At 35.7% G+C, this 121,896-nt stretch overlaps 2 protein-coding genes and 2 pseudogenes across 4 annotated transcripts; all 4 read right to left on the reverse strand.

Moving 5' to 3' along the window:
• Positions 1–16,381: 16,381 nt before the first annotated feature.
• On the reverse strand, positions 16,382–16,500 carry LOC118600703 (annotated as a pseudogene).
• Positions 16,501–32,106: 15,606 nt separating this feature from the next.
• VCPKMT (valosin containing protein lysine methyltransferase) lies at positions 32,107–38,865 on the reverse strand. Of its 3 annotated transcripts, XM_016145771.2 has the most exons (7): positions 37,998–38,788; positions 37,790–37,900; positions 37,546–37,618; positions 36,634–36,753; positions 35,575–35,679; positions 34,677–34,732; positions 32,107–33,042 (listed from the first exon to the last, which is right to left on the reverse strand). In XM_016145771.2, exons 1-6 carry the CDS (start codon positions 38,261–38,263, stop codon positions 34,715–34,717), a joined length of 693 nt encoding a protein of 230 aa, XP_016001257.2. In that variant the 5' UTR covers positions 38,264–38,788; the 3' UTR covers positions 32,107–33,042; positions 34,677–34,714. The 3 variants fall into 3 exon arrangements, 2 of the variants coding, with proteins under 2 accessions (XP_016001257.2, XP_036073716.1); XR_001597086.2 differs by having other exon boundaries at positions 34,677–35,679; XM_036217823.1 differs by lacking the exon at positions 36,634–36,753 and having other exon boundaries at positions 32,107–35,679; positions 37,998–38,865.
• Positions 38,866–39,086: 221 nt separating this feature from the next.
• SOS2 (SOS Ras/Rho guanine nucleotide exchange factor 2) lies at positions 39,087–121,138 on the reverse strand. The gene is made up of 23 exons (XM_016145768.2): positions 120,476–121,138; positions 102,988–103,113; positions 100,485–100,616; positions 99,466–99,630; positions 95,926–96,129; positions 93,144–93,287; positions 90,382–90,492; positions 85,980–86,078; positions 79,456–79,583; positions 78,318–78,973; positions 77,861–77,942; positions 76,037–76,159; positions 71,316–71,419; positions 69,532–69,754; positions 66,728–66,847; positions 66,149–66,311; positions 61,699–61,816; positions 60,568–60,740; positions 58,004–58,120; positions 50,413–50,674; positions 49,848–49,889; positions 41,488–41,597; positions 39,087–40,631 (listed from the first exon to the last, which is right to left on the reverse strand). The coding sequence occupies exons 1-23, from the start codon at positions 120,560–120,562 to the stop codon at positions 40,122–40,124; spliced, it is 3,999 nt and encodes a 1,332-aa protein (XP_016001254.1). The 5' UTR covers positions 120,563–121,138; the 3' UTR covers positions 39,087–40,121.
• Positions 88,703–88,816, reverse strand: LOC118600626 (annotated as a pseudogene).
• Positions 121,139–121,896: the final 758 nt, after the last annotated feature.

The following is a 121,896-nucleotide window of genomic DNA, read 5'->3' on the forward strand; positions in this document are numbered from 1 at the left end:
TGCTCATCCCAACCCCTATTTAAAAAAAAAAAAGAAAAAGAAAATTCTCCTAAGAGAGTTTCTATACCTTCAGGGCTCTGGGTACCTGGGGTACAGAATTCATAAAAGGCAATAAAGAAGAAAAGAGGGGAGCAGAGGACAGCAAAGAACAGCTGCACTAATGTGCTCAGCAATCCATCCAGGATAAACCCTTAAAGGGGGAAAGGAAAGGGAGGCCTCCTCACGCCCCGGTTTTATAGTTACTCAGCCGGCCGGTAGGCTGAAATCAGAGTCACCAATCCTGGCTGCTAAACCAAGACCTCTGCATCCTGCTTCCGGCAGCTCGGTCAGCGCTGTGCAGGGCAGAGGGCAGCCCATGCCGCCGTCCCAAACCAAAGCAATCACAATACTCAGCTACGGCTATCCATTAAATGAGGCAAACCAGCTGCCCGGTTAACACACGTTCTCAACTCCTGACCCTCCTCCCTCAGAAAACCTCTTGTCAGGGCCAAGTGTGGGGCCTCATCTTGGCTGTGCCTTGCAGATCCAGCTCTGACTTGTGGGCGCTCTGGGACTGCAGGGTGTTCACACCCTGGGAAGTTCCTGGGCCCCAGCAGCTGTGGGCATTAGGGTCACAGCAGTGGGTGATGATAAGTGCAGTCATGAGGCGGGACCTCTGTCCGTTGGTCCACGTGGGCTGATGGCAGGAGGGGTCGGAGGTGCTCACCCTGTCTCCAAGGTGCTCGGGCTCCTCTCCCAGTCCCCCTCCACGCCACATTAGGTGACCAGGGCTTCTCTGAGTGATACTGCTGGGTGGTGGGTCCCTAGTTCATTTACTCTTTGGAACCAGAGACTCTTTTACCACCTACCAATACTTCCCAGATCCCAGACTAACCGCAACCCCATCAAAGTCCACCTCGAAGAGTCTTTCCCTTTCTTTTGTCTCTTTTTCTCCCCTCTACCTCTCCCTCCTGCTCTCTTTTTGGTGACATCCCCTCCCTTTCTCTTTTTTGTTTCCAGAGAACGTTAGGCCACCTTTTCTCCCGTCACAGTGGTCACAGCGGTCAGTGGCCTGACTAGCGAGTCTCTGAATCTATGGAGAACCCAAGCCCCTCCTTCCCTGTAGTAGAGGGAGGAGAAAACATTTTCCAGTCCTTTCCTAGTGAGTCATGAGCTCCAACCCTGCCCCCCACCACCGCCCCCAACTCCCACCACCCATCCACCACAGGAATTACACGGGAGGTGGGTGCTTCTTACCACAACAATAGAAAACCAGAATATCAACTTGGAAAAAACGAAGACTCAAACAAATAAGGTTCAGCAAGCTTGCCACATACAAGGTCAACCCGCACAAATCAGCAGCGTCTCTCCCACCCACAGCAGCTACTAGAAAATGTTACTAAAAAGATGTCATTCAGAATAGCAATAAGAATTACAAAGTATCTAGGTATTAACTGAGAATACACAAAAGCTCCTATACAAATGTAAACAATTCTAATAGAAACAGAATGATCTACATAAGGTGAGTGCGTCCCATACTTTTTAACTGGATGACCTAACACAGAATGACTTACCTTGGATGGCTCTTTAAAGACCTGATAAAATTAATGATTAACTTACAGCTTTTATGGAATCCTACTCAAAATTCCAGTCAGATTTCTTTTTGAAGAACTCAATAAATAAATCATTATGTTAACTTAAAAAAAAAAAAAAGAGTGAAGAGGGGAGCCTTGCTCAATCAAATATCCTCTAAAACCATAGAAATAACAGCATGATACTGGCTCAGTAACCATCAGGCCAGGGGAACAGAATGGAAAGGTCAGCAACTCACCCACGTACTACATATGTGTGAGTATATATTTTTTAAAAATATAAATTTTTACATTAAAACATACATTCTCAGTGGGGTTAGCCTCAAGTTGAGGTTTTGTTGGGATATTCTGCTACACTAGTATCATCATAACAGGTGTTCCACAGGCCTAACTTTCTGGAGCTGCCTCCTAAAGTCAACAGCAGCAACACATCCCCGTGGTGGGAGCCATAAGGAGCCGAGGCATAGAAAACTGGGGCAGGTCAGTGCACAGAGCCACAGGGCATCTGTCTCTTCCCCCACGAAAATTGTTGTGTAGCTAATAAGAACACAAGCCCTGAAGAGCTGGAGGGCGAGCTGAAGGAGATGGACTCAGCCTGAGACCAAAAAACAACGATTCCACACAGCAGCCCCATTCTGAGAGTCCAGCAACTTTTACTTTACCTAATCCATGCAGATATCCAGCTCTCCTGAATTCCTAAAAGCATGAAAAATATGTCATAAACAAATCTCATAAATTTTGTTTCTACTCTCTTTACCTACTTGTCACTCATTCAGAATTTCTATAAAATAACATCCTTTCCTGTTGTTTTAAGCAGGATTAGTCTAGGTTGTGCTGTATTAATAAGCAAGCCCCAAATCACAGAGGCTCATATCTTGATAATTGTTGAAGTTATGATATGGGTCGGGCAGTTTGGATATACTATTTTCTCTGCTCTTATATGTATATGTTCGAAAATTTCCATAATAAAAATTTTAAACATCTCTGTGGCTTAAAGCAAAAATAATTGTTTCTTGTTTGTATTACATGTCTATCATGGATCAGTAAGGTCTCTATTCCACATTGTTCTTAGTCAGAGACACAAGATAGCAAGATTTCACCATCTGGAGTATTGCTGATTCCGTGGCAAAGGAAAAGGAGCCATGTGATGGTTCTTAAAGTTTTTGCCTAGAAGTAAAACATATCGTGCTGTTCACATTTCAGTGGCAAAACAAGTCACATGGCCACACTTGACCCTGGTAGCTCAGGAAAATATGACACTACTATGTGCTCAGTAGAAGGAAAATTGGAAATATTTGGTGAAGAGAACTAATCATCATCGCAGCCTTGAAGTGATGCGAATCTAAGAATTAAAGGCAAAAAGGTGCTCTGATATACCATAATTTTCCCCCAATGGATTTTGCCCCAAAACCAACAACCCTGCAGTATGGATTACCAGGCATTTCCTTAGAATACCCATTTTTCATCTTGGTTCTTGCTTTTACCAAACTCTGTCTTATGACATTCCCAGGCAGAGCAGGGAGGAGCCCTGTACTTTTCTAGTTCACTGGGTTTTGAGACTGTTCTGAGTAGCCAGTCTTTCTCAGCTGAGAGCTGTGAGCTTGAACTCACCAATGTCAGGGGCTCCTGATGAGAGCCTCTGGATCATCCTACCCAAAAGCGTGCATCTTACAAGTGAGGAAACTGAACCCCAGAGAAAGCAATGACCTCTATTTGCTTTAGATTTGCTTTAGGAGTCTATGGCCTCCCATGTCCCTCTGTCTTAGCATTTTCCAAAATGCTCATAGCTGAACTAACTTTGCAACCTGGTTATCCTGGGCCCTACTCCAGTGCTCTTTCTGTCTGCCATATTCTGTCTAGCAATGCTGTAAATTGCCATGTGTTCAGCAAGAACGAGAGCGAGAGAGAGAGAGAGAGAGAGAGAGAGCGAGAGAGAGAGCGAGAGCGAGAGCGAGAGAGAGAGAGAGAGAGAGAGAGAGAGAGAGAGAGAGAGAGAGAGTAAGGGAGAGAGAGAGAGAGAGAGAGAGAGAGAGAGAGAGAGAGAGAGAGAGAGCACAAGCGCTATTTAAATAGTGCCAGCAATTTCGCCTGCTATTCCATTCAACGAAGGGCTTTAGATCTGCTGGTCCCAAAGGTTTGGTTTCTGTCTCTTTCTCATTGTATAAGAATTAGCAAGGCTTTAGGTAGTTCTGGCACAGCCCTTAGATACAGGCCAGCTCTTTGCCTGGGGCTCAACTGAAGATGCACCATGTATTCTGTTCCAAAACTGAAGAATAAGCAGGTCTTACTGGACTTAGCAAGGAATGGTGTCATGGTCTCCAACATGGCAACTTCTGAGAGAATTTTCAAGAGTAATTTGTACCATTCTCAGTGTCTTTAGAACCTCAGCCTGGGTGTGATGCGCCTCTGCTCTAATCGCTGCCAACGCAGGAGGCGGGCTGCCAAGAAAGGACCATTTAGAGCAGCGCCATGTGTTAAATTTCCCTGTGGTGAGCTCTTGCTGGAGCATCTTATGGGCAAGGGAGCATGGAGAGAATGAAAACGTGAACAAATCTACACATCACTGGACTATAAAAATCATTGAAATATCGAAGAATTTAAAGACTTAATGACGCAGCAAAGATGGAAAATACTTTTAGATACAGATCTCAATCATTACAAATGCATTTTGCAAGCCACATTTACTTCCCATGACGATAGAGTGGGGCGTGAAGGGGATACATTTAGGGCAAGATTGGCACAGTTCCCCAAGAGGGCAGGATAGAAAAGTAAGTGACAATCGTCCCTGAGTGTCCAATAAGGCGAAAGGTGCTCCCATTGCTTTTCTGTCACCACTTGAAGCTGCAGCCAGTTCACCACTCCAGAGACTTCCAAACTGCGCAAGATGCAGAAAGCACTTTTCTGAGAGAGATTCCCTCATAGGGGAAGATGCCAGAAAGAGTCTAGCTTGGCAGAAGCATCGGGAGGTAAGGTAGCTGGAGAAGCAACTCACCAGAGAACAAATTATTCTTCTACCAAAACATATTTCCTTTATCTTACCAGTTCTTAGTTACTGTATTAGTTTACTGTATTAGCTTGCTTAGGGTTGCCTTAACAAAATGTCAGATACTGGGTGGCTTACACCACAGAAATTTATTTTCTCCCAATTCCGGAGGCTGGAAGTCTGAGATCAAGGTGTCTGCAGGGTGGTTTCTTCTGAGGCCTCTCTCCCTGGCTTGTAGGTGGCTGCCCCCTCTTTGCCCGGCCATGTCCAAATCTTCTTTTCTTATTGGATTAGGGTCCACCCTAATGACTCATTTTAACTTAATTGTCTTTTTAAAGATCTTACCTCCAAACTGGTCACATTCTAAGGTGCTGGGAGTTAGGATCCCAGCATATGAATTGTTGGGATGGGGGGGGGGGGAGGGCACAATTCAGCCCATAACAGTTACTAAATGATTATAATACATCCAAAAGGAGGCCTTGAGGATTTTGTTTTGTTTTGTTTTATAGAGAAAATAACAAGTTCACGGCGTATGGAACGGCTTCTACCTTCCTAAGGTATTTGTGTCAGTGCAACCCCGGCCCACAAGGGTGAATTGCATGAGCAACACTTTTTTAAAAAGGTTAACATTGGAGAGGCTGGGCGAAGGATATATGGGAACACTCTGTATTATCTTTTCAAGTTTTCTGTAAGTCCAACATTATTTGAAAATAGAAAGTTAAAATTTTTTTTTAAACTGCACAGACGGCGAAGGGGCAAAAGCCGGGGCTGTTAGTCATGGATCAGTTACGTGATCCGATCTTCAGCAAATAATCTACCGCTCCCAAGCCTCGACTTTCTCATCTGTAAAACATAGGAATTAGGTCGTGAGCTGGTGGGGCGGTTGGCGCTCCTACTTGCTTCAGTGGGCTTTCCCGTGTGATAGAGACAAGAAAGTTGAAAACTGTCTTCTCAGATTGCTTCACAACTAGAGTTCAGGTTATGAATTCAGGTCCTCAGTAGGAGATTTGGGGACAAAAATGAAGCAGGGTCTGAAAAGGCAGTGCGGAGGCCGGAGTTAGCATTCCGGTGTCTCACACCAGGCTGAGGGGCCTGCAGAGCAGTCACGGTGAGGGGGACAGCAGCAGGGGATTGCCCGAGGAACATTTCCCAAAGGCATGGTGGCAAAATACGAAAAAGTTCATTGCTGCTCTGTCGTAATAGCAAAGGACGAGGAACAGCCACAATACCTATCAGTAGGAGCCCGGCTGCATAAACTGTGGCATATCCACACACACAGTGGGATGTTCTGCAGCTCCACGAAGAAATAAAAATAATATTTCTGTGTACTGCTCTGACGTAACCTTCAAGATACATAGTTAAGGGGAAAAAAGCAAAGTGGAGAAAGAGGCATAAAATATCTAGCAAGGGGGATAGATATGTATATTGAAAAGAAATCTCAGAAGAACATTCAAACAAAAAAAGGGAGCCCTAAGGGTCTCTTTTAATAGTAAAACTAGTGTGATTAGAATGTCAGGTCCCGAACTCTGGGGATGAAATTAGAAAGAAAGGGACAAGCGTGCCTGCCTGATTCTCCTGGTTAAGACTAGAGAGTGAGAAGGAAGCAGATGCCTGGGGGGGTGGGTGCAGAAGGGCAGCGAGCATTTCCTCAGTGTCTGCCTCAGTGTCTGCCGTTTGGAGCACCTGAGCCAGGCACTTCACATACTTTGTCTCCTTTAATCTTTCACAGCTTTGCTTTGAGGTAGGTATTTTTATTATCCCCACTTGATAAATAAGGAAAGGAGAGGAAAGGGAAGTTAGGCAATCTGATCAAATTCATAAAACGAGTAAAGTAAAAGGGCTTTGTACCCGTGCCTTTGTGAGCCCAGCTGCAGCCGCACTCCCTTGCTACGGCCCCGGATGGAGCCCTTAGGCCATGGCCACAGGGAGCTAATGCCTCCTTAGGATCCCAGTTTCTGTCTTCTTTCACCCACTCCTGGTGAGACACCGGGCCTGGCTGCAGAGGTTGGGCCCCAAGCCCAGCCAGGGCATCTCACAGTCTCCCAGCTTCTTCCTATTTGGCTGCTGGGGAGGAAGTGCCTCTAAACTACTGGCTTTCAATTTGATTGCATAATAAAATGACCCGAGGAATGTCAACAACAAAAAAAATTACTGCTGTTCAGGTCTCACCCTGGGAGACTCTGGTTTAGTAGGTGTGGGTTACAGCCTGGCCATGGGGTTTTCAGAAGCTCCCAGGTAACCCCAGTGAGCGGCGACTTTGTGAACCGTCGTTCTGAGCTCTTGGTGTTTCCACGTGTAGTGGGGCCCAGAGCAAGCTTCTGAGAAGGGAGCATCATCATCAAAACATGATGCTGCTACTCAGCAGCTGTGCACCAAAACTGCTGAAGGGGGTGTTGACAGCGAAGGAAGATGCGCCAGGGTGAACGGCTGAGGTGACCAGCAGACCAGCGAGCCCTCTTGCCAGCTTGAATGGTGTATTAATTTCCTAGGGCTGCTATCACAAATTACCACAGATTAAAACTACAGAAATTCACTTTCACCATTCTGGAGGACAGATGTCCAAAGTCAAGGTTTATTATTAGGGTTGGTTTCTTCTGGAAGACCTGAGGGAGAACCCATTCCATGTCTCTGCCGGGGCTTCTAGTGGCTGCTGGCAACCCTGGGAGCTCCTTGGCCTACAGACACACATGGCTCCAGGCTCCCTCTGTCTCCCTGTGTCTCTGATCTCTCTCTCCTTTGTCTGATAAGGACACCAGCCATTGGATTTAAGGCCCACCCTAATTCCAGGATGATCTCATTTCAAGGTCCTTCACTTAATCATATCTCCAGGAATTCTGTTTCCAGATTAGGTCACCACCACAGGTACTGGGGATTAGGATCTGGACTATCTTTTCTTTTCTTCTTTTTTTTTTTTTTTTTTTTTTTCGGGGGGCGGGGGTGGGGGTGCACAATTCAACCCACTACAGATGGGCAACAACTCTCACTTTCTAACAGCTGCCCTCCTGAATGTGGATTCCGAGCAGAGGAATGACCTGACCTAAGTCCACTTCCCTCAGGGCAAACGTGGTGGGCCTGGCACACAGCACTGATCTCTCTTCAGAGCGCTGCATTATACAAAGTGCTTTCACGTGTGCTCACTAGCGCTCGGCCTCAAAGCTGTGATATTTCTGTGCTGTTGCATAAAGGAGGAAGCTCAGGTGCAGGGAGGCTGAGTGACTTGCCCAGGCTCACAGAGCTAACCAGGGCTACTCCTCCCACTCTAAACATCCTCCCCTTCTGTTGGGATCAGCTGCTGTCAGGAGTCATGACTAACCCTACTGCCTTCAAGAAAGTAGGAGCCGTGGAGGCCCTTACCTGAGACTAGTTGCCTAACTGAGACCTAGCATCATGCCAGCCATCCTTCAGCTCTGGTTTTATAAACACAGGGAACCTTGTATATTCCAGGCAACTTGGCCTCTGGGAGGAACTGAGTAAATGTGAAAAGAGTGATATTTGTTTGCTTCCAGCCCTAGCTCAGGAAGAAGCCTGCTTGATAATACACTGTGGAATAAAATAAGTCTATTTCCGAGACTTAGCAATCCAGAGAATCAACAGACACACTTTGATGTACAATGAAAGCAGAAGTAGTGGGTTCTAATACCAGTTTCCTTGCTCTTGTCAACTCAAAAATGGATGAAAACCTGTAACCAAAGCAGCCAAAGACTGGTGTTGGTGCTGTTACCTTCAGGTGGGTGCTTAGTTTTCCATGGGTTCCTTGTGGTCTCCAGCCGACGTGGGAGTCTGTAGAAGCCACAAGTCAAAGGAATTGCTGGATTCTTGGGTGACTTGGATGAACAGAGTCAAGTAACTTTAGCTCAACCTGGTCCAGGAATGCACTTCTTAAGATATACATTTCAGAGGGAAAGGTAGATTTTATAAAGATGAGTTCCATGTGCTTATCTGACATAATCAAGAAAGTATACACATTTGAATCATAGGTGTTCCCTTTACCAACATGGGTATAGATCAGATGAGTATGGTGTTAGAAGGTCCCAATGAAATATGGTAAACATCCTGCACAAGGGACCATTTGCCAGTTACCGGACATGAAAATCACACTTGATCCTTCTCCTTTACCATCAGAGTGTTGCCGCCAGGAGTCCCTCAGGCTCCCGCTCTCCCTCCCACCAAGCAAGTCAAATATTTTAACAAATGCATGCATTCCATTTCTTATATTCGTCATCATCTGACTTATCTGTTATGCCACACAACAAAGCTGTATTTTATGTGAAAATCTAGTCAGATAACAAGGGCGCCAGATTCTGCACTTAAAATTCCTTCTTACTTAGAGCAAGTTGATGCAATCTCTCTGTAAGATAATTTGGAAATATCAGTTAAAATTTAAAATACAAATATCCTTTGACCTAACAGCTTCACTTCTATGGACTTTTCCTCCATGAATAATAATGACAGTAATAATAACAACAACAAAACCAAGCCGAAAAAAAAAAAATACAGACACATGTGTGTAAATATTTATTTCAGTATTATTTGTAAGAACACTAGACTAGACCCAATTAAAGTGTTCTTTAATAGATGACGGTTAAATTCTGATAACATGAAAACAATGGAATTCTATGAAGTCATGAGAAAGAATGAAGCAAATCTGTGTGATAATATTGCATATGGAATGTGGAATAAGATATGTTGAGTGAAAAAACAAAGGAAAGAGAAGTGAATATAGAGCATGTGCGATGTGTAGTATTTTTTGTGTGTATAAAAAGGGCATCAAAGCACTCATTCATTTATCCAAAATAAATTACCAGTAAGTTCCTCTTCTTCATGTATTTACTTGCTAGTGAGTTTGTTGTAGATTTCTGAAGACTCATTGTATAATTTAACTTGTTCTAAGAAGCCACAGTGCCCTCACCACTGACACATAATGAGAAGGAGGAAGGAGCTTAAGACACCAGGTTCCTCATTATGACCTCAGGAAAAAATGGAATAGATTTGCTGCCGTTTCTTCCCTTCTGTACCCTCCTCACTGAAATATCCTGTTCCCTTTAAGCTGGTATTGGGGGGTTCTTGGGGGTGGGTTCATGTAAATGTCCTTTAAAAAAAAATCTATAATACCAAGTCTGGTGCTCTCTCATCTTAGTTTTCTCATCTGTAAAATGGGCATAATTCTAGCACCTAGCTACTACAGTCATCATGAAGATTAAACAGATATATATAGGTAAAATACATACCGAGTACTTAACCAATGCTTTTACATCCTTAAAAGCCAATCTTTTCAGAAAATCAGTCACATTTCTGCACAGTAAGCATTAAAATCTTCAACCTCCTCATTGTGCCTTTGCTCTTCAAGCTCTCTGAAGCCATAAATTAAGTAACAGACATGATCTTTGCCTCCTAAGTTCAACAGAGATGCTTTTCCTAAGCAATGGTATCTATTGCGATATGAATTAATATAAACTATTCATTTTATCTCAAAATCATTTTGAAATCCACAGTCATTAATTTCAAACCCAGATTTGCCTTTGTACTTAATTATTAGCACTTCTCTCAGGAGTTGAGAATGTAGCGCTTTTATTCATTTATATGAAGTTTAGGTGGCCACCGTGGCGGTGGTGCTGGCGGCGGTGCTGGTGGCGGTGCTGGAGGCAGTTTCTGAAAGGATCCAACAGAGCTCTTGGGTTGGTGCATTAGAAACTCCCATTGGCTGCTGCAGAAACGAGACACTATCTCAGTGGAGTTTCTGGGCTAAACATATAAGTTTCCCAACTGTGTAGGCTGGATATGAGAATCCAGAAAAGGAGGTAGCTGTGGCATCCTGAGCAAGCCCTTACCCATCTGGACCTGAGTTTCATCATCTCTAAAACAAAGGAATTGAATTAAATGGTCTAGTAGTTCTTTCCAGTCCCAAACTCTCTAAGCAGATATGAACCCTGTCTCAGGAAGCTGCACTCTTTTTGTTTTCTGTTTGTACTACACTAAAACACTCCCCTCTGACCCCAACATTCACACCACACACACACGTAGTGAAATAATAACAGCAGCCCCCATTTATTGAGTGCTAAGTGTCAAACGCTTTATATACATCATTGCACTTAATGCTCACAGTAAACCTTTCAGGTAGCTGTCGTTTTCAGATACCCAGAGAGGCCAAAGTGGGAGTCTAGATTCTTTTCTTTAAAAGGGAAACCTGGACTGGGTCACTGAGGCCCCTTCCAGTTCTATACCAGTCTATAAATCTAGATCCACCGTATTCTTTTTTTCTTTAAATTTATTTATTAAAAAAAATTTTTAAAATATATTTAAATTAGTTTCAAGTATATAGTACATTGGTCAGATATAGTTCTATATCTATATATAGTTCATAAAACGATCCCCTTAATTGCTCCCTCCCTCCTCTGGCCCTCCACCTAGCCATCCTTCTAATGCTAACTGCATTCCCTCTGCCATGCTCCCCATCCACCTGACCAACAAATCCATTGTATTCTTAAGCCTTCCAGGTCAGCTACATTTGGGGTGGGGGCCAGGAACTAGGCAATCCCTATGGGATTCTTCCTGACATGCAAGGTGTGAAACGGCACCAACATCCTTGGATTTCTACTTGCTGAATTTGTTTCGTTTTAGCCATGCTGGTTTTATGAAGCAGCACCAAGGAGTTCCCCTAGAGCCCTTGAGAGCTGTCAGGGCAGATAGAGATGCTGTACATTTAATTCCAAGCCTCCACCCTTCCTATCAAAACTCAGCCCCCTCCACTGTTCAACTCAGAGAGATTCGGCTGAGTTCCCCTCCGGCAGGTTTTCAGCTTGCATCAGGCCATGAGGCAAGGCTGAACCAGAGCGTAGAATATGACCTCATTTTCCATGTCTGGTTTCAATGCACATATCTAAGTCTCTGATTCTACTGCAGCTGCTCATTTTCTGAATCATTATCTTCCATCCCTGTTGTAAGCATTCTGGTCTACCCAGTCTTCCCTGCGCCCCCCCCACCCCCTCTGAAAATAAACATATCAAAATTAAGACTGTTCCCTGTGACAAGAAATCATATAAAAAAGAAGTGAAACCCTGAGTTCTTAAAGCCTCAGTCATTAAGGAATGTCTCTGGAACTTTCTTTCTCTTCACAGGGCTGAGAGCTGTAATAAATAGAACTCATTAGAGAGACAATCTCAGAATAAGAAATGCACACATTTATTATGGGCAGCTGCAATCGTCTGAGTTCCTGGAGGGATGTGGGAGAAGACGCATTCATTCACTGCTCTGGAAAAGGTTGATTGCCAATGGCACCCAAAGGAGCAAGTTCTCAGTGTCATGGGTGCCGCCCACCACGTAGCAGCTTCCACACAGACTGGGCTGAGTGGGAGGACTTCTGGAGTAGCTCCCCCAAAACCATCCAACGAAACAGCCCAAGGGCGCTTAGTCTGTGGCCTGCCTATAGGGTGGAGAGGGAGCCAGGCCCATCATCAACCCCTCAGGGATGAAAATCCTGCCATCTGGCAGGGGAGGCACCACTTCACATCCAGTTGGGCCTTCCCTCTGGGTGGCGTTTAGCCAGTAGAAACATAGAACACCCAGTTAAATCTGACTTTACGACAAAAATAATGTTTCAGTATAATTATGTCCCAAATACTGCATGAGACATACTTATATCAAAACATTTTCTGTTAAATTCAAATATAACTGGGTGTCCTGTATTTTACCAGTACCTCCTTGAAGTCTTCTCTCCTGCTAGGCCTTCCTAGGGAGTGTTATTCGCACTGTGTGCTCTCAAGCAGAAACCTGTGCAGTTCTTTCTCCTGGGATTCTCGGGGGAAAGGTAAAGACTTCAGGCCACATCTACTGAATAAAATCTCCAGGGGCGGGACCCAGAAATACACATTTTATCACACTGTTATCTAGGTGATTCTGATGCACATTTGTATTAGTTATCTGTTGCTTCTGAATAAATTACCCTAAAACACAGAGGCTGAAAACAAACAACATTTAGTATCTCACAGTTTGTATGGGTCAGGAATTTGAGATTGATTTAGCTTTGTGATTCTGGCTCAGGGTCTCCCATGATGCTGCAATCAAGATACTGGTTCAGGCAGCAGTCATCTCACAACTCCACCGGTGCCAGAGACTCTGCTCCCACTCTCACTCATGTGGCCTTTAGTAGGTCCTCACTGGCTATTAGCTGGAACATCGGTTCCTCATCACATGGCTGCTGGCTTTTCCTAGAGCTAGGGATAGGGGTGGGAATGTGGGAAGGGAGACTCCCCAAGACAAATCCAAATCCAGACTACACAAGATCATAAGTACCAAGAGGCAGGAATATTGTGTACCACAATATTCAAGTTTGAGAATTACTTCTACAGATCAGCCCTCAACATCCTGCAACCAAGACTGCACTCTAAAAATAGGAGCCAACGTCTTTCTTTCTTTCTTTCTTTCTTTCTTTCTTTCTTTCTTTCTTTCTTTCTTTCTTTCTTTCTTTCTTTCTTTCTTTCTTTCTTTCTCCTGTTTTCATCCTTCTATTACCTCTTGGGGGTTTGAGACAATAGTTTGAGGAAGTAAGAAGAGATAAGAAAGGAAAAAATAATCAAAATGACAGTCTTAGGAGACTAGCAAAATGTCAAAATTTAAAATGCCTGAAAATATTGCTCTAGGAGAAGGAAACTCTTTGTAAATCACATGTGTATATAGCTGTGTCCTTTTAAAAAATTTTAGCCTTCAATGTAACTCTTGAAGAATTCCCCGCGAGGACTTCTAGAAACATAATAAGTAGGGTGACTAATTGTCTCCATTTGCCCAGGACTCTCCCCTGTCCAGGGACATCCTCCAGTCCCAGGCAGAACATGATGGTTGGTCACCTTCTAAATAAGGAGACAATAATCACATCAGCCACTCTGCCCATATCTACAGACTAAGTAAGTCCACTTCATGATAAAGTGGAGAGGGCGTGGGCACTGAGCTAGGAGACCATCAACGTGTGCCTTTGGCTGCAGCCTTAAGCTAGCTCATCTCGAAGACCCATGAATCTGCTTTAGTGCAGTATAAATGTAATGGTGCCCATGGGAGTGCCTTGTAAACAGAGAGGTGTCATACAGATGCTCTTTACAACTAATTCGAATAGAAGAGTTGCTCCTAGCTTGAAAGGCGGGACTAAGATTGTTATTTCTTAATACTTTTGCAACCAAATCTGACATTTTCTCTTTCGGCTAGGCTGGCTGTGCTGATCTCACATGAAAAGGTGAACACAGCCTACAAAAGCCGTTTCACACACCTTTAATTTTCATTTTAATTTTTCATTTGACCCCCCAATTGATGTACACTGCTCCCTCCAGAAAATGCTAAGCCTCCAAAAAGGACAGTCATCTCTATTGTACCCTCAATGACAAGTTTCCCAGAAAATCTGCAAAGATTCGATAGAAAAGACATGATTCATTTTTCACAGCTGTGATGGTGTGACTCCGTCTTCTCAGGGAGAGAACCTTCCCTCACCCTCCTCCACTTCCATTCCTCAAGGTTTGAGAGCCTTTTTTGTTGGCAAGAAAGGCAGTCATCTGTAAAATTTGTTCAAGTGCTTATCCCGTTTTTCTTCTGCCTTTACCAGTTCTGGGCAGGCCTGTACATTTAGACAATGCAAAATCTCTACTTCAAAATAGACAGCATTATTGTGCACTGACTGCCTTTCTTTGGGGTGGGCCACATAGCAAGAATGGCCATAATTTGCTTTTGTCCATCTTTCTCCTGCACCTATGCCTGTCCCTTGGCTGTGAGTCCCAGGCATTTAGCAATGACACTGGGCTGATTATGATGCAAAAGAAAGATGATCTGGGTCTGGTCCATTCCCTACTGCTTTACAGCCATGAACCCTAGAACCTCTCTGAGTCTCAATGAGAAGAATAACATCTGGCCTCCCTGCAGCATGGGGTGCTTTGTAAAGATCAAATCAAACAAGATTAATGTAAATAAAAGATCTTTTAAAATCTTAGAGTATCATATAATTTATAAGGTGTTTAGTTTTTATTAGAGCCCTTCCTTTGACATGCTTCAGCTATCTGTCCAGCTGAGTATTCCTATATAGTATTATTATTTGCATGGTTTACTAGGTGACAATTTCTACTTACTGACCTCCGCAAGCTTACCTAACAATTACAGTAATCTTAATACTGCCCACAAAGCTGTCGCCTTATGATTCTTGTTTAACAATTTTAACACTTAAGAGGTTGATTTTCACCCCTGTAATTTAGACCAGTCTCCAAAGTGCGTTCTTTCCCCAATGGGGATATTTCAGTTTATGCAGAATTTAACTTTTAGTTTTATACCATTTCTATGTAGTTATAAAGCGTTTTAAAAATCTATTTTTGAAGTCATCAGTTCTATCTCAATAAAATTGATTTTTATAAAATGGGCAATGTTTAGCAAGTCTTAAGCAAGCACTATAATTAAAGAGAAGATTATAAAATATATTTTTCCTGATTCAAGTTGCAGGCTAGCTTATAGTTAATAAATATTAATTAAGACATTACAACCATTGTCGAAAGATATGACAAAAAAAAAAGAAGTTCACTTACGACCGCACCAGCCTGGTACAAGTAAACAGACTGAAAATGAAACTAAGTAAATTGTTTCATTAACGCATTTTTCTTCCAAAGAGAAAGAATGGGAGAGTAGGGTTTAAAGACTCAACCTTATACTGCAGCCCTTTTTCTCCTTTCCGGGGCATTTGGGCAGCAAAGGTTAGGGTCAGGCCATGCATAAGTGTTCAGAAAATTCTTGATGTAGCTGGGCAAAGACACCTTACCGGTTAACTTTTTGTGCCAATGTGGCTGGGCCGTGGTGCCCAGATATTTGGTCAAACATTTTGAATGGCTCTTTAGGGATGTTCTTGGATGAAATGAACATTTAAATTGATTAAAGCGGATTGTCGTCCCTGATATGAGTGGGCTTCGCCAATCATTTGAAGGCCTTAAGAGAACCAAAACTCGAGGTGGGTGACTACGGAGTCCCTTAACTTCTCTCAGCCTAAAGCACTTTGCAAATACTGCTATATAATGTCTGGTGTAATATTTGTTTGTCACATTTCCTAAATTAATAGTAAGAGCTAACATTTGAGGGCTTTATGCCAGTCTCTGTGCCAAGCACACTTATTATTTCATTAATCCAACAACCCCATGTGGTGAACAGCATCCTGTCCCCATTTTCTAAAGGAAGAAGCTGAGGTATAGAGAAGTTAAACCACTTGTCTTAGGTCACACAGCTGAGATGCAGCAGAGCTGGGACTTATATCTAGGTCTCTTAGAACTAGGGAATGTTCTCCCTAATGATTAGCTCTGTGACTATGGGTAATTATTTAAGTGCTTTAACTTCTTATTTTCTTGTGTGTACCATAGGATACCTATTTACCTCCGAAGCCTGTTGTGAGAATTCAGAAAAATCACTTTTGGTGAGGCATCTAGCATCGTGCCTGGTGTACACTTGAAGAGTACAGTGAGAACTTCTACTCTAGACCCCCTGTGTCCACCAGCCCCTTTGCACAGGGGGAAAGCCTAAGCATGTGTGAACAGGGGGAGCAGCCAGATTATCTGGAAATCAATGACTAATCTGCCACATTTATTGAATATGGTTTTAAGAAATATTTTCCCTGAAAAGAGTCAATTAATTGGAACAAATTTTTTATGTTAAGTCTTTTAATATGTTTAATGAATATCTTCTTGAATATATTTATAAGAAATCTAAGTTACTCTACAATGCAAAACTCTTTTTTTTTTTTTTTAGGCAAGGCAACCCGTGGTTGGCCTCACAGATTGCAAGGACTTGTCAGCTTACGATTCCTTATTTTTTTTATTTTTTACACCTACAGCAGCTGGTCTTCCTAGGTGATCTCCCATCCAAGTACTAACCAGGCCCGACCCTGCTTAGCTTCCGAGATAAGACAAGATCAGGCTTGTTCAGGGTGGCATGGCCATAGACCAATGCAGACCTGTTGACAAATCCAACATTCCTTAAAATACTGATGAAATACATCTCATATTTAGAAACAAAGCTGTAAGACTGTTGTGTAAATTTGCTGGGGCTGCTATAACGAAATCTGAGTGGCTTCAACAACAGAAATTTATTTTCTCAGAGTAATGGGTGCCGGAAGTCTGCAATGAAGGTGTCGGCAGGGTTGGTTAGATGGCCGCTTTCTCCCTGTGTTTTCACATCACCCTCCCTTTGTGTCTGTCTGTGTTCTAATTTCCTTATAAAGACACCAGTCATATGGGATTAAGGTCCACTCTAATGACTGCTTTTAACTTAATTAACTCCTTAAAGACACTGTCTCCAAGCACATCACACCTGGGGTAGGGGGGTTAGGACTTTAACATGTAAATTTTGGAGGGACACAGTTCAGCCCATAACAATTTTATACACACACACACACACACACACACACACACACACTATTATCGCAATAAAAACATTCTTATTTCTCAGACATCTTCAAAATTGTGGGAGAGGAACAAACTTTCCTCTGCCCTTGAGGTTCCTCTGGTTGGTCTAATAATAAAATAGACATGAGACAGATTAGCAAGTGAAAATCACCAAATTTAATGCATACATATTTATGGGAACCTCACATACAAGAGAGAGTCGGAGATCCCACGTGCATGAGAGGTTCAGAAATAGAAAGGGAACAGGGATATACAAGACATCCTGAGCTAGGGATGAAGTAAGGTGCCTTGGGAGCTTTAAAAGGTCATTGCAGGATGATGAGAAGAACATATTCTTAGTAAATAGAAGTTTGTCTTGTCCTGTAGAGAGGTCAAAAGAGGTCATCTCTTATCATCACTTATTATGGGCAAGGCCCCTAATTCAAGGTCTTCCAGGTAGTCAAGGGAAGAGTGGAAGTTTCCTTTGTGCTTAAAGCTAAAGTTGTTTTTAGCTCAAAATCTACATACCACATCTTGGGGTGGCTTGTTCTGAACCACCACAGAATCATTGACTGTACATGAAGAATATATTTATATTCACCGGCTGGATTTGAGAAAATATATGCATGAATATATTCATACTCATATGCATAAGTACTCCTTGAAGAAAATCTTTCAGTAAACTTCTTATTTTGGTAAATTTGACAGATTGGCCATATAGGGAATTGACACTTTGTGGCACTATTTCTCTGAGAATTAACAATTGGGCAACTTGATCCAGAGCTGATGTAAAAAGCCTGTGTGACCAAACACTAATGGGTCTTCCCACCCCCCATGAATATCACACTGCTATCTGAGAGAGAAAAGCACCCAAACCATGAGCACCTACTGACACAACAGCAGCAATGAGTTGACAGGTAGCACAAGGATCATTCTCAGGGAGGAAAGGTGGAGGACTTCCAAACCTAGGGAAGGCCAGCTGGGTGAAGAGCTCCCCTGGGAGACTCCAGATCCTGGTACATGGACTGAGGGTGGGGGAGGGAGGGCAAGATAACCCTAGAGATAACTCCCGTTTCCCACCTTTGTATTTCTTTCTCTCCTCTTGTCCTGACTCTCCCCCAATCAGGACGGCCACATGGCCATTTCTGTCACAAATTCCACTTCCAAGTCACCCTAGCAATGAATTGTTTGAATCATAAGCTCCTTAATGTCGAGACCCAAGTCCCCTCCTTCATTCAAGGACATTAGTGGTAAACTTCCTCCTCCACACCTGTGTCCAAATTTAGCTACATCTTTCTCCCTCCCTCCCATTAGTCTTTTTGAAGAGGTGACCCTCCTTTTTTCCTGAATCAATTTATCTGCCTGTGCTCTGGATCTCAATTCATCTTTCTGGGCTCCTCCACACCTCATTGCATGGATTACCTACTCCTCCCTGCAGTAACCACCTCTCCTTGCCTTCAGCCAGCTCTCTCCACTTCCATGCCTTTTCTGCAAGCCTTCTCTCAACCGCGACTCTCCTCATTCCCACCAGACTCTGTGACATAAGCTGCCGCTCTCACTTTCTCCACTCGATTGCCTCACTTTTCATTCACATCTACTCATTTCTGTATTCCCTACAGCTGAGGTCCCCAACCTTTTTGGTACCTGGGACGGGTGCTCCTATGAGAATCTCATGCCTGATGATCAGAGGTAGAGCTGAGGCGGTGATGCTAGCGCTGGGGAGCGGCTGCAAATACAGATGAAGCTTTGCTCACTTGCCCACTGCTCACCTCCTGCTGTGCAGCCCGGTTCCTAAGAGGCCACAGACCGGTACCCATCCACGGGCTGGAGATGGTTGGGGACCCCCTGCTCTACAGGACCTACCCTACACATCGCAGGTGCTCAAGAAAAGACACTGCGTAATGGAATACTCCTTGAGAGATAAGTGCAAGGATCACACAGGATGCAAAGAAGACACTGCTCTTATCTTTGAGGGGGGCGTGGAGTTACCAGGATAAGACAGAAATGTGAAAAATGTCACCAGAGCCATATTGTGAACGCACAGGACAGCATCTTTTCAAATGCGGGCATCCAGAGAGGCCCCTGAACTAGATGAACACCTTGTTCCTGCCCAGTGCTTACTTGGGTGCCAGTCAATAAAGTCAGAGTGAGGGGCGAGGACCAAAGGGGAACGTAACCACTGTGCCACCACTGGGGGCTCACATAAAATGAGCGCATGTAATAAGCATTTGGGGACCTCTTTTGTTGGAAAGGACGGCATCCTTGGAAGGAGGAAGGCATCAGTGGACAAATGTGCTCGGCGCAATGGACGACGCGAACAGAGCGTGAACCGGCGTAGGGTGCGCGGACTTCCTCGGCGTCTGGAGGACTGACACGCGGACCCGGCCCTGGCTTTCCCTGGCGCTGCGCCCGCGGTTTCCCCAGCTGTAAAAGGAGGGTGACAAGGAGTGTGCGCAGCGATCTCGGGGTGATTTTCCACACCCCGCACCGCATCCTCCTCCACCTTCAGGACCCCGCCCTCCCAGGCAGCCACAGCGCTTCCTCCTCTGAGCAAAGCTGGCAGCAGAGAGGAAACATCACTGCAGCTAAGCCTTCTCCTGAGGTTTAGCTCTGGAGAGAGAGCCCTGGCCATCCATGCGCCAGGCCCTGAAGGGCCTTGGCACCCCTGCCCGCCCAGCGTCCAGCGCCCACCTCAGTCTCCACGGCAGGGCTTCGCACGGGCTGGGCTGCTTTCACTGAGGCCTTGGAGCTTCCACAAACCAAAGCGGCCTTTATAGCCTGCCTGGGAAGACCCGCAACCCAAAACTCTTCTTGAAACAACGAAAGAAGACACGTTGAGCTGAGGAATACTTTCATCTGATAGTTTCGAGGAGCCAAAGTAAATACATTTGCAAAAACAGGCCACTCTTCGATGCTCCAGAAATGATAGCGGCAGCGGCAGGAACAGTGGCAGCGGAAGTAGCAGTAATGATAATTTTAAAAATGCTTGGCTCTGTCCTGGGCTCCGTCCTACAGTACTCACTCCTTTTAGCAACTGGCTCCTTTACATGACACAATTCGCACCTCGCTACTGTCCCCAGCGCCTATCACAGGGCCTGTCCCGTTGAACACAACCGAGGAGACATGGCGATTCTAGAGGCCTCTGGGTATCTTCTGTGAAGGAGAAGACTGATAAGACTTGGCCCCATATCAACTAGGGTCTGAAAGGAAGAAAGCCTGATCCACCATCTTCTCTGGACTCCCTGCAGTGAACCTTCAGCTATGGACCCTGCTCATTCAGAGATGAAGTCCTTCTACAGACAGCTGCTGTGAGCTGAGAGAGCTGCTAGCACTCCTGGAGAATTAATTGGTTCTGTTTATTCTCCAACGGAGCACTGCTGGCTGAGAAGGGGGAAGAAGGAAGAAACCTCTGTCGACTGGAAGCACCAGACACAGTAACTCATATTCCCGTCCAGCTTTCAAGTTGACATTTGGCTCTCACATCTATTTTCCCATTTGAGCATCCTCAGAACTCCACCACCACCATCATATCCCTATCTTACAGGTGAAGAAAAAATCTCAGACTGAGGGACTTGTCCAAGGACTCACAACTAGTCAAAAGCAGAGTCAGGAGTTCAGCCTTCATCCCCTGGCTTCTGTGTAGTCCAGGGAGTTTCTATCAAATGGTGCTGAGGCAAATCTTTAATTGAGAGAGGGACAGGGTGACCGTGGTGGGGAGGAGGGTTGGGGTTTACATGGCCACTCTCCTAATCCTGGTCCATATTTAGCATTGATTGGATTGATGGTAGCAAAATGCCCTGGGAACCCGTGAATAAGTTAGAGAGTCATGGGAATGTTCCTGTGGTGGGAGAAGTGTTTCTGGAGAGATTCACAAGCTGGAGCCAGTTCATCCTCTTCCCGACTTGGGGAGGCTGAGCAAGCCACAGTCCTGGACTCTCTTTACAGAATCCCACTCTCCTTGCTGGGGTCCTCATGGAAAGACAGCAAACAATGCCATTCTTTTTGCTACAGAATAATGGCTACATTTTTCAAGACTATCTGGCAAGTTATGCCTGTGCTCTAGAGACGTCGTTAAAAAAAATAAAGCTGAAGAATTCCTCTAGCCTTTAATTACAAACCTACTTACAGCCCTCACCCTTCTTTACACACACACACACACACACACACACACACACACACACACACTCACGTACACGCCATACTATCTGCTCACATTTCACAGGTCTGGGCAGAGATCTTTATCTAAACGCAAAGCTCTGAATTGCTAAGTGGCAATACTAACTTGGGTCTTATGTTAAGTTAACATTGATCACATTAAGCGAGATCCCATAAAGTAGCACTCATATCAATTTTGACAGTCCTGAGCCCATTCATATGTAACCCCAACATTTAATCTTGTTTCCTATTGGTTGGTCATTTAATTCTCCTACATCTGTAGCCAATCATCTGTCAATCATCAAAGTGGCTTTTAAAATCAACCCCAGGACTCTATTGTTGAAAAAATAAGTGAACGGTCAGTTTATATTCTTCATAAATTAGCCCTTGTGAGAAGCAGGGATTATTCTGAAAAACTTGAAATTCATGGTCTTATTTTAGATTTTTTTTTCAGTTTGGTTTCAAGATGCCATTTAGTTATAACATAAGGACCTTAGACATCCCAATACAAGAAATTACAATTAATTTTTTGAGCTATCTTACCAATTTATTTGGAATAACATGAGGTGAATATAAATTGTATTGAGTTTCAAATCTAGTGATATAAAAAAATTAGTCTCACTTCAATCTTTTAAAATACTTCGATTGCTCTGGACTGTTACATCTTAAGTCCTACAATGGGTATTGTGTTTATAACATCTGTACCCCGAAGGTCAGCTTCGTCTCCATTCTAGGGCCCCCTCCTGGAATATACTGGGAAAGGCGAAGTTTTACCTTGCATCTCTGAGTGGCCCGCCCCGCGTGGGTGTTCTCCCGGGCCCTTCCAGCTCTGCGCTGTCCATCTGGTGAGCTCTCCCTGGTCCTTCCAGACCCGTAGTCATGCACAGGATGCTACTGTCTTCCTGTGGACACCCCAGAGGGCGAATGGGGGCAGGGATGTTTCTTACACCGGCCTCTTCACTTTGTGTCACTACATGTAGGCCATACCCAGGTGTCATAGCTAAAGGGAATTACAATAAAAGAGGTAAAAAAATTAAAACTACACTAAATGTGGGCTTTTCCTATATCCCAAGAGAAGAGCAGCACAGAAGTTTGACCTTTCTTAGATGACAGCTTCCGTTCCTAATCTCACTCTCTGGATCACAGACCTCACTGCCCAAGAACCTCTCCTAATAGATGTTGTTACTCTCCATCCACTTTCCAGGCACCTCTCTAACCATCGGGGTTAGTCTCGCTCCTGAATCCACCCACTCTTCTACGTAATTCATTTTCTTAACCCTTGAGTTATTCCCTCTAAATAATGATCCCAAGATGGGGGTGGAGCGGTAGAGGAGTGAACATCTTCTGGGTGCAAAGATGGTAGATATGTTTTTTTGTTAACATGGGTAAATCAAATCCCTCCCACAATGGGTTTTTGTTTCTTCACTTTTGCTTTCTGACTAATAATGTTTACTTTTGTGGTTTGATAGGTTAAGATTTCTGCAGTATGATCGGCAACCAACATATTCTAGGAAGCTTATAAATCAACTTGCTAAGATGATTTGGCTGATATGATGGACAAAATGAAGACTTAAAAAAGGTTACTTCCTGGGAAAAGTAGTGGTTGAAGGATCTTTTAAGATCGAGAGTGGGATTTGAAGGGCAGAAAGGCTTGAAGGCTCTAGCAGTTAGGATCTACTCCACTGTGGGGGGAAAAGGAACCCACCCCCAAACCAGCAGAACATAGTTAACAAGGTTATATAACTGGAGAGTCCAAGGGGTGTGGCTGGCTTCAGGCATGGCGGGTTTCTGTGGCTCAAAATGAATCATCAGGACAATGTTCTGATTTCTCTCTTTGCTTCTAGACTCTGTTTTCCTCAATGTTGACTTTTATTCTTGGGCACCTTAAGGCTTATTTTATCCTTAGCACTAAGCTATCCCAGAAGAGAGGAAGTGCTTCTTATCCAGGAGAGTTCCGCAAGGTTAACCTGGGTCATGTGACACACACTTCTAACTGTGGCTGGGGTCATGAGGCTGTTTGGCTGGGCTTGGTCACAGAGCAGAGGAGTCAGTGCAGTTGGTTCTTAGACAGAAATTTGGTCTGTAGCAGATGGTTGGAGAAGGTCTGATAGAGGACAGAAGTCACAGCTACAATTACCTGCTACATGAGAAGATCATAAGCAAAGACAGGTGCAACAAAGCACACTGTATCCAGGAAGGTCCGTCCACTTTGGTAAGATGCAAGAAGGAAGCAACACAAGATACACAAAAGAGGGCTATGAATACCAGCATGGGAGTTTCTACTTAACCTGGCAGGCTCTGGGGAGATTTTTGAGCAGGATGATTAACAGTTTGGAACTCCGTTAGGAGAATGCGTTGCCACCATTGTTTGCACAGATGTGTACAGAGAGATATTGGAAGTGGGAGACTTAAAGGAGCATAAATTAGAGGTAATGAGGCCTGACCTGAGGCAGTAGCAGTAAAATCAGAAAGCGGAGGAAGAACTGTGAGTCCCTCTGATGGGGGAGTGTACAATACGCTGATTTTCTGTAGAGGCAGAAGGAATGAAAGATGGTGAGAGAATGATGATGTCATTAGTAAAACTAGAAAGTGAGGCAGAAGAGTCTGTTTGGCAGAGATTTTGCTCAGACATGGACATGCTGCAAGCACAAGAAGATACCAGGCAGGCAGGTGAAGAGGCGAGGCCAAAGCTTAGGTGAGGAATCAGAGCCAGCGGTCTCAAGAAGGGACATCTACAGTAAGCTTGTAGTTGGAATCGTGAGAATTGCCAGATCTATGAAGTATATAAAGGTAGGCGACAGAGACAGAAAAGGAACTAAGTAACCAGACGTGGGCAGAGGAAAAAAGTTAAACCTACTTAAGTCTCACGGGAGGGGAGTTCCACTCCCAAACAGAAAATGAATTGGACCTCTGTGGTCAACATTCATTTCCGGCGTTGGCTCTGTATTCTTCATTTCATATTCTTTTTGTTTCTTTTCACAAGTGAACTCACAATCAAACCAAATCCAATGAGCAGCCATTGAAGCTAAAGATTTATTGCTTTCTGAGCACAAGTTATTTCAAACCTGGTCTAAGCTGTATTGGAGATCTGAGTCTCCTGTCATTAAAAAAAAACCCTATTCTTTATTTGGACTCCTCTCATATTCTAGAATAAGGACCAAGTATTAAAATAAATGTCCAAGCATTACTGTGCTGCAGACAACTAAACTGTTGACTGGCGGGCAGTATTAATATGCTGATTTGGGGAAAGACATACACAATCTGAACTTGGCACATGAAAGGCAGGTTGGAGGATTCAGTGTATGAAGTACATAAATGGGAGCTGTATGACCATCAGCATATTTGAGAAATGCTTGTCCCTGAAGCCAAGGGAGAACACAAGACATTTTCAAGATTTCTCTTTTATTGTTTCTCCCTTCTCCAACTATTCCTTAAAATCTGGTGTTTCCCAGGGTCTTGTCTTGAATGTTTTTTCCTTTTTTAAACCTATACATTTAGGGTGATCTATAAGACCTCATCCACCCTCTTGTCTGCCCCACACCTATACATTTAGCTGCCTATTACATTGTATCTAACCAGGTCTACAGTGTGCTCAAGCTATGCACCGCAAAAAGCGCCACTGAAAGGAAACAACTCAGGAAACAACTCGCATTGTAGATACCAGTATTGTTTTGAAGTTAAAACAAAAAATTAAAATTATAACTGTTGATTCCAAATTTGTATATTATGTATACAAATTATACATAATTTGTATACATGACAATTTCCTGGCAGATGGCAATAAAACCTCTGGTTCTAATAAATCAGGCTATTACAACACTTTTCCAACAGAAAGTATTTTGAAGGAAAGGAACCCTTTCTGATGTGCATGAGGGCACTGTATGGACTGCGGAGGCCTTGACTCCATCCGCATGCTCCATGGGCACCTACCCCACCATTTATTGTTCAGTCTAGGTCCATAATGGCTCTCAGATCCATCCCTTCCGTGCCATTCTTACTGCTACTGCCCGAGTTCAGACCCTCTCACCCTGTTTCCTCTCACCTGGGCCATTGTCAATGCTGCTTTCCTCATTTCTTTGCCTCATATTTTGCCCTCCTTCAGTCTATCCTCCAGACTGTGGTCAGAAGGTTCTAAGACAATTTGATCAAGTTATGTTCCTGTTTAATATCTTCTCACTGCCTATGGATTCCAACTTACACTCTCCTGAACATGGTACAGATGCTCCATGTCCCCCTGCCCTCCGGTCTACCAGTCATTTGACATATACACCCTATGTTCCAGCAACCACCATGTTTGATGCAGTTGCAGGTGTTTGTCTAGAACACCTGACAGGTTGTCCAGTGGATTCCGATCATCCTTTAAAAATCTAACTTGGTGCCTAACACCGTACCAATGTGTATCCTGGACACTTAGCGTAGTACTGGTTTGTTGACTGACTTAAAATGAATGAATGTGTCAAATGTTTCAGAAAAGTCCTGGAAGGTGGATTTGATAATGAGAGAAGTGAAGAGAATATAAATGTATCGAGGATCTTTTAGACTGGGTGTTGTCCTAGATGCTTTATATATGGAACTTCAACTTCAGGTTAAATATGGAAAAATGCTAACAGCAACGAGCTCCATCTTTCATTTGCTGTCCCCTCTACTACAATATTCTGAGCGTCTCCAGGAACTTCTCTACTAAGTTCTGCTCCTGCCCTCTGAGGCCTCCTCTAGTCTGCTGCATTGGGACTTTTGTGGTTTCAATGGGGGATATTTCTGTTTTGTTTGTTTTGGTATTACTTTCTGCTGGGAAGTACCAAATCAGTAATGCCTTGTATCTTATTAATGTTTTACAGGATCTTTTTGGTAAGAGCAATCTCTTGAGTCTTCTCCCCTGTGACTTACTTCTTACTCCCTTCCTGAGATGAAGGCAGTGTCTAAAGAGGAGATGAAGAAGTCACAGTGGAACATAAAAGGAAATGGTAGGCATACTGCGTAACTTAGAATCCATTTTTGACAGAGACGCTTTTGTTTGTTTTTCCTGGACCACGTTATGCGTTGTTAACTTGGGAAGACTTCGCGTCTCTCTGGTTTGCAAGTTTACCAGACTGAATCCTCACAGTGAGCAGTTGAAGTTTTTGCTGGGGACATGCCTTCTTCCCTATGCTCATCCCCATGTATTATCGAGTTTAAACATCACCACAGTGCTAGGTAGCATTCACTAACATTCAGTTTTACTTGCCCAAGGACATAGAGCTGGATTAGGTGGTAATCACGTGAGCCATTCTCTCCTTAAGAGAAAAACGGAATGTCCAAGCTTGGGTGCTTCAAGGGAAGGTGATAGGAATTGGAACTGGATGGGGGCTGTGTTCCAGAGCTCACTGGGGATTCTGTTTCTACCTGCCACACGGAGCCCGCTGTTCTCTCCCTTTCCTTGGAATCTCGGGTTAACTGCCCCTTCAGACTGAATGTGGGTGTTAGACGCACACTTGAGAGAGAAGAGTTTTGAACAGAATTAAAAAAAAAAAAATCCTTGTGATGAGATTTAGAAGGAAGATAGCTTTTTAAAAAGCACATTATTGTACCTACATTCATAAATGTCACCGAAATCCGAAGACATTCGCTGGTTAAATATTTATTAGTTGTGGGAGTGTGAAACTTGTTTTTCCTGTTTTTAAGTTTCAAGTAGCCAGGCCTATGTTCTATGTGACTTATATGCCATGAGATTATGCTTTACACTCATTCTGAATATACATGTGAAGTTTCTCATCTAGGTTTTGGATAAAACATGCTGTTTACATTTGGAGCACCCCAAATGTACCGTGTACACAAGTACCAGTGGGTTTTCAGGACAAATTCCTAAAAGAACAAGGTCACATACTGAATGTAGATACATAAGGTTGTTTGTACTGTATACACATAACTCTGGCAATGATTTATCAAAGAAATAATGAGCCAACACAGAGCCCTGGAACTCAGACTGTTAATGCCTGGACTTCAGTAGATTAACAAATTGGAATAAAAGTTAACCTTTAAAAAATTTACACCCAAGAGTGTTTAAAAGCACTAATCCATTAAGGGTTTAACAGACTGTCAGTGGTACTTCATTAGAGCTAATAACATGAAGGAAATGTGCTAACTACTCAAACATTCAAGCCTATATGAACTGCGTCTAGAAACAGTTTTTTCAAAAGGCTTCATTCTGTTTTGCAAGGAGGAAAGCATTGTTTTTAACCTTGTGAATATTAAACTGTAAACTTATTCATCAAATAAGTGTTATATATAAATAATAAACATTTCTAGAAATTAAGACCAGCTAGTGTTCATGACAATCTTTTCCATCAATTAAAACCAAAAGGCCTTGAAAGTTTAATATAATGCAATTAAGAACATGTGCCACTTAACACTGGCTGATAGAGAAGCAGATACAATTCAAGGTTATTCTCATTCTTGTCTATTGGGGTGTAGTCTGAAAGCCTGTTGGATTAGTTAAGATAAGCTTCTACATCCCACCACATGTATTTATTACATGGTAAAAGATCGTTTATCCAGGAGGCAACTGCTACATAAGTATTTTAGAGTTACCTTGCTCTTTTAGAGTTAACCCACCTAAACTCTGAAAATAGTTATGCAGATACATCAATTCTCAGACTTCAGAAAAATGACCTGCTGCTCTACTTTAATTACCTGCTACCTAACTGGTTTCAGTTTAACAGGGATAAGAACCAAGAAGGAAAAACTGACTCAGGGTCCAGGGCAGTGGAATGTTAGTTAATCTTGGAGCTCCAGGTTCCCGTATTTAGAAATGAGGATTTCCTCTACTTCTACTGGCCTTTGAATGCACATGGAACTTGCTTTAGAACCATAAAAATGAACAGCGACCGGTTTTCTTCCGCTATAATGTCTTCTTCTTCTTCTTTTTTTTTTTTTCTAAAATTGCTTACTTGTTCAAATAACAGTACTGTGGAACAGTGTTCTCAACCTCCTCTCACACTGGGTGCCATTCCCACCATGATGGGGGCGTGATGTTTACATGGGTCCTATACTCTCGAAAAGACACTCAAATTTTACCCTGCAGATAAAAATCAACTTTCATTAACACATCATCCCAGTTCCCACAGGTAAAATAATTCCACCCTACCATAATCACATTTATTGAATGCTTACTACATGCCAGGTACCTAAGTGCAATATATATATTAAATTGATTTAATCCTCATGGCAAACTACGAGGTAGATATTATTATGATCCTCACTTTACATATGAGGAAACTCAGGTACACAGAGTTTAAGTCATTTCTTTAAGGTCACACAGATAGTAATGGCAGAACTGAGATTTAAACCTAGATAATCTCGTCTCAGGGCCTGCGCTGACAGTTTTCAGAAGGCACATGAGAAAAACATTATCGTAATTTGCTCTAACATTTTTAATTTTTAAAGTATATTATTTTGAAAACTATTGTTATTAATGAATTCCATAAAACGTATCTCACAATTGGACTCACAAGATCTTCAAAGAACTCCACAAATACATAAGATCTAAGACGATGTCTTAAATGACTCCAAACACCTAAAAGTTTTAACCTTACTGGTGAAAATGACTTGAGAATTAACTGCTTTCTCACCCAAAGTTATGTAAAGTGAAAACTTTGCATTTCCATTACTTGATTTTCAGTAAAATTTTGTTGCCACAATTTTTTTTTGTATCTGTATTAGATGAAAACTAAATATTCTATTTTTACTATGTTTATTATCAATGAATTAAAAACTCTTTCAAATCTTAATATGCTTTGAAGAAAAACTGAAAGTCAAATAGCTGGGCAAAGCTTACAGTATTGTGGTATAGCCAGACAGAGCTTCATTCTTTTGATGTAAAAGCTATTTACTACTCTAGTGGGATGGTATACTGGTTTGAAAAACTAATTAAAATTAATTAGAAGTTTCAAGTACCTTAGATGTAAAATTATGCATTATATAAAAAGTACTTTCAAGGTGAATCTAATTTTCAGAACTTGAATTTAGCCTCTTAAATGTCTGTCTCTCATAGAAGATACCAATTGCAGAGAAATGGTTTATGAATTGCAATTTATGTAGCTTTATGAAAGACATTAAAAATTTCAAAAGGCATGTCAGAATGCAATGGACAAAAAGGTAAATCAAATATAATTTCATAAGAAAAAAATCCAGTTTCACTTATACTGCAGTTATGATCTGAATGTCTGTGTCGTCCCCCCAACCCCACCCCAAGGGTCAAATTTGTATATTGAAATCTATTCCCCCAATGGGATGGCATTTGGAGGTGGGGCATTTGGGAGGTAAGTCATGAGAATGAACCTCTCATAAATGGGATTAGTGCCCTGTAAAAGGGACCGCAGGGAGATGACTTGCCCCTTCTGCCTTGTGCAGTTACAGTGAGGACAGCTGCCTGTGAGGAAATGGGCACCTTGATCTTGCTCTTCTCAGCTTCTAGAATTGGAAGAAATAAACTTATTTATAAGCCATCCAATCTACGATAATTTGTTAGAGCAACCCAAAGAGACTAAGAAAACTATGTTATAGTCTGAAAGCAACTCATAATTGGCAGGTAGCTTTATTCTTTAAAATCTAATTCACCTTTAAAATGCAAGTGTGAATCCATTTCTATTTTAACAACTTCCTTCTATAAACTATTTAAAGATGAAGTCAAGCAATGCCATCTACAGGGAACCTTTAAAACAACAGTCATATTTCTATGACCCTCATTCTTGAAACGAATACAGTATCTGGAGTCCGAGTTTAATATTGTCTTTGGCATCATTTAACAAGGAAACTTTCAAGAAAAAAAGGCAAGAAAAAGTAAAAGATATACTGTGTAGAAAATCCTGCTACCAATCATTCCCAATTATTAATACTTCTTAAAATAACTAAAAAGAACCTACATTCACTCTAAGGTTTACCGAACATATGTCCTATGTTACCAAACATATGGACCCTTGGTTATGAACTGTAGTGGGTTAAGATTCAAAGCTATACAGCCTCAAAGATCTTTAAAGTAATGACTGGCATATAGGGAAGACTCAAATCATTAGTGACTACAGATGTTATCAATTTTCTTTTTCCAGTTATTGAATTTCCCTTTCCTCTTGAGTAGCATCACTTTTACCTTCTTGGCCAGATTCTCTAAATTTTTGGGTAGTCAGAAAGTGGTAAATTTTCCTAAGAATACTTTCACTAACAAAAGCTGGTACTATCTGTCGACTAAGTACCACATATTTAGGTTCCATTAACTGTTTAGGAATCTGCTTAATGAAATGCTAAAGGCAGTATGAACTGCAAATTTGGAAGAAGAGCAAAACAAACCTTAAAGATTGAAGCAAGCCTGAAGGAAAGAGCTGTTCTCTTGGCTTTGATCCTTGATTTCTCTAAATAGGTCTGCCTTTTTGCTCTATTTCTAAAGCTCAGTCCTGTTTATTTTAAAACCTATTTCATAAAAGATTCCACGATGGATTTGAAGATCTTTCCCTCCCTATGCAGTATAGGACCACTCTAAACATGGATAGTTTGTTTTTATTTTTCTCCTCCCTTTGCTAGGTTTCCTTATTTCAATAGCTCTCAATTTAGGCTAAACATGAAAATGATCTGGAATCCTTTAACAAAAATACCATGTCTCTGATATAATTGGACTGGAGAGGGGCCTGAACATGGCTTTTGTTTGCTTTTCATTTTCCAGGTGATTGCATATGCAGCCTAGTTTGACAAACGATGCCTTATGTGGGGGCTCCCTAATTGGCTGTAACTGCATTCTGATAAGTGGCCCATGGTTTCATTATGGAGTGCAATCCCCCACTCACATGGAGTGCCAGAGGTTCATTCCTGAGCAGCTCCACCCAACAATGGCAGTCCTTTGAGATTTGAGTGTTGTCTCTATTCTGGCTGATCCCCAACTAAGTGGTATTACGCCTCACTCATCTGTTGCACCTGCCTTTTTAATCTCATGTTGCTGCAGAAATTCTCTAAGCCCCATGTATCAACTCTCAGGCTGGCAGGACCCATCTTCAATACCTCTTTGCCTGATGGTCCCCACATTACCTATCCAACTACATTTCTATGCTTTGGAATAAAACAACAAATGTGTTAATCTGGGGAAACACAAATCCAACCAGGTGTGAAAAATGCTGGTCTGCCCTTGTTGAAGATACCCTGAATCTTATTCTCTCAGGCCTCCCTCCTGTGGTTTCTGAGATGCACCATTTCTTCCCTCACAAGAGCCCAAAAGACTAAATCTCATTCCTCTACACTGTACTCCTCCAAAAGGAGACCTCTCCCAGGCCTCCCTGATCATCTGTGGAACAGTGGTGACAGGGTACGTCATATGAACTGGCACCCTTCTGTAAGCCCTGTAGTACTCACTGGTACTAAACCACCAGTGGTCCTAATCTTAGAATGTGGGAATTTGGTACCTTTTGACCTCCACTCTGGTCTTATTCCAGAACAGTTTGTAACAAACTCACAAACTGTTTGTAACAGAAAGACTTTGTTACAAATTACTTCGCTACAGTCAGTAGCTTAGGTCCCCAGAAACAGATAGTGATGAATGTATGCAAGTGACTTCTTAAGGGGGTATTAAGTTAAGGAAGTGGGAACAGGACAAGGAAGAGGAGGAAGCACACTCAAGCAAGGGTGTCATTCTGATAAAGTTGCACAGAAGCTGACCTCAGGCCTGACTCCTCCAGGAAGTTTTGGAGTGTAAGGTGCACCTGTCCAAAATAAAGGAACTGGGCTTTTTTATACAATAGCAAGAGGGCATTTCAGGCCAAATGTAATGTATATCAGGAGCAGAGTGAAAAGGGAAAAAGGGTTACAAAATCCAAGGGATCTGGTGGACTACTACATCTGGTCAGTATCAAACTTATTTTTACAAGTTCCATGTCATGGAACAAGCTAGAAAGTGGTCATTTGTCCTAAGATTTCACTAATAAAAGCTGGAAATGTCATTTGGTGTAGACATTCATTTTCTTCAAATCTATTTCTGAAACAGTCACAAAGTCAAAGGATCTCAAAAATAATGTTTATTTTAAGACATAATATGTGTCACCTAGCACCAATGCTTCCTAAGTACCAGAATTCTACCAGTTACTATTACTCTTTGGAACTTAAGTTCTTGATAGATCTGCGAGATGATTGTCATAACATAAAACAGACATTACAGTCTCAAAATCATTCACTAAATGTATATAGAACTACATTGGTAGTTATTTAAAACCTTTGTTTCACATAAACAAGTTAACACCAGTGGTTTTGGCCACATTTTCCTTGAAGACTGGTATAAGGAAAAGTGCATGAACCTGAAAATGGGCTTTTTATTCTCACTTCATTCTCAAATGAAAACTTCTGTAAAGACAACTTTCCTCCTCCCAATCTCCTAATTTTTAACTTTCATTTTTACCAACTCACCACAGTATAATTTACTGTCTAACTCACATTGACATGTATGGTGAAGGGAAAAATATAAGACTTCAGCAAATTACATATACAAAACATTTTCAGGTTTTTTGTTTTGTTTTGTTTTTTTAACATAAAAGGAAGTGGAAGATACATATAAAAACCTGCTTTTAAATTTACCTTTCTTGAAAACAAACAAAAATTTACTGGTTTGAATTAATTTTGGCAGACTTTAAGCTAATCTTAAGACCTATTTTTATTTGGAGAGTAACAAATACACAATTTTTTTAAAAGTAGAACTTGATGCTGAGCTAAAAGTAATCTAAGTTGGACTTCAGGCCTACTGGCAGGCAGGTAGTCATTTTCCGTATTGCAGGCAGCCCATGATGGTTGTCGTCTATATATCAGATGTCTAAGGACATGCGGAAAAAATCTGTGAACACAATCTTCCCATGCTATTTTCAGATGCTCAATTCACATCTTTAGCTTACTCAGGTTGTTAGAGGCTTGGGGAAGATGACTAAAGATTTCACGATGAAAATATCTGTAAGAAAAACATAAAGGAAACTTTACAGACTGATTTCTTATTACGAATTAAGTACTAGGTAATATTCCCTAATACTAGTAATATGCCTAGAAATGGCTGCATGCAATTCAAATGAATAACATGCATAATGTTTAGAGATGATTCTTTGCTGATATCTAAATTATAAGAAAACAAAGAAAAAATGGATAACACTGAATATCATCAAAATTAAAAAGCTTTGTGCTTCAAAGGCTATATTATCAAGAAAAAGCAAAGACAACTTACAGAATGAGAGAAAGTATCTGGGAGTTAACTATCTGGTAAGGGTCTAGTATCCAGAGTAATAAAGAACTCTTACGACTCGACAATAAAAAGACAGAAAAACGTAATTTAAAAAAAGGCAAAGTAATTCTGTAAAAATATACAAATGGCCAATAAGTACATGAAAAGATACTTAACATCATTAGTCATTGGGGAAATGAAAACAAAAGCCACAATGAAGTATCTACTTCATATCAAAGTATGGCTATAATCAAAAAGATGGACAATGACAATTGTTGGTGAGAATATGGAGAAACTGGAATACTGAGACATTGCTGGTGGAAATGGTACAGTAGCTCTGGAATAGTTTGGCGATTCCTCAAAAAGTTAAACATAGAGTTCTAATATGACCTAGCAATTCTAGTCTAGGAATATACCCAAGGGATTTAAAAATGTCACACAAAAATGTTGATATGACTATTCAGAGCAAAAGTATTCATTAGAGCCAAAAAGTGGAAAAAACGAAAAGGCCCACTGACTGATGAATGGATGGATGAAGGTGTGGTATATCCACACAAAGGAATATTACTCAACTCTAAAAAGGAGTCATGTGCTACTACATGACTGGACCTTGAAAACACCGCTGAGTGAAAGAAGCCAGACACAGGAAACCACATAGTGTGTGTTTGACTGCATTTACAAGTTTCCCTTGTGCATTCCTATGAAAATGTTCATCAGATGAAATGGCATAAAGTGAAGAGTATCCCTTCTTTCAATTTTTGCCACTTTGCTTTTAGGAAAGACCCATGTTAGTATAGTAATGGCTTCTTTTGTAAAAGTGAAAAACCTCTCCGTATTTCTTTCAGTTAGAGAAAACGGGTACTAATGAGGTCATTTGTAAAAGTAAACTGGCATAATGTAAACTTTCTGAAAGTGGGGGATACCTGTATATGAAATGTTCAGGATAAGCAAATCCATAGAGACAGAGAACAGATTGGTGATTGCCAGGAGGCAGGAAAAGGAAGTGACCGCTAATGGGTATGGGTTTTTTTTTCCTTGGGGGCGGGGGGATGAAAATGTTTAAAATTTGAAAGTGGTGATAGTTGTGCAGCTCTGTAAATACACTACAAACTACTAAATTGTATATTTTAAAAGAGTGAATTTTATGATATGTGAATTATATCAATTTTTAAAAAGAAATTTTTTTAAAAAGGCTTTATATTTAGGAAACAAAATCTTTATGCCTCAAAAAATTCTATTTTTAAACTACACAACTCAAGTGAAATTTGAATCCCAAGACATAAAACCATATTTATTAACCTCTGTATCTCTAGCATCATGCCACGTAAAAGTTGATTGATCTGAATTACTAATCCCACTGCTCCTCTTACCTTATAGTCCTAACGCCCGGTCTTGATTCCCAAAATTATCAGTTATTTGCTTTTGGCTAGAATTCACATAATCATAAAACATATTTAATCAAAGCAAAGATAACAGAAAAATTATTAAATTGAACATCCTTAAATCATAAAATTGATCATGTCCCTGTCTTATACCAGTCACATATACGAAAGATGCTGGGGATTAAAAAAATAGGATGAAACAATTCTTCCTTTCTACAGGCTCAAACTCTAGGCATCACAAAGGCAACCTGCATAAAATGTAATGTTTATGACAAGTAAAGAAAGCAACAAAAGGCGTATATACATATATTCTATTTAACAGAGTACATTTTTCATTATTGGGCCTTGTTATATTCTACTTTTTAAAATTTATTTTTTAATATAGTTGACATATAAATTAATTTCAGGTGTACAACACAGTAATTCAATATATTAACTTCCCTGACCAGGAATTAAACCTGGCCACAGTAGTGAAAGTGCTAAATCCTAGCCACTAGACCACCAAGGGAAGAGTTGTTATATTTTCACTTTGACTATTAAAAAAGTTTGAATGGTTGGAGAAAGTTCACAAAGGTCAGAGCTGGCATTCAAAAATCTCTAAGTGATAACAGAAACTTATAAATAGCTAAGTTACTTGTCTGAGGTAACATCTAATTATAAAGCTATATAATTTACAGCTAGAAAGGACCTTTACAAAAGAAAGCCTGTCTTAAAGGAAGAACCCCGAGGCTAAAGTGATCTGGACATTGAAAGTTAGTGTCTGAGTCCAGTGAATCATCATAGCTGTTTCTCAACATCAAAATCAACATTTATACCACATGTAAGCTCAGAGAGTGTCCAGCTAATGAAACCTTCTCAGAGGATAAAGAGCCAGAAATGTATTTACCGACTTCTTTTTTCTGATGTATAAAATATGAATATCTTCGCTTCGATATTCTTCATCATGTTTTTCCAAAGGAATTTTTTCAAAGTCAAAGTCCAGTTGAAGGAGCTATAAATTTAAAAGAAATATACTTTAAATTCAATAATATGAACTGTCCTGTGGTGAGAGAAATCAGAATGGTGGTTATGTTTGGAGGAGTACTGACTGGGAAGAGGCACATGGGAGCCTTCTGAGGTCGTGAAAATGGTGCTTACTTGGGTGTATACACAGGAAAAATTGAGCTGAGCACCTGACATATGTGCATTTTACGTGTTTTAACTGAAAATGTTTAACAATATAAACTTTTCAATTATAAAGTTTCAAAACTTCATCGACATTCTTATTAAAAAAAACATGAAAAAAATTTTAGCATATATCTGAAGCAGTCATATATTTGCTTTCTCATTTAACCAAAGCAGTCCTTTCAGTGGACAAAACTGCATGGCTACATATATGTAATGTGATGGATTTTTGCCCATAAAAAGGGTTGAGTGACCACTAGGGGAAGATGGGTGAAACTCTATGCATTACTTTCGCAAATTCCTGTGAGTTTTTATTTTAAAAAACAGAAAAAAAACCCCAAAATAGATAGGATATCTTGGTTGAAACTTTCACAAAAATGTAAAGGAAAACACAGAAGTAAAAAATATATCTCATGCTATGCTTCTATGATGTATTCTACAGAAGTAATACATACATCATTAATTAAATCATCAATATGTTCCCAAAAGCCAGCAGGTTTAATAAGAAAACACTGAAAACTTTCTCAGAAAAGACAAGAGCATCACCATTATTTTATACTGTTTCATAGATACTAGATCAATTAATTAAAAAAAGAAATAAAGGATCAGAAAATATTTTTTTTAAAAAAGGGAGAAGGCTCAGTAGAACGGCAGGCTGTGAAGAATCCTGGGGTTCATGTTTTCCTCACTCAAAATTACCATAATATACTTGAATACACAGTCACATACAACCTCCCTGAAGGGCAATTACTACAAAGATAGATCTAGTAGAGTTACCTACCTCAAAATATTTTTTCTCAATTTCTGGATTTTTTCCCATTGTTCGCTGTTCATAACAACATATAATACAAGTCTCAGGTCCACTGAGATCTTTTAGAGTTTTCAACAATGGCTCCAAAGACTGTTCAAAAAGAACATAATTTTTATGACTTAAAAAATTTATATTTTTACCATAAAGGGGAGTAGAGGAGGAGAAATGGGTAATTATAACTCCCCTACACTTTATCCATTTTTGAATCATTCCAACAAAGTACATGTGGTTAAAGCTCAGTTAACTAATGATTAGTAAATTCCTCTTAAGTAATCCACCATTGTACTGACTGCATTTTGGAGTTCCCATGAGAAAACATATGGAACTGACTTCACTTTTAAACATTAGTTTTATTTAATCTATTTAACAAGATTTAAGCAATCAACAATTTACCTACAAAACCAAGTCTGACCTAACCTGAACATAAACTGGCTCAATGCTCATTATTTGAAAAATGATCGATATCCATAATGTTACACAAACTGATAACTTAAAAAAAATCATTCTCTGAGTCTAATAAACCTTGCCACAGAACAACATATTATTTACAATGCAACTTAATTCTCAATGTCATAGTTAACATGTCATTGAACTAGGGATATCTAAATAAAAAAAAAAGAAATCTTAGCTTTTCCAACAGATACAAATGGCGAATCCTTTAAAAATTGTACAGAAACCACTAGTAACATGCACGCTTTTCTTATCATGATTCAAAGGCCTAAATGTTCATCATGAGTGTATATAGTGTCTGGAGACATTTATCTTCTCCTGTCTCATCAAACATAGGACAAATATCCTGCATTCGGTTATCTTAAAACGTGTGCCCTAGAATCCAGGAAATACATCTAAAGGAAGAGGCTTCACTCATCATCAAATACCTACCTCTTCATAGTATATGCAGTCAGCCATCAGAATGTAGTCTGGCGGAGAAGGAAAGTCTTCTATTTCTTCCCCCCTTAAAAATGTCAACCAAATATTTTAACTGTTACTTTGATAGTTTAAAACATTCTTGTTTTAAAAACAAGACCCAGAAAGTCCCCTTAGCATTAACCATGATTTTAGTGAAACACAACTTAAAGCAAACTATAAATCGTTATCTTAATATAAGCTGAAAGGCCATACAAACCATTTCAGTACCTTGGTGTGAATAGAACCAGTGACAAGATGCTTGTTCATATTAATATTCATCTTCAGCAAGTCTTGCAATTCCTCAAGATCGGTGACTACAACATCTGCCCTATAAAATAACGTCGATTGAGGCGTAGGCACAAGGGTAGGAAGCCAGTAAGCAGGGTTTCCCCGCCAAATTGGTACCCCCTCCTGCCAGCTCTTACCCGAGGGTAGCGGCCATGAGCCCCACGGCGCCAGTGCCAGAGCCCAGCTCCACTACGGACCGCCGGCTCAGCGTGTGGGCCCCATCGCCAGAAAACCCAGGCGTTTCCAGGTATTTAGAAAGGACAATGGCAGCATCCCAAACTACACAACCCACGCCGCCGGAGCCATACTGCTGTAGTCGTAACACTGTGCCATCTCTCTTCTCCAAATCTCGCACGAAGTTCCGTAATGGGTCATCCACCGAGCACTCCAGAGTCGTCGCCATTGCTGCCCGGCAACAGGATGCGGCGCGCACAGTGACGTCATACCCACGCGCACCCGCCCCCCCTCAGACTCGGGCTTGAGAGGGGCTCGACGCCACCTAGTGGCGGAATTGGCACGTCGACACGTGTGCGAAGGCACAAAGCCCGGAAGGCAGCATTACCTGGGCGTGGCCGAGTGCTAGGCCATCTGCTTCCCCTACGAGCTGGAGTGCCTCACGCTCAAATGGTCAGTCTGGTAATAACGAAGTTTGTTTAAGTCACTTTTCCAGCTAAAGTTAGTATAATCTTTAAAAATCAAAGCCAACCTCATGTTTTACCTGGTTGGAGAGTAATTCACACAGTAGTTACTGGCCTTAAATCCAGGCAGTTTCCAAGATCCTACCAAGGATGGCTATAATCTTGTTTATCAAGAGTTTCCTAGCATGCTTCTAATTTTTTACCTGAATTTATAAAAATAGGTGGCTAGAAGCTTGCTGATTGTGTTTAGCAGTGAAGACAATGTCATCCCTTTAAAATTTACATCACTTATATGCTTTGGGATTATGTAACTGAAGTACAAAAATATTGAAAATAAAGTGTATAAACATTTCTACAGAACTCAAAAATCTCCCCCCTTGTTTTTTATATTGAAAACACATTTTAAAAGTCTTTTAAAAATTAAGACTGGGGTGATTTATTAATCTTGTTAAGAACTCTGATACAAAGCACAGTAAAAGGCCTCAGACTAGTAAATAAACAATGTGGCTTTTGGCTACTTTACAACTGCTGCTACTGGCACTATCTGCAAAACACACTTTTTCATCACTTTAAATGAAGGAGTCCAAATGGAAAATAAAAGTTTTACTCAGTTCTCTGATTAAAAAGTTTAATAAAGCTTTAAGATTTGCTGTTTTAAATATTACCAATCTAAAAAAATATTTAAAAAAATTTTAGTTAACACAAGATGTACAGAGGAAGTTATTAGGTCTTGAGGGCAAGCAGTTGGTTCCTACGCCTTAAGAAACTTTTCCTCTTAATTTACGAATTAGTAAAGTAGCAGATTGTATTATAGGCCTCAAGTCACTTAAATTTATATGTTATTAGCATTATCTTTAAATATACAATATAAACAAAACTGTACATACATGGCATATTAACTGTTTTCCAAAACAATAGGCAACTCATTAGCTAAAGACACCACAGCCTGTAAAAACAAAAGGCACCTCTGAATAATACATGCCCTTTTCTCCTCTATGATTGGGTTAGGTAGTCTTTGTTTACATTTTGACAAAATAATAAACACAGTGCATTCTATTCTTTTCATTCTATTTTTCATTTTCATATTCAGCAGCAAATTCTGGCATTTAAGACATGGCATTAAAAAGTTTAAGAACACAGGGTATTATTCACAATTCTCCTAAATGTAAAAACTACAAGTAAAAACTAGAAGATGGTCAAAGAGGTTTAGAAATCAGTAACACCATATATCCCCTATTATTTGTGTAAATTTATTGCCTTAAAAAGGCAGCTATTACTCAAATTTGAAAAATTCCACAAATGCACTATCCCTTTTTAGTGCAATGTCACTTAAAACATATTTTAGCAGAGACTACAGTGCAAATATAAATTCTTTATACTGGCCTTGTGGCAGCACTGAGGATCCAAGACAAGGCAATGCTACTGATCACCTGAGGATAACGGTAAAGGACTTTTGTATCTTTATTTTTCCAATTTTTAAAAGCTTATTTGATCAGTAGCATTTTTAAGAGCATTATTTGTAAAAAGTACTAAAATACTAAAATACTATGCCTTTCTTTTTAATAAATTAAAAAAATCCTTTACAAATACCATTCCAGTGTCAATGACTACATATGGCTAAGGTCATTGAGGAGTTTCTGCATTTTCTAGCAAAGGCAGTCTATACAATGGGGGGTGTGAAAGCTCCCGTTTGTAAGTCTTTGGTGGCAGTTTTGGGAGGTGAGGGCTTGAAGTCTGCCTTGGTGGAACAGGGGGAGCTTGAGGATGAGCAAGATTATTCTGACTAGAATTGAGCACATAGCTTCGACGTGGCACCCTTGGAGAAGGTGTGCTAGGAGGAGTGTTTGGCGAATTCGGAGACGTACTAACATCTCTGAACCAGTCTGGATCTCTGTGAAGATGTCCCAGCGGAGGTGGCTGAAGATTAAATGGACAGTTTATAAAGTGTTCTGGAGGCCGAAGGGGAACTGGTGGAGGGGTATCAGGAAGAGGATCTCTTGGCGGCGGTGGAGGTGGACTATGCAGAGGCCCATCAAATGCACCAGTAGGAGCAGGAACTCTGGGTTTTACCTTTGGAGGAGGAGGTTGTCTTGGTGGAATAGCAGGGGGGTCATCATCAGATTTCATATTTCCCTAAAAAGAAAAGTAGTTGTTATACTTCTGTTCTCCTAAAAAATCTATGAGAAAATGTTTTTAAAAGATTGAAAAATTCTTATGTGTCATGTTAAATCCAGAGGCTCAAACAGGTTAATTTGATTTCATGATCAGATTTATGAGAAAATTATTTCCAGTTTAATTCAGGGCCCGGTTTAATATTTCTATAATGAGTTGTTTTAACTGAAATCTTAGAATATAATGCCTCAGGTTATCTTCCTTTGTATATACATTTCATAAATTCATCCATTTTAATAATAGGCAAGTGAATGAAAACAATATATGGTTATGTAGATATGAAAGGACATGATGTAAAGAAGACTTAATATCCAGCTACTCTTTTCTGGTCATCTATTTCTAGATGGCCAGTGAGGCTTAAAGTCATGGTGTACAAAGTGTGATCCAGGGACCAACAGCATTAGCACTAGTAGGGAACTTGTTAGAAATGCAAATTTTGGGCCCCATTCCAGATCTACTGAATCAGAAACTCTTGGCAGTCTGGTTTTAACAAGCTTTCCAGGTGATTCTGATCCAGCCTAAAGTTTGAAAGGCACCAGTTAAAAGTTTGAAGAATGCTTCGAATACTAAAGTTCTTTCCATCTCCACCAGAAAGAAAATGTACTTCTTTTGAGTATCTGTGAATATGCCTATTTCGAAAAAGTATTATGTGGATTAAACAATTATTTAAAGTACTTTTCAAATAAAACAACCCAAATGTTTAAAAACCATAAAAGGTAGCCAAATTATAATTAATAGACAGACTCTTTATAAGATAAGCACTATTTTAAAGATTCACAGCTCTGAAGTTGAGGCAAATTTAAGTTCTGTTGACTACCTTGGAATTTGAAGCATCATGATCAAACTTTTTTCGAGGAGGAAGAGGTGGAGGAATCAGTGGCTCTTCACTAAGTTTATGTAAACTACCACACGAACTGAAGAAAGACTCTGCAGGTAAAAAAGATTAGTTTAACCACAATTCACAGTGCGACCATTAGACAAACTTAATTTAAATTTGTGATCATCCCTGCTATGGCTTCTGTTAGACTGTATTGTAGCTGACTGTTGATTTCTCTATCTTCTCCATTAAACTGTAAGCTTTCTGACATACTATTTAATTCAGATTAATAATGACATTCTGCTCCCTGAAAAGCCTTTTTAAAATCTAAAACAGACAAAACGAACATATTTGTATAAACTGCAGTAGCTACAATCAGATACATTTCTACACAGGTAATAAAACTTCCATATAAGAGATCATAGGTAGGGTTGTTATCACATAACTTTCTCTTTGCATGTCTCTCATTGATAATAGACACAATATATAACCATATTAAAGGAATTCACAAAATAAATTAGGGGAAATATTACTACTAAACAAGCCACCAGACATAGAATAAGAACTATTTACATTTATTTCTTTTTCATATAATTAGAAAATATCTGAAATTATGGACCAACTCCCTATTTGATATCTTTCTCCACACAAAATTATCAAAATAGCAGAGACCATGTCTCATTTATCATCATACTGAGATTGGTTTCATAGAAGTTAGTTAGGAAAAGTTGATGAGTTTAAATTTTAAACACACGAGTACAAACTGCTTATGGGACATACGAGTAAAGATTTCAAACTCATTATTCCATGTCAAAATTGCTGTCCTGATCATGTGACTGCAGTCACCTCAGGGGATCTTGCTGGCTTAGGGTGCCGATAGTAGAACCAGAATATGTCTACAGGGTGTTGGCAGATGGTATAGAGAGGTTAGGCAGAGCACTATCTGCTGTGGATATATCCTTTTGCCTGTCCAGCATCCTCTGCCCTGTCATTGGGAGAACTCTTGGTGATAGGGAATCACCAAGAGGAGTGATGGTTAGTCAGCCAATTCTTCCCAGTGCATCCCAATTCCAGTCAAAAAGTGAGGATAGGACTTACTTTCTCTCTTAACATGATCAGATTTTTATCTACCATTCATGTATGCAGCCATATGCGTCAGTGAAAGCTGACCTACTCCTTAGCTCCAGAGATGGGCCCTAATTAGATCAAGTCAATCAGAGTAATCCTATTTCTTCAGCCAGAGTGTCTGATTAGCTGTAGGCACATGACCTAATTTAGACTAGTAAAATCTGAAAGCAGATTTGCTAGGGACTACTGAAAGGAAGTTCCTCGCTCTTTTGGAAAAGCACTCAGTCTGTCTCTGTATCTCTTTCCTTCTTACTTGAGAACAAAGCACATAACCTTTAATGCTCCTGCCACCACCCTTACAACCTTGAGAGAAAACAGCCTTAGATAAAGCTGATAATCTGGACAAAACAATGAAGAGTCAAAAAGAAACCATGCTAATCATCTATCATAGAACACTTCGGTTGCTTCCATGTTCTGGCCACCATGAATAATGCTGCTATGAACATCAGTATGCAAATATCTTTTTTGCTAAAGGTCTTCAAGTCTTTGGGGTAAATACCCAGTAGAGGGATTGCTGGATCATATGGTAGATCAATTCTTAGTTTTTTGAGGAACCTCCATACTGTTTTCTACAGTGGCTGTACCAATTTGTAGTGCCACCAGCAGTGTATGAGGGTTCCTTTCTCTCCATATTTTCTCTAACATTTGTTATTACTTGTCCTGTTGATTATAGCTATCCTACAATAGATTATTGGCTAAGAAGCTGTGGTACATATATACAATAGAATATTACTCAGTCATAAGAAGAAATGAAATACTGCCATTTGCAACAGCATGGATGGATCTCGAGATAATCATGCTAAGCAAAATAAGCCAGACGGATAAAATTGAAAATCACATGATATCACTTATATGTGGACTATAAACCTAAAAGCAACAAAGGAACAGGACAAACAGAAACTCATGGACATGGACTATAGACTAGTGGTTACCAGAGGGTAGGGGGTGGGGGAAGAGAGGGGAGGTAGACAGTTAAAGGAGGTCAAATATAGGGGGGTAGGGAGAGGGTGAAGTGGATAAAGGGTATAAAATATATGGTAGCTGAAGGAAACTGGACTTTGGGTGGTAAACACACAATAGAATATACAGATGTCAAATTATAATGTACATCTGAAAATTACATAATTATATTAACTAATGTTATCCCAATCAATTAAAAGAAAAAAGAAAGAGAAAGAAAGAAAAGGAAAGGAAAGGAAAGGAAAGGAAAGGAAAGGAAAGGAAAGGAAAGGAAAGGAAAGGAAAGGAAAGGAAAGGAAAGAAAAGGAAAGAAAGAAACCATGCCTTGGGTTGTCGCTTCCTCACAGAACATATATACTCATGGAAGCAGAAAATACTGAACAATGGTGGGTTGGTTGTGAAAGTTTTTGAATCTGGGTCTGACTCTATAGTTAGACCACTTAACCCCTTTGCTACATTTTTCCATACCAGGCACTCAATAACCCTTGCTAAAGTGTTAACACAATTTCATTTTCTATCAAGAGTTTTTCCCTGCAAAATCATAGTTTTTGTGAGCATTTTAAATAACTTAGTTTTCCAAACTAGTGAATGCAGAATAATTTACTAAATGATTTCTATAATGTTAGCTATAATAAATTACTTCCAATTTTTTGCCATTCATCAATTAATTTAAAAAATATTTATTGGGCACTTTCTATAGGGCCAAGCACTGTTCTAAGCACTAGTGATATGGTAGTGAACAACAACAGGCAAAAATTTATGTCCTTATGGAGCTTATATTCTAGGTTTAGGAGAGAGAATAGATATGGCAATTAAGTAAAAGTGTAGTGGCTACAAATCAGAAAAAATATTAGGTAGGGAAGGGGCATAAAAGGTAGGAGGAGAGCAATTTTAAATAGTGATTATGGAGGGCCTAACTCAGGTAACAATAAGCGAAAGCCTAAAGGAGGCAAGGAAGCATGCCATGAGGCCAAATGGGTGAAGAGTATTCTAGCAGACGGAATGCCAAGAGCAAAAGTCCTGATGTGGGAATGTTTCTATTTTTTTTTTTTTTTTTTAAGAAGGCAGAGTAGCTGGAGCAGAGGGAGTGATGGAGAGGACAGTAGATTAAGAACTCTGACAGATCAAAGGAGGCCAAACTGCACAGGGCCTTGTGGGCCCTCTGAAAGCACTTCGGCTTTTACTTTAAGATGGAAAGCCACTGGAGGGCTTTAAGTATAGGTGAGACAAGGTTAACCTACATTCTACAAGGACCTTACTGCTGTATTGAAAACAGAGTAAAGTGCGGAGGGTGGGAAGTTAGGGTACTACTATTAGAAACCAAGTAAGAGCTTATGGTGACTTGGACCTAGGTGGCAGCAGTAGACGAGGTAAGTTAGATTCTGAATATATTTTGAAGGTATAGAAGATATGTAGATGGATCACGTTTGGGGTATGAGATAAAAAGAGAGCTGTAAAAGATAATATTTTTGGCATAAGTGATTAGACAAATGCATTTAGAACGGAGATGATGAGGCAGTGGGAAGAACAACTTTGAAAGTGATAAAAACAAGCTCAACGTTGGAAGAGGTTAAGTTTGAGATTCCTATTAGATATCCAAATGGACACGCTGAACAGGTCACTGAATATATAATTCTAAAGGTCAAGAGAGGGGTTCTGGGTTCTGAAAAAAATTGGAGAATTATCAGAATATATATGATGCAAGAAAGAATGAGACAATCAAGTGAGTGAGAAGAAAAGAGGTCCAGGGACTGAGTCTGAGGGCCTTCCAATGTTAATAGGTTAGGAAAACAAAGAGAAACTAGTTAAGAGAGGCTAAGGAGCTAAAAGTAAAGTAGAAACCAAGAGGGTGGATGAACAATGTGACCTTCATGTATGTGACTTCTTCCCCAAAGTTTTTTTATATTTCGTATAAAGGAAGGTAGAGACTTTTTGTCTTTCTTGTTTGCTACCAAATTCCTAGTACTTAGCAGAGTGACTAGTACGAAGCCCAATTTTCTGTTGAACAAATAAGACTAAAGTATGTGAACATTTTAAAGGTTTCTTTCCAAAAGGAATGTACCAGTTTACAAGGTATAAATAATGTATAAAAGAATCTTTTAATATAGGCTTGCTCATACTTTGATGTCAACTGTTTATTTATGTCCATTGTTAATGGAGTCTTGCTGTTTTACTCATTGTAGATGAGCATTTTTTCATACTTACTATAAATATTTCTTTCAGGATTATTTTAGGATATTCAAATATTATGTAGTTGTTCTTGGAATTCTCTATTAAATTTCATAACAATTTTCTTTATTATATGGAAAATCTATTTTACTGCCATCCAAGATAATATCTAAAATTCCTGGTTCTAAAATGGCACAGTGTTATGGGTTGAATTGTATTCCACCCCCGCCCCCCGCAAAAAGATATAATGAACCCTTACACCTAGGTACACATAAATGTGACCTTATTTAAAAATAGAGTCTTCACATATATAACCAAGTTAGGGTGAAAGCGAGCCCTAACCCAGTATAACTGGTGTCTATCATAAGAGGAGGAGAGACAGACACAAGGGGAAGAGATGGTCATGTGACAACAGAGGCACAGACTGAAGTGATGCATCTACAAACCAAGGATGCCAAAGATTGCAAGCAAATGCCAGAAGCCAGAGAGGCCAGGAAAAATTCTCCTGTGTAAGTTTCAGAGGAACCATGATCTTATCAACACCTTGATTTTTGGACTTCTAGCCTCCAGAATTATGTTCTTCTAAGCTACTCAGTTAATGGTACTCTGTTACAGCAGCAATAGAAATAGACATGGTAAAAAATATTTCCACCATGAAACAACGAGGAAATTAATAACATACACAAACTTCAATGAAGCCAGGAAACATCTGAATCCTGAAGTGTCAGTGCATGAAGGTGTTTAATACAATGTATATGAAGGAAACAAATAGAGTAAGATGAAACCCAAATGTCTATGGTCAGTGTTACTGACAAACAGCAGCAAATTTGCCCCCACAAACCAAAAGAGGGATCAGGAGTTAAAGACACTGGGAACAATGGAGAGCATGGGCATAAAAACAGATGATCTGATTAAATCTATATAAGGGACAATTATTAACTCTCCAGTCTCCACTTTGTGAGGTCAAACAACTACCTCATTGCAGGAGACTGGGGGTTTTACTCTCTGGAGAACCTAATCTTCAGACATGGGAACACTAGTCTGTGCTGAAAATACAGATTTTCATATTAAAGGTGGAGACCTCCCAGGCAAAAGATTCAAAGATCCTTCTTTGGAGAAATTAAGCATACCAAGAGAAAAGGCCTCTAGAGTATAACATTTGAGGATGTCCTAAGTAAAAAAAAAAAAAAAAAAAAAAAAAAAAAAAAAATTCTCATCACTCTATCATTCTACCAAGAACCCCACAAGTCAACAAGCTCTGCTCATGGATATACCACTTCCCATTACTTTACATTGCCTCACTCTAAAATATAAACAGAAAGTCAGATACCAAACAAGAAAGGAAAGCCTCAAATATGAAAGATGAGAAGAAAGGAACACAACAGAAGGAACTCAGAAAAGAGATAATACCAGAAGAAAAATATTTTTTTTTCAAAAATACTATATATTCTATAAGAAAAGAAAGTGAATATGTGAAACCAGAATAAAATTATATAAAAATGACATGATCAGAGGGAACTAGAAAGAGTTCTCAGAAATTTGAAAATTCAAAATCATGATAAATGAAAAAAAATAAAAGAGTTGGAAGATAAAGTGAGGAAATCTCCCAGAAAACAGAACAAGAAAATAAAGAGGCAATAAGAGATATAAGACAAGAAAGTTGGAGGATCAATCTGGGATGTACAATAAGGAAATGGAGCTCCAAAAAAAGAATTAGAGAACATGATAGGGAAGAAATTATTAATAAAATGTTACAAGAAACATTTTCTAGAACTCAAAATCACAAGTCTTTAAATTTAATGAGCTTGCTGAGTGGACAGCAAAATGATAGAAAAAAAAAAAAGACCCACATTAAAGAAGATCATTGTTAATAATAAGATCCTAAAAGTTTCCTGAATATATTGTGGCAGAGACTGATAATCGTCCCCTAGTGCACCTTTCCCTTTCTTCTTTTAGTAATAGGATCCCATGAATTTTAGCAAGACAAAAAGCTGCCTAGTTAGAAACAACATCTCTAAGCCTCCCTTGTAGCTAGAAATGTCCATGTAACTAAGCTTCAGCAAACGAGAGAGCAGGAGTGATATGTACAACTCCCAGATGACATTTTTTTTTTTTTTTTTAATAACAAAGCTGCTTGCCCTCCACGTTCCTACTAGCAGAAAACTGGTAACGACTGAAGCAGCTGCTCAAGAATCAGAGATGGAAGCCCCATTTTGAGAACCCTGAATTGTCGTGCTAGCTTGAAAACTTTGTGAGGTAGAGTTGTCTACTTGCTCTGGCTATTGTGAAAAATAAATTATTTCATTTAAAGCACTGTATGTTTGGGTCCCTTTGCTACAGCAAAGGACTGAGACTGTAGGGTTATTGACAGAAGGATTTTTTTGGTCTAATTTGTTCAGTGCCACATCTCTTATACCTAAAATAGTGCCTGTACTTATCAGGCATTTAAAAATTATTCATGAATAACTTATGAGTGAATGATATGGAATGCCTAAACAGGAAGTATAAAAGCTAGAGGACAGTAGGAAAATGTCTTCAAGATTCTGAGTGAAAATGATTTAAAATTCTATACTCAGCCAACATGAACAATTGAATGTATAAATACAGTTCTAGAAATGCAAGAACGTAAAAACTTTATATCCTATGTATCCTTTCTCAAGCAGCTACTGGAGGATGTACCCCTGCCAAAGTAGGAGAGCATATCAAGAAAGAAGACAAGGAATCCCAAAAAACAAAGATCCAATACAGGAGAGAAGTGAAGGGAATTTCTAGGATGACAACAAAAGAAACTTCTAGGATGACAGCTGAGTCAGAGGCCAACAAGACGACCAGTGCAAACTGAAGCATGAGGACAAAAGGGCAGCAGGAAGGAAATTTCCAAGTTAAAAAGCAAAAAAAAAAAAAAAAAAAAAAAAAAAAAAAAAAAAAAAATCCTGACAGCTTCCCTGAGTGGTGTGACATGATGGAAAATCATGCTGTAGAAGGGTGTGTAGGAAGATTGAGTAATAAATGTTTTCAAAAACAAACAAACAAAAACCCCAAGCATTAATGAGGCTATTATTAACTTCAGGAAACAGAGCTGTACAAGGAAGCATAATCACAGTATACACTATCTTGGCTTAACAGTGAAATATTTTCCCTAAATGTGATTAGTATAGTAGGCAGAGCTAAATCCTCAACTACCGTAACAGGAAATCAATAAATACTGTGTAAAATTAATGGTTCAAAAGAGATAAAATTAAAATACATCACTTCCAAATGTGGAAGTGTCTCTGGAGAAAAAGAAAAGGGTTGCAGAGACATGTAATAGGGAACTGCTGTTCATTTCATTTTAAGTGTTTTAGTAGTATTTGCTTTTAAAAACTATGCATATGTCACTTATAAAAATTTCAAAATTAAAGTCTGGAATTATACATTTAAAATAATAAACGTACTTTTCTCATAAGACAAGGACTTTATTGCTACTATCTAAATTATATACATTTTACTATGATAGAAGTAGAAGTTCTCCAGATTGGGAGAATTATTCTCGAAGCTATTGTGTCCTTTTTGAGTTATTTTAAACAACTGACCACAGAAAGAAAGGTGACAGCATCTATGTTATAAATTATGATATAATTTAGAATGGCAGAATAGTGCTTTACTTAAAATACTGCTTTATTAAGATCGTAAGAGGAAATAAGTGATCAAGGACTAGCCTGAGAACCTGAGAAACATTTAGTATATTATTCTTATGGGAAAGTAAATTGGAAAAGATGGGAGATTGAAGAGGCAACTGATATGAAGTCACTGCTTATTCTCTGCTAAGAAACTGCAAAGTGCTCTACATAGTTCTCATTTGATCCTTAACAAGCTTGGAGATACTAAGTAATTTGTTCAATAATCACACGGGCCCTAGAATATAGGTTGTAAAATGATAAATACAATCTATAGTAAAGTTTAAATAGTACCCAGCTGTAAGCAAATAATTCATTGTAAGAATTTCATTCACTTATTAAATGTTTTAAATGTTCCTAAAATCCAGAACACTCATTTACAAATTTAATTGACTCGATGATTATCTTTAAATCATTTCATTAGAATCAACTCAAATTCTTACTTACTTGAATGTGGCAAGAGAACTGGAGCGAAGATGCTATTGCTGCCTATTGGAATGAGAAAAATTAATTTGAAAAAATATATGTATTATTTTTATTTTTTAAACATGTTTGCATAAAGTAACATGTCATAACATACACAGAGTACAGAATTTTATCATCATCTTTTGCCATGTTAGCTCATTTAAAGAAATTAACCCAGTACTCTCTGTACCTGGAATGCTTTTTCTTTTTTAGCATAAGTAGTTTTCTCTTTATCAGTCTCTTTTTAAATTTCTTCACAGAATGCATTTGCTTGTTTTCTTATTCATTGTTTATTACTCTCTTTAGAGTAGTACTGGTGCCCAAAAGGTATAAATGAATCTTTGTTGAATAACTCAGAAAATAATATACATAAATAATTCATGAATCATACTATACTTCCATGTGTTTAATCACTGTTTTCACATTCCACTGTCACTTTCTGCGCTAATATAGTTTGAAAAGGATTCCACAGTTTTCTAATTAAAATGATGAGAATTATCTTAATCATAAGATTCATTTTACTAAATAGTTTACAACAAATACATACCACAGGAACTATTGAGATCCACATCTAAAAACACACTGAGGTCTGAAGAAGCAGATACCGGTGGAGTAGATGGTGTGTTTGGAGAGGTCGGTGCTGACACTGTTGATTCAAGCTCAGTTTCAGCAATCCGACTAAAGCTTATTTTACATGGTTCTCTTTCCAATGGTGTTGGATGACCTCGTAAAGTGCCTGAGGTAGAGCCATGTCGGCCTGTATTAGGCCTTATTCCAGGAGATTTCAAAGAGAAAGTTGATTTCCTAGGCTAGGAAAAGTAAAACATAATTACCATTGCTAATTTGTATATACTTTATTTTTACAGTGTAGTGCTACTTTATTCTTAGCATATAGTTAAAAGAGTACAATAGAATCCCAATTGGCAAAAAAAGCCAGTAACATTTGAGTACAACACTTTGGGATTTGACTGACTTAATTTTAATATAGACTCGATATAAATCAATCTCTTTTCATACTGAAGAAATAAAATTATTAAAAATCAATATGGGAAGAGTTCCAGGAAACATGATGAAGTGAGAGATGTCCCCAGATCTATTCCCTTGAAACAATAAGCTGAACATCTAAACCTCAACAAAAAATACCAAACTGCACACCAGCACGTCTGAGCGTGGGATGTGCACATAAGAGCTACCACAGCTGAGAACGCCGGGTGTCAGGAGGTGGACTGGGATAAACAAAGAAGCTGCCTCTCACAGCCACTAGAGCTACTTGTAGGAGGAGGAGGAGGGGAAGAGGAGGAGAGGCGAGTTCCCTGAACAGCCCTACCTGGGAGAGTTGAGTTCCATGCACAGCCAGCGGCAGGGCCCAGTCATCAGGATAGAAAGCAGAGAAGCGGACGGCAGAGAAAGAACAGTTGGCTTTTACCAGCCGCGACTGCAAAACCAAGGCTGAGCCATAGGCCCCAACCCTCAACCCAGGGGGCTCTCCCCTCCATATCCTCCGAGATCGATCACCATGGAGCCCAGGGAAATCTGAGCAAATGCTACTGAAACTGTTGCTAACACTGACAGGGACTGAAACTGAGGGTAGTAAGTGTGATTAAATATCTACAAGAAAATAAAGGCATTATATAAAGGCATTATTAAGGCTTTACATAAAGCAGCAAATCCAAGAGGCTTAGATGCCACCTACTGGAAACCAAAAGAAAAGTGCCTTCTTTGCAGCAGGCTAAAGAGAGACCTTTATATAATACATCTTCTTTCTGGAAAAACAGCAGAATACATTTCCATTAATGCCCAGGCGGAGAAACAGTCCATTAAACACCATGAACAGCCAAGGTGACAAGGCATCTCAAAAAGAAAGAGAAAAATCTCCAGAAAATAAGCTTACAGACATAGAAATGTGCAACTTAAATGACAGAGATGGTACTTCTGAAAAAACTCAGTGAGTTCCAAAACAAGTCATATCAATAGGAACTGAAAAAACGAGTCATATCATGGGAATTGAAAAAACTAGATGAGCAGAGCACGGAGACTGAAAATCTCAAAAAGAACCAAACAGAACTTCTGGAGATGAAGAACACACTGCAAGAATTGAAAAATGAAATAGCAAGCTTGGGAAATAGAGTTGACCAAATGGAAGAAAGGGTCTGTGATATCAAAGACAAAAATCTAGAAATGAATCAGAAGGAAGAAGAAAGAAACCAAAGAATGAAAAATAATGAAAGAGTAATACAAGAACTAACTAGCTGATACCATCAGGAGAGAAAACATAAGAATAATAAGCATTATTGAAGGTGAGGAAAAGGAGCGGGGACTAGAATGCATTTTCAGACAAACAGTTGACGAGAATTTTCCAAATCTAAAGAATGAGCTAGAGCTTGGAATTCGAAAAGTCAACAGAACACCCAATTATTTCAACCCAAAAAAGGCCTTCACCAAGACATATTGTATTAAAGTTATCAAAAATCAGCGACAAAAACAGAATTCTCAGGGCAGCAAGGGAGAAGAAAAGAATAAGTTATAAAGGAAAACCCATTAGATTATTGTGAGACTTCTCAGTGCAGACCTTACAAGCCAGAAAGGAATAGAATCGAATATTTAAACTATTAAGTAAAAGGAACTACCAGCCTAGGATAATGTATCCAGCTAAGCTCTCCTTTAGATATGAAGGAGAAATTAAGACCTTTTCAGACATACAAAAATTGAGGGAGTTCTCCACTAGAAGGCCTGCACTACAGAAAACTACTGAAAGGGGTCAGCCCACCTAAAACAAAATGACCTCCCCCAAAAAATACATACTTAGGAGTAAAGTGACTATCAGGCAAATAGAAGCAGAGGAGTACAAACCTTACTAAGAACAGGGGATTATAAGCTTAAATAATAATAAGAGAATTGCTATGGCAAGATAGAACAGAATGTTCTGCATACATAGGGACAAACTGAGATAACAATGACTGAAAAGGGGAGGATTCAGAGATCCAAATCCGCAAAGGGGAATGGAAATAAGTCATGCGCAGAAGACAATGGATGAGTGTGTATGAGTGTGTGTGTGTGTGTGTGTGTGTGTGTGTAAACTATCCTTTACATATTTGTAATGGTAACCACACACCAAAGGTTCAGAACTGAAGTATATAACATAAAACAAGAACCAGAAGGAAAACCCACAAAAGCCAACCCAAATAAAGAAAACAGAAACATAAGGACAAGAAAGCAATGGAAACACCAAGCTACCAGAAAACAAAAGATAAAATGCCTATAAGAAGACCTGATTTTCAATAATCACCCTAAATATAAATGGACTGCACTCACTAATAAAAAGGCAGAGTTGCAGAATGGATCAAAAAATAAAACCCAACCATATGCTGCCTCCAGGAGACACATCTCAGCTCCAAAGACAAATATAGATTCAAAGTGAAAGAGTGGAAAATGATATTTCAAGCAAATGGCATTTAGAGAAAAGCGGGAGTAGTGATACTAATATTAAACAAAATAGACTTCGAAATAAAAAAGGTAAAGAAAGATACTGACGGACACTTCATAATGATAAAAGGAATCATGCACCAAGAAAACATAACACTTATTAATATCTATGCTCCCAATCAGGGAGCTCCAAAATATGTAAAGCAATTATTGACAGAACTAAAGAGAGAAACAGACCAAAACACTATTGTAGCAGGGGACCTAAATACCTCATGGTCAGAGATGGACAGATCATCCAAACAGAAAATCAATAAGGAAATAACATCCTTAAATAACACATCAGACCAATTGGACATAATTGACATATACAGAGCCTTCCATTCCAAAACAGCTACTTATACATTCTTCTCTAGTGCAAATGGAACATTCTCAAGAATCGACCACATACTGGGGCATGAAGATAACCTCAACAAATATAAGAGGGGTGAAATCATACCAACCCTCTGATCATAATGCTTTGAAACGAGATCAACTGCAAAAAGAAATCAGGAAGAATCGCAAATACATGGAGATTAAACAACGTGCTGCTGAAAAATAACTGGGTCACAGAAGAAATAAAAAGAGAGATCAAGAGATACATAGAAATTAATGATAATGATAGTACAACATATCAAAACTTTTGGGACGTGGCAAAAGCAGTCATAAGAGGAAAGTTACAGGCCTATCTCCAAAAACAAGAATGAGCCCAAATAAACAACTTAAAGCTTCATATTAAAAAAACCTATACAGGAAGAACAAATGAAGCCTAAAGACAGCAGATGGAAAGAAATAATCAAAACTAAAATTAAAGCAGAAATAAATGAAATTGAAAACAAACAAGAAAAATTAGAAAAAAATAAATCCAACAAATAACGGGTTCTTTAAAAAAGTTAACAAAAATGACAAACCCCTGGCTAGATTCACTAAAGAAAGAAGAGAAAGGACACAAATAAACAAAATCAGGAGTGAAAGAAGGGAAATTATGACTGACATCGCAGAAATACAAAGGGTCATACAAGAATACTGTGAAAAGGTATATAACATCAAATTTAATAACCTAGAAGAAATGTACTTAGAAAAATACAATCTTCCTAGACTGAATCAAGATCTGGAACATCTAAATAGACTGATCAGCAGTATGGAAATTGAAGCGATCATCAAAAACCTACCCAAAAGTAAAAGTCCAGGACCAGATGGCTTCACCAGTGTATTCTACTAAACATTCAAAGAAGATTTAATACCTATTCTCCTCAAATTCTTCCAAAAATTTGAAGAGGAGGCAATACTTCCTAACTCATTTTATTACATTACCAATACTAAAACCTGGTAAAGATAACATACAAAAAAGAAAACTACAGACAAATATCTTTCATGAACACAGATGCAAAAATCCTAAATAAGAAACTAGCAAACTGAATACAGCAACATATTCAAAAGATTATACATCATCCTAGGGGCACAGGGATGGTTCAACACATGCAAATAGATTAATGTGATACACCACATAAACAAATTTAAAAAATAAGAATCATATGATCATATCATTAGATGTAGAAAAAGCCTTTGACAAGATATAGCATCCATTTATGATAAAAACACTTAACAAAGTTGGTATAGAAGGAAAGTACCTTAATATAATAAAGGCCATCTATGACAAACCCTCGGCCAACATTATACTTAATGGTGAAAAACTAAAAACCTTCCCTCTAACATCAGGACCAAGGCAAGGCTGTTCACTATCACTACTGTTATTCAATATATTATTGGAGGTCCTGTCAAGTGCAATCAGACAAGAGAAAGATATAAAAGGCATCCGAAGAAGACAACCTGTCACTATTTGCGGATGACATGATTCTCTATATAGACAACCATAAAGACTCCAACAAGAACACTACTAAAAACAATAAGCAAATACAGTAAAGTTTCTGGATACAAAATCAATGTTCAAAAATCCATAGTATTCCTATACTCTAACAATGAAGTGTCAGAAAAAAGTAGTAGAAAAAAAAATTCCTTTTGCAATTGCAACAAAAAGAATAAAATATCTAGGAATAAATTTAATAAAATATGGGAAGGACCTATATAATGAAAACTACAAGACTCTATTAAAAGAAATTGAAGAAGATACAAAGAAATGGAAAGATATTCTGTGTTCTTGTATTGGAGGAATCAATGTAGTTAAAACGACCATGTTACCTAAAGCATTATACAGATTTAATGCAATCCCCATCAAAATCCCATCAGCATTTTTTAAAGAAATAGAACAAAAAATCATCAGATTCGTATGGAAGACCCCGAATTGCCAAAGCCATCCTGAGGAGGAAAAAAAAAATGCTGGAGGCATCACTCTGCCCGACTTCAAATTATACTACAAAGTGACAGTAATCAAAATAGCATGGTATATTGTCAGCAAAACAGACACACGGATCAGTGGAACAGAATCGAGAGTCCAGAAGGAAACCCATATTTATATGGGCAAATAATTTTGACAAAAAGTCAAAAACATACAGTGGAGAAAGGAAAGCCTCTTCAATAAATGGTTCTGGAAAAACTGGAAAGCCATCCGCAAAAGAATGAAACTAGACTGCTGTCTATCACCACACAACAAAATTAACTCAAAATGTATTAAAGACCTGAATGTAAGACCTGAAACAATAAAATGCATAGAAGAAAACATAGGAACTCCAGGATCTTGGACTAAAAGAGGATTTTATGAATTTGACCTCAAAAGTGAGGGAAGTAAAAGCTAAAATAAATGAATGGGACATCAAACTAAAAAGCTTCTGCTCAGCAAAAGAAATTGTCAACAAGGTAGAGACAACCATTCGAATGGGAAAATATATTTGCAAGCGATGCCTCCCATAAGGGACTAAGATCCAAAATATACAAAAAACTCATTCAACTCAATAACAACAAAAAAGCAAATGATCCAATCAAAAAATGGGCAGAGGACCTGAACAGACACTTCTCCCAAAAGACATACAAATGGCCAATAAATATTTGAAAAGATGCTCAACATCACTAGCTATTAGGGAAATGCAAATTAAAACCACAATGAGATGTCTCTCACACCTGTTAGAATAGCTATAATCAACAGGTTAAATAACAAATGTTGGAGAGGATGCAGAGAATATAAAACTCTCATATACTACTGGTGGGACTGCAAATTGGTACAGCCACTATGGAAAACAGTATAGAGCTTCCTCAAAAAACTAAGAATTAATCTACCATATGATCTAGCAATCCTTCTACTGGGTATTTATTCCAAAGACTTGAAAACCTGTATCAGAAAAGATATTTGCACACCAATGTTCATAGGAGCATTATTCACGATAGCCAGGACATGGAAGAAACCGAAATGTTCTATGATAGATGACTGGCTAAAGAAGCTGTGGTACATATATACAATGGAATATTACTCAGCCATAAGAAGAGATGAAATACTGCCATTTGTGACAACATGGATGGACCTCGAGATAATCATGCTAAGCAAAATAAGCCAGACAGAAAAAGCTGAAAATCATATGAAAATCAATGTACTGTGAACTCTAACTGGGTTTAAAAATATATATCCTTAGCCGTATTAAACTTCACGTCACAGAGGGTTGGCCCAATTGTGAGAGAATGGAATGCAATAGTAGCTCATCATCATTATTATTATTTTTTTTAAATAGTCACACTCTTATATGTGGGATATAAACCTAAAAGCAACAAAGGAACAGGACATACAGAGACTCATGAATATGGACTATAGACTAGTGGTTACCAGAGGGTAGGGGGTGAGGTAGGGGAGAGGTCAATAGGGTAAAGGAGGTCAAATGTAAGGGGTAGGGGGAGAGTGAAGTGGATAAAGGGGATCAAATATATGGTAGCTGAAGGGAACTGGACTTTGGGTGGTAAATACAGATGTCAAATTATAACATAAACCTGAAAAATAGAATATACAGATATCAATGTAAACCTGAAAATTATATAATTGTATTAACCAATGTTACCCTAAAAAACTTAAATATAAAAAAAAAATCTATGTGAACTTTTTGCCTTCAAAACACTTGAACCTAAATTTCTTCAAGTCATCAATATCATTTTTACAAATATTTACTGTGGGTATAATATATATAACATATTATGCCAAATGAGTCAGAAAAAAAAAAGACCCTGCTTTTTTCTTCCTAACAGTAAATGATCAACCTCTACAATGGCACTTAAATTCTTTGGATAAAACTACTATCATGTCCCCCACCTCAAACTCTTCCCACTTTTTATAAATTATCATAGTAGTAACCTAATGAAAAAAACATGAACTCAGATTCAGATAACTTGAGATAAAATCTCAACTGCGTCAATAACTAGCTATGCAGCCTTGAAAAGTTATTTAAATCTTTGAGCCTCAGTTTTTATGTTTGCAAAATTATTGTGGTTCTCGCTTTCTCACAGCTTTTCCCTTTTTCTAGGAAGGGTCAAAAGTGTATAGATAAGTAAGGGGTACTAAAGTAAAGGATAAATCAGATTTTATCAAAAGACTAATTTTCCCCCACAATACATTTAATTTTAGGAATAGTATAGTACTGTAAAACACTTAAAAACAGCTATTAGAGCAAATGACAATTTTTAATAGAAATAGGCTCTTAATACTGTTTTAAAAAACAATTTTTCCAAAATTGTAATGAACTTACAAATCGAGGTGGCTGTTTGCAGTTTCGGGGTTCAATTTCTAGTGACTTGTTGAACAAATAATCTGTAAACTCTTTTTCAGAAGCACTTCCCATGGGGTTAAGATTTTCAAAGAATCGCTGGAATTAAATATCCATAGCACATGTTTTAGTTCTTATTAAAACATTTATTTCATCAGTTTAATAAAAAAAAAAATCAACAAATTAAGAAATCATAATGTCTGAAAACTCCGCAAGGATTGTTGATTCTAATCTTTCTATTTTCTAATAAAACTGTATAATTTCTATGGAGGTTATATATTCTAGTCTTAAAGTTCTACTAAAATAAGCAGATTTTCATTTATTAGCATATTAATAGCTCAGTACTTTTCAATTAATATTATTCTTACTCATTATAACAACAAAATTATCATTACCAGTAAGCTATCAAGTGTTTACAACAGAATTACAGTTATAATCCGAAAGGAAACTTTGACAATCAAAAAAAAAAAGTAAAGATAAATTGGATTAAGGTCTATTCAAAAGTAATTTCAAGAATAATTATAAACGTAAACTAATTTGTGCTAGCCTCTCGGAAAATAACCTCTTTGTCTTTAAAAAAATATATTCTAGGCTTAAATTTAAGTTTTTAGGAAGAAAATTTAAATAATTTAGTAAAGTGAAAAAAATCTCACTAACCAGAGATCTCACTGTTAACATTTCACTATTAGAACATCCTTCCAATGTTTTAACTGTGTGTGTGAATAGATGCATAGATACATATATTACATATTTTTCTGCAAAACTGGGATCACACCATAGTTTTTAACCTTTTTAAAGTTTATACTCAATTTTTTCTCCATGTGCTTTTACTTTACAAGATACAAATTTTACCTCTATCATTTCATCAGATGGATGTTCCAAAACTTATTTTACCATCTCCATAGAGGTGCTGCTGTCTTTGCTATTATAATTAACTCCTTGTACATAAATTTTTATACATTTCTGATGATTTCCTTAGAAATATTCCTTAGAAGAAAATTACTAAATTTATCTTTATGTAATTTTGAAGTGGTTTAGAAGCATGTACAAAAACAAATACTGGGTTTTAGCTTTGGCAATTGACAAAATGAGCTATAGAATTTCTAGTATAAAATTCTTCCATTTTTTCAGGCATTCTGCCAATTTCAAGAAAATTATATTATTCCTTTAACAATATTGAAACAATTTAGCTATGTTAAATCATATGAACCAACAGTAATTTAAAGACTTTTGTAAAAGTTATAACAGAAGTATTCTTGGTTTTCCCATCTTTTGCTCTACTTTTTAATACAATTTAGCTTGGTTAACTATGGTTTGAAAAGTGAATAGCTTACTTTGTCTACATTTGAAACTTATTTTGACTCAATCATAAAGAAACTATCCTCTGTACCTCCCCACTCCTCATCCCCAAAAGACTGCTTTAAATGATAGTAGGAAGGCGAGACAGGATCATAAAAGAACCTATCAGCAGTTACTGACATATAAATGCTTAAAGTACTATTCAAGTACAATCAAGTACAATGTGGGAAAATGTACTGTGAACTCTAACCTGGGTTTAAGAACATATATCCTTAGCCCTATTAAACTTCATGTCACAGAGGGTTGGCCCAATTGTGAGAGAATGGAATACAATAGTAGCTTATTATTCTTTTTTTTTTTTTTTTAAATAGTCACATTCTTAACTACAAAATATTTTAAACACACTATTTTCTTTAGTGCAGGTATCTGTTTATATTTTCATAATGGTATACTTTAAGGTCAGTCTTAGGATTTTAGAGTACTTTGTGCTGAACTAGGAACAAAGAATGGTTACAATCTTATATTTTTAGAGGGCAGGAGTGATGGTGACCATTTTTACTCAATATGCCCAACCTGCAGACTACATCTGAAAGTTCAGCAATTTTTAATGTTACAGGCGAACTTATTCTGATCAAGTTATTTTATGTTCTGGATTTCAAATAATTATAATACAATAAAATTCATTTAACATAAATATAATAATTTACTGTAATTTAAAAGGGATTTTACATTTACAGTACCATAGAATCAATATTATGAATTACTCAAAATAGAACATCAATTTATAGAATGTTAAAAAAAATAATTCTTGTTATACATATATACATTCCATTCTATAAGACCCTTCCTCTATTTAAACCCACTTTTCTTATGAAGAGATTATGTAATGTCATATCGACACATGTAAAATATCTAAAATGGCTACCAATCAATGATAGTACTAGAAGAAAATTTTTACTGTATGGACATCAGAAAACTTCTTTTATTCCATTTTGTCATTTGGTTTTTCAATGTGTTACCTGAACCAGTTATACAAAGAAACAATGCTTTCAAGAGAAAGTATCTAATAATATTAATAACTTCAGATTTTTAGTGCTGAATATCTATTTACCATTTCTATTTACTATTAACTAATAATGTTATTTTCATAGAAAAAATAAAGAGCATACTGTGTGGTTATGGTATTTCTTAGAGATAGCAGAGATTTAACATGTTCTCTTTTAAAGATGAGCAAAAAAAATATTTACCCTCATTTCTGGTTCTATCCGTAAACAATAAGGTTGATTCTGATACTGCTGAATTTCTCCAGTAATTTCAGCCACTTTCCTCCTCTTACTGAAATTGATTAAGTCTTTCCCTTTCTTTTTTAAAAAATCATTATTCCCTTCTTCAGTCTTCAGAATATTTGTTAAATATATTCCTAGTAAAAAAGTATTTGAGGAAAAGTTATAAAGTTGGTTACTTAACCATTGAGAAAACAATTAATCTAGTAAAGTTGAAAGACATCCTATAATCTAGCAATTCTACTCTTAAGATATTAAGTCTCTGATATACTTAACAATTAATTAAATTAATAATTTTTTTGACATGGAAACATTTAAAATAAAAAGTTCTGAAAGAGCTTAATTTGTCATTTCTTAGACCAATAGCCTAAAATAAAAAGGAGGATTCATTTCCAAAGTCTAAAATGCAAATCTATTCTAACCATTTTACTATTTGGTTATAAATATTTAATGCCAATGATCTTAAATGATTACTGATCAATAAATTAACTTTTAGCCAATTCTGGTTAATCACACTACATATTTATAAACTAATTCTCTGTTTTCCCAAAGCTCATAATTTAGGTTGAAAAAGAATTATTCCTCACTCTGGGACAGTAAAGTTTTTAGTTCCTTTTTCATGCATAATTACTGATTCATTTAAATCAGTAGCTCTAAACTGGGGGCAATTTTGTCCCCCAAGGGTATTTGGAAATGTCTGGAAACATTTTTATCACAACCAGGTATGCATATGTGTATACTATGGTTTGAATGTTCAAAATTCATAGATGGAAATCCTAACATCCTATGTGATACTACTAGAAGGTGGGGCCTTTGGGAGGTGCTTAAGTCATGAGGGTGGAGCCACATGAATTCGATATGTGCTTTTACAGAAGAGATCCCACAGAGCTCCATACAATTTTATCAGGTAATTATCATAATCTTCATTTTACAGATAAGGAAATAAAGAGTTTATGTTTTCCTTATCAACATAGACAGCTAATAAAAGTAAATGGCTCTCAGATATAAAATCAGGACACACTGCCTCTAAAGGATGGTCTCTTTTGGCGACAACACACTCTCCTCCAAAATATAAAACCATATTTAGTAACTTACCAAAAAAAGGCACACAAGGTGGATTGATTGACTTAAGTTTTACTAGGTATTTTTTAAAGTGGTCTTGACTCAATTCCACAGCTTCATCCAAAATTCTCCTTTTTCTTTCCTGCAATGCCTTTCAAATACATAAATTGAGAACAATTTGTTTTTTGTAATTCAATCGTATTTTATGGATGTAGAGTTTTAAATTTTATAAAATTTCAAATATTTGATAACATTTTTTATATTGAGAAAAGTCGTTTTTCTTTCTATGCTCACCTGAAATGATTCCCCTCATATCTATAAATACAAAATTTAAAAATCTATTTTTTCCCAATATAAATTAGAGAATTAAGCGATTAAGTGATTAAAAAATTATTTCTCAGAATTTATTAGTTATAATTCTGATTAACCTAAAGTTTAAAGTTAAATATAGTTTTAGGAGAGAAATATAATCCCTTATCATTCAAATATTTCCCACTGAAAAGTCTTCTGGGGCTAAGGCAGGATTTGGTAAGGAGGAGGCTATGAGAGAGAACTGAACAAAAATTTAATAAGTCAAGTAAGCAGAGTCATTCCTTTTATATCTCATTATTACATTTTCTTATTAAAAATTATGTTATTTTTAAATTGACACACACCAACACACACACCCATAGCAAACATTATATGTAACTGAGAACCATTCAAACCCATTTCCTTTAACTTAAGGAAGAGCAAAGGTGACTACACTGTAACTTTTATTCAGTACTATACAAAAGCCCTAACTAGCATAGACAAAAATAAAGGTCTAGGAAATGAAAAGAAAAACTGTCAGTATTCACAGAGGGTGTGTTGTGAAGAAACCAATAAATATACATATAGAGTATTAGTGAGATAATTTAGCAATATTACTGGAATAAAGCCAATAGGCAAAAATCGACTATATTTCTAGATACCATTAATAAAGATTTTAAAGAACATTCTAATACAAATCTAACTGGATCTGTGAGATCTCCATCAAGGAAACCATAAAACTTTATTAAATAAATAAATAAATGGGAAGACATATCATGTCCATCTCATGGTGGGAAAGACTCATTATAATAAAAATGTCAGCTCTTCACTAATTGATTTATATAGCCAATGCAATTCCTATCAAAATCTTGACTTAAAAAAATGAAATTTAAACTGATTCTAAAATTTATATAGAAGAGCCATGGATCCAGAATAGTCACTCGTGAAAAAGAACAAGACTGGTGAGAACTTGCCCTACTATACTTTATCAAAAACTGATATATAAAGTTATGGTAATTTAGACACGTGGCACTGGCACAGAAACAACCAAATACATCAAAGGAACAGAACAGAGACAACAGAAACAGATCCACATATTTATGGACACTCAATTTATGACACAGCTGGCACTACAGATCAATAGGGAAAGGATGGACTTTCAATAAATGGGAGCAACTGGCTAGCCATATGGAACAAAAAAATGAAATTAAACTCGAACCTCATATCATAGTTAACTCATTTCCAGCTGGATTAAGGACTTAATGTGAAAGACAAAGTATTAAGATAATAGAGGATCTGTTAAGTAAGACCCTAAAAAGCACAAATTGCAAAGTAAGTAGATTCAACTACGTTAAGAACGTTTGTTCATCAAACGATATCATAAAAAAGGTGAAAAGGAAGCTTAAATCTGGAAAAAGGGATTTACAACACACATAACTGACAAAGAATTAAAATTCAGTATATGAAAACTCATACAAATTCATAAAAAAAACTCAATGAAAATAAGTCAAAAAATTTCCACACTAAGAAATACAAAGAATGAATAAACATTTAAAAATAGGTTCGAACTCATTAGAAATCAGAGAATTATAAACCAAAACCGAAAGACTGAAAAATATTAAAAGAATTCACAATATCAAATATTGATGCGAATGTGCAATAGCTAGAACCCATATATTTCTGGTAGGAGTATAAACTGGTACATTTACTTGGAAAAACAATTTGGCATTATCTAGTAAAGCTAAAGATATCCATATCCTATCATCAGTAATTATATTTCTACACATATAACTTAGAGAAATTTGTGCATGTATGTACCAGGATATATGCAGAAAATGTTCATGGCAATATTACTGACAATAACCCCACTCTGGAACCAATCCGAATGACCATGAACTAATGAATAAAATAATTTTGGTAAATTTATTCCTATACTATGATACACCTATGAACAAGAATCAACTATAGCTACAAAAACAATACGGATGAATTTTAGGAATCTAATACTGAATGAACAAAGTCTTGAAAGAATTATATTCATATATAATTAAGAAATACACAAATGAAACAATATATTGTTTTGAGATACAAATAGTAAAACTACAGAAAAAAAACAAGAGAATGATAAGCGTGAAATTCAGAATGGTAGCTGGCAAGAAAGGAGATGGGATTGAAAGTTCTCAAACTGGATGCCAGGTATACAGGTGTTCTTTGTATTTTTATTCTTTATACCTTATACATATTTTAATAAATACTGTTCTGTACTCAATATTTTAAAAAAACTAAAGCTTAACTTCTCAAAATGAATGCACTACTTCGGTTTTCAAAATCAGAATTGAAATGATTATTAAACTGATTATTTGGCAATATTTGTTAATATCTTTAATATATAAAAAGTTCATACAAATCAATAAAATGCAAACACCTAAATAGAAAATGATATCCAGGAAAGCAGTTTACTCTCCACTTCCTTTTAATCACAACCCACTGGAAGAACCACTGTTAAGAAAAAAGTAGGTATCCTCCCACACTCTTTTCAATGCTCATGCAACTTCACTTATATGTTGTTTAGTGTTTTGTTATATCATATTATACTCCTTATTCTGACATTTTTAAAATAACTTCCCCATAAAATATCAAACATTCTTCCGAGTCAATATACATAGATCTTTATTCATTTCTTTTCTGTAGCTGAACAATATTCTACACTAGCAAATTAAAAATGGTGTAGGATAATGTATTCACTCATTCTTCTATTGATGAACAAACAGGTTGTTTCCAGTTTTCTACAATTGCTACTACAATTAATGCCACAGAAATTACATCTTTGTAAATTAACTTTACAGTACTTTTATTTCTGGATCCAACAGTATGTATATTTTAATTTTAACATGCATAGACAGATTACTTTCCAGAAAGACTATAATTCACATTGCCAAAGGCAATATATTTGCATGGCTGCGTCTCTAACATTTTGTCCTTCACTTAGGCATTAAAAGAAGATTTTCTAGGTACAAAAGCAAAGGACAAATTCATATATAAAGAGACTAATATGTTTAAATAATAATGATAAACTACCCATATATGAAAACGTTATATAATTTTTTAAAATTAAAACGCAGATAAAGACAAATAGAAAGGTGATTATATGGGCAATATATAAGTGTTAATATCTTTCATATATAAAAGTTCATAAAAATCAATAAAATACAAACACCCAAATAGAAAGAGGATATGAACAAATTTTAAAAAAATTAAAATGGCCAGTAAATGCATTTAAAAATATTCAACCTCACTAGTCATTTTAAAATATATATATTATAAAAAATGAGTATTTTTCTGGCCCGTGAAATTTATAAATGTTTTTAATAAAGGAATACCTAGGGGGATTTATCATATCACAGTAGAGAGCATCTCGGCATTAGTATCAAAAGTCTTAAAATATACAAATACTCTGACCTAGGTATTCCACTTCTGGAAATTTATTCTAGGGAAATAATCAAATTCTTACAAAGATTTATTTATATGAATGTTCCATGTTAAATTATTTACCACAGAAAAAATCAGAAATAACTGTCCCACAATAAGAGTATAAAATAAATTATGGTTTGTCTACAGGATAGAAAACCATGCAGCCATTAAAAACTTGTTTTTAAGATAAGCTAACAAAACAAGAAATGTTTATGATAAAAAGGTATAGACCACAAAAATCTATGTCCAATGTGACCTCAATTTTATTATTAAAAAATGTGAAATATCCTTCTATACTTTCTGTATCTTCTTAACTTTCTATAATAAACATTAAACATACTACTTTATAATTAACAAAACAAATTTAAGGTTTATAAAGGGTTCTGTCCATGTTACTCTTTCTTTGTATACTAAAGGTAGTTAAAGTTAATTTTTATATTTAATATTTAAAATCCTTTGTCATTTATTTGCAGCTATCAATCAATGTGCCATTGAAAAAAATCCATTTGGAACTTCATTACATTTTAGTTAAGCATATTAAACAAGGTTGTAAGTCCCATATTCTTTTATGAATTCTGGGCTTTTTAGCGTATACTGATGGATTTTCTAATATCTTGATATTACTACATTTAAGGAAATAAGATAGATATACTCAAGATTAGTGGTAGAGGAATCTCTTTTCTTTTCCCAAAATGATGAAATATGTAAGCCCAAAACTTACCTCAAATGTATGGTCTAGTCTGTATACTGACACTGAATTTACTGCACTGACTATCTCCAATACACCATTGAAATTATTCAAATCTTGAAAGACTTGCAGAATTTCTATAATTCTACTCAGTACTGCCACTCGTTCCTCAAAATTTTCTGCTTCCACAATGCACCTAAACAAAAAAAAGAGAACAAATAAAATATTCATGCCTTAGAAACCAATTTCTTCACTTCATGTAGAAAAGAAACATTTTCAGCCAAGATTTTACCTCATATATGACTGAATATTATGATTATTAAGAATAAGATGGGGAGAGGTGGATGGGGTAAAGGGGGTCAAATATGTGGTTACAGAAAGAAATCTAACTATGGGAGGTGAACACACAGTGTAAATATATATATGCCTTACTGTTAAAGTGTACAGCTGAAACTTATTGGATTTAGTTAACCAATGTCACCACAAAAATAAATAAATAGACAGATAGATAGATAGATAGATAGATAGATAGATAGATAGATAAGTAAATATAAATCTGCCACACCTTGCGGGGGGAGGGGTTAGGATAAGGCAGAATAAGTAAAAACTTACTTTTCAAACCAGAGCGTAAGATTTGTAGTGTGGCGAATCATTTTTAATAAATTTGGAGAATTTATTTCTTTATCTTCTTTGGTCCATACACTTCCTACAAGTTCAGAGGGTTGTACTTTCCTGTAGAACCAAAAATTAATGCAACTTAACCCATAGAGGATTAGTATTAAAATTATTTAATAGTTTCCCAAAACTTAGTAAGAAAAAATTAACCTACAAGGTAAATGGAAAAACATAAGAAGAGGTAAATCCCCGAGGAAGAGACCTTACTAGGCACAAATATATATAAAAAAATTACTTTATTTCTTACTCGGGGAAAAGAACATTAAACCATTTTATTTCTGTCTGACTAACAAAAAGCCTGATATCAAATGAGTAAAAATGTGAAAAAAGCTCTCAATACTGATGTGCAAATAAAGTTGATATGACTACTTCATAAAGCAATTTGTCAATGTCTCTTAATACGGAAGATATACATACCAGATCACCCAGCAATTCCATATATAGGTATATAGTCTAGATACAACAGGTTATAAAGAAAACATTTATAGGAATGTTCAGTAAAGCTTTGTTTGCAAAGCAGTGAAAATCCCAAACAACCTAGAGGCTCATCATCAAGAGACTAGATAAATTATGGAGTATTTATACACTGAAAACTAAAAAGCAATGAAAACAAGCAAACTGGAGCTATATTCACCAACTTGGACAAATACTAGAAACAGTTTAAGTAAAAAATAAGATGCAGGATGATACATAAGTATAAAGTTTTAAAATGTACAAAATAATGTATATGTTGTTTATGAATGTTTGTAAGTATATAAATTATAAAGACATTTATAGAATAGTAGACACCAAATACAGGAGAGTCATTGTTCCTTGGGCGAAAGAAGAATGGGATTAGAGAGAATTACGCAAAGGATTTCAATTTTATTTGTAATGTTTTTGTTGTTCATAAGCCCTCATTATATTATTTTCTACATTTTTTGAAATACTTGAAATATTTAATAAAAATTCAAACAAAAGAAAGGATTAAATCCTTGTATACAGTCAATTAGGATTACCTAATTTAAAAAATTAACCAGGGCATTTCCATCAATGTCCTATAGACTTGGCTATTAATTTTTTAAAACATGTTTTTAATCAGTAAATTTGAGTACAAATGGGTGCTTGCTAACAGTTTTTGAAATAAGTCTTAAAATGGTTCTATTATTTCACCAGAAATTTAGTTTATAGTGTCAATGTTTTATGTATGTTATGTCTTCCATAATATACATATCATTTAACAAAGGTATTTCTATATTCTGAAAGCCATCCACATAGAGCTAAGTGCTTTTTCTGATATTCATTCATGTAATATTCACTCTATGAAAAAACTTGATTCAGCATTATTTGTTTTGTTATCTCAAGTAACAAGTCCTTTCATTCCTACCTATCACAAATTCCTATATAAACAAAAACCACCTAAATTCAAAAATACTTAAAATATAATGTGACACTCTGAATCAGATGTTGACAATCTCTGACATGTGTGCTAAATTCTTAAGACTATAGCCAGGGCAAACCAGGGGCCCAATTCTACAGAAAGCAAAGTTTTATCTCCAGTGCATTCCTACATTTTCCACTAGCACTAAGCTACATATTCTTACCTTTCTCTGTGTAATCCCTGTAAAACAAAACAAAACAAAACAAAAAACAGCTGCTAACCAGTATAACTTGGGGTGTGCAGTTGAAAGGTAGTGTTACCTGCAATGCCTGTACTCTTCACAGGAGCCTGGGTTGTAAATGAAAAATGAAAGCTTAAATTAGGAGGGAGGAAGGGACAAAAAAGTGTTAATGCACTGGGAAAGGATAGTAGTTTTTAAAAAGAATTGACAGAAGAAAGTTGCTTAAGCAAGCGGAAAGGAGAGAAGACTGTGGTTAGGAAGGAATGAGAAGCTTGAATTGGTAATTCTGGAATAAGAATGATTTGGGGTGATGACAAGATTCAGAATATGACCATGAAAGATGCTGATTTGGAGCAGAGAGTGACACTTCCAGTGAAACTAAAATGTTAGGTTATGAATGGGTGATCTGTGTGGATATAGGTAATGGCAGGAATGCATTATATATATAGACCGATGTTGCAGTACAGATTAAAATAACAGCCAATCACATTTCCAGTCAGCCTTATAAATGAAAGTTTTCAGCATGGTTTTTCATCACACTATTTCAGAGATAACTTTTCTTTAAAGTTAATAATGACTTCAAAGAGCTGAAGTATTTGAGACTACTTAAAAGAAATTCTTCTAAGAATTTAATTATTCATTTGCCTAACGAACATAACCCGACCAAAACCCCAAATAAAATTTTGATTATGTTGAATCTTTAAAAAAAAGAAAAAAGAAAAAAGAATAAAGAAGGCGGCTTGTCTCACTCAATATTCTCTTTATTTAGATGCCAAAAGCCTAGCATCCATACTGACTTAGCTCAAACGACTCAATAAAGCAATCTGAGAAAAGTAGTGGGAGTAGGAGATTGGTGAATGCCTTGAAAGTGGTTGCTACTCCACTGCATTAATCTTCTCTCTGCCTCTGCTCTTGTGAAAGATTGCTAGTATCAAATCTAGGCCTAAATAGCAATACATTTTAAGATTTTTACCTGCAGAATAGACTGAAGTTAAAAACTGTGCTATGAACTTTCCACCATCCCTACAAGAATAGGTTAAGTATTTTAAGCACTCATGAATAATTTGCTAAATGTTCTGAAAATAGAGGGATGTTCAAGGTTCTTGAAAACAGAGCATCAAGTTAATGTTAATTGTCTACCTGTAAAGATCAGATTCCAAAAGTGTCAGCTGACGTGCAATTTCTATTGGATGAAGTGTCATAAGATCAAATGTTTCAAACTGTCCTGGTCTGCTGATATGCCATTCAATTGGTGGAGGTGGACTTTCAAAGGTAATATTGTGGCTTATTCCATTTGCCTGAGCTTGTTTCTTCCTCCTGATGATCTTAGCAATGGACTCTACCCATTTCTTCATGGCTTTCCCTAGGGGGGAAAATGTGTTTATTTAATAAACAACTACCAAACTTCATATAATCTTTAACCTTCACCCAGCTTCAACAACATCAACTCAGCAGAATATTCTTGTTTCATCTAAGCCCGACTCATGCCCTCCCTCCAATCCTCATGTTATTTCAAAACAAATATATCATTTCATCCATATTTAAGTATTTATTTAAAAGTTAAAAATGTTTAAAATAACAATATCATTATCACACATAAAAAAACTTCTTAATATCCTCAAATACCTAGTTTTCAAATCTCCCTGATTGCTTCATAAATGTTTTCTTACAGTTAGTTGGTTTGTTTGAAATAGGATTTATATAAGATCTATACACTTATGTCTCAAGTCCCCTTTAATCTATGGGTTTCCTCTTTATCTCTCATTTTGCTTGCAATTTATGTTTTGAAATTGAACCATTTACTCTGTGGTGTTTCCCAAGTCTGAATCTTACCAATCCCATCCCTGTGATGTCATTGCCATATCTCATTGTCCCTGTATTTTCTGTAAATCAGACACATAGGGACTTGATCTGATTCAAGATTAATTTTTTTTTAATGAATATCTGCAAGAATGTTTCTAACAGGAAGCATATAATATCCATTTACTTCTCCTTTTGTGATGTTACTAGGAGTTAAGAAATGGTAATATTCTATAAACCATTCATTTATTAGTTGCAATACTTCTATAAAACGGAACTTTCATACATCAACTACTTGATTATCCTGAGGTATAACATGTATAGGAAAGGTCTTTTAGACATTAACTATAGACATTAACATAATAATTTACTTGTTTTATTTTATTTTAGAAGCTTCCTAGATCACATATAATCTAGTGTCCTTGTTTAAAAATTAACTTAGTGCTATAAATAATTTTAAAGCACACTTTATGTACCTTAAACTCTGAAACAAAGAAATTGCATTCTCTGTTTTAAGTAAAATTCCCCTTAACAAACAAGTATGAGATGAAATAAACTGGGCTTAGTTATGGTATTCTTAATTAATGCCTTATACTATTCGATAAATCATAAATGTTCTTGATTCAGTAATATACATTTGATGATACATACATTTGTTCAAATATTCATGGCCTAGTTTCAGTTCATGGGCTGTGTTCTGAAACTTCAGGTAGGAAACTCCTATCTTTCAAGTGCCAAAAATATACCAAAAACTTTTCCTAAGGAAGCAAATACTATTTAAAAGCTGTTAACCGTTTACAACTAAAGAATAAGATTAAGGAGAATAAGGAACAGGTAAAATTATACAAATATTTAATTAGACGAAGTAATGGCAACCTTGACATGAGATAAAGTTGAAGACTGGACTTCTTTAAAAGAAGGGTCCTCCTTAAAAAACTTGAAAAGGCAACGTTCTAAGACATCAGGTGGCTTTAAACATATCTGTGCTCCTTACAGTCTATAAAAATAATTCCAAATGTTATTACACCTTTTTAAAAATGAAAAATAGTTAAGCTTAAGTTACACAAATTTAAAAATAAACTCATGTGTGACATAAGATTCAATCAAACCTTTAAATAATATACCTCTTACACTTGAAATGAAGGATTCTAGTCTTTCAAGCAACTCCAAATCTCTTTCAAAGTCATAAAAATGGTGTTCAACCCAGTGCCGAAAAACATTTAAGATTCTGATAAAATGGGAAAAAAACACAGTTTAGTGAAATCTAAGCATTCGAACTGACATCTTTTATTTCTCTAATACCATAGTGAAAGCTTTATATACAAAGGCCATTATAATACTCAAAGAATCTGTAATTTGTATTTAATCAATATTTTAAGAGCTTCAATAATATGAACTTTATTATTTAAAAATTATACTTTCAAAAATATTTATAAGCATAAATATTTTAGTTCCTGTACTTAATTACCTGTTTATGTTTAGGAAAAGTACCTTTTCATTCTTCATATGTATAAAATTCATACTCTATATTGTATAAAAGCTATTTTTAAATGCTTACATTAAGAATTTTTTTAAGATAAAAATTTTAATATATTTTTCACATTTAACAGAAAACCAACTAAGATTTAGTGTATCTGGTTCTAAATTCAAATGCTACCATCAAATTTCTATGTAATTTACAGGTATGTCCACATTCTCTTATTTTATTTCAAAAGACAAAAATATTTGTGATAGAGAACTATTTTGTTTTGCAGTACCAAAAAATATTACATATAACTTGCAAGTAGAAATTTAATCAATCTTTACAAATATATCATTCCACTCTCCACCAGATTTATATATACTATAAAATTAATTAGATTAACATTATTTCCTTCATTATTTCGAAGTTTAGCTTTCTTCTCTTTAACTGAGATAACAGTTTTTCTCTCAGACTAAGAAAAGTCTTTAAATTCCCAGTCTTTGTCATGTTATCTATATTAAAACCACCTTAGTCACGTGTGCCTAGTAAGCTCTGTGGCTTAGAGAACATTTCAAGAGATCACAAAACTGTTAACTTCTAGTTTACACTAAGTCAAGTCAAATAACTGCTTCCATTTCCTCTCCTTCCTGGTTACTACAGCATACAGTATAATTTAAAATTATCATGTAATGAAGGACAGTGGACTTTGAGTGGTAAACACAAAATAGAATATACAGATACTAAATTATAATGCACACCTAAAAATTATATAATTGTATTAACCAAATGTTACCCTAATAAACTTAATTTAAAAATAAATAAAATTATCATGAGAAAAAAAATCTTAGATTTCATCAAATTTAAAAACTTCTGCTTGTCAAAAGACATTAAGAAAAGTAATAGGCATGCCACAGATTGGGAGAATACATTTGCAAAACATTTATCTGACAAAAGACTGGCATCCATTCCTACTAAATATACAAGTCAATAATAAAAAGACTAACAACTCAAAAAATAGGCTGAAAATCTCAATAGATTCTTCACAAAATAAGCATAAATAGCCAATAAGAGACAATGAAAAGTTCCAACATCATTAGTCATCAGAAAATACAAATTAAAACCACAGAGAAATACCACTATACCCCACCAGTGTAGCTAAAGTATAAAAGCTGACATCATTAAATGTTAATGAAGATATAGAGCAACTGAAACTCTCATACATTGCTGGTGAGAGTGAAATACAATAAGATCGCTTTGGGAATAGATTTGGCGGTTTTTTAAAAATTAAATATACACCTACCCTATGACCCTGCCATTCTACTGAGTTATTTACCCAAGATACCACATAAAAAATACATTCACAAAAAACTTGTAAAATAAAGTTCATAATAATCAAAAACTGAAAAGAACCCAGGTGTTCTTCAGTGGGAAAATTAATAAACTGTGGTATATTCATAGAATACCACCTTAGTAATAAAATAGAACTACTGATACAAATAATAACAAGCTCAAAAGCACGTTCAGTGAAAGTCAGACAAAAGTATAGATAATGTTAAAAATCCATTTGAATGGAATTCTAAAAATGATAAAATTAATCTATGTAGGAAAATGAATATTGCTTTGGGCAATGAGAACAAAAACTAACTAGAACAGGCACAAGGGAACTTTCTGGGGTAATGATAACATTTTATATCTTGGAAAAAGTTTAGACTATACAGATGCGTGTATTTGTTAAAATTCAAAGTACAATTAAGATACATATGTGTCACATATGTGTACACACATTTTAGGACAAAAGGACAATAAACAAATACCATTAATGATATACAAGTTGAAATATTTAAGGAGAAATGTACTTCAATGTACATTCCCAAAACTATATTAATGGACCAAAAGAAGAATGATAAATAAATAGATATGTGACACACTAAGTACAGCAAAACATTAACAGTAGATCTAGGTGGTAGGTTTATGAGTTTTCACTGTAAAATTCTTTCAACTTTGCTTTATGTTAAAATTTTGTAATACAATGTTGAAAGAGTTACTATCATTATAAAATTCTCTACAGTAGTCTCCTTTTATCCATAAGGGAAATGATCCAAGAGCACCTAATAGATGCCTAAAACCATGGATAGTACCAAACTCTATCTATAGTATGTCTTTTCCTATATAGACTTATGATAAAGTTTTATTTTTAAATTAGGCAATTTCACAGATAGAAGATTCTTTCTTATCACAGACCTTAGTAACCTTGAACGAAAGCACTGCAATACCAAGACAAGTTAATCTGATTACTGAGACAGCTACTGACTAACAGGCAGATAGGGTATATAGTCTAAATACACTGGACAAAAGGGTGATGCACATTCCAGGCAGGATGGAGCAGGACAGCACAAGATTTCATCATGCTATTCAGAACAGTTTGCAATTTAAAACTTATGAATTGTTTATTTCTGGAATTTTCCATTTAATATTTTCAGACCATGATTGACCATGGGTTAACTGAAATCACTGAAAACAAAACCACGGATAAGGGGGTGGCTATGGATGCTATCATTGCTAAAAATCCTTTGATGCTTACAGGATGTTTAACAACCTGGCTTAGATTTCAAGGTCATCTTATCACCCCACTCCATATAATTCATTTCATCTATTACTCTTTGCAATACAACGTCTTCATTCCTCTTGATTCAATTTCCTTACCTGTTTTCCCAGGGTACCATTCTCATTTCTGCCTTCTTGCTTTTGTTCATAATATTTCTCATAACCCTGAATACCTATAATTACCCTTCTGCCTATCTAAATCCTACATCCTTTAGAGATAATCTCATATTTTACCTCTTTCAAGATGCCTTCTCTAATTATTTCACCCTCATCTTAGCTATTGCTGAAATTTTACAGGGATGTATTTTTCTAAGCAACTTAAACACTTAAAGTAGAATAATGTATAGTTGTTTCATGTATCCTTTTCCCTAAATAAAATCATAATATCATGGTGGCAAAGATGATATGCTGTTATTTCTCCATTCACCATACAAATATAGGACTGAGAAAACAGAAAATGCTTAGAAATAAATACTTGAAGAATATACATGTCTAATCACTACACTGTACACCTGAAAACTAATATAATATTGTATGTTGACTGTAATTGAAAAAAATCTTAACATAAATTTTAAAAATGTGATATGACTACTAAAAGAAAAATGATGGCACAAAACTGAGATTATATTCTGCCCCTATATAGCAACCTCATGTTGTACCTCATGTCAAGGGGCTTAACTTAAAGTGTGCAGTAGTACAAAATACATCACAGCTAGCAGAAAAAAATTAATTACTTCTCTATTGCTGATATGTAAATAATTTCATCTTCTTATACGAAGAATGACATATTGAAAGTTTTAGATAAAATACATATAGCTGGGGACACTTATTATTCCTATAAAACTGTATTTACTGGTGGCAATTATCCTAGGAAATAATTAATAAACCCAGTTCTGAAGTTGCAATTTATTGGCTAACAGTAATCAAGGAACCTTAACATTCAGAGAGAAAAAAAATATTTAGATCCTATACAATTAATAAAAATACGTCAGTTTTTTTATGGAAAGGCATAATTACTTTGGTTTTCAGACTGTAAAAAAGGCTAATAACCAAATAAGCTTCCAATTTTCAACATTCAGTGGTAAAACAAAAACAAAAACAAAAATATAGGCTTAGGAAGTCAGACAGATATGGGTTTAAATCCTGTCCTACCACTTTCTTTATATGACCTATCTCAAATTACTTTATCCTGCTAAGTTTCAACTTCCTCTTATATAAAGTAGAGACACACAATAAGTAACTAATAAGAAACTGGCAGCTGCTATTATCGAATACATTTTAAAAAATTACTAAAACGATTTTTTAGATAAAATAATGAATATCTATATATTCTGTGGGAGAAGAATGGGGAAAGGGCTTGAACTTCCATAAATATTATAAACTGTAAAAAAGCCCCAAATTACTAAATGATAACAATGAGATATGAAGAAAAAAAGGAGGGGAGGGGTGGTTGACAGTAGGCAAACTCATGTACAATTTTACAATTTTTACTTACTAGGTATTCTGGTCTATATGCAAAATGATTACATTAGGTATCCTGGTCTATAAGCACAACACATCACATGCCAGAGATATCTCATGCAAATAACATGTTATATTTCAATAATTAAAAATTTTCAGAGTATTTAAAAGTAACTTCACATACAGTTTTAGAAGTTTAATTTAACTGCTATGAGGTTAATAACAATACCTATACCTGAATGAAGATGTAAAAACTTTTGCGCTAACTATATATATTGAAAATTGAATGGCACATAAAAAAAAATATTCAAGCCAAACCTAAGTTGTACTGGTTGGACGTATTCCTTGCGAAACCTTTTAAGGTCTGCACTAATTGGCTGCTCGCCTTTCTCTACAGCCAATTTATCTGCTTCAGTAGGTTCCGGCTCCGGAATTTCAAATCTAAAAATAAAAGCAAAATGAGAGAAATTTTTTCACTGTTCATACATAAATGAAAAGGATTTCAAATACAGCAGGAAAAATCTTTTAACTAAATAACCTTCTTTCCTACCATTTACGTTAAAAGTACAATTACTGATAAATTTCACTTAAAAGCATTACATATTACAAAAAATTGCTCTTCAGCTACACAGTACCAAGGTTTTACATATTCTTACTTTTATCAAAAAAAAAAATTGAATAACTAGAACTATATTGATAATATAGAAAAAGGTCAATGAAAAAGATCCAAGAAAAGAATCTTTAAGGAATATAACCTCTTTAAAGAACATGGTATATCTAATAATATATCCTTAATATCTTTAGAAAGTAGATATTAATTTCTTTAAATAAAAGAATATAAATCCAAAGAGAAGGCCCAAACTGAATTTTAAACAATATTTGAAGGACATACTTAAGTGGATAATGTAAAATCAAAGTTAAAAAAAAACTGCCCAACCATAGAAAAATATAGCTATAATCTAATCTAATCTGTGTGCTTTCCTTATTTTGGACAGAGAAATACAACCAAGTAAATTTTCTCAGCTCATTCATTATATGGATTCAGTCTGGTAAACTTAGTGTCACAGAACAACACACTGATAGAGGTCAAGATAAAATTCTGGTATTAAGTTTTTAAATGTGAAACAATTTATTTTGGAGTCCAGATACTATTTTTTAACCTATAAAACATTTAAAGTGCCACTAATATACTCAGTAAAAGAGAAAAAATCTATCTAAAACTTTTAAAAATTAATCATAATAAAGAAAAATGTTAATTTTTTATGTCTAATGTTGTAATTATGTTTTTAATAGAGTATCTTTTAGAAATATGAATGTGCTGGATCTCGTCTGATCTCGGAAGCTAAGCAGGGATGGACCTGGTTAGTACTTGGATGGGAGGCCACCTAAGAATACCAGGTGCTATGTTAAAAAAAGAAGGAAGGAAGGAAGGAAGGAAGGAAGGAAGGAAAGAAAGAAATTAATTAATTTACAGATGAAATACACTGTCTAGGATTTACTTCAAAATACAATTGTCCCTTGGTATATCCATGGGAGGTTGGTTCCAGGACTTCAGCGGATACTGAAATCCACTGATGCTAGTAGAGTCCTTTAGTCAGGACTCTACTTCGTATCCTCGGATGTGGCTATGAAGGAGGATGAGGAACCCTTAGATAAAGAAGGCCAACTCTAATCCAGGGTTTACAGTGTTGAAGTTGTTAAGGAAACAGAAGACACATGAGTTGAATATTATTGAAGTTGGATGACTGATAAATGAGGTTATTATCTTTTTCTATTTACTCTTATGTTTTAAAATTTTCCATAATAAAAAGTTCATTTTAAAAGTGAAAAATAAAAGTCTCTTTTAAGGAAGTATTCTTTTATTGTACAGAAAAAAAATTAAGATACATAGGTTATTCTTTAAAATGGGTCTTTCTGATTATCACTATAAATATTTCTAAGATCTGAAAAGAACCCTGTCATAAAAAAGGATTTCAGTAAGCACACACTTTAAAGAGAATAAAAATAGTACTATTTTAATACCAAATAAATTATGTTCAAAAACTACTTGGATACATACTGGGTACCCCATACTCTGCAAGGTACCAAAACAGATAACCTTTTACAAAATGTTATTATAAATGAAATAAATATTTTTCTTACCGTTCAATTAGTAAGCTTAGCAATTCCTGTGGTTTACAAAATGAACGATATGTAGTAAGAAAAGTACGAACAAAATTGGGATCTGAAAAGGTAGAGCATAAAACAGGTTGCATGTTCAATTTATTCAGCATATTTTGGAGGCCTTACTTCCTTTTTCTTTTTATTTTGGCTCCTCCCACTGTGGCTCTTCCTGCCAATCGTGGTATTTCTTGATAAATGAGGATTGTTTTAAAATTTGAGATTCATGAATACAATTTTTATGAATATTTAATAATGAAGTTAACAATATTAAATTTTAGAGATGTTTACTTAGTTATTTCTTTTGATTCTGCAGTATTCTTTTTATTTTAGAGGCAATCCATTTTTTTTTTTTCCAAGCCTCAATCATTTTTGAACATTCTTGAAAAGCCTTTAGATCCTTGGCCCTAGATACTCACTTGCAATAAGTTTCACATACCTGCATACATATGATATGTTAATCTTTCAATTAATTTCACCACAGTTCCTCCTTTAATAATGGGGATTCCACTTCTACTTTGCAAGTTGTCTTCAAAAACAATGTTTTCCTCAGAGTCTTTTACCACAAAACGATATACTTCAGGACTTGGTAATCTCAAAGGTTGTTCATTTTCTTCTTTCAATAATACTGAATCTAGCATTCGATCTAGAGTACTACGATAATGAAGAGAAATAAGTGCTGCCATCCAATTGTTTTTCTCTTCAGCAGACTTAGCTGCAAATATTATACTGTTTTCATCTTTGGATACTAACTCAAAAGCATGTTTGTACTCACAAGTATCTTCTTTATCACATATTTGTATTTTCCTCATAACAAATTTTTCTTTTAATCTGTATTCTGCACTACTGTAACCTGGAAGGCGTGACTGGCTATGATTGGGTTTGCAGCTAATCATTAAGCCATCAAAGAGAAAAATATGCCGTTCATGTTTAGCACCAATTCTTGTCAATGGACCTTCCATAATGAATTCATTACAACACTGTCCAATATCTTTGCCTTCCCATCCATCTATGTTTTTCTGAATTTCATTCATTTTTTTAATAGCCAGATGCTTGCTTCTTAATTGGCGATTATAAAAAGGGCAAACAGGATCCCTAAAAACAAAATATGACAACGAATTTAGCTTATTCAATGGCTAAGCAACCCTAATTGCTTTAAGTGTAAACTACCTCACATCAAGTGACAAAAACATTAAATAACCAAACACTATACTCTGTACACAGCATTTACTTTCTTCAACTAACTTTGCTAATAAATGATACATGTCTCAATTTCATTACTATGAAAGGGAAGTACCAGAAGCTCTATATTTCATTCTTTTTGCTATAAGAATTAAAATTATAAATAATCCTAACTTTTTATATAAATTATACAAAATATTAAAAATATCTCTAAAAATTTTATTATGTATATCTTAACAATATGACAATGCCAATTTTAAGACCAAAAGAAAAATGTAAAAGTATAATTTTCAAAATTGCAACTATCACTATAAATAACATTTCTTGAAAAAACCAGGCATCAGATGTAGATGAAGTATGCAAAAGCATTTATATTTTCAACAGTTTGGAATTACCCAGGTCGGCGTCGTGGTGCATACTGCTTGTAAATTCGGTCCATACTACCTTGGAGATTCATGAGAGCAGTAATAGCTTGGTTCAAACATTCTCTGTCTTCTTGTTCTTCACTACATGCTTTCAATTGCTAAGAAAAACCAAAAAGAAAAATTAAACATGCATTGTTCAATTCTTTCCCTTTTTTATAATTAGAGGAAACAGCACCAAATATTATAAACTCTAAGTGAATTTTAAATATACTTAATAAAAAGAGCTATAATTTTAAATAATTATGTATACCTGATCCCTCAACCCAACCCTCTTTCTACATGTGTAAAGATAATACAGATATAAGGCCCTATTACCATAGCAATCAAGGAAAAAAAAAACTCAGATAACCATTTGGACACTTTCCAAGTATATAAAAGTAGTTTAAAACTTGCAAATTGGAAGCTTAAAAGTGACTTTTATTTATTAGTTGACTATGAATAGAGAAAATAAGATAAACAAATTATTTTGTATTCTTTAATAATTAAATCCTTAAGTTTTAGAGATTTCTAAAAGCTTGAATATCTCTGTTATATAAAATAAGTTATTAACGTTAGCACTTCAAGCCATCAAGACTTTTCTGGAAACAGCACCTCATGAAGAATTCAACTAATATTTTTTATAACACAAAATTTAAGCATTCTAGTAAATATTAAAAAACCATCCTTTGATGGTTTTTATCTTATTAACCCTTAGAAATAAGAATTATAAACTACATTATTAATCTTAACAACTTTGACCTTACTTTATTTATCCAAAAATTTCTCTTGTATCTTACTCTCAAAAGGGAAGAAAATTTACATTGCTCCAATGTTTTAACAGAAGAATTCAAAGTGGAGCATTAAGTAGAATATATGGATACAAATATACATTTATGCAAGAATATGGAAAATTAATCACTTCTCACAAAATTTTCTAAAATTCAAATCTATTTCATGACCTTAAACTACCTTACTAGAAATTTTGTGATAAATTTTCCTTATATTCCAAGAATAAATGGAAAACCATTCAGCGATGGTTCTTCTTTCTCATTAAGGAACTAAATGGATGTTGTTTGAGTATTATGTCCATTACTTCTCATTTCTATGTCTTAGGAATTATTCTCTATATGGAGCACAGAGCAATCTGATATTTTTGCAAGATACTTCCAAATAATTTAAGTGACTATTAGAAGTAAAACTTTATTCTCTAGATTAAGAAATAAAAATCGAGAGGATGAAAGAAAAAGATAAGCAATACAAAATACCACAGAAGTTTAAAAAAGGATCAACACTTGATTATTCCTTGCTACCAATCACTTATTATGCTATTGCAAAGATTTCTTTAAAAAGATTCTTCTCAGCTCCGCTCTAAAATACTTCCTTAGTAAATATGAATATTAATATAAAATGCTTATGTTTTTAATTCTTATTGTTTTTGTAGGTTCAAATTTCCAAACTATCACTAATTATGAGATTGTATAAAAATAACTGCTTTTCAATTTAGATGTATGGAGATATTAAATTTCTATTGTCTATTTGGTCTTCAGGTTGCTCAAACTCTTCCACAAAAATGGCCATGTCATTTTTAATATCTATGTAATAATTACAGGCCATGAAAAAGAAACAAAACTTCAGGTTATTTAAAACAGGATTTTCTGATGATATAAATATATAAAAAATGTCTCTGTTTGATATAACTTTAGTCCAATAATTTGCTAAACATTGCTGAATTTTCGGCAGTGAGAATAAATATCAGATTAATGAGTATCCATTAAGACATTTTGAAATAATGTATTTGAAAGATACAGACATCTGAAAAAAATGTATTCTAAACATCTTACACTTAGAAATTACCACACTGAACTACTTGCAGAAAAGTCATGCTCCTTCACACCCCTATGGCTTTCTACATATCTTCCTCTGCCCTTCTTTATACACCTGGTGAATTTAGCCTCTATAATACAATTGAGATGTCTTCTCCCTATGAAGCTACTTCCTGCCCCCCACCAAATATTTTCAGTAACATCCTGATATTGAAAAACCAATTTTTAACATTTTGCCACCTATGCTTCATCGTTCTGTGTGTAAGTGCATGTGCACCATTTTTTTCTCTTAACTATCTGAGAGTGGTTTGTGATACTAACTTTTCTTGTTGAGAAAAAGGAATCACTGCTGAATGCTTCTGAGATTGTTTTTGGAATGTGAGAAAAACTCCAGTATATCATCAATTACTCTCAAATAGTATCATCCCCCTTTACTCCTTTAATATTTCAGCGGTATGTCTTAGAACAAAAATATTCTTTCACAATATAGTGATCGAGTTCTGGATATTTAACACTGGTAAAGTTCTATTATCTAATTTACAGTGTATATCCAATTTTGTCACTATCCCAATCAAGTCCTTTAGGGTAATTCCCCACCCGCCCCAATATAAGATCCAGTCAGAGTTGCACTTAGCTCTTATGTTTCTACTGTCTTTGAATCCACAATAGTTCCTCAGCATTTGTCTTTCATGGCTCCCGAAATAACACACCAGAATAGCAGGCTAAACTCCTATTTACCCAATGCCCATATGAAGTTTTTGTAATTTCCCTAGATAGTTACTCCTGCCTCAATGAGCCCATAGTACTACTTATATTAGGCACTTATACTGTAATAATTTGATATTCATCTTCTTTATTAAACCATGAACTCCTTAACCATGGGGATATGTTTTATTCATTTTTAGTACAGTATCTGCAAATGGCAGGTTCCCAAAAAGGTAATTAGAATGACTGACTTGTATAAATACTTGTTATGAATACATTTATATACATACACACATACAGGAACACAAAGACAATGACAAAGCAAATGTTACCTGTTAACAATTAGTAAATTTAGATGAAAAGAGCTCACTATACTACTTTTGTAACTTTTTTCTATGTTTTTCAAAGTAAAAGGTAAAAAAGTATTACCTAGAAACTCAATTGTTTTACATTTGAAATATTGGCTTATCTTTCTCAATAATAAAAGTTATTAACAATGTCTTCTTGTGAAGCTTTAAACTAAACTAAGATAAAGTTCTCTTAAGAGGATAATTTTTATTCTTTCCATTACTAAATTTCCAAGGAATGACTAGAGAAATAAAGAGTAAAAGAATGTTATTTGGCTTCGAATTAATTAATTTTGAAGTGAGAGTAGATATGTTCTTAATAACAGAAGGATAAACAGATTTTTTTTTCTTAGAATATAAGAAGTATGTTATGAAGTTACTTATAAATAAGGGAATGTATGGTTTTTTCCATTTTCCTCTTACATAACGATAGAAATATATGTTAAGAAAAAAATCTAAAACTTATCTGAGAAAAAATAGAAAGTGAAAGTAGTTAGTGATTAACTCCAAAGTGGTTTAAATGTAAAAAGAACAAAAGAAGAAACATATTATCTATAAAATGAACTTTAAAGTATTGCTATGAATAAGAATAAGCCAACAATATACTATAAAATAATTTCAGGTAAACTATATATGATAGCCTATCATTTCTCATTATATAGTTTTCTGTTTGCTTATCGTAAATTCTGATTCTAGGAAGTAAAACTCAATATATACAAATGCTACATCCACAAATAAATCTCCCTTAGTATATGGCCGAAGCAGATAACTTTAAATTAAAATTATTCCAGGATGGTGTTTTCTATTCCCAAAGGAATATGATAGCCTTATGTCACACTGGTCCAGGCTTCTTTCTTATGGTTCTCACCCCAAAGTGAGCATAACATGAAATTTATTTTAGATGTGTACTTGAGCCCAAACAGTATCACAAAAAGGCAATTTATCTACAGAATAGGAGAAAATATTTGCAAATGATATATCTGATGAGGCATTAACATCCAGAATACATAAAGAACTCCTATTGCAACAAATATACAAATAACCCAAGGAAAAAATGGGCAGAAGACTTGACTAGACATTTCTCCAAAAAAGATAAACAACCAACAAGTACATGATTGCTCACTATCACTAATTACTAAGGAAATGCAAATCAAAACCACAATGAGATACTATCTCACATCCATTTGGATGGCTACTATCTAAAAACAAAAACAACAAGTGTTGGCAAGGATGTGGAGAAACTGACACCCTTATCACCGTTGGTGGAGGTGTAAAATGGTAATAGCTGCTATGGAACACAGTTTAATGTTTCCTCAAAAAATTAAAAACGTCTGCTTTATTTTAATTAACTGACTAACTAGTCCTAATCACAATGGCCAAGAGCACTTGGAATCCAGTAATTAATTGGTGGCAAAAGTAGCTATGGCCTTAGGATGAGTCAGGCCATTTTAGCTAATGTCCTGATCTTAGATGCAGACCTCAGGAATTTAGAAAATTAATCATCCAGATAGGAGGGACGATAAGCTTCAATTATAGAGTCAAACCAGGATTTTTAAATGTTGCAAATATTAGAAGATAACTATAAGAGTAATACTAGGACTTCCAAGTAGACATGAACATTATCTAAAAAATTTTAGGAATCAACTATACATCTGGGGCTGCCAAAATATTATTCATATAAAGCCTACAATCCTTCTTATGAGTTCTTTATGGACCTATTGGTCTCCATGGATATATATACAATCAAGTTGCTCATCTATTTGTGTACAAAAGCTGGTGAGCTCCAGCATTATACTCTATGAGTAATAAGACTCCATGAAAAAGAATTCTTCAGGTAGGCATTCATTAGAAATCATCAAATGAATACCTTGCCTACATGCCTAAAAAATACAGAGTTAGCGTTATTCTGGATTTTATTTTAATATTATTACTAATGAGTTAGATAAGTCTGAATAGGTTGTCTAAATCAACAACCTGGTATCCTAAAGGAGAGGTATAAAAATGCTCAAGCAGAAAATGCCTTGCTTACAAAAGCAATAAAAAAGTTGGGGAAGAAAATTTTACTGAGCAAGATACATTAAAAATGGAAATAATCCAAAAGTAGGCAAAAGTCCTAACGTGTTAGCTGGAGTCAATGAAGATCAGTATCTATGATATAGAGAAATGAGAATGGATGGTCCCCAGAAAATCTCCATCTCTCCATATGCCCATTTGGTATCTTAAAGATCAAGGGAAAATGCATATGGAACCTGAAGTGGAAAAAGGAACACTTGATGAATTCTGATATCTGTCCAAAAGCAGCAGATATTCTTTTATAATTATGTAATACTGCTTTAAGTTTTCAAAGAATGAACTATAAAATCACCCATGTCTCATCAGTGAAACTATTAACCTTAGAGTAAATATGGAATATACTGAAGGTTTAGTTAACGCACAGCAATAAAAACAAATAGAAACGTGGAACGCAAAGACAAGTCACAGAAAGTATTTAAAATGGTGAAAGACTTAAATAACTCCACAAAACGTTATCCCAAAGGCTAATAAACATACTATACCCAAGCTCATTAATAATCAAGAAATACAAATTAAAAATCATCAGAGACAATTACAAATGTATAAGAGATGAGAAAAAATTTAAAGTTATGAAAATATGCATAAAGAGCATCATGTCATGCATTCTGGTAGAAGTGTAAACCATATAACCTACTTTGGAAAACTACTTGGTATCATCTATTAAATTTGAAAATATGCGTACCCTATGACCAAGCAATTCCATTCCTGAATATATATATACTCCAGAGAAATGAAATGCATGCACATGTGTACAAAGAGGTCTGTACAAGAATGTCCATAGCAAGTGTTATCAGTAATAGCAAAAGAAACCAGAAAAGAATAAATAAATTATGGTTTATAAAACAGGAAGAAAATTAAACTAGAGCAACATACAACAACATCAATGAATCTTACATATATAACTTTGAGAGAAGATACAACAGAAAATAAGTACAATTTAATTTAATTTATATAAAGTTTAGAAACAGGCTCTGTATATTAATGATATATACATAGGTGGTTAAACTGGAAAGAAAAGCAAGAAAGCAACTGCCATTAAATTCAGGGTAGTTGTTTACCTCTGGTGTTTACACATTATATTCATTAATGTTTTTATTATTTCATGCTTTTCTCTAGGTATGTAATATATCATAATAAAGTTTACACTATGGGTAATTAGACTCCATAAAAAAGAATTACTGAGGTAAGTGTTTATTAGAAATCATCATATGAATGTACCAGGCCTAAATACCTACAAAATATAATTACTTACTTAAGTTATTGCTTACTTAAGAGTCAAACCATTGTTGCTGTGTGCCTCCAAAAATTAATTTTAACAAGTGAACTTTTTTATAATGTTAGTACTCTGAGATTGTATATTATGAAATGACAGATAAAGATACATTTTCCTGTCTCTATATACCACCTGGAAATGACATGAAGATAAGTAAGAAAGACAGGCTTTTCTTCGTGGTTCATGGAAAGAAGGTAGACATTTAAGTCCTTTATTTTTATGAATAAAAAGTAACATGATAGTATCAAAAATTAGCTTTTAAGCCTCATAAATACAAGTAACCATTTACCTTACCTTCAATAATTCAAAATAGTGCCAACAGTGATACACTGGCACCAGCATAAGGCGTGGAAGGACATAACGAACTGCTTCTTTAAAACCATCAGCAATGGCCTGCAAAGCAAAAAGATCAAATATTATATTTCTGATATCAAAGATATATAACAGCAGAGCCTAACGGAAATAGCTTTTAAAAATACAAGATACAGACTTATGAAAACGATAATGGAAAACATGTTCTATATTAGAATCAAAGTGCTATCAATCAAATTTTTTCTCCTTTTGCTCCTTTAAATCATTAGGTAAATACATACATTTCTTCATCTCTTATATGGCTAAAATAACTTTCACAATAATCCTCACGAGTTTTCTCCAAAAGTTTTGGGTTCCACATACAAACCCAAATTTTGAAAAGCTATATACCTTCTTGTACATTTTTATGTCACCACTTGAAATGCTTTAAGTTTAAGTAGTTACGAAGGATGTATTTTGGGGGATGTTACATGTATATTGTAGATATGATTTAAATATATTTCAAACAATGATTAAGTTTCAGATTTAGCTCGTTTATGAAAAATGTCTGTCATAAAACTTAATTGACAAAGCCAACTTTTACTGTCAAAACAGTCAGATCAGACTTAATTTCTGCAAAAAGTCTGACTTCAGTCTTAAATTCAAATACATGTTAATGTCACAGTCTTAAGTACAGATAGCATCTGGAAGAATCTAACATAGCACATCCAGGTATGAGAACTTTAACTTTACAAATCTCCCTCTCCTTTATTCCAATGTTCGATGAATGATAAAGTACTATTTTAAAAAAGTTAACCTTCACCCTTGTTACAACCATCTTATTTCTAAATTCTTAGATAGCTATGACAAGACATAGGTAGATATGATACACCATTTCAACTATCAAGAGTTAACAATCAATAGTTCTCTCAGAACTCCTTTGCTTTGCTTTCAATGAACTTGCCACATTGAAATTTATAATGTATTTGGTCCTCACCCACAGTTCCTGGCTCCCCCAAATAAACAGCAGCTTCCCTCAAACCCTTGGAATTTCCTAAGTTTCACATTATAAAGTTATCTTTAGTTATGAGATGACTTTTGGACTTTACACAGGGTAAGGGCTACTTGCCAGGAGAACTAACCCTGTGATTAGAGGTTTGGAATTTACAGTTCCACTGCTTGACCTTTGGGTAGGATAAAGGGGCTGGAGACTTGAGTTCAACTGCCAGTGGCCAATGACTTAGTCAATCATGATTACATAATGAAGCCTCCATAAAAACCCAGGACAGCTTGTTGATATTTTCAGAGAGCTTCCACATTAGGAAACTGGAATGCTTCCATGTGCCACCAAGCTGGAGCTCCAAGCTCCATATGGACATAAGCTCTTCATTTAGGGACCTCACCCTATATATCTTTTCATCTGGCTGCTGATTCATCTCCTTTAATATCCTTTTATAATAAACCAGTAATCTAACAAGTAAAATGTTTCTCTGAGTTCTGTGAGTCATTCTAAGGAGGGAGTCGTTAGAACTTCCAATCAATAGCTAGTTGGTTAAATAAGGTAAGAGCCTGGGTTTGCAGGTCTGAAAAGTGTGTGTGTGTGTGTGTGTGTGTGTGTGCGCGCGCACACACACATGCACATACGACGGCAAGTGAATGAGGTTGAAGGTAGTAGCTTGGAAACACAGTATGATAGAATTAAACCCTTAATTATGGAATTTGATACTATTTCCAGGTAGACAGTGTCAGAATTGAGTTGAATTCTTGCTGGTATCTAAAAATTGTTTGTCAGTGTTGGGGGAGAGCCATCCCTTCCCCTTAAAACTGGATCCAGGAACCCTATTCAGAACTCTATTTCAGGAGCAATACATTTGTTTTTCCCCTGACTGGTGCCCTGGAAGTTTTACACTCAGTGCATAATGGGAAATTTAATATGGCCATAGATAATGTATAAAAGAAATTGGAAAGGATAATGCAAAAAATACAAACAAGGTGGCTGGAAAAATAGAAACTGATTCCCAAAAGTTATCTGTGCCCTTATATCACCTGCAAGATCTTGGTGAATAGCTAGGTTACATATATCCTAGTTTTGAAAACTAATAGTCTATAGAATAAATGGTTTTCTAAAATTTATCAGGGATTTAAAAGTCACTTGTTTTGATTTTAAGTCATTAAGGTTGCCTTATTTAAACTAGTATTTCTCATCAGATAAATACAGACAACAGCAACATATAATATGAAAAATAAATCTGATATGCTGCTTTTAAAATATATCTTCATAGGTCTATGGCCATGCCACCCTAAACATGTCCGATCTTATCTGATCTTGGAGGCTAACCAGGATTGGACCTGTTTAGTACTTGGTTGGGAGACCACCTAGGAAGACCAGGTGTTGTAGGTGTTTAAAAAATAAAAAAAGGGAAAAAAAATATATATCCTCATAGGTAAACACTTCTATAATTCTCATATTGTTTACTGAAGTTAAATTATAATTTGTTCAACAGACTTGACAACTATTATTTGGGCCAAAACTCTTAAAGTGTGCTTTATAACTTCTAAAGAAGTTTTATTATTTTTTAAAATAAAGCATTACTTCTACAACTTTATTATTACTATTATTGTTGTTATTATTACTATTATTATTTTAGGTGAGGCAACCTTTGGTTGACCTCACAGATTACAAGGACCTTGTCGACTTATGATCCTTTTTTTAAAAAAATTTTTTATGCCTACAGCACCTGGTCTTCCTAGGTGGTCTCCCATCCAAGTACTAACCAGGCCCAACTCTGCTTAGCTTCTAAGATCAGACGAGATTGGGCACGTTCAGGGCGGCCAAAGACCTCTATAGCTTTTAAAAGTTAATACAGTACAAATGAGTTTGGCCTGAAAAGGGATTTCATCTAACTCTGAATTTCACTGACTATCTGGGACAGTAGCTTAAATAATTAGACCCTAAACATTCAAATCCCACAGTAAGAATTAATAATAAAATAAGAATAAAAGATGTGTTGTGAGTACTTTCAATAAATATGCAAAGATCTTATAGGCTGATTATATGATTTAACATGTTTACTTTATCGTTTATATATAAGATTCAGCTTAAAAACTTTTCCTTCATTGAAGTAAATTTTGAGAATTAAGTGTAATTTTTATTCTAAGTTGACAAGTTTTTGAGTAGAAGAAGATAATAATGGGAATTCACAGTAAAGAAGGCAGGGAAAAGATGGTAAGTTCGGTTTTGAACATTTATGTCTGAAGTGCCCATGGGACAGCTAAGTGAATTATTTCAAAAGGGAGCTGGTTACATGAAAGTGTACACATGCATGTAAACATGCATGACTGATGCTCAAGAGTTATGGCTTAAAAACACAAATAGGAAGTCACTGGCATATAGGCAGTAGCTAAAGTAAAAGGTATGAATAAAGTCACTCGAGGAGAGTATGAAAGAAACAGAAAATCAAGGGCTAATAATAGAAGTTGGATAATACTTGCAATTAAGGAGACTGACAAAAAGAAAATCAGAGAAGATGAAAATTAAAGAAAGTATCATGGGAGCCAAAAGGACAGGGGACTGACTAACAAATACTACAAACATAAAAGTGAAGTCAAAATATCCACTGGATTTGGTTGATAAATTCATTGTCAGGGGAGTTTGTAGTGTTACATCCTGATTAGGACACAGATGGTAGAGTAATGAAGAATGGTAAAAAAGTACTGTGAAGATAAATGGCTACAAAGAGAAAAAAACAAAACAGGGAAGTAATGAAAGCTTTATTTGCTTGTTTTAAGACAATAAAGATTTGACCATATTCATATACTAAGGGAGAAAAGCATGTCTAAATTCAACATCTATAGCAACAAGTAGTGAAGGATCATCAATGCCAATGTAACCTTCGTTTAGTGTTGAAAAAGTAAAAACGTAAATTTCATTTGTCTCTCTCCACTTATTCTCATTTTATCTAACTGCATTACTGAACCAATTAACTTGTATACTTCTAATTAACATACTTAACTCCTTTAAACTATGAGCCTGATAAGAGAAATCAGTATGAATAAACATGAGGTTATTCTCCACTCTTTTTGATTTCACTTCTATCTGATTGGGAATAAGAACTTGAAATAGCTCTCCATATTTCTATTTCCCAGATCTAGAATGTGCCAAATTTTTCTGGTCAATCAGAATTTGTGATGGTATTCTAAAAAAGATTTCTATATTAAGGACAGATTAGTTTTTTTCAATCTAAAATAGGCTTAGAATTAACAGATTTTGAAGGATTGGTAAAATAGATCCTCAGTTGCTTTATGAAAAGATTCTAGAATTACAAATATTTGAAGAGTAAAATGGTGAAATATTTTTTAGTTGCTTTATTAAAAAAATAAATAAATAATATACATTTAAGTTTACCTGAAAGTGAAGAGCCACTGCAGGTCTGGCCATCAACTTACTGAAATGTTCATTAAATTTAGGTGAAAGAATGTCCTGTGATAATGTTTCATAAGGATCAAATGCTTGCTCCTATATTTTTAAGAAAGAAAAATGTGTTAGGTTTAAAAGAACATTTTTTCTACCAACATGGCACAGATTACTTAACAGCAAATTTTTATTCAAGTTCTCAACTAGGTTTCAGAACTTTTTGCTCTCACTTTGTAGAAACAAACAATAACTATAGTTATAACTGCCAAAATTTTTAAAGTGTAACTAAAGACTGTGAGCTATAGATGACAAGAAGTTACTGGTCTTCAAATAGGTCGCTGACTCTGTGGTAACAAGTATCAAACTATTAAAATGCTTATGTAAATTTATTCCCAAGAAACAAAAAGTATATTTATTAGTAAAAGAAGGCTGGGACTTGAAATTTCAGTTAAGCTTAACTAAGTTAAAATAAGTTTACACTCAGGATACTTTCAAAGGAAGCAAAAAGTGATATACATATTTTTTCCACTCATTCCTTTTCAAAAGAAAAAGGAAGCAAAGACCAATGTACAGCAAAATAACAAAGCAGCAACTGCCTATATTTGATCCAATGTTTATATTTAAATTCCAATTATTTGATAATAATCAATATCCCCAATGTTTAGTTAGAACTAAGAAGTCTGCTTCATTTTTGTATTTTAAAGACCCCAGTATGTTTTTCAGACATAACAATGTTGGTGACGATGCAGAGGAACTGGAATCCTTGTCCATTGCTCATGGTAATGTGAAACGGTGTAGCTAGCCCCTGTGGAAACAGGCAGTTTTTCAAAAAGCTAAATAAAGAATTACTGTATGACCCAGCAATTCCGCTCCTAGGTATGTACTCAAAAGAACTGAAGACAACGGCTCAGATACTTGTATGCCAATGTTCATTGCTATTATTCACAATAGCCAAAAGGTAGAAAAAATACAAGTGTCTATCAACAAATAACTGGATAAACAAAATGTGATATCTACATACAATGGAATATTACTCAGCCATAGAAAGGGATGGAGTTCATCCATGTCATAAATGCTATGACATGGATGGACCTTGAAAACATTATGCTAAGTAAAATAAGCAGACACAAAAATACAATTATTACATGATTCCATTTTTATCAAATATCTAGAATCAGTAAATTTGTGGAGACAAAGTAGATTAGAGGTTACCCAGGGTTGGAGGGAGGGAAAAATAGGGAGTAGTTACTTAATGAGTAGAGTTTCTGTTTGGGGTGATGAAAAAATTTTAGAAATACATAGTGGTAATGGTTGTATAATATTGTGGATTTAATTAATGCTACTGAATTGTACATATAAAAATGATTAAAATGGCAAATTTCATTATATATATTTTACAATAAAAAATAAAAATTAGAAAATATATTGTTTTTGAACCATGATATCTTTAAGAGTATAGCAGAAAGCCAAACAACAAATTAATATGCCAAGATATCACTAACTAAAAACTTTCTAAAAAGAACCAAAACTGAATATTTTGGTTAGGCATCAGTAACTGAGTATTTCTACACTAACAGTTTCATTGTGTACAAAATAGATGTAATAAAAGTGATCTATATTCTCAGAAAGATATAAGCCAAGATTATAAAATTAGGAAATTTATATGAAATCTACAGAAAGCACTTTTAAAACCCTGGTTTCCAAAATAAATAAAAATGGTCAATGAGTATGACGAGATGTTCAACATCATTAGTTTAAAAAAAACAGCAAAAGTAAAAAAATAATGAGATGCTGTTTTTTTTTTTTAACCAGGAGACTGGCAAAAATCAATGGCATAATACCCAAAGTTAGTGAAAGTGTAGAAAAAAATAAGGCCTGCATATACTAGAACTTATTTGGAAGCAAATGTGGCAAAATGTTTCAGTTCTTAAAACATACCTAGTCTTTAGTACTACAATTCCTCTTCTAGGAATATATCCTAAAATAATTATTAGGCTATGAAGGCATAGTATGAATATGTTTGCAGTATTATTTACAATGACCAAAATGGAAACAGCTTACATGCTTAACAATAGTAGATAGTTATAATGTTATGATGCCTCCATAATAATATGGTACTATTTGGACTTTAAAAATTGTATTGAAGTATATTCATTAACATGGAAAGTGTCTGTGATGTACTTACTAAAAAGAAGCAGGTAATAAAAGACTAAGATCCTATTTTGTAAGAAAAATAGATTTGTTTGCATTTATAGAAAATAACTGTAAGAATAATTTAAAAAGATATCATCTCTGGATATTACAAAATGGATTTTCATTTTATTTATATTTGCCTCTTTTTGTATATTTTTAAAAAATGATCTATACTACTTTTACGATCACTCGACAACAAAATGATTTTCACTTTGGAAATGATATTAAAATATAAATTTCCTTTTTAATTTTTGAAAATTAAAACTAAAACCCAAAATGGCTAAACAGCTACGGACAATAAAATTTTTCACCTTAAATGCACTCCCATTAAAAAAAAACCTTAGAACTTACTAGTCTATCAACTTTCACTATTAGTATTATCATAAATATACTATAAAGTGTCATTATAAATATATTGTACATATAGTCTGCTATTGGTTAAATTATACATATCTTTTACAGTAGCCAGCAGTGTATTCTAATTTTCAGTGTATCTTACTAAATTTCTTATACATCATTTAAGACTTACATAAGAATATAAAGTAGGTTTGTAAACTTACTTCTGCCAAATCTTCAAAACAGCTGCCAGCTAAGGGATGAGGACTGCTTTCATCAGTCATTTCAACTGTGTCTTCAATCAAACCTAAAAGTTTTATAGTCAACTCGTGTATATCCGAGATATTACTGAAAATCTTTTCAATGTCCTGATAAAAGAAAAAAAAAAAAGATTAAAACATAAGGTTGAGAATTTTGTTTAAAAGTTACTAAATATAAGCAATATAAGTGTTAAGGGTGTATTTTCATTGAATCACATACTAATATATTCAAGACATAGCAAAAGTTGATCACAAATAAGGAAGAGAAATAAAAACTCTTTGGATTAGACACAGTAAATTTTACTGGAAAATATAGATTCTAGATTTTATTTTCCAATTACAGTTGACATATATTATATTAGTTTCATGTGTACAACATAGTTATTAGACGTTTATACACCTTACGAAGTGCCTACCCCAGTAAGTCTAGTGCCCATCTGATACCACAGTTGTTACATTATTATTGACTCTGTTCTTTATGCTTTATTTTACATCCCTGTGGCTATTTTTATAACTGGCAATGTGTACTTCTTAATTTCTTTTACCTTTTACATCTGTCACCCAACACTCCTCCCATTTGGCAACCATCAATTGTTCTTTGTATCTATGAGTTTGTTTCAATCGTTTTTTAGGTTCCACACATAAGCAAAAATCATATAGTATTTGTCTTTCTCTGACTTATTTCACTCAGCATAATACCTACTAGGTCTATCCATGTTGTAGTACAGTAAGATCCTTTTTCATGGCTGAGTAATATTTCATTATTTATATGTACCACATCTTCTTTATTCAAGTATCTACTGAAGGACATTTAGATCGTTACCATGTCTTGCTACCGTGACCAATGCTGCAATGAACATAGGGGTACATATATGTTTACCAATAAAAGTTTCGAATTTTTCAGGTACATACCTAGAAGAGGGATTGCTGTGTCATATGGTAGTTCTATTAAATTTCCGATTAATCTTTATACTGTTTTCCATAGTGGCTGTACCAATTTACATTCCCACCACCAGTGTATGAATGTTTCTTTTTCTCTACATCTTCTCCAACACTTGTTATTTCTAGTCTTATTAATAATAGTCATTCTAGTAGGTGTGAGGTGTGGTATCTCATTGTGGTTTTGATTTGCGTTTCCCTTATAGCTAGTGAAGTTGAACATCTTTTCATATATTTGTTGGTTGTTTCATTTGTATGACTTCTTGGGAAAAGTGTCTTTTCAGGTCCTCTGCCCACTTTTTAACTGGATTCTTTTTTTGTTGTTGAGTTGTAGTTCTGAATATATTTTGGATATTATCTCCTTATCAAAGAGGCATCATTTGTAAATATCTTCTCTCTCTTATTTCCCTTTTTGTTTTATGTTTCTTTTGCTGTGCAGAGCTTTTTAGTTTTATATAGCCCCATTCATTTATTTTTGCTTTTACTTCCCTTGGTCAAGTTCACGAAAGCCTCTCTAAAACCAAGGTCTATAAGTTTAGGATCTATGTCTTCTTCTATGTATTTTATTGTTTCAAGTCTTATATTTAAGTCTTAGCAATCCAAGTTGGGTTAATTTTTGTGTATGGTGTTAAAAAGCAGTCTAGCTTCATTCTTTTGTATGTGGCTTTCCAATTTTCCCACTATCATTTATTGAAAAGGCGTTTCTTTCTTCATTATATGTTGTCAGCCCTTTTGTTGAAAATAAGTTGCTCATATATATGTGAGTTTATTTCTAGGCTCTCAATTCTGTTCCATTGATCTGTGTGTCTGTTTTTCTGCCATTACCATACTGTTTTGGTTATTGTAGCTTTGTAGTATAATTTCAACTCAGGGAGTATGATACCTTCAGTCTTTTTTTTTTCCTCTCAGGATTGCTTTGGGTATTTGGGGTCTTTCATGTTCCATGCAAATTTGATTTGTTTTTTTTTTGTTCTATTTCTTTGAAAAATGCCATTGGGATTTTGATGAGGATCACAGTACATCTGTGTATTGCTTTAGGTAATTTGGCCTTTTTAACTATGTTGATTTTTCCAATTTGTGAATATGGACTATTTCTTTGTGTATTCAATTTCTCTTAATGTCTTGTAGTTTTCAGTGTATATGGCCTTCACTTCCTTTGTTGTTTATTCCTAGGTATTTTATCCTTTTTGTTGCAATTGCAAATGGAATTGTTTTCTTCATTTCTTTTCCTGATATTTCATTATTAGTATATAGGTAAAAATCTTTTTTTTTTTTTTTTAAGAGTATTTGTCTAGCTGAATTCTTTAGAGCTGACTTTTGAAGTTATAGAAAATATGACCAAAGTTACCTGGATCCCCATCTTATTCACCCCACTCCTACCCAGTCTTCTAACTGAGCAGCTCTGTCATTGTTTATACGACATTCTGCATAAACTTTTATTCTTAAACAGTTCCACTGTTAAAATTTAAACAAACTACTGCCTTAAAGTACTTAGCAAAAGACAGAAAAAAGCATGTCTTTTCAGACCACACATCTTTTCATCATCTTCAAATGAATGACTATAAATCTTAGATATTGCTAGCAGAAAAAGATTTCATTCCAGTGTAAACCCCCATTTATCATTTTATGTCTAATTTTCATCGTCACCATAACTTATTACATTGGTATTACAATTCACATACTTTAAAAACCCACAAATCCTACATAAAAAATATTTTTGTTTTGCATATAAAATTATTGTTTATGGTTTTAAGCTGCTATTTGACTTTTGCAGTAGACAGAATTTCAATCCCAAAAAGGTACTTACAGAAGGTTTAAACAGCTTTTTGTCAGAAAGAAAGGCTTCTCGAAACACTTTTATGATCATATTTAGTTCCCGTAGATACTGTCTTTCTTCTGCAATTTCAGTTCTGACAAGATCATAGTAGTTTAATTCACCTGAAGAAGTAGGTTCATCTTCACAAAGAGAAACCAAACCTATGTCATCCTGATCAAACATGTCCATCAAAACCTGAGAAATAAATCAATAATGCATCAATTTATTTTCCTTACTTTTATAAAACCACCTCAAAAGTACTTGCAATTATTAAAATATAAGAGTTGTGTGTATTACAGGCAAATAAATATGAAAAAAAAATCGAAGTAAAAGAAATATAAAAAGTTGAAGGGGGAAAATATATATTTCTGAAAATAAGATAAACCTAATAGAATAACTGCTATTATATATGCGTGTGTGTGAGAGATACATACACATACATACACATACAAATAATAGCCAAAAAAGAGCATACTTTTGTGGAAAAACAATTTGAGCCAAAATCTTTCAGCCTTTTACTTATCATTCATTACAGATTATTATTCTTTTAAAAGTCAGATTCTTTATATACAAAAGATAAAAGAATTCAATGAAGTGCAATGTACATAAAACGCATACTACTACACCTGGCAAATAGTAGGCATTCAAAATTGTAGTTCCTTGTTCTATAGTAAGTATGCATTTGGGTAGAGTTCAAAGGAGAAAAAATGAAATGATACTATAGTAGAGGCACACTATGGATTAAAAGAGTGATACTTCTCTAATGTATGTTTACTATACTGACAACTGCTATTTAATTCATTTGTTAAAACCAAATGATGTTAAAATTGCTACAGCAAAAATTTCCCCTTGCAAAAATAGTAAAGACTGCTACTATGGACTTAAGTCACCCAACAGTCAAGAACTAGTTGTAAATCAAAAACAATAGGAAAAAGGTGACCACACATTTTAGAATTAAAAATATTAAAGAAAAATTGGGACTACTTAAAACTGACTGAACACTACTTTCTTAGAGTTCAGGGAAAAAAAAGGTGTAATCCCAAAAAGGAAGTTCCAAAATGTAAAACAAAGGCATGAGAGGAAATTCTGACAAAACACTATGAGATAATCACTCATTCATTCACTCATTCTGAAATTGTTCTGATCTACTGATCACCAGAACTGGTGCCAGATATTGGTAAAATATAGCAATGAACAAAATGAACAGGAACCCTGCCCTCATTGAATCTAACTCAAAAATTTTTAAATGTGATCCATTTTTTCATTCCACTTCATGCTTTCATTTACTAATGACCATCTTTTATAATAATACGCAAGTCTTGTAATGTGACCTCCCTGCCACCCGTCTTCCTGCTACTGGTCTTCCCAACCCCATTTCCAAAAATTTGTTCCACTTTTAAAATGGTACTAGATTTCCTTGCCTTTAGCACAAATTCCTAATTTTGCAGGGATAAAGGCCATTCACGATCTAACTCTAGTCCGCTTCCCTGGCCTTATCTCCTGTGATACTCTGAAATCCCTCTCCTCCTCACTGCCCACTGCATATAACTCACTTTCCTGCCATTAAACATCATCATCCCCAATTCTCAGTCACTGTAGATCTTTGAAGAGACCACTGGGGCTGCACAGGGAATTAGCTGATAAAATCTGATTTTAAACATATATGCAAAAGAATGAAAGGCATGACATAGAAGAGTTTTGTCTTATCCACCAGAGATATTTTTAAAGTAGTCTATACTTCCTTTCTCTAATTTCTTAACTCCCATTCACTCCTCAAGCCCACTACTCTATTCAAACTACTCACTAATGCCTTCCTAGTATCTTTGTTTTCTGTAGTTGTTGGCACAGCTGACCATTTTTTACTTCTTAAAACTCTCTTTTCTTGGCTTCTGATACCTCATTCTTTCAGTGGGGTCTCCTCAACCACCTACCTTCTCTACTACAACTGCAGGACTCCATTTTGGGTACTACTTAGATCACACAATACCAAAAGTCCTGAATTTAAATGCTACAAGGGTCAGGCAGATAATATTGCAATAATATTAAGCAGCAGTGGGGATTGTGGCAAACTGGAAAGTGTATGCACCTGAAGAAGAAGGGCACTGTTCAATGCCAGCTATTCTGTGTCAGGATTTTGATTCTGAGTATGGGATCTAGATTTTTATGTGAAATTTTAAGATCCATAAATATAGATGGTAAATAATTCAAAATTTTAAGAAACAAACCTGGAGACCCTATTCTAGCAAGCCACCAGTGTGAAACATCTGCTACGCTTTCTCCTAAGTGAGCTCATCTTAGACGATTTCCAATTACTATATAAATGATAATGACTCCTTGCTCTCAAGTGGTTCTGGGCATAGGCAATTTTACTAAAAGTCTGAGAGAAAAACAAAATAGGAAAACACATGTAATCATAATCTTTGAAGTCAAAATAGAAATAAAAAGAAATTTCTACTATGAAATTTAAGTGAAAATCATTTTTGAGACTATAGCATAGTACAGTGGCTCACAATCATATCTGCTCATCAGAATCACCTGGGATGCTTTCAAAAAACTTTGAAAATACTGAGGCTTGGTCAGAGGCCTAACCCAGCCTAAGTAAATCAGAACCTGTGGGTGGGGTAAGACACAGGCATCAGCAGTCTTTAAAAGCCTTCTGGTAATTCTGGTGTGAAGTCAAAGTAGAGAATCACTGACATGTGTCACATCCTGGGCAGGGGTCATTCTTCCTCAGGTCTGTCTACTTTAGGCATCTTCTTAGTGAAGTGTTCCTCATATCCCCTACACCAGAGCTGACTACTTTCTCCACTATACCTCTGATTTACTTAATAGTTTTAAATCACATTGTGCTACCATTATTTGTTTACAATATTTTTACTTCCAACTAAAATAAATTCCTCTAACACTGGGATTGCTGACTTATTCACTCTTCTATCTTCAATGCTCAAGACAGTGACAGGCCCATAACAGGTACTCAAAATGTTGATTTAAAAAGGAAGGGGGAAAAAAGGAAAAATATAAAGGGAAGAAAAGAAGAGAAAAAATAAAGACTCAATTTCTTCATCAGTAGCTTCTAGCCACAAAGGAAGATAAATGTAACAAAAAATTATCAAAAGGAAATAACTTTAGCATTGCAAAGACTTTCTCTCTACCTGTTTTCCACTATTCTATGAAAACAAATACATTTTTCAAAATTATTTCTTACATTTAAAACTAGCTAAATACTTTGGATATATTCTCTTTCTAAAAATATAAAATTCAGACTACTTTTCTTAAACTGGTTTGAGGCTTTGGATGTTTTTTCCTGTAGGTAAAGATTCTTGATGAAAAAAAAAAAAGATTTCCATCCTGTCATATGCTGGGGAAAAAAACCCTGGAAATACTATAGTCTGTAAAGCCAACATTTTTCTGTCTTCCAAATCTCAGAATTAAAAAAAAATTACTAATATAATCATGTGTAAAAAAGAGGGAGATAGACGTGACATACAGTCACTATTATTCAAGTTACGTTTAATACCTTTTAACACTTACCTTATCTGCACACATTGACACTTTAATGTCCTGCTGAGATATTTCATAATGTCGAATATTAAAAACATAATTACCAGCCAATTTCAAAATATCAGCTGAGATATACTCTAGTACAGCCACAATATATAAAGACACATGGTAGTCCACTTTGTACCCTAAAACTTCCTGTGGGGGAAAAAAAAATAGTTCTAAAAAATATAAGTACTAGTTAAACACTTAAAAATTTCATTTAACATTCTTACTTATGAAGAACTTTCAATAAACTGAATGTCTAAACTCAGGTACTACAGGCTATAAAATGAGATGTTAGTCCCAGTATCAACGGTTTTTTTAAAAAAGAGATATCTAATCTAAAAAAACTCTGCTGTTAGTATCAAATAAGAAGAAATAGTTAATTCTAATATAGAAACTTTGGGCCGGATCTCAATGAAAACCTCTTAAATTGATAAATTATCCAAAACCCATTTAAGAAGTATTAGCTATCTTCAAATACCTTGCTTTAACCAATATCCCCAAATTACAATGGTTTCTATTCAGAGGATGTGTGCATGGGGGAAGGGAGAACTTGAAATTGCTACCAAGGTGTATTGAAATCCATGCACATCAAGTATTTTCTATAGACTAAATAATATTCCTAGTCTACTTTCCAATATATATAAAAATACCTGTGATAAATACAGATCAATTTAAAAACAGTTCTGTACTCACGGCAGCTTTTGACATTATGTCTTTTCTTAAACAAGAAAAGGATGAAAATCAGTAAGGGACAGTAGTCATCAAAAGATGCCACAAAGATGCATTAGTATCATTAACTTTTACTATTACTTGAAAGGCAGTCTGATTTTATCAAAATACATTTAGTTTTATTTTATATTCATATTAAGAAATATACACATAAGTATATACACATGCAAGTACACATATACAGTGACATAGAACATACTACACAAATACCATACACAACAATATTATATAAAATATTGTTTATTATAAATAACTTCCCCATTTTTTTAAATTACCTTCAGTGAAGGATGGATTTTGTCCACAGGCAACAAGAGAGGATTTCTTCGTTTGCGTTTCTCTATAGCAGACTGTGCATCAGCAATAGCCCATTTATCAATTGGATGAGGAAAGGTTTTTTGAACTCGTTCCTGTTCAAATCATAGCAGTACTATTGTTAATAGAAGTGCTCATAAATAGAAAATTCATACGGAATTAAACTTTATCACCATCTTAACGCTAGTGAATAACAGTAACCTAATGTTTTGATTTCTGTAAAAGTAAAAACAAAAAAAGATTGACAAGACTGTCAAGATTTTTCTACATAATTCCCATGGGTAAAGAAAAAAGGTGAAATTTTAAACGGAAAGCTTTAAGTGTATGTATAATTAAAATGGAACTGAAAAAGGAAAAATAATTGGAAAAATTAAAGCTGGCATGAAATAACTCTATCAGTAATAGGGTTTAAATCGTTTATCCAGCAGAGGTGATTAACTCATTATTAACAATTATTTTGCAGTTACTTTCCCTTTTGCTAATCTTAGAGCTTCAAATATAGAAAAGTCTTTAAAAGAAAGATATCATGTATCCCTTAGAGGATCAAGTGGGTGGTAGAGCTCAGAATGGCCTAAGAAAATATATCTCTTGGCAAAAAAAAAAAAAAAAAAAATCCAAGCCTTTTAGGTTACTATTATTGTTCATCTTATCTTAAATTTAACCAGTGACAGGCATCAATAATGAGAAGTAATGATAATGGAATCAAACCCCAATTCAGCAGAATTTCCTATTTTTTTGAATTGTAATCTCAGCTTTTAGCATAGTTAGCTATTAAAAAATGTTTTTATTATATTTATTTAATGTCCAATTCTTACAGCAGAAAATAGAGAAACAACTGCTTTAATTTCAGAGTTCCTGAAAATCTTAATAGCTCAATTACTCCAAATTAAGATTTTTTTTCACACTGGAAGTTGTTGTATTATAGAAACAATCTTCAAAAGAAAGGTGATATAAACAGTATAGTGCAAAAATAATTTCTGAAAGCTATACTGACAGATATTTCTAGAAATCTAAAAATACTCCCACATAACCATGCCAAAACAAATATTTTAGCACTACATCATTCATGACTTTTTAAAAGTATATCACACACATATTGATTACCATACATAGTCAGTGAGTCAAAACTCTTAAGATTTATACTAGTCCTTTACTGAGGTAATATTTATCTGCAATAAAACGAACAGATCTAAAATGTACAATTAAATGAGTCTGGAAAAACACTCATGTGTAATTGTCACTCTAATAAAAATATAGAGCATTTCTATCATCTCAGTCTCCACCCATCATAGGTAGGCAGCCAGCCACCCACCATTCTGATTTCTATCACCATTAATTTTAGTATCATACAATATGTACCCTCTGGGTCTGGTTTTTTCCTGCTCTCTATAATATCTGTGCATTGTAGCAATGTTACTGCACATATCAATAATTCTTTTATTTTATTACTGAGTAGTATTTCATTTTATGACTCTACCATAATTTGTTTACCCATTTTATTGCTGATGAAAATTTGAGTTGTTTCAATTTTTGATTATTATGAATAAAACTGTTTGGATATTTATATATAAGCCTTTTTGTAAACATTTATTTTTATTTCTCTAGGGTTAAATACCTAGGAGTAAAATTGCTGGGTCACAGGCCAAATATATATTTAACTTTATAAGACACTGCCAAACAATTTTCCAAAGAGGTTATACAATTTTATACCCCCATAACTAATGTAAAGAGTTCTAGCTGCTCTACATCTCATCAACATGCCATGTTATCTGTCTTTAATTTTATCCCTTTGAGTGGGTATGAAATGGTATCTCACTGTGGTTTTAATTTCTATTTCTCTGATGACTTATGAGCTTAAGTACCTTTTCATGTATTTACTGACTGTTAACAGATCTTTTATCAAGTCTCTGTTCAAAGCTTTTGCCCATTTTTGTAAGCGGCGTGTCTTTTTATTACTAATTTGTAGTTTTTTTTTAAACATATTCTGGATATAAACCCTTTGTAGGGAAACATATTACACTTTCTCCTAGTTTCAGACTTACATCTTTTTTTTTCTCATTGATATTATTCTTTAATATTTACTGTATTTGAGTCCTCTGTAAAAAAAAAAAATTTGCTTAACCCCAGGTTATAAAGATATTCTCCTGTATTTTCTTCCAGAAACTTTATAGTTTCAGCTTTTATGTTTAAGACCACAATCCACCTTGAATTAATTTTTGTGAGATAGGTTTAAGGTTTTATGCTCCATATATTTCTCCAGTTCTAGCATTTTGTTGTTGTTGTTGAAAACTTTCCTTTCCCCATTGAATTGCCTTGATCTTTGTCGAAAATGAACTTACCGTATATTCCACATATGATTTCAATGGTTTTAGTTTCTATAACAATTTAGAATGATATATATTTAGATTCAAAAACTAACTTGCATAGTGTTTCAATGACTTTTTGAAATAATAAAATAGTTTTTACCTCCACATCTTGAACAGTCCTTGGTTGGGCCATGCATAATTTATTAAGCAGCTGAAAAATCAGCTCTTCAATATAATACAGAGATTCTTCATTAGCTGAGAGACTGGGATGTACTTGCTCCTGAACCTTTAAAAATAAAGTTTTCAGTCAACATACGGGCAGAATAGTATTTACTGAACAAAAATCAGAGAATCTTATATATAATAATATTCTTCTGAACAGTTACTCAAATACATACATAAAACACGGAAACTGAAAAAATAAAAAGCCCTCGTATTTGTTGGTCTCTGTAAACTTTTTTTTTTTTTTTTTTTTTTTTTTAACTCACAGAGCACATAGGTCCTTAAACTTTTCTGGATCCTATGAAAACCTATTGGCCTCTCTCCTCATCACCAAAAAAGCATATGCACATAAAAGTCTATATCATTTCAGAGGAATGACATATACCCATAAGTTAACTTATATATCTACTAAAAGCCTATGAAGATTGGGTCATGCATCCCAGCAATAGAGGTATCTCTGAATAACCAAACTACAAATTATAGAGCTGCTCTACGAAGTAGGTGCTAATCAGCTATCTTTTATACGCTCTTGATTATCACCATGTAGCTGTGGAGACTTTTTTTGTTGTTAAATTCTTTAAAGTTAGGACCTAGAAATATGTACCCCCCTCCAAAAAATAATCCAGTAAAACTGGATATGAGGAATGATACTGTAAATGATAGTACCTACCATACAACAGGTGCCATGTAAAAATTTGTTGAAAGAATGATCGAGAGAAGCATATACTATTACAACTTTTCATGCAATTGTATTAGAAGGATATAAGTGCCACTGACATAAAAAGTAATGGAAAATTTAAATAGTCTTATAGTTATTTTGAAAAACTGATTCAGTAATTAAAAACCCTCCCACAAAGAATATAGCATGAAGTTGACCACTTCGTCTAAATTCTCAATATTCAGCCTAAATTAACTATAGCCTCTTGTATTTTGTAAAGCCATAAGATCTTTAGCGATGTCCTTTCTTTCATTAACAATATTAGTTATTTGTAACTAATACTCTTTTTCTTGATAAGTCTCTCAGAGGTTTATCAATTTTATCAATCTCTTCAAGAACCAATTTTGGCTTTGTTGATCCTCACTATTTTATGTTTGTTGTATATTTCATTTATATTGGCTTCATCTTCATTTTTTCTTCTCCTTTTTATTTAGTTCTTTTTTCTAATTTCCTGAGATGTATACCTGGTCATTATTTCTCAATCTCTCTTCTTTTGTAATTCTCTAAGAACTACTTTTATAAACACCCACAGATTTTGATATGGAATATTTTTGCAGTAACCTATTTCAAATAGCTTCTAATTTCTACTGTGGTTTTTTCTTTGACTTTTAGAAGTTTATTTCTTAATTTCTAAACATGTAGGATTTTTAAAGTTATCATTTTTATTGATTTCTAGAATAATAACATTGTGATCAGAAAACAAACATTCTATGATTTCCTTTTTTTGAAATTTGTTAAGACTTGCTTTTATAGTTCATGATATGGGCCTAGATGGCTTCACTGACAAATTCATCAAACACATAAGGAAGAAATGCAACAATCTTAAGCAAACTTCTCCAGAAAACAGAAAAAGAACAAGACAGCTATCCCAATTTATTTTGAGGCTAGCCTTGATATAAAAACTCAAAAAGAAAGATGAAAATTAAAGGCCATTATAAATTACACAACATGACTAAGTTGGGTTTAACCCAGGAATGTAAAGTTGGTTTAATGATGGAAAATCAAGCAAACTAATTCACATGCTGACAGATTAAATGATAAAAATAATGTGATCATCTCAATAGATGTTTTTAAAAAGCATCTAAAATTTCAACATTCATTCATTATAAAATCTCTTAACTGACTTCCTTAATTTGATAAAGTATATGGACAAAAATGCTCCAATAAACATCATAGTTAATGGTGAAACACTGAAAACTTTCCTTCTGAGATCAGGAAAATGGCAAGGATAATTTTATTATTTCTATTCCACATTGAAGTCGAGGTCCTAGCTAGTGCAGTACAGCAAGAAAAAGAAATAAAATTATAAGAATTAAAAGGAAAAAACAAATTTGTATATGATTTGATTGCCCATTGTGATAATTAATTTTATGTGTCAACTTCTGGGCCACAGGGTGCCTAGATATATGGTTAAACATTATTTCTCAGTGTGTGAGGCTGTTTTTGGATGAGATTTGAATTGGTAGACGGTAAAGCAGATTGCTCTCCCCAATGTGGGTGGACTTCAATCCACTGAAGGTCTAAAGAGAATAAAAGGCTGACTAAGAAAGAATTCTTTTTCTCTGCCTGTATTTTTCTACTATCTTTGGACTAGAACTTGAACCAGAACTATAATCATAGCTCTTCTAGGTCTCCAGCTTACTGACTGCAGAAATCTTGGATTTCTCCACCTCTATGAGTATGAATGAGTGAGTGTGTGTGTGTGTTTTTGTTTCTCTGGAGACCCCAGACTGATATATCCATGAAGGAAAAAATCAAAATATTATACAGATAAACTTTTGAATTCATAAAAAAATTTTTTATTCTGTATACCAGCATCAAAGTTAGAAAATAAAATGTAAAAATATCATTTACAACAGAATAAAAAATATGTCATGTATCTTGAAGTAAATCTTATAAAGTATAAGACGCCTAGGGAGAAAACTACAGACTCTGAGAGAAATTAAGACCTAAGTAAATGAAATATAATAGCATTTTCATAAACTATCAGACTTAACATTTTAAGTATATTGATTCTCAAACGGATCCATGGAGTTAATAAAATCATACTCAAAACCAAACAGGTTGTTCTACTGAAAGTGACAAGATAATTTTAAAACCTATGTGGAAATGCAAAAGGCTAAGAAAATCAGTCACATACTCTTAAACAAGTATAAATATTTTTCCAATTGTTGTTGAAATTTATAAATTGGGATTTATAAATTGATTTATAAATTGGGATTATTATTGGGATTTAAAAAGCTACAATAATTAAGAATGTGATACTGGTATAATGACAGACAAACAGATGAATGGAAAAGAAGAGCTAATACAGAAATAAATCCACAGATTTTACCAAAAAAAGGTGGCACTGTGGAGGAGCATGGGGTGGGGGAACGGTAAGTGTTGTGAGCAGGCAGGGGAAGTGAATGAATAATGAACTGGATACTCATGGAGAAGAATGAAACTCAACTCCTACTCACACTTTAAACAAAAATCAATTCTAGTTGAATTTATTTTTTTCTCTAGTTGAATTTTACACCTATTAAATCGACCTAAAAAGTTTTGATCATATAAAACAGTATCTTCATGACTTCAGGATAAGAACGTATTTCTTAAATACAAAAATTACTCCCCATAAAGGAAAGGGCTGATAAACTTAACTACATTAAAATTTTAAACTTATGCTTATCAAAAGACAACTTTAAATTAAAGGCAAGTTACAGAGTTGGAGCTCTCTGTAACACATAAAACAAAAGGACTCATATTCAAAATTTTAAAGAACTCCTAAAAACATCAACCGGAAAAAAAATGATAAAAATCCCTATTTAAAAAATGGGCAAAAACACTAAACTAGCACATCACCAAATTAGAAAATTCAAGTGGCCAATAAACATAAAAAGGTGTTCTAGCTCTTTAGTAATCAGAGAAATTCAGAGAAGTTAAACCACAATGAAACTATTACCCACTCAACGGACAACAAAATTAGTAAGTCTGATAATACCAAGTACTAGAGATTATGTGGAACAGTGGGAACTCTCACACATTACTACTGGAATGCAAAATGGCTCAACTACTTTAGAAAACTTTGCCATTATTTACTAAAGTACATTCTATGCATATCCTAAGACCCAGCAATTCCATTACTGAACATATAGATATCTCCTTTAGAGCTATAAAGTCCAATGTAATAGACACTAATCAAATATGGCTATCGAGCACCTGGAATAAAATGTCTCTAAACTGAATGGGCTATAATAGTAAAATATGTGCCAGATGTCAAAGATCTAGTATAAAAAATTGTCAAATATCTCAATAATTTTTTAAATTGATTACATACTGATTTATTGGGTTAATAAAATATAGTATTAAAATCATTTTCATCTGTTTCTTCTTACTTTTTTAATGCGGCTATGAGAAAATTCTAAATTACAAATGAAAAATACTGCTCTAAAAAAAATAGGTACATACATTTACCAGAAGACACGTATAAGAAGGCTTATAAGTAACATTATTCATAATAATCCCAAACTAGAAAGAAACTCAAATATCTATAGGGTAGAAAAGATAAATCGTAGCATATTTGTACAATGGCATACCTCACACAAAAATAACTATAGTTCATAAAATGTGGACATATCTTCAAAATAATGTTGACAGAAAGAAGCCAGATAAAAAGAATAGATACAATGGGATTCCATTCACAAAGTTCAAGATGAGAAAAATTAAAATGTTGTGTTTAGGGACACATGCTTAGATGGTAAAACTATAAAGAAAAGCAAGGTAGTGATTACATAAAAGCGGTTACCTGCTGAAGAGTTCCATTGAAAAAAGTGCTGAGAAAATTGCTGACAATGTGCTGTTTCTAACCTAGATGATGGTTAAATTATATATTTATATTTTATGCATTTTCTGATTGTGTTACTTGTCACTATAGATAAGATTTTCAAAAGTCAGAGAATCATCTAGCAAAAAGAAAATTGAAGGGAGCTATTACTAACAAGTTAAGTCAAAAGGGCTCTCCTAGTCCCAGATCAATGAATGAAATTAAAATAGCAGAATATTGGATACAAAGAGAATGTCCTACACGTTTATGGTAAAGGGAGAAACTGGGTCATATACAAAGAATTAGACACTAGACTAGCTCCAGACTTCAACAGCAACACTAGAAGCTAGAAGGCAATGATTTTCCAACCTAGAATAAGATCCTAATAAAATACTGATCAAACGTCACAGTGAAGACACACTTATTAGACAAAACAAGGTCGGAAATTTTATCCCCCACATACCTTTTCTCATCAAGCTTCTACAGTCTATACCACACTAAAATAAGAGCATAAATGAAGAAAGAGAAAAATATGAGTTAAGAGAAATGAAGCAACAAGTACAGAAGAAAAGCCAAAGGAACACCCAGGAAAAAGTGAAATTATGAGAGCTGTATAACAGGCATCGAGGTCACCAGTTCAAATCGGAGCATTCAAAAGTTCTGGGAGAAAATGTCTCGAGATGAAATTGACAGAGTTTCTGATGGATCTATAATTCTTGAGAGGGTATTTAAACAACTGGTAGAAAGTAAGCTTGAGTTAATAAGTACACAGAATACTACACAAACAATATAATAAAACTTTCCTATAAATAAACATTTATATTGGAAGTTTAGCAGTAGAGTTATAAGGTTGTTCCTTATATCCTTCCATAAAAGCCAAGGGCCCTACTCTGTGAAAATGTTAATGAAAATTAGATCATATCTTAGTGGGATGGTTTTTTTCCCCTGTGATTATGATTTTAGTAAATAACCAGCCAAGCAACTTCAACACTGAGCATCAGTTTTTTATGCCAAACTTATTAAAGTAATTGCAAATATGAAATGTCATAAAAACAAATATACAATGTTAAAATTCCACCCATAAGTATTAAGGACTTCAAGATGACAATGAAAGACAACCAAACATACTTTGCATTTCAAAAGTATTTACTATCTCAGCACCCTAAGAGACAGTAAACATAAAATTACCACACCAGAACTCACCTATATTTTTCTTAAAGACTAATCAGAAAAAGTGCAATTAAAATAATTTTCAGTCTTTAACACTAGAATAACAAGTCAGACCTGTATTTTAGTTACATCATATTTTCAAATTGCCAGAGGGTATTTCCTTAGACATACACTGTAAAGAGAATAGTCATAATACTATACATCTAGGCATAGACGCATATAAAGAGCATTACATTTTAAATTAATTTTACCCCGATAAACACTAGATTTGACCAACTTCAGAATGTTATTTCCTAATTTTTTTCAGTTCTCCAAAGTCGTTATCAAAAAAGATTCCTACTAGTGTATTTGTTTAATCAACTAACATTTGAGTTTCTGATACAACGTAGAAATAAATCTCTTTGGCTACACAGTGTGACTGACATTTATTATGCCAAATTCTTCATTTCATTGCCAAAATTTCTGTAAGGATGCAAATATTAACACATGTTCTGTTTGTTATGAGTAAAAATTCAATTTAAAAAAAACAGGCTGATTCTAAAATTTGTAGAGAAATACAAAGAACTTAGATTAGTCAAAGCAATCTTAAGAACAAAAAAAAAAAGGAAAAAATAACAAATTCCATTCTGAAGATATATGGTAACCACTACAAAATATTGCTGACAGAAATTTTAAAAGACCTAATAAATGTAAAGATATATGTTATAGGCTGTAAGACTCAATACTGTTAAGATGTCGATTCCTCTCAAATGATCCAAATGCAACACAATCCCAGTCAAAATTCCAGTAGCTTTTGTAGAAACTGATATGTAGATTTTTAAATTCTTATGGAAAAACAAAGGTTCTAGACTAGGCAAAACTCTGAAAAAGAACAAAGTTGGACAGCTCAAATTACCTGATTTCAAGATCTTTTTTATAAAGTATGCTGTGGTACTGATGTAAAGATAGGTAGAAAGATCAATGGAACAGAACAGAGAATCTGGAAATAAAACCACAAATATACAGACAAATGATTTTTGATAAAGGTGCAGAGCCCTTTAACAAAGGAGAAAGAATAGCCTTTTTAGCAAATAGTGGCAGAACTAGATATCCATGTGCAAATAAATCAAACATAACATACATGATATTCTCACCATACATAAAAATTCAAATAGATCATAGATCTAAATGTAAAACTTGGAACTATAAAACTTCTAGAAGAAAAAAAAAAGGGGAAAAATTTTGTAACCCTGGGTTAGCAAAAGAAGTCTTAGCTATGACACTAAAAGCACAGTCTCCATAAAAGCAAATAAACTGGACTTCATAAAAACTTTAAACTTTTGCTCTCCAAAAAATAATATTAAGAAAATAAAAAGACAAGATATAGACTAGAAGGACATCCTTGTAGAGCATATATCTGATAAAGGATTTGTAGTGAGACATAAAAAACTCTCAAAATTCAACAATAAGATAACAAACAGCTCAACAAAAATAGGCAAAAGATCTTAACACTTCACCAAATATATGGATAGCAAATAAGAACAAGAAAGATGCTCAACATTATTAATCATCAGGGAAATGCAAATTAAAACCACAAGATACCAGTACACCCCTATTAGTATAGCTAAAATTAAATTATACGCCAAGTGTTGGCAGGAATAACTGGAATGTCTCATACATTGCTGGTGGGAATGTAAAGTCATACAACAGTAAGAATGGAAAATAGTTTGACAGTTACTTAAAGAGCTAAGCATATAGCTATTAACTGAACCAGCCACTCTGGTAATTATCCAAGAGAAATGGAAATATATGGCCATCCAAGACATGTACACAAATGTTTACAGTAGCTTTATTTGTAATAGCTGAGATCTGAAAATCAAATGTACATCAACAGGTGTATGGATAAACAAACAGTGGTGGATAACCACACAATGTAATACTACTAAACAATAAAAAGTAATGAACTGTTGATACATGGAACAACATGAATGAATTTCAAAATAATTATGCTGCGTGAAAGACAAAAATAGAGTATACAATGTATGATTCTATTACCATAAAACTCTAGAAAATGCAGTCTATAGTGATAGAAAACAGATCAGCGATGGCTTGGCGATAAAGAGTGGGGAAAAAAAGAAGGGAGAATTACAGAATCAAAACTTATAGGCCTGAAGGATATACTTATATCTTTATTGTGATGGTTTTGCTGATGCATGCATACATACATAAAAACTTATCAAACTGTATACTTTAAATATGTGCAGTTTATTGTATGCCAATTATACTCTCAATAAAGCTGTTAAAAATATAATATTCTAAGGTAGCATTTTTGTGATCAGTGTACATAATCAAGAATTGAAACCACAGTTGTATACTATACACTCATTAAGGTCAGGAACCATCTATGTTTTTGGTTTCTTCTTATTGTCCCACTCCTTTATTCCTGACACACAGGTAACCTAGTACTTACCATGCCTTGCATAAAGAAAGCACTCAATAAACACTTGCTAAATACATAGATTCATTGTAGCAAACAGATTTCTTGGCCCGGTTGAAATATGGAGACTGGGAAAAATGAAGAACTCCATAACATTTATTTTTATTTCAGTGCATATGCACCTGGAAACTTAGTTATCCCATATAACATTATAAATGAGGGGATTTCCACTCTACATTCCATTGTTCTCACTATCAACATTCAGTTCTCCAGAGAACATTCAGATGGGAAGGTGGTTGGGGAATAGGTGAAAGGGGAAGGGATTAAGATGTACAAATTGCCAGTTATAAAAACAGTCACAGGATATAAAGTACAACTTAGGGAATATAGTCAACAACATTGCAATAACTATGTATGGTGTCAGATGGGTACTAGACTTATCCATGTCATCACTTTGTAAGTTATATAGATGTCGTACACCTGAAACTAATATAATATTGTGTATCAACTGTAATTGAAAAATGAAAAGGGACTTCTGGTCAAAAAAAAAATTCACTTCTCAGAGTCAGTGCTCTTAAGTAGGTGCATGCTTTACAGGTTTTCAATGCAGATTTATTTCAAATGTAGGTTAAGTACAGGCCAGGAATCTCATTCTATTTAGCTTAATATTAGGTAAGGGCTTACCATAAAATAATCAAAACATGTTGAAAAGACTAGTAGCTGAAACTAAAATTTCTGTCATTAAAATTTGTCTTGATTGCAATGAAATGATATATGACCTGTAAGCACATTCCCATACAGGCAGGCCATTAGCCAAGAAAGTACAGGCTAGATCAATGGTTCTCTACTCGTTCCTGTGGCAGGGCATTTGGAAGTCATAGTGCTCTTAGCAGAACATGAAATATTAAGATACTTATATTTCATCACAGTAAGCAGGGATAATGTTAGTATAAATGACTATAAAATTTAGAACTATAGGCACATGTTTGTAAGAGAAAACAAAACGTACCTCTGTATCTCTTGTTCATGTTTTTACAATGTTCCACTAACTCACTAGCAGGTAAACTGCAGCAGGGACCACAAACTTAAGAAAAGTTTATGAGGAAAAAATAAAATTGAAAAAAAAAAATACTGAGGGTTTTTTTTCCCCCTGTGAACTGGGAAAAGATCACTAAACATGTTTTATTCAGTTAACATTTAAGACTCCTTCAGCCAAACACACACATCCTTCAGCATACTACCAAACTACCATATGTACTCTCTTACAGATTTGCCCAACAAGGTGCCTGCACTCAAGGAGTAATGCAGGTTCTCCTTTCCCATCTCTCCTTCACTACTGTCTTTCCACTTTACTGAAGAAAGGCAGATCTCCTATTTGTTACCCTGCAGTGCAGTAAAATTCATCCATTCATTTATTCATTCATTCCAGGATACTAAACAAAGAGACAACTGCAAATATTTTTTATTTAAGTATCTTGCTTCTTCCATCCCCTAGCCTACTGTCAAAAAATGCATCCTACAGAGGGGGGAAAAGCTCATAAGAAGAAAGAAAATGAAAGCATCTTTAAGATATACTAAAGGCAACATTACCTTATGTCATTCAGGTGAAAATATGAAAAGCAAGTTTTCATACCTTATCTTTCTATTTTATAGTTAGAATTCAGAAGTGAGATGACTAGCAAATGAATTAACATATTCATTTGAATTGAAAAATTAGGCCAGACTTTGTCGGAAAGAAGATAAACATGATAAGGCTGGTTGGCTTGACAATTAAAACAGACCTTACCAATTAATTAGGTCAATATCTTCCATAAAATGAATGACTGTGATAGGCAGAATTCTAAGGTGGCCCCCAAGATTCCCATCCTCTGGTATACATCTCTCCCCTTTGAGTGAAGGCAGCATCTGTGGATATAATGGGATATCACTCTTGTGATCAGTTTACCATAAAATGACAAAAGTGAATAAGGTCTCTAACTAGATGAATTTGAGTTCATCAAAAAGGAGATTATCTTGAGTGGGTGACCTCAATCAGGTGACTCTAAAAAGGGTCTAGAAGTGTGAGACAAGAAACTGCAGCAGATGCATTCTTGTTGGCCTTGAAGAAGCAAACTGGGGATTATGGGGAGGGTCATGTGGCAAGGAATGGAGGCGGCTTGTAGGAGCTCAGGGCCTCAGACATGCAACTAACTACAAGGAAGTGAATTCTGCCAATTACAACATAGGCTTGGAAGAGGACTCCAAGCCTCAGAGGAGACTGCAGCCTCAATGAAAACCTTGATTTCAGCCTTGTGAGAATCTATACAGAGAACCCAGCTGGGCCATGTCTGGACTTCAACTTACAGAAACTGGCTGATAGATTAATAAATTTTTTGAAAGATCACAATATGAATTTTGGTATATAATCTGAAGGAAGTTTTAAAAATGAGTTTGATTGCTTTACTTTTTCTTCTATTTATGTTAACAAGGGTTCTCAGGGCCTCCATTTACAGAAAGACCCTGTCTCAATCTAGCAATAATATTCACCTATGATGCATGAATCAATTTAAACATAATGCAAATAGATACATAGATGTCACTGATTAATGCATTTTCAATAAAGATTTATGATTATATTTTATGACATTTATGTTCTTTTGAGGAACTCTCCTACTAATAATTCAATCCAAAAGAAATGTTTTAAAGCTTTATGATCATTAGGGAAACTTTTAAATATTCAATAGACTTTTATTGTTGCAAAATACAAATACAAAGGACGGATCAATCAAAATTTTTAAACATAAAAATATTATATCAGAATTATGTAAGGGAAATGGAACAAAAAGTTCACAGAGAAACAAGAAAAATGTAAAATTTCCAACTGTTAAAAAAACAATCATATATACTTTAAAAGGATGATTGGCATCAAATTGTAATGGTATTTAGATTTCACTGAATACATTTAAAAGACTGATGGAACTGTTTTATTTTAAAACATTAGTATTTAGGACACATATAAAATTATATCCTCTGCAACTATTTCAACTTAATTAAAGTTGAAAATTTTTAATGTCAACATAAAAATCTGCGAATCTTTCAAAATTATTTTGGAAATACAAAGTTTGAAAAAAGTTAGAAAACTCATTTTAGGAGAAAGCATCAAGACTCAGTGTTGATTAGTTGTGAGTCTGGTATGAGAGGGAAGAGAAAGATGAAGGTTTCTAACTTGAGAACTGAGCATATGACTTACACTGGATATGTAGGTTTCTGTAAAATGATAATAAGCTTGGACTGGGTCATGTTGTGAACATCTACATAGGAATGTCCAGGGAGCAGGGGATGTAGCAGTTTTAGACAGGCTGCAAGATAAGCCCTCTTTTCTAGAAGATGATGCTTGCCCAAAAGACTTAAAGGAGGTAAAAGAGCCACTAATGTTTTATCTGCAGGAAGGTTGTTCTAGGCAGTAGAAATAGCAAGCACAAAATCCCTGAGACTAGAACATGTCTATGTGTTATAGGTATAAAGAAGCCAGTGTAGGGTAGTAGAGCAGAAAAAAAAAAAAAAAAGAGTAATAAATAAGGTCATCGAGGTAAGAGGATGAGGGAGGCAGCATCAGACTGTAGAGAACCTAGCAGGCCACTGAGAGGACTTTAACTTTTCTTCTGAGAAGCAGGGAGAGAGTTTTGAACAAAGGAATTACATAATCTCACTTATCTCTATTGTGTTAAGACTGAATGGGACAAGGGTGGAAGAAGGGAGACCAGTTAAGACACTATCTGAGTACTTTAGGAGATGAGTGATGACTTGCTCCTAGGTAGTAGAAGTGGAAGAGTAAGAAATAGTGACTGAATATAGCTATATGTGACATAAAGCTAAAAGGATTTTTTGACAGATTTGATACAGGTTATGAAAGACAGGATTCAAGAATAAATCAAGATTTTTGTTTTGAGCAACTAGAATGATGGAGTAGCCATTTAGTGATATGGGAAATACTACAAAAGGAGCAAGTTAGGGGGGCGGGGGAGAAGTAGTTCAGTATTGGTTGAGATGCCTATCCTACATCTACATAGACATATCAAGAAAGAAGTTGAATACCCAAGCTCAGAAGAGATCTGAGCCAGACATATAAACTGGAAATCATCGGATACAAGTGATATGAAAGGCAATAATGCTGGGTGGGTTCTCCAAGAAATAGACTATCATTAGAAATAGAAGTCCAAAAACTAAGCTCTTGGAAGGTGAGGATGATGTAGTCAGGGGAGATAAGGAGGAATCAACAAGGAGAAGACCTAGAAGGAATAGCCAGAGAGAGAGAAAACCAGCAGTCTGGTGTCCTGGAAACCAATTAAAAAGAATTACAAAGGCCTATATAAGAAGTAGTATTTAGCTTCCAGTGATTTAATAAGAAAATTGGGTACTAAAAAGTTTACTTGGAAGACAATACAGTCTCACATCTAGATCTTGATGTTGTTTTGTGTTGCTTCATCTACACACATTAATATGTAAAGTGTAAAACACTTTCTACATTTCAAAAGCTTTCTACTTAACCATCATGTTCTTATGTAAAAAAAGAAAATAATTTTAGCTTGTTAATTTTTAACATGACTATATCAGATAATGCTAAATCCATTAGTTCCATTAAAATTCCTTCCTGATTCAAATATGCAGGCTAACAGAAGATATAATCAAACTACTGTTCCTTTGAAAGAGAGGCCATGGTTAATATAAAAGACATATACTTGATTTATATCAAGTGGTAACACAGGTAATGCTTTGCATACTCAGCATAATATACTCTAATGGGATAGTACTGCTCCAAAGATACCATACAAAAATTAAACTGAAAATAGAAGATAACTTACTAAATCATGGCTGACAGAAAGCTAAATGCAGCAAGTTAAAATGCATTTCTAATGCTCATCCAGTTCTAGCTGAACCCCTTGGGTCAGTTTGGCTCATTATTAGTTTGGAATAATTCCAAATGACTCCCTGGAGTTCTACTGTTACAGTCAGTGGCTTTAGGAAATTCAAAAGAGGCCTCATATCACAAAACCATAAGATCTCCTGTTAGCTTCCAGCTTTCGGTTGATCTTTTCAAAAAGCAATTTTGAACAATTTAATCTAATTACTTTGTTACATAAATAATCTTATAGGATATCCTTAACCTGGGCTACCCGGAGTCTCCCAACTTGCCTCATCTCCTCCTTTTGACTTAGTCTTCCTTCTTTAAAACAAGTCATGTTCCCACCTTTTTCTTCGCCAGAAATCCTTTCTCCCCCTTCTTTTGTTTTGTTAATTGCTATTGATCTTTCAGATAATTATTTACTTTATTTTCTGTCTCTCCCTGGCCTCTCTGCCACAGCCATTTAGAATGGAAGCTTTATGAGAGAAGGGGCCTTACTACGACCTCAGTATCAAGAACAGTGCCTGGTAGATAGGAGGCACTCAAATACAGCACAATGTTATTTCCTTGACTTTCTCATGTCAGTGACATCAATTTTATTTCCTCAAAGCACACTATACTTTTCTTCTAGGCCCCAGGAAAGATGTAGCACAATCTTCTAAAACAGTTCCAAAGAGACATGGATACAAAGGCAAAAACAATCTTTCAGGTTTCACAAAAGCATTTCTGAACACTCCCCTCCCCCCTTTTTCCTTGCCTACTATTAATTAACTCGGACATTCTCTCACACCTCTTGAATTTTAGACAGATATCTAATAGCAAACTGTAATGACTGGGGTGCAGAGTCGATATTTAACCTGAATCAAATTAGACTCAGGAACAAAGTAATTCAACCAATTCTTTCTACCTCTCAATGACATTTGTAACTACAGACAGTAAAACAGATATTTTCTTTTCCACAGCTAGCCTGATGAGGAACACCATAAAGACAGACATCTACAAGGGAAATATTGAGGGCTGAAAAAACTTGATAAAATGATATTAAGGCATGTTTCCCATATGAAGAATGTTTACACTGACTTTTCTCAGCATACAAATAGCATATGTACAAAGTACCAAAGGCATTTCAAAGACACAGGTAATACAATGCATTTACAAATATATCTCATGTTCTCCCCCCAACCCCCAAAATAAGATAGCTTCTATGTTTCTGGGGAGCAGTGCTGAAGGCATTTATGTTTCTGGCTCATACAGTAAGATATATCCTTTAGCAGTAATGTTAACAATGCATGTATTATCCATTAGTGTCATTTTGCATTGCTTTACCCTTTGTAGTTCTATATGTATTTAAATACCCAAGGTGAAGTTCTGTTTTAAAAGTTAAAAAACAAAATAAAACAAAAAGTTAAGGAACATTTCTACTTCCAAAATTATCTTTCCATAAATCTTTTTCAATGTTCATGTTTCCATGTAGTGAAATGAATATTTAATGTTGGTTCGAAAAATCCCTTGCCAAAAACAATTAAAAATCCCTTGTATTTTTAAAGTCAACAATGATGACTTGGCCAAATATATATGTATTTTGGTTTTCATAAAAATTAGCCAAAACCTGAAAACAAGCAAAAGAGATTACTATATGTTACTACACATAGTAACATATATTACTATATGTTACCATATGTCAGTGCATATATCAGCTTGAACCTTTGATTGCTCTCTACTGGCTGGGTTATTTTACAAATCTATAAGATTAGAGATTTTGTCTGGTACAGACGCAAATTCTAATCAGTGGAAAAGATAACTCCAAACTTACCACTTATGTTCCTGTAGGATATTCACTAATTTTGTATCTAATCCAACAATTTTGCCTTAATATTCCTTTATTAAAGTGCCCATAAATACCTACCTCCTCAAATTTTTGTATGAAGTGGTTTTAACATCTTATGAGTTCCCTCATTAAGCTGAATCAAAATCACTGACATGTGTTCATTTATATTTGGTGAGTGTGAATTTTACCTTTCTGAAAATTATATTTTAACAGTTTTGGAGGTTCCACCATGATACTACACTGCTTCTTTCACATATACACATATAAATATTCCTTACAGAACTCTGAGCTCATAATTGCTCTCACATAAATAAACCAAAACTTCAGTTAATAATTTCAATCTAGATGGTAAACACCTTTAGAGCAGGGCCTTTATTTTCTTTCATCTATATATACCTGGGATCCACCATGGTGCCAAGTATCTAAAATGTGTTCGACAAATGTTAAATGAAGCTAGAGTATACCACATGTTCAATAGCAACACCAACTGGAGGAAATAAATCCTATTAGTCTACTGCTGCTTCTACTACTAATGGTAGTAGTCTTCATAACTACTTGGCCGCCTGGAGGAAGAAAGCCAAGTTCTAGAACCTTTGAATGTAAAAACAGAGCCTCCCCAGAAATGACAGGAATTCTCAATGTGTAAAGACCAGGGTGGCAGGTACATACCAGAATTTACCCTGCAAAGAAAGAGTGACCTTGAGCTCCTTAATAGCTAAAACTCTTAGCAGGTACTATAAACCTACATGTAACACTACAAATACCACAAAACTGGACATAATCCAAATTACTAACATCTAACATTTTCCAAAAATATAAAAAATGGGTCTTCTGTGGGAATATACTTCAATTATATAATAGTAAACTAATAAGTAAAATAGAAATTGTTTTTCGAATTCACCTTGAAAGACCAAGTTTTCTTAAAGGTATTCATTCAATCAAATGATAAACAAGAACTATGGAATAAGACCATGCAGATCTAAAGCACCTGAGTTCCAGGAAAACAAGCACAACGTATAAATGCAAAATTAGTCTAATGCAATGGACTAGGATTGCATGCCAGTCCTGGCGTTGTTTTCAACCTAACCTGAAGAAATAAATCTCTATCTGTGCATGACCAATTACTGAGATCGAAGCTACCTACTGAATAAGTTATGCAACACATACTCAATACAATTTGCTACCAGAAAATACTAATAGGCAGATACCCCCGTCACATTGCCAACAATACAGGCCTACCTGATAACTGTACTTACACTTCTGAGTGGTTGAATGGTCAATTACTACCTAAGCATTTCACCCTTTCCTTTTAACTCAGGCCAGAGTTCATTACCACCACCACTCAGCGCACTTTTCATTTCTTTCCCTCTCCTTATAACAGAATCAGGCTGCCCAAGCAAGGAACATCAATTTAGTGCTTTAACACCTAGTATACTAGTGAAATAATAACTGTCCAGATGCCCATCATCACTTCTTCCAAGTTCTTTAAAAAGACATGACTTGGCCCAAGGAGGCAAGAATTATGAAAATAATGGAATATCTGAAATTGAGCACATAAGGAAATGTTTTTACCTTTTAAATATACTATTTCATAGAAATTTAATGTATAAAGATTTAGTTTCCAAGTGCATGCAGTCTTTTAAATTATTTTTTTCTTTATTATAAAATTATTGGTTATTTTGCACAAAAGGCAGAGGGACTAAATTTGCATCAATGACAAGGAAAGCCCATATTCAGCAAGTATATCTTATCCTGCACTCACTTAAGATCTTTAAATGTCCTGACCTTACAAAAGTGACAGTATAATTATTAACTAAATTCACACACGAAGACTGACACCATCTACAAGGATAAATGTACCGAGATGAACTCAAATTTAAAAGATCGATTTTTATGAGCTACACCTTTTTTTTTTTTTTTTGGTCCCAAATTGCACTCAGTGAAGAAACAGACCAAATTTTATAGGGGAACTCTATTGCAAACAGGTAGGACACCTTTTGCAGGAAGTGAGGAGGCTCTTAAAAGTTATCTCAAAAATTGTAAATGGAACAGTATATGGCTCACTGACGTTTCACACACGTGAAACACATTCACGTTATGAAAAAGTACTACCTCTTAAGTAAGTGGGCACCCTTCACAAGCAAATTGCCTAGGGGAACACCCCCAAAGAACTTAATTAAAAGTAATTACCCGGCCTGGAAATGTGTTTTTGTTTTAGAAACTGTCTAAATACCAGCGGGACTTTCTCTTGCCGGAATCCAGCCTGAGGACAACAAATTGGTCAACGGCGGAAGTTGCCTGACGAAATGACTGCAACATGAAATCCAGTTTTATGATCATAACAAAACCCTCCTTCCGGGGCCAGGCAAAACAAATAAACAAGCAAAAACTTGAGAAAACGTCCTTTGGATGCAACAGGCAATTATGAGCCCCCCGTCGCCAGCCAAAGAGAAATAACTCGGCCCGCGGGACCTGAGCCCTGGAAGGACGTGCAGTTCCCTGTCAGAAGCTCGGAGGGGCCGCGGGCCGGGCGCCCCTCCCTCCAGCCGCCCGGGCCGCCCCTGCACCTCCCTCGTCCCCAGCGGCCGCCCGGGCACCCGCACTGACCTTCCGCAGGGCCGAGACTAACAGTCCCCGCCATTTCGGACTGTTCTCTTCGCTGAAGAACTCGTACGGCTGCGGCGCCTGCTGCATGGCCCCGGCGGCAGCGCCTCCGCATCGGGGGCTGCCCGCGGGCCGAGCTGGGCCGCGCGGGTGGCCTGACAGGCAGGGCGCGGGCCGCCTCGCCTCGCCGGCCGCCGCCGCCTCCCGCCTGGGCCGCAGCTACGGCCGAGGCGGCTCGGAGGCGGCGCCGGCGGGCGGGCGGGGGCTCCGAGGGCGGCTTCCTCGGCCCGTGTGGCCTTGCCTGGCGCAGCGTCCGCAGAGGAAGCGCGGCGGCCCCGGAGCCGGGGAGACACCCCCTCCCCGGCAGCTACCGGGACGGCGGCCTCCTTTCCCCGCGGCGGTGCCCGCTTCTCGGCGGTTCCTCCTCCTTTGTTTGGGTCCGCTGCCCGGCGGGGTCCGCTGGCTTCGCCCCCGCCCCGACTCCCGCTACGGCCGCGGCGGGCGGAGAGCGGCGGCGGCGGCTCCTCTCATCGTCTCATCTCCGCCCTCCCAACCCGCAACGCCGCCCTGCTCAGCCTGCCCGAGTCACCTCCAGAGGGCCCTTGGGACCGACCGGGGGAGCGCGTCGGGCGAGCGAGCCACGCTCTAGCGCGCACAGGGATAGCGACCGCCGCCGCCCCTTCTGCAACCGCGCACAGCGCCGCAGGGTCGCCGCCGAGCTCTGGGTCCCAACCTTCGCCGCTCGGCCCGCCCCCTCGGCCTGGAGCTCATTATCCCAGGTCGCGGGAGAAGCCCAGCGCGGAGCATGCGCGCCGCGGAGCGTGCGGAGCGCCGGCCTGGCGCGGGGGCGCGGAAACGTGGGGGCCCGGCTGCAGGACTCTGCCTCTCCCCGGGACTTGCTGGGAGCCTGTTCCAGACTGACTCCCCAACTTCCTGCATTTTACACAGACCCTCCCTCCTCTCGACCTTCTCAAGACAATTCTGACTCCTCGAGCGCCTCGAGCCCCAGGACTTCAGTGGTGGGAAGCAGGATGGAGATGCGAAGAGAAAGGGGCATTAGGGCTGGGCACGATATTTAACGTTTTTGTGTTCTACGTGGCTATTCTGTATATAAGAGATAGTAACTATTTCATAGAGTGGTTTGGGAACTGAAGGAGGTGAGACGTGGAAAGCCCTTTAGCACACCTTGGGGTCAGAGAAAGCAAATGACAATTACGTTAATGAAGCTTGAACTTAAAGAGCCTTCACTTGCACGGTCCCCTGTGTGTTCACAAAATCGTATCGTTTTCCAAAGATATTTTTGAATTGTTTTCTTAATGGTGTCTTCCAAATTGTGGAGGCGCGAGGTCCCACAAAACCTCAATCTGCCGTTGTGGCCCAGCCATATTCAACAGCAATCCCAAAAAGATTCGTAGACCATAAGC

The sequence above is a fragment of the Rousettus aegyptiacus genome, unplaced genomic scaffold (assembly GCF_014176215.1).
Source record: "Rousettus aegyptiacus isolate mRouAeg1 unplaced genomic scaffold, mRouAeg1.p scaffold_m13_p_3, whole genome shotgun sequence".
Taxonomy (NCBI): Eukaryota; Metazoa; Chordata; class Mammalia; order Chiroptera; family Pteropodidae; genus Rousettus; species Rousettus aegyptiacus.

Excerpts from the sequence above, each read along its gene's own strand:
- SOS2 (XM_016145768.2), bottom strand. The coding sequence starts at position 120,562 with ATGCAGCAGGCGCCGCAGCCGTACGAGTTCTTCAGCGAAGAGAACAGT. Across the intron at positions 96,130-99,465 it reads TGTCAATGTGTGCAGATAAG|GTTTTGATGGACATGTTTGA; the intron begins GTAAGTGTTAAA and ends TTTATTTCTCAG. Across the intron at positions 50,675-58,003 it reads GCAAACAGCCACCTCGATTT|CCTAGGAAATCAACTTTCTC; the intron begins GTAAGTTCATTA and ends TACTTTTCCTAG.
- VCPKMT (XM_016145771.2), bottom strand. The coding sequence starts at position 38,263 with ATGGCGACGACTCTGGAGTGCTCGGTGGATGACCCATTACGGAACTTC. Across the intron at positions 36,754-37,545 it reads ACTGCATATACTATGAAGAG|TCTTTGGAGCCATTGTTGAA; the intron begins GTAGGTATTTGA and ends CTTTTTGAACAG. Across the intron at positions 35,680-36,633 it reads TTGAGAAAAAATATTTTGAG|CTCCTTCAACTGGACTTTGA; the intron begins GTAGGTAACTCT and ends TTAAATTTATAG.